General features: G+C 41.8%; 5 protein-coding genes across 8 annotated transcripts; 3 read left to right on the forward strand and 2 right to left on the reverse strand.

Annotated features, from left to right (window-relative positions):
• The first annotated feature begins 4633 nt into the window (after positions 1-4633).
• Positions 4634-34015, forward strand: rnf220b (ring finger protein 220b). Of its 3 annotated transcripts, none has more exons than XM_056378949.1 (16): positions 4634-4993; positions 6342-6953; positions 24749-24875; positions 25870-25912; positions 26033-26125; positions 26639-26681; positions 27023-27112; positions 29043-29086; positions 29436-29523; positions 29961-30057; positions 30374-30433; positions 30540-30622; positions 30777-30861; positions 31972-32080; positions 33166-33240; positions 33341-34015. In XM_056378949.1, the coding sequence occupies exons 2-16, from the start codon at positions 6362-6364 to the stop codon at positions 33410-33412; spliced, it is 1701 nt and encodes a 566-aa protein (XP_056234924.1). In that variant the 5' UTR covers positions 4634-4993; positions 6342-6361; the 3' UTR covers positions 33413-34015. The 3 variants fall into 3 exon arrangements, with proteins under 3 accessions (XP_056234924.1, XP_056234925.1, XP_056234926.1); XM_056378950.1 differs by having other exon boundaries at positions 30543-30622; XM_056378951.1 differs by lacking the exon at positions 27023-27112.
• A 2379-nt stretch (positions 34016-36394) lies between these two features.
• guk1b (guanylate kinase 1b) lies at positions 36395-40539 on the forward strand. The gene is made up of 7 exons (XM_056379620.1): positions 36395-36506; positions 36759-36800; positions 38441-38537; positions 39293-39431; positions 39669-39753; positions 39836-39921; positions 40088-40539. Exons 1-7 carry the CDS (start codon positions 36395-36397, stop codon positions 40118-40120), a joined length of 594 nt encoding a protein of 197 aa, XP_056235595.1. The 3' UTR covers positions 40121-40539.
• Positions 40540-40675: 136 nt separating this feature from the next.
• obscna (obscurin, cytoskeletal calmodulin and titin-interacting RhoGEF a) lies at positions 40676-79255 on the reverse strand. Its single transcript, XM_056378610.1, has 77 exons — positions 79108-79255; positions 78182-78343; positions 77844-77948; positions 77493-77759; positions 77012-77281; positions 76277-76543; positions 75871-76134; positions 75493-75759; positions 74946-75215; positions 74518-74784; positions 74073-74339; positions 73358-73630; positions 73008-73271; positions 72626-72892; positions 72071-72337; positions 71689-71958; positions 71224-71490; positions 70824-71099; positions 70065-70331; positions 68903-69169; positions 67848-68075; positions 67439-67705; positions 67010-67276; positions 66652-66918; positions 66053-66319; positions 65497-65766; positions 65037-65315; positions 64097-64363; positions 63506-63772; positions 63029-63295; positions 62550-62717; positions 62040-62306; positions 61584-61850; positions 61058-61324; positions 60554-60820; positions 60064-60330; positions 57781-59937; positions 57608-57680; positions 57418-57506; positions 57200-57312; positions 56821-57021; positions 56618-56700; positions 56161-56334; positions 55818-55992; positions 55595-55696; positions 55173-55337; positions 54922-55080; positions 54555-54732; positions 54204-54317; positions 53893-54060; positions 53151-53253; positions 52934-53063; positions 52621-52827; positions 50667-50842; positions 50346-50479; positions 50149-50261; positions 49674-49842; positions 49474-49561; positions 49183-49383; positions 49012-49072; positions 48860-48937; positions 48590-48762; positions 48382-48408; positions 48090-48242; positions 47477-47522; positions 47295-47372; positions 45419-47153; positions 45197-45325; positions 44975-45088; positions 44389-44556; positions 44081-44186; positions 43355-43594; positions 42635-42858; positions 42500-42514; positions 42152-42248; positions 41578-41727; positions 40676-41438 (listed from the first exon to the last, which is right to left on the reverse strand). Exons 1-77 carry the CDS (start codon positions 79253-79255, stop codon positions 41258-41260), a joined length of 18168 nt encoding a protein of 6055 aa, XP_056234585.1. The 3' UTR covers positions 40676-41257.
• Positions 79256-82429: 3174 nt separating this feature from the next.
• On the reverse strand, positions 82430-89455 carry zgc:153738 (uncharacterized protein LOC558115 homolog). 2 transcript variants are annotated; one of them, XM_056378186.1, is made up of 19 exons: positions 89305-89455; positions 88106-88433; positions 87873-87992; positions 87515-87697; positions 87342-87413; positions 86861-87066; positions 86637-86721; positions 86436-86546; positions 86160-86235; positions 85928-86034; positions 85643-85729; positions 85501-85562; positions 85286-85368; positions 84819-84926; positions 84534-84733; positions 84197-84283; positions 83916-84093; positions 83570-83808; positions 82430-83447 (listed from the first exon to the last, which is right to left on the reverse strand). In XM_056378186.1, the coding sequence occupies exons 1-19, from the start codon at positions 89313-89315 to the stop codon at positions 83334-83336; spliced, it is 2457 nt and encodes an 818-aa protein (XP_056234161.1). In that variant the 5' UTR covers positions 89316-89455; the 3' UTR covers positions 82430-83333. The 2 variants fall into 2 exon arrangements, with proteins under 2 accessions (XP_056234161.1, XP_056234160.1); XM_056378185.1 differs by lacking the exon at positions 89305-89455 and adding an exon at positions 89081-89195.
• Positions 89456-90129: 674 nt separating this feature from the next.
• On the forward strand, positions 90130-101963 carry alkal1 (ALK and LTK ligand 1). The gene is made up of 6 exons (XM_056378190.1): positions 90130-90812; positions 91127-91408; positions 93761-93814; positions 94501-94584; positions 99481-99554; positions 101423-101963. Exons 2-5 carry the CDS (start codon positions 91138-91140, stop codon positions 99543-99545), a joined length of 474 nt encoding a protein of 157 aa, XP_056234165.1. The 5' UTR covers positions 90130-90812; positions 91127-91137; the 3' UTR covers positions 99546-99554; positions 101423-101963.
• The last annotated feature ends 4367 nt before the right edge of the window (positions 101964-106330 follow it).

The raw sequence follows: 106330 nt of genomic DNA on the forward strand, positions 1-106330 counted from the left end.
CATTCGTCTTATAGGATAAGGCTGGCAATGAATGTCAACAAACCTCATGAAAAGACCAACAATGTATTACTACTAGTACAAGTTTTACTATTATATCATTATTTCAAGTATATGTCATGGACCTCATTGTTGTTCAAAAACACATCAGCGAGTCACAACATTGGGTGACACTGGGTGACATGTCCCTTCATTACGATGAACATGGACACTGAAGTCAATTTTGAGTCAGTCAAACATACACTGCACCGCTACTGTAAATATTCATTTTAGCACATCAGGTGTGTATTAATACGCGGCTGAAAATTGTCACCAACACCTATTTTTACACCTATTTGTGTAACTGTGAACAAATCGTGCAGCATCTCCTCCGCTAGTTCTTGCTCAGCATTGTGGGCATGTCAGTGCTCATAAGAGTAACAAACAATGTGTTTTATATTTGCACCTGTGATATTTGAAGCAAGGGTCATATAAAAGATGGATTGTAGAAACTAGACCTGCGTCGTCTGGTATCCCACAATGCCTTGTGAGGTGATTTTCATGCATCCCATAGAAAACGAAGCAGTTATTCACCATCGCCATCATCAGTGCTTTGCTGTATAAGGGAATGTCTTAACCTTTTTAAAATTTGAAACTACACATTTGTGACCCACTTGTGACCCAGATTTATGTCTTAAGGAGGAACAAATGGGTTTGGAGCTGAGTGCCACAGACAGGAGTCAGAAAGTATTGTAAAAGAGCTAATGTAATTGGACAGTATGTTCCCTGAAGTCACACACTCTGCATTGCTTATTCTCTTTCCCTATTAAATATTTTGCCTCTTGTAAAACCACTTAAATCCACAGTGTTCTCATAAAAGTACTTCTAGTACTACCAGTAACTTCAGCAGTGTAGAAACAAAGTTGAGTACATGCAAACTGTATTGGCCCGCCGACATGGGGTGTGCGGAGAATGTGCAAACATACAGGATGCTGGTGTGTGTGTGTGTGTGTGTGTGTGTGTGTGTGTGTGTGCGTGCATGTGTGCGTGTGTGTGTGGTGGGGGGCAGTCACCAGCCCTCTTGGGAGGAAGCGATCAATGATTGAGACCATAATGCACCTCTCTGTATTCCTCCTCACATTCACGCTCACTGGCTGCTTTGGGGAGCTTTCACACACACACACACACACACACACACACACACACACACACACACACACACACACACATACACACATACAAATACTTCCACCTTCACTCACACGCACACACACACACACACACACACATTGTCACATGTTCGACAGCTCATCTCTCACACGTTCCCTTCCACTCCATCTTGTAGCTGTCTGGTCGATGGCCTCTCTCTCTGTCTCACTTCCACTGCTCAGTCTTTGGCAGACTGCTCTGCTCTGGCGCTGTCTCTCCCTATGTTAATATAGTAGCTAACCTCTCTCTCCATAGCACTGCTACCAGACAGTCTCTATGTTGATATACTGAGGAGAGTGTAGCACTCCGCCTTGCAACTACTACCCAACTGACTCCAGAGAACTGAGCACTCTTTATCTTCACCACTGTTACTGCCACTGCGAGGATCCTGCTGGGCCACTCCGTCGTCCTGCACACTTGTTGTTTCAACTGCGGAATCGGACACATCTCTCTTTAGCTTTACCAGCAGGTGCAATCATTTCAAAAAACAATTTTCATTTTTGTCTGTTTTTATATTCTTTTGCTTTTGATTAGGTGATTGTCTGCATTTTGAAGGCAATCTACAGTAACTGGAGATTGTGAGTCTCACAGCAAAAGGTAATTATCGCTAATTGGTCTGTGGAAATGATTACAGCAGTAACTTAGTTTACTGCTTGCTCTCCCCAAAACAACAAGATCTGGGAATACAGGGGAAGAGAACAAAATAAAGGCAAGACTATTTACTGTTCAACACTCTAATTACACATACAGAAGGTTAAAAGACTCCACCGATGACCTCTGGCATCGTAATAAAAGAAGTGGAGAACTCTCATCATGTTGATTTAATTTGCCTCGACTCATCTCTTATTTGTCGGGAATTACACACCACGGAAACTAAGCTCTAAATTTTAAATGTTATTAAATTTGCTTGAAAATGATTCCAAACTCTATTTAATGTCAAAAAACAAACAATCTTAGAGACACCAGACATGGAGTTGTGCAGCTCGCAGAACCAACAAAGACACGAAAAGAGACCAAATCAGAGCATAAACCGAATGCATTAAGATGTTATGCTCTGTGCGTGAATGCTTGTGTGTATGACAGTCAAGAAGACAGCCAAGTGACTCACCTCCTGCCAGAAAATGAACACATACAATTAACATCACATCCCATCATCCTCAGCTGAGCGAGCAGGCCTGTAATTGGCTGGCTGACCAGCCTGCGTGGCTCCGGGTGGCAATTTATTCTAGGAGCCATGCAGTTTACCCTGGGCGGCTAACGGCCCCTGTGCCATAACCTGGCTGAGGCAGCGGGCACATCATTAACACTTCACTGGGCCTGCAGGACACACACCCATCATCCACTATACACCACCCACAGCCACTTGCACATGGGGCAAATTGGAGGAACAGGGTAGAAATAATAATCATAATGTCAATTGAGCCACTTGCAGTGAGTGTGTTCACTGATCAGCAAGCAAATTAGGATATTTTTGGCATTTCCTGCTAAAAGAATAGATTAAAAGTTTCCTAAAAGATCTGACAACCTGAAGATGACCTTTGATTATTGATGTGTAATGAAACAAACATCATCCTTCCCCTGAGCAGATTTGATTTGGGAATCTCAGTTCAGTTTTGTCTAACCCTGACCTGTGTGTGTGTTTGTGTGTGTGTGTGTGTGTGTGTGTGTGTGCGTGTATGTGTGTGTGTGTATATGTGTGTGTGTGTTTGTGTATTTGTGTGTGTGTTTTTGTATGTGTGTGTTTGTGTATGTGTGTATGTGTGTGTGTGTGTGTGTGTGTGTTTGTGTATGTGTGTATGTGTGTGTGTGTGTGTGTGTGTGTGTGTGTGTAGTGGCAATTGGTTGCCTAACCTCAAAACAATGTGTGAGGGAGAGGGTGCTCCCTAAGTGGAGTAATGACCTTGCCTTGGCACAGAGAAGACATGTGTTACATGCTTCCATATTGGTCTGAGGGCAACACTGTTAGAGAGTCAGTCTGGACTCTGGTTTATGTGTCCATTTAAAGGTCTGCATCTGCTGTCTGGCCCTCTACCTCTTCACCAACTGCTGTCTTTCAGAGTGAGAGGAAGCAGCGCACATGGGGGGGCTCCGTCTCAGGGAACACCTAAAGGATGTGAGGGACAGATGAACTGTCCAGGCTAAATCATGGCTCTCTTCAGACTTAGGTAATATAGACATGAGAGTCAATATTTATTTTTATATCCCAATTATCCAGTGTGTTTTCAGGCTCAGTTAGCACCCACTGATTTCCAGCTACGGCTCCCCGCAAGCCTCCTCTGTATGTCTTCTTCTTGGCTGTGATATTCCCCATTCACTCATTTCCTATCTCAGGACTCTCTCTCTCTCTCGCTCTCTGATTACACACACACACATTCACACACACTCACACACACACATGCACGCACACAGGCTCACAGCCAAATGGCTGTTCATTAAAGACAGGGACCTGAGGGGAAGCAATCGTCTGAGAGACGGAAATTGCGTGTCACATTAGATTAGCAGTGTAAAGCCTCTGGATTGGCTCCGGGGAATAAGGAATTATTTCAATTACATTATTTCAAAAAGTCTTTAAGCAATACCAATACCGATAAAAACAAATTAAGAGTGATTTGGGCTGATTTGTGGCGCTCTGAGCTGTGCTTTCTGACAATGTGCTGGAAATCAGATATGAATAATGTAGATATTACGCTGTGTGTAATGTGTTGAAGTTGAAAGCAGATTATCTGTGACAAATAATACCATTGGTTTGCATTGTGTCTCATCAAAAGGGAATGTTCTCAAGTGTCAGTCACACATGCTGGGAACTGTAGGCTCAGTGAGCCACGGAGGAGAGGATGACTCCATCACCTGCCATTCACAGTAACAAAGCAGTGACACCAACACACATACTCAAAAAGTGATGACTTGAGTGGCTTAACTTGTTTAACTAATGCACTGAATTCAGGCTTTAATGGTGAAAAGTCTTCATGTGGAGTATGTGTGTCCTTTCACACCTCTGACATGAGGGGGTCCTCCAAATCTGAAGGTATTTACAGGTGTGATCCTTGTTAACGTTATTATTACAAAGCAATAAGACAATGATTGTAATAGAGGATGTACAGGTTTTTTTAAAAAAAAATCAGAAATCCAGATTTTGATTCTGTATTCCCAGTTATATGATCTGGCACCTATAGGCTATATGCCACAAGCATTTCTAGACTTTTTTTTTCCTTCTGCAAAAATACTGCATTTTTCTTTTGACTCAATTTCACTCTTTACCGAGGGCAAGAAATTGAATGTGTCCATCGCAGGCAGTGCGTCTCAGGGGGCGAGAGCAGGCGGGGGGGGGGGGCAACAGAGAAAGAGGGCAGGGGAAGAAGGGGGTGGGGAGGGGAAGGGAGCGGGGAGGGGGGGGGGGGGGCTGTCACACGGAGCGCATGAAGGAGACCAACAGAGGCAGACCGACCCGCAGCTAGTCCACTCACTGATGCCCTGATCCTTCCCACAAAAACACAGCGACTACACCTCTCTCAACTACACAGACCTCAACTCCTCAACACTCGCCACATCTGGAGGAGGAGGACTGGGGGAAGCCGACGCTGCCCGCACAGCAGCTGCACGTCCTTTTCTCTCTTTCTCTCTCTCTCTCTTTTTTTTTTTCACCTTTTCTCTCTTTTCCTGCGCCACCAAGAGAAAGTGCCGCGTCCTTGAAATTATAAGTTGAAAGAGAGGGAGAGTGAGAGACAGTGTGGGAGAGAGAGAGAGAGGGAGAGAGCAAGAGAGAGTTGCTTAACGGCGAAATAAATCCCGCTCTGAGTACTTCATCACGGTAAGTGGCGGCTGATGCTGCGTGATAACACAAGTGATCACAGCTTCATTTGTTTTAATTGGTTTAATTGCTTGTGTGATTGCCATGTGCTCTGTCGGGTGTGAGGCTTTGTGGTGTTTTTTTTTTTTTCTCTGAGGTGAGGGAACTTGTTCGCCGTGGCTGGAGAGCTGCGGACGCTTTTGAGACGCGCGTGAAGACTTTTGAGAAAATGTTATTTCTTCACGAATTGAAGGGTCAAATATCGACCTCCTCTGCGCTATTAGATGTGTGTCATGGTATCTGTGTATTGTCACTGAATCGCAAAGTATAGGCTGTTTTGTTTTTAATTTGTTGAGAAAAAAAAAAACAGTCGATTGCACAACTTCTTATCTCATCCTGGTTAATTACAAGAGCAGATGTTTTGGTTCATAAACCAGAAAAAGACTGATGCAAGTTAAAAAAAAAGTGAATCAATGGACGGGAACATCACTTTCATATTCAGGCCTCTTTTTCAGGATTAATGCCAAGTGGATCTTTATTAAATTTCAGTTTAAGAAACAGTGAAATCGCAAATTAGATGAAGCCGGGGTCTTTTTTCGATTGGAATTTATCATTGTTCAACTTTTAGCTTGTCATTTAAAAAACTACCTTCGTTTAATCCTTTTAGGCTGCGTTTTTTATAGATTGTTGTTTTACATTTTAAGGGCAGAAATGTTAAGAAACTTTTATTCCCGAGACCGTTATTCTACTTAAAAAGACCCACCAATGAGTTTATTTTATTGGCCACAATCAGCACCATTTACAATTTATTGATTTACTGAGATAATTAATTCTTTACAGAGAAAAAAAACAAGACAAATCCTACTTTTTCCGAAAGTATTTAGAGGATTTTCCCAAATAATTGCTTATACCTCACTATTAAATTTATCTTGTGCAGGCTTCGCCTACATGTGTGTTTTATTGGCAATTTATTCCGTTGTAATTATTTACAGGCACAGTAGGCCTCCTCCAACCCTTTTTAAATGAAATGAAATTAGTCCAAAACTGTAATTGTAAAAATGCCTCCTGAGTTGCAACTGGGTGTGTTTCATAAAATGAAGAGATGAAGAATTTTGGCTTAGGGATCATAAAACAATTTCATTTTTGACTTTACAAAATTTAAATAATATTCGATTTCAGCCTAAATCAAACTTATTTCTTCATAAGATAGCTCAAATTAATAAGCCTGTTACAATCCAGTGAAGGTGAAAGGAAAATAGTTACTTTTTGTTTGTCACCCTTTGAAACAAGTTTTTCCCTTTCATGTCCTGATGTAGCTCAGCCTTTACGCTCCACCTCAACTCTGTCCTCTCCCTCTCCCTCTCCTCAGGACCACTAACAGGGAGGTGAATGGACCTTCACCGCCCCTTCAAGATGGACAGCCCCTCCTACCTGCCAGCTCCACTGGCCTCCCCTGCCCTGATGGTCCTCGCCACCACTGCCGAGGCCGGCCGAGACGCCTCCGTCCCCTGCCAGGCGCCCAGGCCCTTCGGTGTCCCTGCTTCTGTAGAGAAGGACCTCCACCTTCCCTTCCCCTCAGCCTCCTACACATTCACCTCCATGTATCAGCGACAGGGCCCCATGTCAGGCACCTTTCCCTCCCGAGACTTCCCAGCCTCCCTGCTCCACCTGCACCCCCAATTCACCCCACCGAACCTGGACTGCTCCACCCTTGGTATGCTCAACCACAGCGGGGTGGGCGCCTTCCGACCTTTCGCCTCCCCGCCAGAGGAGAGGGAGTCAGGGGGTTACCAGTCGGCTTTTACCCCTGCCAAGAGGCTGAAAAGCTGCTTCCCGGAGGTGGAGGGGAAGGAGTTTGACTTCGGCTCCTCGGGAGGCTCCCTCAAAACCGGGGAGGACTCAGGGAGGAAGCTGTTCTCCATGTCTGGCCTGATGTCTGACGGAGAGGCTTCATCGAGCCCGGAGGAGCGCAAAGAGCACAGTGAGTACTCGCTCGACTTACAGAAACCACACACGTGCACATGCATGTCTTGGTACCCATCCGCATCTGTGTCTAAAGCTCACACAAAGTCACTCATCTCACATCTTTAAAGTATGCTGTGAAATATGCAGCGTTTAATTGAGCACATCAAGACCCTGCTCACACTGACATGACAAGGCAGATGAGATTTACATATCCTCTACATCTGCGTCGACTAAAGGTGACAAATTGAAAGGAGCCTTTATAAGGAAAGACGTATCTGAAAATATTTTCCCTTTTGCACTCTAGTCTTTTTCGTCTAGTTGGGCAAAGTGTTTACAGCGACTGGCTGCGACTGACTTTGACACAAATAAATTGAACAGTGTCACTTATACAGCTTAGTGATCATTAGCCACATATGACCATTAGGCCTATTGGAAGTGAGACTTTTCTTGGCGGCTGAGGAACACAAATACATGGGAGCGTATGGAGGGTTGACATAGGAGGAGTTAAGAGTTGGAACGAATGACACCCTGTCAGAGATAACGAGGTGGCAGAGATAGAGGAAAGGATGGAGGAGGATAGAGAAAAAGAGAGAGGGAGAGAGAGAGAGAGACGTGGCGATGCGTCTCAGCCTGAGCTTCCCAACGACAACCCTCAGCTCAATATGGCCGCCCACACCAGCCGTCTGATTTGTTGACAAATGAGTGGGAGAGGTGTCAGTCAGCTTGCCGTGGAGGGAGAGACGCTCCTCATTACTCCCGGGGATAATTGCCCAACGACGCGGGGGCACAACACTCGCCTCAGAGGGGGAGGAGAGGGGAGGGAGAGAGGGAGCCGGAGTCAGGGAGGCAATGCTAGGCATGATGGGAAATCAAACCCCCTCAGTGGCGGCCGCCAAGGGGAGCGCCTGACAGATGAAAGGGACCAGACAAAGACAGAGAGAGAGAGAGAGAGGAGAGAGAGCACCCAACGGCTCGGCAGATCAGAGGGGGACACCATCGAAAATAATGACAATGAGAAGGGGGGGGCAGAGATGGAGAGAGGCGAAGGCAGGAGAGGGAGACGCTGATGCACGCTCTCATACATATCACCTAAAGAAAACTTTCATCCCACACATAAAGGGCGGGAGCAGGGACGAGATGTCTTAAGAAAAGTTTGGATTGTGTGCCGTGTGTGCTTCTGTGCATATGTGTGTGTCTTTGTTGAAACTTCCTGATTTTGTCGCCGGTTGGTGGCTGAGTGACAGGGCCAGGGAGGCGGAGTGGCAGGAAGGAATCTCAATACGGAATTTTAATAAGGACGGGAAAGGAAGAGATGCCAGCCAGCATGCTGGTGTGAGAGGTGTGTCTGTCTGACAATGTTTGCTCTGTGCACTCGTGCGTGCGTGCACCCCTCACCTCCTGATTTTGGGAATCTCATTTGGGGAATGTTGACAAGGACAAAAGACGAGATGGAACAGAACATGGGGAACATCTACCCCCCCCCCCCAACCACCACCACCACCACCACCCAAAAAAAATAAAAAATGGGGGGGGGGAAATGGATTCGAACACATTGGAAGCTGCTTTTCCAGCTTTATCCAATTAGATTGGAGCTCAGGCAAACTAAGAGCTTTAATGCAATTGAGCTCCCAGCACTTTTCTAAGTCTGACATACACTTGTTCCTCTTGACTGGGTAACAGACAGTCACTTCAGGACCAAAAGTCTTAAGCTTGAAATCTTCTTGGGGTGTGAGAGCGTCTACTGCTCGTCTACTGCTCGCATACTGCAGCGGCGATGGCAACACACACACTCACTCAACCACAAACTAGACCATAAAATCCTACTTTCATACTTTTTAAGTTTTCTTCATTAGTTACTGTCTGTGCGGCTTTCCGATGACGCTTGTGCCAGCTGTCCTCTGAATAAAAATAAAAAGTTTTGTAGAAAACACATTGAGACAACATTCATTTTCTTCAGTTCTGTAACTGATGACTTGTCTCGGAGATTTGCACTTCTTTCTAGTGCTGACTACAGAAGGATGTGTAGGAATGTCAGCTTGTACACAGTGGCACACACTGTTGGATCAAGAGTGTGTTAATGTGGCACAGATTGCCCAACAGGAATATATATATATTTTTTTTACCATATTCTCCAGTTCTGATCACAGACGATCAAGTGCTGTAGATCCTCTCTTAGCTTCTAAGCAGTCTACACAACGAGCGGGTAGGGGCGCCTCTTCCCATCTGCCTCGTGTGCCTTTGCCAGTGGACGTCACCTTCCGTCCATTTAGCGTCTTTCTTCTGTCGATTTTCCCTCCCAGACTTGCTTCTGTTTTATCAGGGAAGGTCTGAGACGCACGGTGTGCTCTGACAGCTGTTCAAACAGCCACGCTCGCTTTCAAAGGGCAGATGTCTTCACTGGAGCGAGTCATGCTTATTTTCCTCGGGGAGATGCTTTCCGCCGCAGGCCTGAGCTGGAACTAAAATGGCCCTTTACCAGAAACACAAGTTGGGAAACCGGAGGAGTGGAGTGGCAAAACACACCACGGCCAGACGCTGACAGAGTGGTGTGCGTGCGTGTGTGTGTGTGTGTGTGTGTGTGTTTGTATCTTACTGTGGTGAGTGAGAGCTGTGATAACTGGAGGCAGATGTTTGAGAGCCCCTGTGTTCTGATACTTGCAACTAGGACTCGAACTCCTGGATGTAGCTGTCAGAAAAATGAAAATCGTTGATCGACAAACAAAAAAACATAAAGGACAGATCAGTATATCAGATCATCATGTCACTTCTTTCTTTTTCCTTATTCAAATGACAAATCTGTCCTACAGACTTTTTGACAACAGCAATTTCAAAGCACTTCTCCCACACGGATCGCCAATGGTGGCAGCTTTTCATGATTTTGTTTTTTGGCCCCATATAAACTTACGCCTCTCGTGCCTCCCTTGTGTGCTCATGCATGGGTGGTCGCAAGAATGGCATTTGTTGTGATATGTGAAGCACATCAGAATTAACGGGAAAGGAACTTATCTCATGCATTGGATGCAAAACAAACGACACAAAACTTGTTGCAACTTTTCATTAGACTCAGTTTGGACCATTATAAACAGATTCATGTGTACAAGGCTTTTTTTTTCATACTTGTCACTCTGAGATGTTTTATTAGAATTTATTTCAAAACATTACCTTTCCAAACATCATATTGCACAATATACTTAACATGCACAATTACTGAGTATTACTTATTTGTATGAGCTTAAATACAATATCTACTCAGCAAGTATTGAATCTGACCACAGTTGTTAAACATGGACAAAACTCCTCACCAGAGCAAAGTCTGTGCATCAGGCCTTTGAATCAGACACAGAGCATCAAGGACTTCTGTTCCTGGGATGAGAAGGCACTGAGAGACTCCCCAAATCTTCACCTGAGTGAAAAGAAATCCTGCAGGAAGTTAATAGAGGGCAAACATTTAAGCGTAACACACACTTAGGGATTCTCTGCCAGATGCGCTCAGTGTGTAAGTGTCCTCCACGGTCGGTTATTCATGGGTTGTTAGCGGACTAGTGCAGCGCCCGGACAGAATCAATATTACATAGATTCATCTTAGATTTGGCACATGGATTATCTCTGCAGTGAAGTTTGATGGGTTTCTGCTTGTTCCAGACACAGCTCACATGCTCTGTGTGTGTGTGTGTGTGTGTGTGTGTGTGTGTGTGTGTGTGTGTGTGTGTGTGTGTGTGTGTGTGTGTGTGTGTTTGAAGGCGGTAGTATTCCTGTGAGTATATGTTTAGATAGATGTGACTTTGATTTTTAGTATATTACTGCTGTCAGGTGAAAACCTCATATCTCCAAACTGTCCAGTTTTGAGGAATGAACGAAAGCAGTGTTGTTTTTAGCCGGACCGCCGAAACAGTTTTGAACCTCTTCTAATTGCTTATTCATTGGGCCAAATGTTGCAGAATGACCCCACAGAGTAGCTTGTGGTCATTCAGTTATTAAATCATGAAAATCATCAAAATTATTTCCGTTACACAGCTTTCACCCAACGCCGATGCATGTTTGTGCATCTTTTACATACACTTAATCGTGCATATAAGTTTATATGGTATGTCTCTGTCACACACACACACACACACACACACACACACTAACACACATACACACACACACACACACACACACACACACACACACACAGGTCACATATTCTAGCTGTGTGTGCTGATTTGATAAGCGTCTGTGCGCTGTGTTTTCTGTGAAGCAGTTGACGGCTGCTCGTATTGAGTGGCGCTTCCTGTTGAAAGACACAGTGTTTACATCCCGCTGGCAGACCACAGGAGATCAATAGCAACCACTCGATGCTCATGCATACACATATAGTATCTGCTGCCCACTATTATTCCCAGGGTGTATACTCCTTATCACGTGGACTTGCATGTGCAGTCCGTGCATCAACAGTCACACTCACCATATTCTTATGCCTAGTTTTTTCATGCTGTTTTTCTTTGTTTTGTTTTGTTGTTGGAGACTTTAGAAAGAAATCTGAAATAAAGAGGCAATAAGAGGGCAGAAACATGAACAACACAACTGGGAAATGTTGGCAGGCAGATGTAAAGAAGGAAAAAATTACAGTTTTTAGTCATTTTAAAACAGACTGAAAAGAAAGAAAAAAAAAAGTGAAAGTCAAGATACATGAATCTGGTTCCTACAAATCATGGACTCCAGCTTGAACACACACTGCAGCCACAGTGTTGTTCAGTGTCATTTCAAAGCCGTATCGTCCCTAATAAAGTGACATCCGCAACCAGCTCTCCGAATGACCACACTGGCTGTCTTGATTTCAAACACTCAGAGAGGAAGCATTACAATATTAATGGTGGTTGTGTTTGATGTGAGAGCACGCCGCGGTTGACTGTTCCCCCTCCTGGTGTGATGGTAGTTTGTTCTCCTAATGTTCTCCCAAGTAAAAGAGGCTTTCATCCTGGCAGGAGGGAAAACTCTCCTCGGCTTTTTACCTCCTTCCCTTCATCTTATAAGGACTAGAGAGAGGGAATGTGGAAGGTTTTTCCTCATGTATTTTTGATTTATGTGTTGTCTGTGTGGTCTTATATGTGTTTATACATTTGCAAATACATGAGGAGTGCAGTGTGTGTACCTCTGTGTGTGTGTGTGTGTGTGTGTGTGTGTGTGTGTGTGTGTGTGTGTGTCACAGCTCCCATGCAGGCATCTTCAGAACTTTCAGGCTGTGTCAGGCTGTGGACCACACGGCTTGTCGGAGACAGGATTTCTATAAGTCTGGCACTAGGCTTTTACAGTAGCAGGGGGAAATCTGTGTGCGTGTATGTGTGTGTGTGTGGGGGTCTTATTGCAGTGACCATCAGCACCTGTTAGACGGTCAACAGAATGTTCTGGTGAAACATGAGTCATAACACATCTCACATCTTGTATCTGCTCCATGTCCTACTGTGATCGGCCCACACGAACAACACTGCCTCAGTGTAGAGAGAGGGAGGCTCGAGTTGACAGAAAGACACAGAGAAAGAAAGAAAGAAACACAGAGACAGAGAAAGAGAGAGAGCGAGAGAGAGAGAGAGGGGTCATAATGAGTTGCAGGGCCCAGGGGTCGTTAAAACAACAGCCTTGTTTTAACAGAGGCCATCTTTCCTTCTTCCCGGCTCTCCGTTTTTCCCTCGTTCTACTTTTCTGTCTGTGCACCTGATCGACCTGCATCTCGGCTGCCTCTGATCTCACATCAAAGACGTGGTTTGTGTGTGTATTTGTGTGTGTGTGCATGCACACGCGCACGTGTGTGTGTGTAGGAAAGGCTTCGGGTAAAGGCAGAGGGGGTTTTTCTGTAGATTGAATCGCATATGCGTAAGAAGTGGCACACACACACACACACACACACACACACACACACACACACACACACACACACACACATACACACACACACATCCTCCATCCTTTCCCCGGAGCCTAACAAATCAGTCAGGCAGATAGAGAGGGCACAAAGGCCAAATGCTGGGGTTAAACACATGCTGCTGAGGAGCTGAGGAGACAGACAGCAAGACCACACCAACCCTGCACGCCTGGATGGCAGCCTAAAACCTACACACACACATATAATGTACACACACACACACACACACACACATATATATATATAAAACATATAACATTTACAGTGTGTGTGCGTGTGTTTGTGTGTTGTATATGTGTGTTTGCCTAGTGTCACACACAGACCTCATTACGGCATGTCACTTGTGCTTGTTGCAAGTCTCCCAGCTGTGGAGAAGCTTGACAAAAGCCAATACGTCAAAGACGTACCAGGCATGATAGCTTCCACTCACAAAAACATGACGTCCCGACATCATTCAGCAGCTTTACAAGCAGGATTTTCAGCCAAAGATAATGTGCAAATTTTTTTTTTAAAAAGTTTGAATAAAAGTAAGACATCTGTAGGGAGCTGCAAAGTGTCATGGTGTTTCGTATAAGAGACACTCAAGTGTACATGCTATGGACTTTTCTTTTTTCATTTCACTGTGGGAATATTTTAGGGCCCATAAATGTCACTCTCAGAAATCAGACACTCAGGACGGTGGAGTCTAAATATAGTGCACTACAAAGCAGGCAGGGACACAGCCTTAGAGAGAAAGTTAATATTTGTTGGGTTATATAACCACGTCCATGTGACAGTTCAAACACAGATTACTTACACATGCATCCTAAAGACCCTCTGATTGATTAAGTCACACCCAGTGCTGCTTAGCTGTTCGCCAAACTCCCATCAGCGCCAGTGCACTCCTGCCTTAAAGGTCAAAGTTTGCCAGGATTGACCTCTCACCCCGCTGTGTAGGGGTGTAAACACTCCCCCAATTCTCCTCAGAGAATAGCATTGGGTCTGGGCCATAAATCACACGCCTGATAATTGGTAGGAAAACAGCAGTCCAGCAGTATATAACCTTTTACGTGTCGTCTCAACTCTTTATTATGGTGCTAATGAGTGGCCGTGGATCAGGGTTAGAGCCGCAAGCAAAGTGGGTGGAGGGGTGGGGTGGTGGTGGCTGCGGTGGTGGTGGGGGGGTTCACCTCAGTGAAATACGGGCTACTGGCTACTGACGCACTCACAGTGGTAGGCACACACACACACACACACACATAAACACAGGAAGTCAGTGTGTACCCACACACACACACACACACACACACACACACAGACACACACACACACCAGAGGGCAGGCAGACTCTCAACTACACACAGGAAGGCACTTACACTGAAGGATATGCGCGTATGCAAACATTCCCTCACACACATGCATATGCAAACACACACACACACACACACACACAAACACACACACACACACACACACACACACACACACACAAACACACACACACAGTGACTGGCACGCTCAGCAGTGTCCATTACTGACTACCATTAGTATGGAGATTGTGCTAATTGTCCCCATAGACCACACAGGCAGAGCTCGGCAGGCCTCGCTGTGAGTCTGTGAGGCTGAGTAAGAGCAGGGACTCTGCTTTACACATCCTATTGTCTCGGTCGTGACCCTATTAGTGCAATTACAAATCAATCACTGAATGATTATGGGATACATGCTGTGGATTGTTTCAATGCAAATGACACCATTATAGCACATCAAGTGGCGATGCTACTGTAGCTGAGTTTCACGTGAGAAAAGTTGTACAGTCGCTTTACCTCGTATAACACTGTAGAAAACCAACCCTCCATGATAATCCAGCACAGAGCAAGTTGAAAAATTGTCCACTGGGATCAAGTTTCAAGTACAGTTTTACCTGTGTTGAGAATATCAAGAAACGTTTGAAACAGATGTAATCACCAAGGCACATTTCTTCGGTCTTTAAAAAATGGCTTAATGTGAAAACAGCGATTCATTGTAGAAGATCAAAGTGTCACTGGGTGCAGCAGGTTCAGTTCTGTTATGGAGGACACAAGTGTTAGTGTAACATTCAAAAGCAAGGTCAGACTGATTTCTAATGCGGATTCTCATTTTTCTTACACTAATCAGAAATACACATTATTGTATACATATTCATGCATATCTGGGTTTTCATGGAAACTTTAATGAGTATAAAAATACTCTTGTCAAATACATTTCCATTCTGCCAAAAACTAACTTAACCCTTTAAAAATCTGTATCACAAACACTGACTCTGTCTCTCCCTATTCTGTAACCTTTGACTTTAAAATCTTTGAGCAGTTATGATTTTTAATTACTTTTAACCTGAATTCCATTTTGAAATAGCTGGATGTATCTGAGCTGGACTCTTGGACTCCTTTGCTCTGGGTGGGCTGGTTCCGGGTCCTGCAGACTGGAGAGGGTCCATTCTCATTAGCAGCGGCACAAAGCCCCTGATCAGTCAAGTAGAGGGGATTGAACTGTGAGCGGCTCCTGTGTGACCCTGCTGAGTGAGAACACAGGGGAGAAGATCTATACCCGCTGGCGCTGCCACAGGCCTCTTTGTTCTCCTGTGTCTCCTGTGTTTGCTGACAGGGGGGATCGGAGGGGCGTATCGATGTGGGCTCACACTGCGCTGCGCTCACCAGGGCTACACAGCAGTGTGTGTAAATGATATATACATGAGCACGCGCACACACACACACACACACACACACACACACACACACACACACACACACACACACACACAAACACGTTTACACTCTTTCTCACACACAAGCCATTACAATGTGTGCATATTCACACTCTTAATTTCACTTCCCACACAAACACACACACACACACACACACACCACCACACACTCATACACAATAAAACTAGCAGCAAAAGCAAATTTACAGTCTGTTGTAGAAGGTCAGCAGTCCACTTAGAGTGTTACATTAAAGCTCAATATGTCTTTTTCTCAACAAGGCTCCGGGTCAGGAGAGAGGAGTCTCTCTGGTGCTGGGATACCAGACACAGCACACAGGGATTTATTTTATCCTCAAAAGAAAACAACAACTATAAAAGAATGATTTACTGCTGACATTTCCTCGCAGTTTAATGCTTAAACTACAATAGAGTTCAACAGTTAGGGAACACACTCGCAAATCAGATTCGTAATGCAGAATTACAGTAAAAGAATTTCATCATGTTCAAAGTCAAATTGAATCCGGTATAACAGCAGTGCAACCAATGTTTATATTGTGCTGTTCATAATGTTTATATACTCTAATAAAATGAAAAAGTCTGCTAAATATAACAAGTAATTTTCTACGTGTTACGTGTTAAAACGTTTTCTCCACTTTTCAATAGTTTATTTACAAGGAAATAAGTAATCCTCTGAGATCCTGAGTCCTCTTTCCCTTTGTGTGTGGGTCACTGAAGATAAGCTGCTCAATCGTCTCTATCTTTCCACCATTTGAAGATAAAACCATCGTCATCTGCCGTAATTGTTTGCTCATCCAGGCAGACACAATAACATCCTTTAGGAAGTGTGACTAACCCAAACACAGGTGTATCACACAGCGCCAGGTGTTTGTGTTCCTCTCCTACCAGCAGCAGTCAGCACTGCGTTTCTGACAGTATCAGATGTTATCTGGAGTATGGGTGGGAGGGTGATGTGGCTTATCTCTAATAATGCCCGCTGATGAGGCTGAAAGGAGGGTTGCTGTGGCGTGGTGTCCGAAAATTTCAACAAGTTCTGACTGGTGGTCTGCTCACACCGTGATCAAGGCCCAGTGTGGGGCTTTGTTTTTTCTTTTTTTTTTTTTGGTCACAAATGTGGCATAAATCCTGGGAGAACCCAACAATTTAGATTTTGTTTGAAGTGTACTACCAGCTCTCTCTCCCTGTTGACTGCTGCTCCCTAATGGCTAAGGTTTCCGCCGCTCACCTGCGCCGCACAAAGTGTATGTGGGACAGGTGTGTGAGGGGAAAGCAGGTGGGTGTGTTTTCCTTGGAAGAACAGGACAGTGTGTGTGTTTGAGTGTGTGTTATGTCAGCTGCCTGAAATTACCACCTGAAAGGGAAAATCTACTTTAAAACATGTTAACTACTCAAAAACAGCAACTGATAGAACGTGCCTTTTCTGGTATTTTCGGTGTGGTGGTGTGTTTTTCTGGCAAACACATTTTATCATATTGTCTCTGTCTGTCAGAATCAAAACGGCAAGAGCTTCTTTCTTAATTCATTTTGCTGGTATAGAATATGTTGCTTGGTTGACGTGAACTGTGTTGCTCCCTCAGGTAGATTTTCAGATATTTTTATGTCATAATCTATAACTTTTGTGTACAGGACAGCGTCATGTCAGTATTTTCTGACTTTGTTGCAGACAGATGTGAGGAAATTTGCATTACATTTATGAACCCTCCTCCTCCTCCTGCTGCTGCACTGGATACCTGAAAAACTCTCCTTTCTTTATAAGCTCTTCTTCTGGATGTTTCTCGTCTCTGCTCTTGTGTCTTTCCTTCATATTCTCTCACAGGGCCTTTTCATGTTTGGTATGATTGCTTTGTACCATGCCTGAGTACGATTGCCCCCACCCCCCCACCCAGAACATAGTGAACCCATAGTGAAGTGTGTACAGGCTGAAAAACAAACAAAAAAATCAAAAGAAGTGTGTCTTTTCCAACACACAAGAAAAGAACATTCTTCATTCCTCTCTTTGTCCTATTTTTTTTTTAAGTCTTTCCTTCTCTCTGCTGCTCAGTTTAGCGGAGTACCTTTTTTGCTACATACTACAACTATGCCAATAACTATACCTTAAAACTCTCACCACCATCTGGGAACCTCATCTAGATCTTGAGAACGTCCCTCATGCACCTGATAGCAGCAGTAAGAACATAGTAAATCCACAGTTTCTCCTTGCTGAAAAATCATTGTCTGCTGGTGGATGTGTCCACTTTATTCGCTCTGACTGAGTCTAGCTTTTTTTAAATTGCCAAAAATTGTGCCGTGATGTGTTAAGGAGCCTCAGCCGGAGCTATGGTGCGTGTATCTATAACGCTGAATGTGTCAGAGTTGGCACTACAGTCACCTGCTGGATGCTATAAGTACAGACGTGTTTTCTGGTGGTTATTATTTCAAAAGTATTTTGGGAAATATATTTTTTTTCAGTATTCAAGCGAGTTTTTCTTTGTGGAAGCTTATGTCTGCCAAATGATCAAGTATGTGGGAAGAACTTGCTTTTATAGGCTCAATAGTTGTTGTTGAGTCCTGGCGTAATTAAACTCTTGAGTGAGTTCCACACACAGTGACACAGTGTTTGTCCAAGACTATTAAGAAAAGTTGATGCAAGCAACAGAGCGATCCTCTCATTTTCTCCTTGTTAACCACTAATTGAGAGAAGGGGTGGGGGGGTGGGGGGTGGGGTGTGTGTGATGAGGAGACAATGGAATAATAAGAGAGAGAGAGAGAGAGAGAGAGAGACAGACAGAGAAAGTATTAATGTGTATTAATCAGTGGTCCAGGTAATAGTGATCTGTATTTTTAGAGCCAATCTAATTACACTATAATGAGGGATTGTGATCTGTCTATTAGTTTCTTTATGTCTCTCTCACTCTCTCTCTCTCTTTCACACACACACACACACACACACACACACACACACACACACACACGCACACACAGACACACACACACACAGACACAGATACAGCAGCTGAGATGATCATGACAGGAATGATATATAGATTTGAATTAATGGGATAATACATGTTTGCTTCAAAACACACACATACACAGTAAAAAGAGAATAAAATATATTGCAGCAATCACACCAGGACATAAAATACAAATACCTCACAGCGTGTTTACACATTTTCCTGAGTTACTCACTAACTTGAGGTTTTTTGTGCCAATTTGTTTCATTGCTGCTAAAAATGCCAACAAGCACGGTGTTGCTGCTGTCTGCAAAATGTCGACCTTTTGCAGAAAAAAAAGTCAGCAACAGAAGCACCCTTCAGCTTGGACAATATTTTTTAGTTCAAGGGTGTTTTATAAGTCCACGTGTGGTAGATTGAAGCCACACCGTTACATCCCTAAAATTGAATGAAGAAAAAACCATCACAGTGTTCTCATATTCTTCCTCTCCCTCTTGGTGAAAATTTACTTTAGTCGAACTTAAAGTGAATATGGGAATTGCTGTCCTGACGTTTGCTGAGACAGGTTGAAGTTGTGACAGAGCGATATACTGTGACAGAGTTGGATCTCCGTATATTTCATCCGTCTGGCTTGTGAGTGCGGAATGAGTGACAGGCCACCGGTGAACAGCTCTATATCGGTGTCCGCTGTCAGCGGCTTCTTGATCCAATGCGACTGCTCTGACTTTGACAGACAGCAGTCGGCAAACGGGTGTCAGAGGCTGGAATTGGCATTTTGCTGCTCCAAGTATGAGCTCGATGACGTCTCAAGTCTTGGATTGAGGATCATAAATGTTGAGTTTCATTGATGCCTTTCCTGATTTTGTTTTACTTTTGTGGGGCAGTTTCATGCTTTTATTAGAGACCACATGACAAGAAATGAGGGGAGGGAGAAGGGGAAAGAGATGCAACAAAAGTCCCCGCTAAGACTCAAACCAAGGACATTGCAGTTAATAGCTGGCTTCTTAACCCCTAAGCCACTTTTCCTCAAATTCTTTATCAGTTTTTCAAGAATAAGGTAGATTCTGTCAAGTGGGCACAATGGGCCTGAAAACAAACCTGTGGAAAATTTACCCAAAACCAATTAAAAGAGACTCACTCCTAAAGAAACTGATGGGAAACAGCTTAGTCCTCATTCACAACGCCTGAGGAAGAGCCAAACAGAGAGAAAATCACATCCGTTTTGTCATCTTTGTCAACTATTTGCATAAAAGAGGTGCGGTTTTACCTCTTTGTACTTCATGTTCTCCTTACCTTTCTTTTCCTCTTCCTCATGTTGGGAAAGATCATTTTCCATTTTTCCAAAGTTAGGCGAGATAAGAGCTGATAGCGAGTTTATTTGGATCCGCTCGGGAAGTACACATATTGAAACACAGACAAGAAACTTGCAGAAAAAGAACAGGACAATTATAAAAGATGTTTTCCCATGGCGTGGCTTGTAAGTAGCCTCATATAGGCGCAAATACCCAAGGACAGTCCTAACTTTCCCCCTGACTTCCATTCCCTCTCTGTAATCTGTAAGTCACTATCAAAGATCATTGAGCCATGCATCTCAATGAGGATCAGATTGATTGGTAGAAGCGGAGCGGAGGCAGGGTTCGATCTTTGCCCTCAGGTCCTGAGAAGGAAAATACGGTCACAGGGACACCGTTGCACAGCTAGCCAGTCCACTCTCCATCAACGAGATGATTGGACACATACATGCCGAGCCACGCCCGCACCTGATGGAACAATTGTAGTGACTAATGGAGAAGATGAGAGAGAGAAAGAGCGAGTGGGAGAGGAATTGGGGGTTTGTGCACTGATTGACTTGTGGTCAGAGAGGTTATGTCCATTGATCTGTAGGGCAGAAGAAAAGGGCTTTGGCCTGAGGTGCTTCAGAATGAGTCTATTTGGAGTTTAGGATTCCTGTCCATTCCCACCAGGAGCTTTTTCATCATCTGACTCCCCAGGACTCGCAGCTGCCGTCTCCTGTTGTCCATGTAATACACAGAGCACTGCAGAGGCCAAAGGCCAATCAATGTTCTACAAGAGGTTGATACAGATCTTATTAGTCAATGAATGATCATTAGCGGTCTAACGAGGCATTGATTTGTGCACGGGCCAAAGGTTGTGGTGGTTGTGGTGAGTGTCTTTAATACATTAAACACAATTGATTGCAGAGTAGGGATGGATATTTTTGAAGGATGCTGGAATTAGATTGGACAGTGAGAGATTTGAGGTCAGGCTAGGAGAGGAAGTGTACCTTCATCGGCCGTTGAATGTGGTTAGGATTGAACATGCAGCCTAGCAGCACATTTGTCTTTTATATATTACCGGTGTAGCAATTCTGCAATTAATAAAAAGCAGATATTTAGAAGTACTAAGTCAAAGGCAACTGGACTTGCTGTTTCAAAGGCTGGAGCAGCAGCCTTTGAAAGCTGAGGAAATGACTCTGCTCATAGCAGATGTGTTACTACAGGGCCTATTATGTTGCTCATTAAATACCCAACCTCTCAATAGGCCATTATTTCCCCAATAAAAAACAAACGGCGGCCTGCATACTTTCCCCTCTCCCCCCTCTGCTTCAGAGGTTAGCTCTACCTCACAGACGGCGAAAAACCCTGACTAATATCCTGCATGTGATGCTTTTAAATAGGAAGCAGGCCGCGGGATAGGGTGGGGTACAGGTGTGGCAGGAGCCAATGGCTTTTATAGCCCTCCATCTCCTCTGAAAGTGTGCCAAGGACCTGCCTACACAACCCACCACTGCAGTGTTAGCCGCCAAGCGTTAACTTTACTCCCCCCGCCAATCTCTACATGCCTACTGGTTATATAGAGTCTGTGCTTGTTATGGCTTTATAGAGGGATTTCTGATGTGCTTAGAGAATTGTTTGATGATTGGGATAATGATGCCAGTTGGAGTGAGTTGTCTCAGCACTTTATCGCCAACGAACACAGAAAAAAACAGACCAGGCCGATGCAAACCGAGCTCCACATCCTCCACTGGATGCTTGCTTGTACGTCCGCTGCCATTCAAAGCCGTCCAATCCTCCTCACGTCAATCAGAATTATACCACGTCCACAGGTCTGTCACCGGGGGGACGTTCGTCACCATGTCTCCCCTGCAGAACAGCCTTTTCATGCCCCAGCATAATGTCAGCGGGTGACATCCAGGCCTGATGTGATGTGGCATTCACTAAAGGTCACGTTAGGCATCTCCGCTCCGTCTGCATCAGCAGAACTGGCAGCCGTCATATGGGCGCTGGCATCGGCCATTACCCAGGCCCTCAGGGGGACTCGATGCTTTGAGGATTTGTCAGCAGGATTCAGATCTCTCTGTTTCTTTGGCGAGTACTGAACCCGCGACAGTCACAGTCCGCGTCTTGATGCAGAACAACAGTAACTGGATTTGACCATCAATCACACAAGAGGAGAATCATCATGGCAATATATTTCTTTTTGTTTCAAAAGATGAACTTTACAATGTCATGATGCTCTTGATAGTGGGGATGGTGCAGACACATATCTCAGTGTCTTGATGGGTTACTCGCTCCAGGGGTGTGTTCTCTTCAAATCTATGGGGAGATAAGATAGTGATTACATTCAGGCATGTTTGTGTATGCTTATCGGTCCAATTCTTTCCTGACAACAGCTGTATAAAAATGGATTTATTGTCCATGCCAGACCAAATGTAAAGGTTTTCCAGTTGTATATAAGGATCATGGAAAAATAGTTGTCAAAATAGTCCATAGTCAATTTTGAAGTCAACACAAAATAGAGGTAAAAATCAAACTGTGCCATTCTGATCCACGCATTTTGTTTCATAGGAACAAGAGTTAAATATAGCCGTCGTATATAAACATCCTCCCAAGTGGGAAGAGCGCAAAAGGCAGCTGGCTAAAAGGCTAGACAGTCAGGAAAGGAGGTCCTGAACTGGCGAGACACAAAGAGAGAAAAAGGAAACAATCGGAGACAGAGACACAGTGAATCCATTAGGAGATGGGCCAGTCAAACTCAGCACAGCCCGGTGAGAGAGGGCCAATCCATCCGAGCCAGTTGCCGTAGTGAGTGAACAGTTAACAAGCCCCACAGGCAGGTTTTACAGCCCCCTGTTGTGTGTCTGAGACCCCCCAGGGTGAAAAGGGGCTGAGGCTGACTGATACTGACAGGGTTTATGTGGGCGGGGGCGGAGGGCAGCAGGGGGATGGAGACGTGTAAAAAGGTGGTCATGAACCAACAACTGTCACTTACGAGATCGCAGCACTAGCTCTGAGACATGCCGCGGCAAAAGCATGTACCCACACACACACACACACACACACTCACACACACACACACTCACACTCACACTCACACTAACACACACACACACACACACACACACACACACACACACACACACACACACACAAACACTCACATTCACACACACACACACACACACTCACACACACATAACACACACATAACACACACATACACTCACACACACCTAACACAACACACTCATCCATACATCCAAACATGCACGCAACCACATCCATTAAATCTGATGTTTGTGTGGAGCAGAGGTGAATGGTGGGGATGAGGCTGTAGAGCAAGGGGGGCTTATCCAAAAAGTGGACCAATAAAACACCTGAAAATCAAATCCCATCGCTCTTATCGCGGCGCCATTCAGAGACGCTATCTGTGCAGGTAATGTAGTTATAAATTCAATTTCAGCCCAGAGATTTCATTGTTTACTGATGCCTGCATGTTCCGGGTGGCAGAGCGCAGAAAGCTCAGGAACGCTCGATGCGTGTCGAGAAAAGTCATTTAGGCTTCCGCGAGGGGATGCAAAAAAGGCGAGAGACAGGAGGGTGGTGGGGGTGGGGGGGTGAAACCAGTAGAGCTGTCACTCTCCCAAGGACACCTGACTCCGCTTTCTATTTTCCACCCCATGTTTTATTTAGAGGCCATTTTGTCATATTTGGTTTCTCATTATGGGGCTCATAGCTCAACTGATGTCAGGGGACGGCACTTACCTACAGACAAGCTTGTCATGTCGCTGGTCATTTGGAGTGGAGCTGGGCAAAGTGTTAGTCCAGTGTTTGGATAATAGGGTGCTCAAGGAAGTTCAGTCCGCTATGCTCCACAGTGAGCCGTCAGAAACTGTCAAAAATACTAACCTGTTTGTAATGCTCTATATTAAAAAGTGTTAAATTGTGATTGCCAGCCCTGTCATCTGTTTTTCCTTGACTGTGTGGTGATGGGAAATTAGGTGCATCTTGCCCACTAGCTCTCTCCATGTGATTGATGGCTTTCAGGAGTAAATCACCTCATCTACTAGGTAAAATCTTGATATAGTAGAGCTCCTCAGGCTCCCAGCTGGCTGCTTATGGCAGTAATCCATCAGTGGGGCCCAATGGGCCGAGTGGCCCTCCTGGGTAATGTTCCTATTGACAGCCTATGATGTCAACACACTGACAGCAGGGGGCCATAGCAGTGTGTCTGTGTGTTTGTGTGTGTGTAACCTTATTTTACTCTCACTCCCACTGTCTGTCAATAGTACAGATAGGTCTACTGAACACACACACACACACACACACACACACACACACACACCTGTACACAACTGCAGGGCATCTACAGTATGTTAACAAATTGCAGTGGTGGAAAGTAATTTCACTCAAGTCTTCACAGGTGTTTCTACTTTACTTGAGTATTTCCATTTAATGCTAGTTTAAACTTCCAATACACTTCAGAGGCAAATATAATACATCTGACAGCTGTACTGTTCTTACTTGTTACTTTATTGATTAATATTCCACATGCAAAATGTTGAGTGGGATATTAGCATGTGCTGGATTGTTAAATATTAACCCACCCAGCAGTAAGATAATGTATATGACGTTGTTCAAAACAGCTCCATTCAACCACAGTGAAATGCAGCTTACACATCAATGCATCAGTAAAAAATACTTCAGAAATGACCCAAAATGAAGGCAATATACAAAAAGAAAGTTAAAAAAAAGGGAAAAACTACACCTGCAAGTTTTTGTCCATTCCCACATTGAGCACTATCTCTCATCGTGTTTTCTGTGGCACAGCTTTCTTTACTACATAGCCTGCCTTTACTACAAAGACGCTCCCATAGCCTGACAGACCAAGACGGTATGAAAATCATGACACAGGTCCTCTGACACTTCCTTTAACCTTCTCATTCCTCCTCTATCCAGTTAAAGTGAAGTGTCTCTACGACACTCAGGCGCCGATGTGTCCAGTCTGCCAGGCCATTCTGCGACCGGGAGAGCTGCAAGAACACATGGAGCAGGAGTTAACCAAACTCGCCCAGCTGCAAATCAGGTATCACACTCACTCAGATTTCACTACGATCACTCTAAAATCTTATTTTCAGTCCGTTCACTTTATTTTCCTTTACTTTATTAAGGTTTTTATACACAAATGTCTTTTTTCCTCCAACTTTTCACTTCTCCCATTTATCCCTCTGTCATTTTCCTCTGGTTTTGCATCCCAGACTTTCTGTTCTCTTCAGCTTTCAGAGGATAATTAATGTTGACAGTCTTCTCTGTCACCTGTGTGCAGTGTTTACAAGCTGCCTCATTGTTCCCTACATATTTCATATTACAGCCTCCGGCCTCAAGGCAACATCTCATTCAGCGGGGGATAATGTCCCACTAATGGCTGCTTTGAGGCCTACACACACACACACACACACACACACACACACACACACACAACACACACACACACACACACACACACACACACACACACACGCACAGTCTGAAACATACACAGAAAGACCAGAGGTGCACACACACACACACACACACACACACACACACACACACACACACACAAACTCACACACACACACACTCACACACATTACCTGCTGCTTAGACCAGAAGAATGATTCCTCCAATAAAGACATTACACTCCAAATCTGCTTAACGACCGCTCCGTGGACAGTAATGGTTTCAAATTGAACTTGGCCCACGGGGACACTGTGTGTGTGTGTGTGTGTGTTTGTGTCTGTGTGTGTGTGTGTGTGTGTGTATGTGTGTGTGTGTGTGTGAAAGAGAGTGTGTGTAACTGTTACAGTAACATAAAGTGAGAAAGGGTGAAATGAGGTTATACACAGTCTCAGATACAAATTCAGACAAGATAAAAGCAGAGGTTATTTACAAGATGACATTTAAAAGATAATATTATGTTTGTATGTTGTATAACAAGATAGTGTAGTTGATTTATGTGTGTATGTGTTGCGTGTCTGTCTATTTCCAATCTTGTTTAACATACATGCTTCTGTATTATCTGCCTCTTTTCTCTACAGTGCCACTTCGGTTCAGCACGAACACCTCTTAAGGACCCCAAAGGTAAACACAACTGTGACATCCTCATGAATTTCAGTAAAAAAAAACAAACAAAAAAAACATCCACCATCATCTTGCCTTTGACTCTTACCCTCTCTCTTCTTTCTTGTTTTTTCTGTCCAGTCTCTCTCTCTCTCTCTGCATATAAAGCGTGAAGGAGGTTCTCCCACCTCACCCCCTCGACCAGCTGAGGACGCCCACTCTGACCGATACCAGGTGAAAATCAGTGTCAGATTTATCAGGAGGAGATTTTCACATGAGTGTCCAGGTTTCAAAGGAGTGCACATGGTCATGAACGTGCATGTATTTCCACTGGAGTTTAGACTTGGATATAATAAATGAAAAATGAAAACACTTTACAGTCTGTACAACATACTACACTCTTATTTCTTGACACCCTCAATTCAGATGAGCAGAAATAAGAGAAGAGAGGGAGTGACAATATTGAGTAAATAAAGTACAAACAGAAAATGTGTGAAAAGAAGAAAAGCATACAAAGACATGTTTGGTGTCAGAATAGCCATCACTTCCTTTTTAAAGTCTTCTTCTATGGTCTATGGTGAAGGTTACTATGGTGTTAAACCTATAAATCACAAAGAATGAACACATGTAGTGACGCATTTTGAAATTCTCTTAACTTCTACCGAACTGTTGTTAATTTAACAAAGCAACGTGACAAAAAAAAAAAAAAAAAGACACATTGTGATGTTGCTCTTCTGTTTGTTGCAGACGTTTCTCCGAGTGCGGGCCAACAGACACACAAGACTAAATGGTACGTTAATGCATGCAGAGTGAACTTGTTGTGTCTCATTGCTGCTGACTCAGTTTGTCCTTAAGAGAGAGTTCAGTACAGGTCTGCAGTTTTAAATGACTTTAAATTTATACAAGTAAGGAGGCAAAGTTTAAAAAGAAAAAGAAAAAAAAAAAGAAAGAAAATTCTAGTTTCCTTTGTTCACACTGATGCGCCCAGTTGTGTGTTTCGTTCCCCCACCCTCCTCCCTCACCAGTCGTTCAGATATCACCCTTTTTCCCACACCATCTCCACTGGCCTAGCGCCCACACGAGCAGAGGAGCTATTAACCTTTCAACTTTGACCTCTTGATATGTTAACAGTCGATGACCTCTGCTGGTGCAGGTGCTACGTCAAATCTGCCCCATTACGCCCCCACAGCGCAGGAGCCCACCTAGACTGCACACAAGCTGGTAAGACACACCAAGAAGCACGTTTTTCATCCCAACACTCATTTTTTCGAGCAGTGAAGTGCTGGATTTAAACTGATGCAAGTTTGAATACTTTTACTTTCCCGAAAATACACACACTAGGCAACACTATTGTCTTGTCTAAGCTTATTAAGCAAAACTGCAAAGTGACGATGTACTAGTTTCAAAAGTGAAAGTTGATAAATAGTAATGATTTGTTCTCTAGCGTCACTCTTCCACCTTATGAGCATTTTTTTTTTTTTTTATGTTACTATGAAAGACATGAGTTTGATTATTCAGTGTGTGATTTTTATATGGGGTCACATATCATTATATATTAAAATTGAATTCATCTCTCATCTTTACAGTAATGTAAGTGTGGTCCACATCATCGAGCAGTTATAAACCATTAATAACATTTGGATTTGATACTTTCAATTTTCCAACTGAGCCCCATAAATTTTAAAAGAACATATATTTTTAATCTCTCCCATTACAGCCGGTTAGACTTGCTCATCTAACAGTTTTAAAAGTAATCTGACAGTGTCTCTGCGCTGATATAGACATATAGATCGACAGAGCAACCTTAAAAGCTGCAGCTGACACTACACACATCTTACTACTGCGATTATTGCTGCACAGATTCTCTGGCTCTTAGCTGAGTCTTGAAACTGCCAGTGCTGTCGAGGTCTGTTAGCCTTTATTGGGCCTTATAACAGGACAGCATAATGAGCTTCTAAATACACGTCAGGAAAGAAAAAGAAGAAGAGGGGAAGAGGAGGAGGAGGGGAAGGGGGGGTTGCTCCTCTGTTGATTAATCAACCTCTCTCTCTCTCCTCTCTCTGTTTGATGAGGTCTTCCTCATCTATGACCGTCTCTTTAACCCTCATTATGTTCGCTGGGATGGCAGCACTCGGGTCACGGCCACCAGCTCTCTGGGTGTCCCCCCCTCGGGGGCCACTGTCATCCAGCAGGAATTAGAGGGCCCTAAAACTTAATGTCCCCTTATGCAATCTGCAGTCAGTCAGGTCAGAGTGAGAGAAGAGGTGCAGTTGGTGTTCTGCCATGTTAACTTTTATATCAGAGAGGAAAATGGGGGGAGGGGCAGGGTGGGATGACAGGACCGGGATGGGAGGAAGGTTTTGCCTCCAGTGTTGAAAAAACCTGCAGCTGTTGTGTAAATGGAGCCCTCATTTGTGTCTCCTTGCTCTTCAGTGTAAGTGTATTTCAGGTTCTGTGTGTTACTGTGATTGTGTTACAGGTTAGTCTACACATAAGCTGAAAAGAGTTCAGACAATGTTGTACATCAGTGGTTGTCACATGACCTCAAGCTTCATCAACGCCTGCCCTGTTCCAAATGTGTTCTTTGAAAATGATTTTAAAATGACAGTCAGACTGGTTACAACTTTTATTTTCCTGCAGGATATCATGGTCCTGGCCGTGTCTGTGTTTGGCTCTTGTTAAAACCACAATACCCCTGGTTAGGGTTAATGAAATGTACAACAAGATTTTCATATTCACTAAATAGAAAATGAATTTTTAGAAAGTGGAAAAAATGTTGGTATAAAAATGTTGAAAATTAAGAAATATGTATTTTCAAAATTTAAGGCTTCCCCTGTGCAGACTTAGCAACTGTACACAAATTACGGGAGTGAACCTTATGTTTCACTTTTTAAAACAGAAGCAGAAACCACAGGATTATTAATGTTTCTTTAATGTATTCATGTTTTCTTTGAACCATCCTAATGAATATAACAGTGTTGCAGTAAATTGCTGCAGCTTGTTTAGTAGTTTACCTTAATTTAAACATGAATTAACAAAATAAAAATAAAATAAAAAACAAAAGTTCACAAGCTGATTTAAAAAAAAAAAAATGAAGTCACTGTGGCCTTTAAGTAACTGTATCACTGTCTCTTCCTCTGTTTGTTCCCAGTCAGGATTGGAAAGCTGAAGAGGAGGAAACCAGAGGAGGGACAGGTGTGTGGTTTTTTTTTTTTTCTTTGAGCAGACAGACAGATGGAAATATTTGTTTCCTTGACATTTCTTTTGGAACCAGAGATTAATACGTAAAATGTGGAGGGCAGGTTGAGAGAACGGCAGCGGTCTGAACCCTCTGACACCGTTGACTGCCTTTGTTCACGTAGCATCAGGATCACTGTCAGCTCGGTGTGTGTATCCATGTGAAAACACTGCAGGCGTTGGTTCACAGCTATGAAAACACAGAGGCAGATATGCAGCTCGAGGCTATAGGAGGCATACGGACATATTCATCCAGACAGTGAACTTGTGTTCTTTATATGTTTGTGTGTGTGTGTGTGTGTTTTAGGAGGGTTCAGCGGACTTGGTGCCATTGGAGGACGAGTGGAATGAGAGGAGAAGGATACAGATGACGTCTATAGTCGGAGGGCTTAAAGGTAAGAATAAATCTTAGTGTGTGTGTGCGGGTGTGTGTGCGTGTGCCATCGAGGTACCCATGTGTGTGATCTTGTTCAGTGGAGCGTGGATAATGTGACTGAGTGGCAGTTGAAAAACCACTGAACTTTTCAGTCCAGATTACAGCGGAGCGGGATGCCTGGAAGGTTAGCTTAAAAGTAACAGTTTCCTGTACCCGGGAAGAAGAAAGCTCTGACCTGCAAACTTGTTACACTCCGACTGACAGAAACAAGCGGAGGGGTAGAGAGTTGGGCAACAGAACACTATGCGATTCCAAAATTCATCCTTATTGTGAACTTAGAAATAAGAACAAATCCCTTCTCTGATTTGTCCTTTAACAAGCGTCTTCATATAGTCAGGTAGCTGTTTAAAAAAAAAAAAAAAAAAGAAGTGTTTCCATCTAAAATTGTCTTATCAGGTGCAATGCTGGTGAGCACAACTTCTAAGGATTGTCGAGACAGCGACGCAGACCTGGACGTGGACGGAGACGACACTCTTGAGTACGGCAGAGCACAGTATCCTTTACAGTGAACGCAGTGCAGTTTTATAATGAAGAGAGAAAAATCAAGCTACAAAGTGATTAAACTCTATTTTTCTAATCGATCATGTTGAGAGCAATATTGTCTTGAAATGTTGACTTTAAAAAGTTGATGAAGGATGATTCAAAAAAGAAGACACTTGGAGAAAGTTTGACTAACAATTTTCTTTTTTTAAACTCCTTTAGTTTTAGGTAAATAATATATCTCAGCATTTTATAGGTCAGATTTAATTGTATAGGTCTTACTTGTTGTTAGCTCCCAACATGTTGTTTTTCCTGAGTTTTATTGTCAGATACACGGACACAGATGTGATCCCCTGCTCAGGAGAAAGCTGCAAGGAGACGACAGTGAAGTATGTTTCCTTCCTGAAATAATTATATGCTATATTCTTTATAGATCTTCCTTCAATTTATCTCAGTTTTCTGGCTTTTAAATTTTAGTTTTCTTTTCTTTTTCAGCAGCAGCAGCAGCAGCAGCGGCGGCAGCAGTACATTGCCTGATTCCAGATTAAACCTAGACTTTTCCAAATGGTTAACTGATGGTGAGTTAAGCGAACTCTGAAGGAATGAAGTGATTAAATAAGGGAAAAAAAGAAGGATTGACTATTGAGAATTCATAAGAACAGGTTTTGCAAGTAGATGTTACTGAGTTTGGTCACAATTTATTCCCTTAATGTTGTTTGTTCATTCACTCAGGGAGTCCGTCTACCAGCAGTGGAGATAAAGTGGACGGCAGTTTAGCTGCTCTGCCCAAAACCTGCAAAAACACTGAGATAGAGATGTAAGTTTGTCTGATTAGTTTCACTCACATGTCTGTGTCACACGTCTCACTGCCAGAAACACCCTTACTGCTCATCATTTCAAAAGTTGTCAGTGTAAGTGATACAACATACTTCCAGTTGTGATTGACAGTTTTATTTAAAGTTACAACAGCTAAAAGAATGAAGGGATTTATTGTTTTTATCATTGAAAGAAACAGCTAAAACATTCAGTAAGTGTTTTTGTTTTTAATTGGTTGTATTAGAACAACACAAAACATTTCTTGAGCTCAGTATCGCTGGTCCTGAACTGAATAACTTCCTTTGTTTGAATAAATAGTTCTCTTTGTTAGTCAGTTGGACTTCACTACATCTGTCTGCACATACAGTTTGAGATGATGATGGTGATGAAACTTTACAAAAGGAGTTTTTATTGTTGTTACTTGTAAGCTGACGTGGTTTGGGTCACAGGGGTGAGTTGGGTGTGTTTGGTTTAGCGAATTGCGTGTGCTGGGACACGCATGAATCACATCTGAGGAAGTGTAACCATCCCTCTCTGTAGAGTGTATTTTGGCGGCCCGGCTCTCTCTCTCTCTGTGTCATATACGGTCAGACTACCTGCCCCTGCTCCCACCAGCATGATACACAATACTATATCAATGTGATGATATCATCAATCAAGGTCATAGCAGGCAACGCACACATGTACACACATTTCATCACACTTAATGCACTGTAGCCTGTCTGCCTCCATGTACAGTATGTTTGCACATAAAGTCTATCCGGTAATTGTGAGCGTGTTTGTGTGTGTGTGTCTATCTCTGTGAGGAGATAGACCCCCCCCCCCCCCCCCCCCCCCCCCCGCCCTGCCTCACCTCACCACCCCCTGCCCACACTTATGATAAATGAGACAGCGAATGCAGGCAATGTGATTGCTGCTAAATTTCATGCTCAGTGTCCATGTTGGCCAGCGAATAATTTAATCTGTCTTCGATTTATAAATGACTCTCCAGTGTCTGCCTAACTCACGCACCCTCCCCTCTCCCCTCCTGTTACCGTCCATCCATCCGTGTGTGTGTGTGTGTATGTGTCTATGTATGTATGCTTGCGTGTGTGTGTATTTGTGTGCACAGGCTCTCAGAGGACTCCACACTGACAACTCTGGATGCACTTAAAGCTCGGATACGGGATTTGGAAAAACAGTTGTCTAAAGGAGACAGATTTAAATGCCTCATCTGCATGGTGAGTATGAAGGCAAATTAAAGCGACAGAGCGGACACACAAAATGGAGATAACAGCGCAGTAGTGCAGAAACGGATGATATTCCTATAGGGACCTGTGTTTTGAGCTGGGCAATATATCAATATTGTTGGTCATGGTAATATTGAAATAATATTTAAAATCATAGGAACATTTGTCTGACATCACACTTCAATTACGGTGCAGACTCTCAGTATGATAAGTTGACATGAATGCGATGTGTCAAATCTGTATTATGTTAATATAAATTGATTCATAAATATAAAACAAATCTGGATCTTGAAACCTGGCTCTGACACTTAGTGTAAATATACTGATTAGATTTCTTTTCAAGACCGTTTTAGTCCAACGCCGTAGATTAGTCAATTAATAAAATAGTTTCTATACAGAAAATGAATGTACATCATCACTTTATCATCTAAGTAATATATTGATCAAAAATGCCACAAATGTGCTTGTTCCATATTCTCAAATGTGAGAATTAGCTGTTTTTTTCTATAATGAATTAGTATATTTACACCATCTTATCTCTGGTATTAGCCAAAAATGTAAATAGCTCTGTAACTGCAAAAAAAAAACTCCAAACATTTAAATTGCTGTTTCATATTTTTGTGAAGCCCTGTGTCCAGGTGGACCTTTGATCAGAGTCTGTACATCTGAATACACTAATGATCCATAATTTTATTTTGAAGGAGGCAAGTCAAAAAGCTTTTTAAGTGATGGGCTCACCTTGCTTATTTTGATATGAAATGATGTGGAGAAATGCCAAAGCAATGTGTATTTTATCATCTGTTAAAAGGGAAACAGCGTAATAAAGCAGTAAACACCCCAGCTGGATCTTTCCGATCATTAAAGGAGCTTCAGTAAAAGTTGATGTAAAAGGAGTGTCTCCTCCTGTAATGCTCTTACTGTAGTTTCACATGGACATCTAGGGGCAGCTTTTTGTACTACAGGAAAGAGATCTTCACCTGTATCCTCTCTCTCTCTCTCTCTCTCTCTCTCTCTCTCTCTCTCTCTCTCTCTCTCTCTCTCTCTCTCTCTCTCTCTCTCTCTCTCTCTCTCTACAGGACACATACACAACCCCGCTCACTTCCATCCAGTGCTGGCATGTTCACTGCGAGGAGTGTTGGCTTCGGACGCTGGTAAAACATGAGATTCATCTTGATTGCTATAAACATGAAAATGAAGCAAAATGCCCAGATGCATGTTTGATGCAAGTGATTTTTTAAAATTTTTTTTCAGGGAGCAAAGAAGTTGTGTCCTCAGTGCAACACCATCACTTCACCTGGAGACCTGAGGCGGGTTTACCTGTGAGAGGGGAGGGGCTTCTTCTCTTTTAGCCAATCAGGGGTGGACTTGTGGGCAGCTGGCCTGTCATAGACTCCCACCCTCCTTCTTCTCCTCCTCCTCCTACCTTCCTGGTCATTTCTTTACGTCAGTGTACTCCTAAGTTCTAAGTTGAACAACAGCAAACGTGACCTTTGACCTTCCTTTTACAGCCCTGTACAATATCCATGTTCCTGCTGCAACATCAACCAGATCTGAAGAAACATTTAAAACCGACTGAGAGCTCAGGCACTGAAAAGACACATAGAGGAAAATGCTTTGGGACAATATTTATCGATTTTATAATCCTTTTGTCTGTTTTATGAAAAAAAAAAAGTTGAATCACATTCAAAGCACATGTACATACTTTTGTGTATGTTTGGATTGGTGTGTGTATATGATGTTGACTAGCAGAACAACATGACTATTTACTGTACAGAGTCTTTGATTAGATCATCTATTATTTGTTTAGCTCCTGCAGGTTCACTAACAGTAATATCATAACATCCAGGCTCATTTTGTCTCTGTCACTGACGTGTTTCTTTGTACAGGATCATTAAATCTAATTTTATCAATGTTACTACAATAAAATGTGCGTCTTAAAACATTGTTGTTTCACAAAATCTTTGAAAAGAGAAAGCAAAAGCATCTTGTGTTGGTTATGATGACTGTATGTGGTGTATTCGCCCTTTAAGAAGTGGGTCGGTGTAGGATTAGCCAGGCAGAGCCCATCGCAGCTCATCCGGAGTGGAGGGAACACTAAACCCTGCTATTCTGAGCTTTTATTCGACCACTCGAGCACTGAGACAACCAGGGGTCAATCACACCACACACAGATGGAAAACACCACCAAATGCACAAGGGGGAAATTTTTAATGTCCGTACCATAATGATATAATTTAGGGTCGATCAGCAGTCAGTTAAAAGCAGTTTTCAACTGCATGATTTATTTATTTTTCTTTAAGTTATCAAAACATAACTCCATTAGTGTGACAAGTGAAAGCGCAGAGCAGATGCTTCCCTCATTTCCCACGTATTTGCCCTTGAGCAAAGCTTTTAACCTCAAACTACAAGGCAGCTTCCAACTATGAACCTTCCTGTGAACGAACCTGAAATCCTGGATGAATAAAGATAGATTTAAAAAATAGTAAATAAATAATAAATAAAAGGCTTCAACACCTACTTTGTGATGATTGATTTTTTTCAATTACAGGTCATTTACCTCCTTAACGTTGACCTGGCTTTTTCTTTCAAAGCCAAAAGCCAAAATTCAAAATCTGGTGCTTCAGCAACAAGTCTCTGGAGTCTCAGTGGAAACAACTTCACCAAGTGAGTTTGTACAAATCTTCAGCTGCAGTACATCGTAGTGGATTTAAACAGTGTCACTATCATTTGTTCATGAAAACCCTCTTGTCTTGTGGTCTGCACGAAGTGTGCCCTGCATGGACGGTGTGGATAAAAACAAGCCAACATGCACACATGTGATTGGTCGCTGAGCTGAAGGGAGGTGGTGGTAATTCAGACTGACAGTGAGCTGCTTCAGTGAATCAGTGTGACACACACACACATACACACACATTGTATACAGTCCATTAAGAAGCCTTGCTGAAGAATCATCTGCCTCTGCGACACAGACGATACAGACAGAGACAAGGTAAGGTGGAATTTTTACTTGTTAAAAACTGATCATGCAATGATATGCTTTTAGTCATTTACTATATTAATTTGTACGATGAAAAAACATACAATAAAGCTTTTAAACATGGTGATATAGACACTGACAGAATTACTCCTTACTTTATGCAGGTGAGGAAACTTAGTTGAAGCTGAGTTCTGGTTTACACCTCAGCTTAAACTAGAAGAAAGTTACATTAAAGTTGTTTTCTACTGTTCAGGTATTTAGAAGTTATATTGCACATTCATAATATAGAAGTTCTAGCCAAAATAAACAAGTCATTTGACACATTTCCATGATTGCTACGAGGAAATATGTCCTTCATAAGCACGTTCAGCAAAATGCACTTAAAACATCAAAAATAAAATGATTAAACAGCATTTTAACACTGTGTAGTTGGTTGAGGGGTAGCTCTTTTTTTTTTTTTATAGCTGTAAGCTGTATAGTGTAAATACTGAAGTACCACTAAAAATTGTACTTAAGTACAATACTTGAGTAAATGTACTGTTACATTCAATTTATGTGCTATTTTTTAAACTGGTACAGATCCTGTGTTATTAAGTAATTGTGTTAATGGGGATTCTAAATCAATTGATTCAACAACATCCCTGAAACATCATCCTCTCCTAGCACAGCAGGTAACTGGGCCACCTGTCCAGGACTCTTTGTGCTGCCTGGCCCAGATCCAATTAATCCTGCTGACTGACCTGCCATGACTTCATTAAGAGGCGTTCTTAACATTAACCCCAGGGCCTCTGGCTGTCTAACAAGTCAGCAATTAGGACATGGATGTGCTTTAATATTTTAATTAAAGAAAAAGGACATAGGAAATTTCTAAGTGTTAATTTATTATGAGTGGAGATTAAAGCCACAATAATATGGGAGCAAAGGTCTGCTTTTAACCCTGTACAGTTCGGGCCTGTTGGGATGTTTCCTCATGTGTAGTCAGTCAGTGTAGTGGATAAGAGAAGCTTGGATCAAAGGATTAGTCTAACTGCACCTTAGATCAGGGGAGCTTTACCAGCACTGCAGTAGTAATGTATAGGATGAGAGTTTAGCAATGTAAAATACTTCATAGGAACAATAGTTCACCACTCAGGGGTGATGGTAATGAATACTACGATACGCTGTGTCTTATTCTAAAAATGGCTGCCATACCTTTAATGCTGGATTTAGTCTGGCATGAAAGATCTGCTTTTAATCCGCTTCTGGCACAAACCTGAGCTCACTCTGTCCCTGTCTGTGTCTGTCTGTCTGTCTGTCTGTCTGTCTGTCTGTCTGTCTGTCTCAGAATAATGTCAGGACTGAGGCCCGTGGTGCTGAGCGGCCCCTCCGGAGCAGGGAAGAGCACTCTAATGAAGAGGCTGATGAAGGAGCATGAAGACGTCTTTGGATTCAGCGTGTCACGTACGTTTGTGTGCCAACTGGTGATTGGCTTCCTCCATAACATTCTGTCTGGAGGAAGTTGGGCAGGAGGCAAGGCGTCTAATGCTGCATTGGCCTGTAGATTTGTGCGACATCAGTAAAACTTGTAATGTGGGGACTGAGATTTTTACAGCAGCTCAGCATTCCACTTAGATATCCATCAAAAGCAAAATTACTCATGATTTATTGCTTTATTTCTGGATGGATTTTAATGCTGAAATCCTCTCCTCACAGACACAACAAGAAACCCTCGACCAGGAGAGGAAGATGGCAAAGGTACAGTTCTGGCTCGAAACAGAGCGCTGGTTGACATTTTCAGCACCTTCATGCTGCAGTAGGACCACCACGCTCTGAGATTCACCAAGCAGCAACCCTAGGCTTGGATTTGAATCTGTAGTGCTGTTATAAAAGTATATTTTCTGAACTAGGGTATTTGACAATACACCTCTTTCCTTTTGTGTCTATACCACCGGCCTCCCCGACCTGCATGGTCCACAACAACGCCCACAATACTTCTTACTCCCAAGTGAACTGCACAAATGGTTTTGTCCCTGCTGTATAGCTCCCTTGATATAAAGGGATAAACCTCTTTCTGTGCCTTTTTTGCTTTCTCCATAGGGCTGAACAAACTCCCCATGCTTCTGGGGGCTACTTTACTGCCTGTGGCAGACGTCTTTTCCTCTGAAGACTTAGAAATGTCAACTTCATTTTCGTGTCCAAATGAATCAGAAACCACAGATGAAGGTGACCTCAGTGTGATTCCTGATCACTGGTTTTTTTTTACGGCAAGAGGGAAGGGGGTTACTTTCATCATCCTGGCACGCTCTAATTGGATTCATAGGAACAAGTCATGTGACAAACAAAAAAATCGAAACAAAAAAAAGAAAAAAGAAAATGATATGATATGATCTCAGGAATCAGGATCAGACAGTCTACACTTTGGAGTAAAAAGCTTTTGAAAATAGCCCCCTGTGATGCCTCAGTAGTGAGCCCCATCTCCAGTCCAGTGACGTTTAACTGTCCCATTTCCCACTGTGGCCGAGAGAGCACTGATGATTTGCAACCATTAGTGTCACAGGATTCAGCAAGTGCATTTTTATATATATTATGTGTATTTATATATACATATACACATATATCTACAGGGTTCATCTGACCTTTCTAAAACGTTACATCCGTTTAATGTGTTGAAACTTCATGAAAACACTCAGGCAGACGACGGTATGCTATTCATGTTTCTTCTTTTTTCATACACTGACAATAAGACACTGAATATAGTTTTATTAATCCAAAATATGAGTAACACAGCAGTGGATTGCTTGGACCAAAGTGAACTTTTGATCTTGATCATGTACTGCAGTGCCATTTAAAATTCATTGTCTTGCTTTCAAGCGACGGCACAGTCACTTCCTGTTCTATCCAGCATTTCCCTTCAGATTGTTACTTCAGAGTCGTTATGCTAATGATTGCGTGCTATCACAGTGGCTGCTCGTGGTAGTAGTAGTAACGTGTTTGTTTCTAAAACTCTGTTGTTTTAGATCTCCAGAGGTTTTGATGTTGTGAAGATGGATCGGGTATGGACAATAAAATGTGTGTGACTGCTTACACTAATGGCATCTTAAGAAAATATTTGGCTAAAAACATATTTCTCACCTTAGCACGTTTTATGTTTAGAGAATGTCTGTTTTTTTGCAACTGCATAACAGTTTGAAATTTAGCTCAGAGGAGAACATCATGCACATAAACAATCTAAAATATTGGTTCATAGGATTCCCTTTAATTTTGCCTGTGATCACTGTGACGTTCACTATTTATTGTGATAAAACCGGGGTCATCTTTCACTAAACTACAATTCCTTTCCATTGTGCAAGGTTTAATGTCAGATCTAGATTTATTATTAATGTTGCATCTTACAGACTACCACTTCACAACAAGAGAGGCCATGGAGGAGGGCATCAGCAAGGGCGAATTCATTGAGAATGCAGAGTTTTCCGGCAACATGTATGGAACAAGGTAAATAGCCTATTTGCATCTCAGCATAAATGTCACTATATGTAATCAATGGCATCCGGATTTCAAAAAAAAAAAAAAAAAAAAGTATATTCCTTTTATATCTCTGTGCACATTTTTCTATTCATTCATTTGCAAAATGTATTTTTTCTTAAATATTATTCATTTTTAAAAGTATCCCAGTTCATAAGAATTTGACTTTTAACTGCCAAATTAACTTCATCTGTATGATTCAATTTTTTAAAATTGATTTAAATACGGTTTCAGAAGCTTTTCCATCCTGCCTATGAGAATGAAAGTAATACAGAGTTAATGAGTGAAAACCCAATAAGATAATGGTATACCAGTGTCAAAATTGATAAAAAAAAAATGAAGTCTGCCGCCTTGTATAAGAGGAGACTCTCAGATTGGGCCACAGGGATCAAAAGGCTATATAATAGCCTTGTGACAGATGGAGCTTTAACACCCTTTAGGTCAAAAAGAGCAGCGCCGCAGCTCAGCATCTTGTGTGTCACGTTTAATCTCTTGCTCTTATTCTGAAGATAACACACTCACTGCGGTCTGAGCAGCACGGATCAATGCAGCGATCCTCTTACCTTAGTCACTACATGTGAGGAGCAACAAAATGACATGGCTACACATTCAGTACATGTTTGGAGATTATCAAACCCACCTCTGTTCATTTCTGTGGTCCTGGTTATCTAAATGGGTTTGTGTTTGGTGTAATTTCATACTGTAACACTGCACTGTTTCTGCAGTAAAGCTGCCGTAGAAGACGTGCTGGCCAAGAACCTAATCTGCATCCTCGATGTGGACATCCAGGGTGTGAAAAGGATTAAAGAGACTGACCTGAACCCCATCTACATCTCCATCCAGCCTCCTTCCATGGAGATCCTGGTAAATGTCCAACTTTGTATATTGCATTAATCTAATACTGTATGTTACAATATTTCCATTTCTGCACTTAAGCTCATTCCATGCTTGTACGGATTAGAAAGTTGTTTGTTTTATACTTTCGATTGTCATGTTAAACAGCAGCAACCATGATGTTATCATATAACGGCTGTTTTGTTGTTTCATGTCTTGTCTTCATCTCTTGCTTAAGATAATGACAAGTTGTAATGTTTTTCTCAGGAAAAACGTCTGAGGGACAGGCAGACAGAAACAGAGGAGAGTTTACAGAAACGTCTGGAGGCAGCACGCATTGACATGGAGCTCAGTAAGTTTCTCGGCAGTTCTGCTCACACACGATGCTGAAATAAAGACAATCGTTTCAGCTGATTCATGTCTTTTTTTTCTAGGTAAGGAGCCGGGCGTGTTTGATATTGTTATCATTAATGATGACTTAGAGAGGGCCTATGAGGAGCTGAAAGATATCCTCAATGAGGTGAGTAAAAGAATAAAATGAACCGGCTGTTTTATTTAAACATACACTTTGCTACTATTGTCTGCCAGCTGTAGAATACAGATACTTTTATATTCACAAATCTCTAGACAAGACCATCAGTTTATCAGCAAAAATACTAAAGTAGTCCTCATCTCTCTTTCTACAGGAAATCCAAAAAGTTCAGGAGGCCAAATCATAAAAAGGAAACAGTAAACTCACCTGAAATTGAGCATCTCTGAGGATATTACATAGAGGGTAAAGAAAAACAAACTTTTCTTCAGATGGGAGTTAGATGGAAAGGAGGGATTCTGAGTTGAATGGTAGAATGTGTTAGATTTGGAGCAATTAATGGTCATTATCTATGTAAGAAAATCCTAACCCATCCTAACCCAAGTTACACATCAAAGAAAAACAATAGAAACAACTGCCAAAACCAGTGAAGTGTGGAGTACACACCTGCACCACCAGACAGTACCTGCTGCACGCACCACCACCAAGTTAGAAATTGTTTGGAAATTCATAACACTTTGATTTTTTTTCTGTTGAATTCTAATATAGTTTAAATAAACCGACTCATAATTAAATGTAAAATTTAAAAATGTACTGACATGCTGAATATTACTCAAAGATTACATGAAGTCACTGCGTATATTTGTGTATATACTGTATGTGGGGCATGATGAGCACATTCAAAACATGTGCATGTATGTTTGTGTATGTGAGACTGAATAAAGAATTTGAGGACAATCACTGACCACTTTTGTGCCATTTAATTAATCTTTCATTCACTAACTCATTCAGGTGGGTTTTTGACCCAATATATTATTAATATTAAACTTAGAAGCGTCCAGTAAAACCTATAAATCTAATCAATTTCCCATTTATACATTGCAATCTTAAGGTAGAACATGTCAAGATTTAAATAAAATGCTGTAAAGAACTCAGAAATGTATCTGCCTTCTGTTTGGAGCAGAATGGCACAGAAAATATTTTATACTGTCAGACCAAACATTTGCAGCTGTCTGATGCTGAGGAGAAAAACATGTCACAGAGCAAACAGTGTGCGCTCGTGCATAGACTTAACTTATCCCTGATCTGTTTCCATGGAAACCAAAGCAAACAAAATGCACGGCACTCTCATGTACAAACTAATAGACAAGAACAATTTGGAAACTCATTAAGACGCATCACATTCTCATAATCAGAGGATAGCAAAATGATTTAAAAACTGACCACACAGCTGAAATGAAATGTATCGGTTATAAGGCTGCATATTTTTTTTTAGGAAAACCTGCTGGTGAAAGAAAATCCTACTTTTTTTTTTGGCATCATTGCGTTACTGGAAGAAGGGACCCTGCAGCTTGGTGTGGACCAGGTCTCGTTTCTCTTCCTTCTGATTGAGGTAAGCTTTAAGCTTGTCTGTGGAGAAACACACCTTGGATTGTCGGGCTTTGTGTGGCGCACGAGGAGCACGCAGCCATGGGTTCTGGAGACACTCGGCTGCAGTGGGTCTCCCCCTGCAAAATTAAATTTCACAATTTTATCGAATATACACATTTATGTTCCTCATCCACTAATGCAACTTTTTACACTAATAATCTTTGGTTTGGTTTGCATCAGAAGAATGACTTACTACATTTTAACAGATACACTTACCAGGATTTGTTATTCAGGCTGGTCTTCATGAAGTTTAAGGCTCCCTCTGACAGACCAGGGTAACAGCGTCCAAACTGGATCTTCCCCTTCTTGATGTTTCTGTCTTGCTCCCAGCTGAGCTCTGCATGAAACGGGCTGTCGGCGCTCAACCTAGCAAAGAAAGCAATTATACAAAAACATAATACATGCTAACTTCTAATTACTAAGTAAGTTAATCATTTTGCCTCAGTGAAGTACAGAAGAGTTTGTCTGCAGCACTGTTAACATTCATATTTGCTCAGAACTTCAGTGAATAAACCTACAGCCTACCTAAATAACAAGAAATTATTATGTACAGAGAGAACATTCAGACATTTTAATCTGTAAAATTGAAATTTTGTCAACTACCATCGCAAAGAATTTGTTATGCTGTTGTTGATTGTTGCTATTTTACAAAAATGGCAGCCACCTTTATCAAATCATCAGTATCTTATCTTATTATCATTATTATTTTTTTAACCCAGTAAACATGACCACATATTTTCTAAAAGTATATATGTATATGCAGCTGTTCCACCTGTATGTTTGGACTTACATGATGAACGACAGAACTCCAATAGCCCAAACATCAGTTTCAGGCCCGACACCCTGACCCTCCAGGATCTCCGGAGCTTTAGGAAGGACAATATAAACTGGCAAAATAGACAGACACAGGACATTGTTCATAGAGAGTTGTGCTTTTACTGGCTATGCCACATTCACTCACATTTTTAATTTTCTATTTTAAGAAAATGACTAAAATCAGAAAGAATTGGATAAAAAAAAAATATATTAAAATGGACTTGGGCTTGTTAGGTTATGGTAGCTAGGATCAGCTGAGGTGGATGAAGTTAGGCTGAGTTATTTCCATCCATCAATCCGTCCTCCCTTAAAGAATATGTACCTTTGCTGCGGCAGTCTGTTGAAGGCCATGACAGTCAAAGGTTTAGTACATTAGAAGAATCAACAACAATGCGAGCTTTAATATCTCACACAATTTAATTTCCCTTTTGAAATTAAACAAGGAATGCAACAGTACCTTTGCTCTCCGACAGGCCCTGGATGTGCTCGATGTTGAGGGGCTGTCCGGGTGTGTAGGACTGAGCTGAGCCAAAGTCCACAATCTTCAAGTGGTTACCATCATCCACCAGCATGTTGTCAGACTTCAGGTCCAGGTGGATGACTCGACGGCTGTGAAGGTAATCGACTGCACTCAGAATCTGAACCAGCAGCTCAGCGACATGAGTCTCTGCATACAGATCTCTGAAAGGTAAGGGACACAGACAGGCAAGTTTGTACAGCTTAGTTACAGTATGTGATGGGTTGCTACAAATGGCTACAGGTTGCATAAACATAAGACATTTTAGACACAGGTCTGAAAAAGCCCTAATATGATCAGCATTGCTCATGAAAACTGTCTCAGTGAGGTCTCCTATTTTGGAATCATGTTGTAATCAGTCTTGCATGGAGTATTCCTCCAACAGGCTCCTCAGGACAAGACAAGGAGGAGGATTTTTTCACTGTAATGGACTGAATGAACTTCCTTGATGAAATAGTGGAATTGTGATCAGATGTATCCACTAGACCAGAGGGCTGGGGCTCATTACAGTCGTTAAGAAACAATGCTCACAAAACCATGAATAACTGCCTTTCTTGGCAATATGGCATGCTCTGGAATAAAGTGTGAGACAGACAAACCCACCAAGTAGTAAAGAGTCAAAGCAAGGACGGAGTTTTCTGTTTTTGAGCCCTCTTTTACCTCGCAGCCAGACTGTAGAGCAGCTCCTTGCCGGGACAAAGCTCCTCCACTAACACCAGGTAGTAGGAGGTGAGGTAGGCAGTGTGCAGCTGCACCAGGTGTGGGTGATGAAGCCTCTTCAGCAGCTGGTACTCCCTCAGCACCAGCTGTCTCTGCTCTGCCTGGTAAGGGGTGATCTTGGCTGCAAACACTTTGCTCGTTTCAACATCTCTACACAGGGTTATTACACTGAAACGACCCCTGATAGAGAAGAGAGCAAAAGATGGAGACGAACAGAGAAAGGCTGTGTGGCAAACTGGTGAGATAAAAGACAAGAATGCTCTGAACCTAATGCATGGTGGAACTGGTCCCAGTCCCTTGTGACCCTAAATAAGCAGTATCATTTTGAGTCCCGTTGGTACATACAGCTGAAGTGATTTTTATGCCATACCAAGAATTAAAGTCTGTTCGAAAACACAGATACTTCAATTTTGTCATAAAAGTAGAGACAAATAAAGATACTGAATATCAGCATTAAAAAAAAAAAAATCAGGTTTAAATCAGAAATATCAGTTTGTTTCAGACTTGAGAAACTGGAAAAGTTACACCTAAATTAAAAAATATCATCATGTGCCATCAAACGGAAATAAACACTACAGTAAAAATAAAGTATTTACACTACATTTAGGTCATTATGTAGAAAAGGGACGTTAAAGCTCCTCCCTTGGATTTAATTAAAAATCCCACCTGTTAATCTCAGAGAGGAAGCTGTAGTTCCTTTGTGTTGTTTGTTGTTCTGATCCAGTGACCTTTGACCCCAGGGTCTCAGTCAGGGTTAGCGAAATGTGAGTCTCTATACAACAAAGTAAATAGAGGTGAAAATGTTAAAGCCTTCCATGTAAGTGGCTGATGAACATATAAACTTCTCATTGCTGTAAATACTCTGTGAAGCAAAGTCCTAATGATCACAAATACTAAATACGGAAAAATGAATGAATGATTGAAATCACACAACAGCGAACATACAACATCGTGTCTGACAGTATTTTTCTCACCTTCGGGATGAGTAGCCATAACAACAGGTGCTGAAGCATCACTGAAAGGTCCTGCTCCTGTCTTGGTGATGCAGCCCACCCTGAACACATAAGACGCTCCTCTCGCTAAGTCCTTCACCACATAGCAGCTGTCTGTCACATTGTCTGACAGGACTGTCCACGCCCCACCTGCAGGAACACACGATACATGAGATTTACTGCACTGATACTAGTGATTTTGTACCATAGGAAATATAATTTTTAACTTAATGGAACTTTAAGATTAACATGAAGACAAGTACTCAAAGTCAAAACAGTCACAGTGTGGACTTTAACTGGTTGTCAGCTACATGAAATTGAAATAATCTAAAGATGATGGTGACTGAAAAATATCTAATAGTCATTCCAAACACCATGTTCTGCACATGCCTGATGAAATGCTCGTTTAAATGCATGGATTTTCATTATGAAACATTTTGACCATATATACAAATAGATTACATTTTATATTTTATTAACTGGAACTATCTGTCAAACACAAACAACTATTTGGTTTCCTTTTAACACAAACTATCAATGTGCTGCTGTACAGTCTCTGTAAACTCACCATCTGAACAGAACTGCACACAGTAGGTGAGAGGGTCACTAGACTGGATCGGTTTCCAAACCAGCAGGACTCTGCCTCCATCTAACTGCAGAACTTCAGGCTTGTTGGGACGGACTGGCAGATATGGAAATAATGGACAAGCAGGCTTATAGCAAAAATGATGACAGCATAGCTATTTCAGACAGGAAATATTTGATCCACAGAATGTAGCTTGTTCACTACCTTTTGTCTTTTTGAATGCAGGTATTTTGAAAGAAGGAAGGATTTTGGAGGTCCTCTTTTTTGGACTCTCAAGACCAGCACTACGCTCCCTTTTAGGTGGGATGGGAGCTGATCCTTTTACTATTGGCCCTGTTATAATGGACAAATAAAAAAATAAAAAAATCAGGTTGGATAAAATGTACAGTATGATGTTAATGTACAATATAGAGTGCAATAACTCACCTCCCTTACTCACATCCTCCTTAGATCTGGAAAACAGCTTGGTCAGGCTAGAAGCAGAAGCTCTCATTTTCTTCCTCAAAGACATGGTGGGTGTATCGGGCGTCATGATCTCTCCTAATGTGGGTCCTAACTCTGTGTCCTCCAGCTGAGAGTACGAATGGCCAGTCCAGGACTGCCTGCGGAAGATCTTGAGCAGTCCCAGCTTGGGTGACTTTCCTGTGGGTGGTCGGGCTTCCAGGGCTGGAGCAGATGCATGTCTCTGCAGGCCGTAGCCTTCCTTCTTGTCCCTGGCCCTGGGAGGCCTCTCTGGAGCCTGGAGAGAAGAGAGGCTCGGACTGGGGCTCGGCATCAGCCGGGGCCCTGGCTGACCTCTGCTGTTTGCAGATAAGTTGGGGTTGGAGCGGGTGCGGTTTCGCGGTGGGGCCTGAGGAAACGAGCCTCTGGGTTTGACTTCTTGGAATGAGCAGGGAGATGATGAAATCAGAGGCTCCCCCTGATCATCGTACCCTTCACTCTCTCCTGATCTGTATCTTCCTCTGAGATGACCATGACTCAGCTCCTCGCAGGAGCCGAGTCTGCTTGAAGACTCTGAGCCACCGTGCTCCAAAATAGATGACTCAGCCAGGGACCCCTGGGAGCCAGCAAAAGTATCTCTCTCTGTCTGGTCCTGAACCAACCTGGTGCCCGTTCTGTCTCCAGCAAGGAAGTCTGTGGGAACAGTTGTTCCACCCAGTGTGCGAGTCGCATGTACAGGAGCGATGGAGCCACGTCTTCTTGCAGGTCGCCGTGGGCCCGGGATGGCCAACAAGTTTCTCCCAGCCACTTCATCATCTGTGAAATCTTCCTTCAGACTTTGAGAGCCTTCTTCACCTGGCATTGTGCGCTTGGGTGAGCTGGGAGACCGGCGCGAATACTCATCAAGAGACCTGCTCCTCCTGTGAGGGGGTACGTTGCCGTGGATGAGGCCAACTCCACTGTCAAAGGAGCAGGATTTCTGCATCGTGGGCTGAATAGATCCCCGTCTTTGGCCTCGATTAGTTTCTGTCTCATCCTCCACATATTCAATAAGAGGTTCATTGAGGCGTCCTGAAAAGCTCCTCCTCAGTGGTTTGCGACCTCTCTCCTGTTTTTTGGCCTGGAATTTGTCCCGTAATGACATGTGTCTGGCAGACATGGGTGAAAGCTGATGAGAGGTGCTATAGAAAGTGCTTCGGATGACACTGCCCCGAGGGATACGACCTCCGTCACTTCCTGAACCCTCATCCCAGTCAGAGAGGTAGAGAGATTGACTGCTGTCTTTGCTCAACCTACGCTCCCTCTGAGGTGTCTGCTGGCACGACACGTCTGATGACGCAACTGACTGCCTGCTCATACTCCGCTCTAATACACTCGTCCTTCCTACCATCTCCCCATCCTCTTCCTCCCCTAATGTCACTTCCTCCTCTTCCTCTCCATCTAGGGGGAGTTTGGCAAAAGGCTCGGGGATCTGTGCTCTCTCCATTAAAGGATCATAATCCTCCTCTGTTTCCTCCTCCTCCTCAGTCGGACTGTAGTGCCGGAAAAAGTCCAAAGCGTCAGCTTCATCATACTCAGATGATGAGCCACTGCTCAGAGAGGTGCTGCTGTGTTCCTGGAGCTCGCGAGGCACCGTCACAGCAGTCTCTCTGAGAGGAGCGTCCAGCAGCTCAGGGACAGGCCTCAACGTGAGAACTGACCCAATGCAAGTCAAGGAACGCTGAGAAGATACAACAATAATGATAATGGTAATACTTAAGACATAATCTTAGGTAAACTATATAATCTGATGTAATCATATTAAACTTCAAGATTATCAACATTACAAGAAACGATAAATGATACAAGAGAGACAACTCACCTGCCATTTCATTTTTGAGATAAAGACCTTCAAACTTCTCATGTTGATTTCATCAGTATCTTCTCTTGTATGTTTGTCCTGGACACATTTACAAAGATTTGAGTGTTTAGTTGCATTTGTAGTATGTTTTTTAATACAATAAAGCTTGATTAAAAGACCTATTGTGTACTGTTTCCTCTCACCTGGAACCATTCATGGCTCAAGCATTCAAAGGCAGACGGTCGCATCCTAGGTAAAGGAAAATTGAAGTGCTCAGATGTGTGTGCTAAGTTGCACCTGAAACCACACCTAACAGTGTTGTTAGGGTCTAAGAACTAACCACTGGAGTTCAGCAAAAATATGTTTGATATCCACATTGAATCAAATGACTGTCTTTCATGTGAAATAGGTGCTAGCATAGGCACAGAGAAACATCAGCCAAGTTAATGTAGTTTTATGCAGCAGTCAGACACTTTTTAATTCATTGTTTTATTTTTTTGCCAGTTTTTTTGGTTGAGCCCTACAAGGTCTCACTTTGATCAGTGAGGGTTCAGCATAAGCTAAATGCAGCTTTAACAGGAAAACTGATTTTTTTTTAAAAATTTTGTTTTGCATTTTTGTGATATGTTTGATTTGAGGAATCAGAATTGGCATTAACATCACTGTTGCTCCTTTATGCAGATTTGTCACATGAAATGGGATTTCTTTGTCATTTGCACAAAGTTTACTAGAACATATCTTTGATTCATATTATTATTTGATTTGTGACTTGATTGATAAGTGGTGGTCTCAGCAATAATGAAACAGGTCTCCTACTCTGGATCTGGCTGAAGGACCAGGTGGAGAAAGCTCTGTGCCTCAGGACTCCTGTATGTGACATCGGGGGCGTCCCAGTTCAGGGTCCCCTCCCCCACTCTCAGCAGTGTTGCCCGGTCCGTCTCGCCCACAAAAGGACATCGACACACCAGACTGTCAAGATAAAGTTAAAACCTGATGTCAACAGCTAACAGAAACTCGTGGGTCATCTGCCCAGCTTATTGATATATTGTGTATTTAAGAATTTGAAATGTTTTGAATTTTGAATTATCAAAAATGCAGTGATACGTACCATAGATAGGCTATAACACCCACAGCCCTGACAGAGAGAATGAGAGATACTATTGTAATATTGTCTAATTTTGCTCTCTAATTTACAACGGTGCAAATCATTTTTAGCTTTTATTTAAATCTGCTAGTTATACCAGAGTGGCAGCTCTACAGCAACATCAGATAACACATAATAAAAACACACACTCTCAATTGACCAGGTGACTCACCAAATATCAGTGGCAACAGTGACTGGTTCTTGGTGAACAATCTCGGGTGCAACAAACTCTGGTGTACCAAACATGCTGTACTGGTGTCTGGATGCGTCTATTTCTTGGCAAAAGCCGAAGTCACAGATCTTTATCTCATCTCTGGGTGGATACACCATTAGGATATTATCCGGCTGAAGGAAGTGTAAATAAAAATGGAGAATTAAGAACCGCATCAAAAATAAGGCCACAGTCAATAATGCAGTGTTGACTGGGGACTGGGAATCTCACTTTAATGTCCAGATGCAAGATGTTCATGCTGTGAATGTGACCAACACCTTCAAGGATTTGCTGGATGTATGACTGAACCTGAAATAAAATGTAGAATATTAGTCAAGAGCCATACATAATATTTGCAAGAAAAAGATATCTCAAGCTTGTACCTCTCTCTCCGAGACGGATCCTCTGAGTAATAAATGATCCAGAAGTCCATGAGAGCAGCAGCTAGAAATGGTGTTAAAGAATTCTTAAAACTAAATACAAATCAAACTTAAGCTAAACACACTGCAAGGAAAGAGGAGTGATCACATTGTAATATTTAACAGGGAGGATACATTTCTGTGATCAGCACCAGAGTGCGTCTGGTGCAAAAGAAGTCCAGCAGACAGGCCACTCTGGGATGAGCCAGACGGGAGAGTAAGTCTCTCTCCTGGAAGGCCCTCGTCCGAGTGCTGCTCCGCAGAGGAAGGAACTTGGCAGAAAAGACTTCACCTGTCCTTCTGTGGACGACACGCTTCACTACCCCAAACGTTCCCCTAAAACAAGAAAAGACGACGGCACGCATGTCAAACCTTAGCAGAGATCTTGAACAGCTTGGACTATGTCAGTATAATCCAGAGGTTCACCTTCCAATTTCCTCATGAACATCATAGACAGAGAATAACTTCCTTCTCTTCCCCAGCTCCACCTCTCTCTCCTGACACTCCAGTGGGCCTATAGAGAAACCACACAGACTAACAAAATTAAATCTAATAATAATAAAATCTAATTTATCTATGCCTAAAACAAAAACAGTCATATTTAACAGTGAATGCTGTGATCTCACCTTCCTCCACCGTGAGCTGAGCCTGGCATGAGGCATGGCCGGAGTCATTGTAGGCTAAGCAGGTGTATATGCCGCTGTCCTCACCCTCGGAGCACACTATTGTCACTGAGCAGCGGGCACCATGCTGTACTATCTCCACATTCTCATTGGCTGCAAGCTCTTCTTCATCCTCCGATCACAACACAAGAGCAAAGTTTTTTTTAATAGGGATTGTCTCTTTTATCAGTAAACTTTGGTCTAACGTTTTGCACTGTCATCTCTTAAAACAACGTGATGACCTCCTGCAAACTGTCACATTGTGAGTAGGAAGAGTGGAAATGTAACCATAAAAGATCTGCTTCCTTTCTCATGGGAGACAGAGAAGCAATAATATCTGGTATTATAGGAATATGATTTTTCCCATCCCATAAATTGCATAGTTGCAAACCCTTGCAATCAATCCCATTTGGATATCACTGATCTACACTGCCCCTACCTTGTACCACTGTATATTAGGAGTCGGTCTTCCTGTGATGATGGCTGTAAATGTAGCTGGTTGGCCGGGTTCTACACACAGGTCCTCAGTGGGTACCTGGATGGAGGGTGGAGCTGAACAGGAAATTAGATCACTTAGTGAGCATACCAAATTTGATAGCAGTCATATTCTTATGTATACTCTTATGACAAGAATACCATCTGTAATTTCCTGCATTGGTTCTGAGATGTAAATCTCCTCCTCCTCTTCCTCCAGGTAATACAGCGGCTGCTGAACCACATGATCCATGGATGTGGCAGCAGGAGCTGTCTCCTCAGTGCTACACTCTGCCCTGGACACAAAGAGAGGACAAACGGGAAAAGGTAATTATCAAATTCTATTTATCACTCATTACGATGTATGGTAACATTTCAATTATTAACAAAACCACTTCAATTTACTCCACTTACTTTTTACATCCAGTACTAATTTCAAGGCGGGAAAGTAAGGTCAATAAATATAAGTGAGACTTAACTTACTGTTCAGGGTGTCCAGGAGGGAAAAGCACCTTGGCAATACAGGTGGGGCTGAAATCAGTCTGTAACCATTTCTTCACAAAGGCAGTGGACCAGCCCTCTGAGTCTGCATCTACCAAAGCCAAACTGCCACTCAGCCGGAGTTTAAGGATCACAGACTTAATATAACAATATATTTTCTAACTATATTTAAAGGAATTATCACTTTGCCTTGAATGTAATTTATATGTACTGCAACATTGGAGAGTGAAAAGTGAAAAAAAGTACATTACCTTAAGTACCACCAGCAGTAATACTGCATTTCTTACCTCAGGACTTGAGGGTTTTACCCCACTAACCCACCACATCAACAGGACATGGGTGCATGCCCACTCCTGCATGGGCGCAAAGGGAGCACCCGCCCAGCACATAACCATCTTGTGTTCGTAGGAGTGAAGAGTTAGCTGGGCATGCGTTGGCAAGAGGAAAAAGGGGAATGTTGAGTGGTTATTTGTTATCATGACAATGATGACTTACATGGAACGGTCCATGTGAGGAACTTCCTCCTTTACTACTAGTAGAAGGAAGATGGAGAAACGTGTAGGATATGGACAATGGAAGGGAAAACACCGTGAACCAGTGTCCAAAAGCCAGAAAAAAATATGTGAGTAAGACAACTTTATAGTCAATATAAAGTATATCATATGTCAAACTTACAGCAGGTTTTTCATCCCCTCTAATAAGTCCATTGAATTTGGCTGAATTCTATAGTTTACTCCATTTTACTAGTTGTATTTCTGACCCTGTGTGATAGTAACAGTAACAGTAAATTAATAGATACTAGCACATAATATAGGACAGTAATACTATACACTATATTTAAATTACTGCTGTTAGTTATGGCACCTCGGTGGCTGTGCTGACTTTTGGATGATAACATGAGTCTAATGGGGGGAAAATGATCGAGTCTGTTTCAATCCATGCCCTGTGTGGAAAGTGGAGACATGATGAAAAACACAAAATCATTCCATACAATAAATGTATCATTGTGTTTACATGAGTGAGAGGAATGCTGGGAAATACAGTATGGTGCCTATGTTGAATGATACCCACTAGATCCCACTGGGTTATGGCAAATAAAAGCTTCTTTTGACATAGAAGTAGTTATACTTAGGAGTTTTTTTTTTTTTCAGAGGCAGAGGTTAAAGTGCCTCAGACTCAACACTAGTTAGTAGAAGAGATGGAGTCACTAGTGACACAGATTAAGGATCAAAGGGCAAAGGTTAGCATTGGCTATGTGTAGGTATTAGGTAAGAGATGGTTATGTTAAAGTATGTGTTTAGTGTAGCTAAGGTCATTGTAGTAGTGTGAGAGAGAGATAAACCACTGTCACGGCATTCAGAGAGAGAGAGAGAGAGAGAGAGAGAGAGAGAGAGAGAGAGAGAGAGAGAGAGAGAGAGAGAGAGAGAGAGAGAGAGAGACAGTGTGTCCTTTCACCTACAGCATGCATGATGCACTTAACTCAAATGGCAGCAGTAGAAATGGAGAAATGAAAAATGACAGTGTAGTTTTATCTCAGGCATACCACTGTATAATGCAGTTAATAGTTGCAAATTCAAATTTGCTGTGCCATGCAGGCAGAAACTACTTATTCTTTCCGTTTCATATTTTAGGCATTCATCTACAGGCTGCACTCCATGCCGTAACCCCAGGGGATCTAGCGACAAGTGGTATGGTAGTTTGAACTACTTATGATGTGAGTGTCTGTGAAATGGGAAAAAAGAAAATGTGAGTAAAATCTCAAAATGGTGTGAACTTGAATCAAATGGATGAATGGTAGTGGTTGAAAGTGGAAATTGATGCAGATCGTTGCAGTTTGTTGTAAAGTGAAGAGATGTCACATGATGTGATGCAGAGAGGGTGACAGGATCTGAAGTGAAACTGGACAATGGCATGTGCTTCATCCCTTCTCAAACACGGCTGAACTAGTGAACGTGTCGATCAGCCGCATGAAAACCCTGCCACTAGTTTCCATCATGTGTGGAAGATATTTACCTTCAGCAGCTTTGCCAGTCCTACCTTTAGGGGGTAAGTCCTGTGGTTGGTCATCCTCGATGTCAGTTGGTGGTATGTAAGTGGGGCATAGACCTGCCTTGCACTTGACACAGCCAAACTCATTCCAAAGCTAAGCAAATAAAAACATTTGACATACTGCATCTTACAAGATCTCTGACATTAATAATGCTAATCATCTTGATACATTGAAGGTTTTATGTATGTGGGTTTTATACCTCACACTCATACTGTCCAATATCTGCCGCTGTTGCGTAGATGACCGTCAGACACAAGATTCCACTCCGAGCATCGTTCAGGATCGAGTATTTTTGCTGGTCAGTCAACTCTCTGCCATCTTTCAACCACCTGCCAAACCCAAAGATGGATGTGTTTGACGTATTCACCTCACAACCACTGTGGTCACAGTCATCTTTGCTTTTTTTCTCGCCATACCTGATTCGTGGTAAAGGAGTACTGAGCGTGGAACAAGAGAACTGGATGTCCTCTCCTTCTATTAGACAAGCACTCTCCAGCCGACTCACAAATCTGGGTGGAGCTAGAGAGAAGAACAAATACATTAAATTGTCATTAAATTATCCCTATAATTAGAAACAGGCCAATAATGGCAGTTTTAGTAGTGGGGTAATGACAATATTAAAAGGATCAACAGTCAAAGCAGCAATAGTAGTAGCAGAGGAATTAGCAATAGTAGAGGTAAATCCGCCTGCAGCAGTGAATTTATTCACAGTAATATTATTAGTAGTAAATACAGCAGTAGTCAGAAAAGTTTTAGAAACTACAGTAGCAATTATAGTAGTAATAATAACAATAGTAGTAAGTGTGACAATTGTGATTACAATAGCACCAGTAGTAGCAAGAGTTGCATAATAGCAGTTGTACAAGTAGTAGAATTATTACTAGCTGTAGTAGTTGTAGAGGTCATTGTAACTCTACTATTAATAGTAGTAATACCAGTAATAATATAGAAGTAAGAGCAGTAGTAGAAGTAGTGGCAGTATTTGTGCTTGTAGCTGTAGATATGCTAATATGATGAAAAAAATTATGAGGTCCGTCATCTTTCCTGTGTTCCTTTGTGACAGTGTATGTATTGAATGTAAGGCATTCATCTACAAACACACATATCGCTGTACGGTAACGAACTACTGAAGTGGCCCAGCTGCATCCACAGACTCACCCTGCACCACAACCTTAGCCAGAGTACCAGCAGTGCCCATGGAGCTGGTAGCGTAACATGTATACTGTCCAGAGTCCTCTGCAGTGAGACTGTCCAGGATGACACTGCATGTTCCAGAGCGGTCCGCTGTGATGATGTGACGGGAGTCATCCTCCAGAGGAAGGCCATCTGAGAAGCAGACATCAGATATTCTAACTGTGAAACCATGACTTGCTGTTTTTTTTCTACACATGCTCAGCAAAACCTACTCTGATACATTAAAAGTAAATAAAAATATTTTATTATTTATATTTTAAAAAGCATTTCCAGACCTTTGAGCCAGCTGACCACTGGTTTGGGTGATCCTGTGACCTTGCATGTCAGTTTAATTGTCTGCCCTATCTTTGTTGTGCAGTCAGACAACAGTGACTCAAACACTGGTGGGCCTGTTGACGCACACACAAATACAGAAATTACACACGAAGCATTTGGTGAAAATATTTGCCATATTATGCCACAAAAGTTTTGTGACCATCTGTGACAACGTTCAGTTAATTTCATCCTGTTGCTGCCATTGTCATTTTAAGATAAAAACATACATAAATACACAAATAAATAGGAAGATATTTGTTTATTTCTTACAATTCAATGTCAAACTTCACCTGGTGTTCACTTTTACTTACTGTTAGTGGGCAGACTGGAGCGTTGCTGGAGCTCCTTCAGGTCTTTGAGCCAGGGCAGTTTCACCAGTGTGGAGCGGCCCTGCAGTGTGTACCTCCGCATTGAGCCCCTGTGCTCATGCCACAACCCCCAAGACTTTTCATCTCCACCCATAGTCTCCTTTATTTCCACATCATTCAGCTGAGCAGATAAGTGAGAAGGATGGTGAGGTCAAAATGTGGAAAAAGAAATCAGAGTAAACTGTGCTAATAGTAGTAGTAACAGTAATCGTCATGGAGTGTGAAAAGCTATGATATTAAATAGTTTCTTTTTTGTATTGCCCCACGAACACAAGTAGATTTAGTAGGAAAACAGGAGCATAGATGCTACCTTCATTTTGTTCTTGAAGGTATAGGTGTCACTGTTCATGCCAGTGTCCCTTTTCAGTTTACACAGTACGATACATTCCTTGAAGAGAAAGACTTGTCTCTGATGCCCTCTAGAGGCCGTCTTAATTTCTGGAGATTCCTCCCACACTGTGAAGACTCCCTGGAGGGAAGAAGGCAAGTGAAGACCATGCGATGACCATATGTCAGCCTAACTCGGAATTAAATGAAAACATGGCAGTCTTCTGTAGTTACCTGTCGCACAGGCTCGCCCAGGGCAATTAGAGGAGCTGGGTAGTTCTCAATGAGGGACACTTGGTGCAGGTTGTCAGACCTCCAGGGCAGACAGGACACCGTAGAGAAGGCATCCTCTAACAGACAGCAGCTCTGACCACCTTTGGCTTTGTTCTTGATAAACTCCTGGCAAAAAAAAGTTTTTCATTTACATCTAGGCAATCAGCTGACAAATTTTCAAGAAGACACTGCAACGCGTGCAACAGCAGAACAAGCGTAGCTCGTTAAATATGTTTAGTTGAAATAAATATCCAAGATACAAATATTCCTGTTTCTCTACAATATTCCTGTTTGATTGTGAGGGGCACAATAAAGAATCAAACAAAAACATAGTTTAGTCTGTGGAATTCTACACAAATTTGTAAAAGAAACTGTATGCTGACCTTGAGTAAAGCCTGGTAAGTTTGAATCCTCTCCACTGGTCGCTGGAGGAAGGTAAGGACATCCATGACAGGTGCGTCAGGCTTACCAGATTCTCCTAACTCCTGAAGTGTAATGAGCAACATATTAAAGAAATAAAGAACATTAGATATGTGCAACAATGCTGCTACTCAGCAACTTAGTTTCCACAATATTCATGTTAAAGGTTTATGTTTAAATCCAAACAGATTTTGTCAATACTTTGAAATACTGCTGGGTAGCCTTGTCGTTGACGCAGGCTTCTGCTTGAGCTTGTCCCACCATGTAGTGAAGATACTTTTCAAAGTCCTCAGTGTGCTTGATCAGATGCATGGCCACATCATCGTCTGTGGCACAGCCTCTCAGACCAGGAAGGATGCACCTGAAGTGAGAGGCAGTGTCAGGAAAAAAAAAATCAAAATCAAGAAGTAAGGCTTGAGAAAAAATAGAATGAATTACATACAATATAGTAGAAGTGTGATACATTTCTTGTGTGTGTGTGTGTGTGTGTGTGTGTGTGTGTGGGTGTGGGTGTGTGTGTGTGTGTTACCTCTCATGCAGAAAGACAATGTCCTTGATATTCCTGAAAATGATCTCTCTCTGGTTGAGGATGTTAATGGGGACGTGGCAACTAGAGTCCAGATAATTTAGCTGGTGACAGGTGAACATCTTCATCTCCTTTACAAACTCCTCCTCTCCGTCAATCAGGCCTTGGATCAGTTGGCTAAAGAAAGAAGGACTTTCATTCAGACTGGACATGGCTCAGCAGTATTAGTTTTTTGCAGTTTTCCTCTGAAATTTGCAATTAGAACAAACTCAGTCTCCATTATCATAAAATATCCAAATGTAATTGTCCAAATACATGTAACCAATAATAATAATGCATTTCAATAAAATTTCAATAAAATTCTAAATCTAATCCTAAATCCTAATAAAAAATAAAGTGCCTGGTGACGTTCCTCCCAATATTTTTTTTTATGTCATCATATAATTGCAGAATAACAGACCTCATAGCCCTCCGATATTCTTCTCCTGTAGACCCTATTCCATCAAGATCCTCTTGAGGTGCTCTCATTTGTGGGAAGGTTTCCTGTTCGAAACAACAGTCGTGTATTTATTATCTTAAGTCTTATCTTAAGCAAACCTAAATGGTTAATGTAACATGTTTATTCAGCATTGGAGAAAAAACATCCGGATCTATACATCCTACCTTTCTCTTCTTTTCCAGGTAGGCTGGACACACCCATCCCTGTCGAGCAGGATTGGTTTTGGTGGGTTTGGTCCTCACCAGCCATCTGTCAGGATGAACAGAATCCAGGACCTCTACAAACTGGCCCTCCTTCAGAATGAAACTGTTCTTATTTCCACTGTTAGGACTGCAGTCGGCTCGAGCCACATACATTTCAAATGTCTGAGGGGGACAAAAATTACATAATTTATGGCTTAAAAAAATTAAATGTGTAATATTACTTTGTCAGATTTGGACTTTATCGAATCACATTTGTTACATTAATATTTATAGAGCAGACAGAATAAGTCCATAAACACACTATATACATCCATGATAGAGCAAAATACACAAAAAGTACCTCTCTGCTATCCTCTTCCCCTTCTGACTCTGATCCAGATACCGTACTCGCTAAGGGTGTGTGGGCACGATGGTGCTTTGGAGATGGTGTCCTCATTCTGCCTTCATGAGCTCCTACAGATTATAGAGGAAGACAGCTCTGGTATTACCTGACAGGAAAGTAGAGAACTAGTAGTGGAAAGTTGAAAAACAACAATGAACAAAATCAACATAGCTTACCTTTGACCTTTAATAGTTTCTTAGGAGGTTGTGGAGCAGCTATCTCTTCTTTATTGTCCTTCGCGGATACTTGTGGTTTTGGTACTTCCCTGTGACAATATAAAAATATATTTTGGGTATTTTCAAGAGCACAAAAGACCAATTTTGCACTCAAATTCAGATAAACAAATCTTTTCTTCTGCACTCTGACCTTGAAACAGCAGGAAGAGTTTCAACAGGTTCCATTATATCCAGAGCCGTGTCATAATCAGAGGGACTTGACACTGTTGAAAGCACAAAATCATATGCACTATACTGTAAATATATGACCAAGCAAATCCATATGTTTTGTCATCACACTCGGTATATAAGTGAGTTACTCACTGGAGCTGGCAGCAATGAGTGATGATCGTCTCCTCTCTTCCAGAGTCATCTGTGCAGCCAGCTCCGTCAGGTTGTAGGCCTCCCACAGAGAGACGCTCACACTTTCTACATAGTTTTCAGCATCTGTAGCTGAAGTGGGTATCTGTGCTTGAGTCTGAGGAAGACTCAGAGTCTGTGTTTTGGCCTGGACCTCAGACCTTGGTGGGGCAAGTTGCAGAGGAGTTATGGCTGCAAGGGGTGGGTGCACAGGCTTCTGGGCTGTCGGAGCAGCCTGCTGAGGCTGTACTACCGTTACGTTTCCATTGTAGGAGGTCACACCAAACTTATTCACCACCTCACAGGTATAGATTCCACCGTCACTGGTGGTAAGGTTTTTGATCACCAGTGTGCACACGCCCTTCTCTGTTGTCTCAGTACGGCAGCGCTGGTCATTAGTGATTTGTTGGCCATTTTTCAGCCAGCGCACTGTGCTGGGTTTTCCTTCTACGACACACACTAGAGTGACTGTACCATGAAGATCTGCAATCTGGTTCTTAAAAACCTCTTTAAAGACAGGTCGCATGTCTTTGCGGGTTTTGTAGCCTTTAAAGGCAGCCTGGATCTTGACTGCTGCCTCTTGCATTTGTGGTTCATCCTCAATGCTGATGTCAATCTCTAGTGGAAGACCAGAGGGTTGAGTTGACCCCTCATTACAAGAGCCAGTTGGATGGACCTTCCCTGGTATTTCCATCAAAGCCTCTGAGAAAGTTTCATCTTCAGAAATATACAGAAGGGGAACATCTTCTGTCATCTTCGTCTGTTTTTCTTCCTTCCTTCTCATTGGCTCGACTGCCAGTTTAATTTCCTGGTCAACTTCAGGTTCTTTTCTCATGGGTTTTACTGGTTGTTTGATCAGCTGTTTGGTGTTTGCATCTTTCTCTGCAGCTTTCACAGGCTGCCTTATTTTCTCAGCTATCTCACTGTCTGTTGTTACTGAATATTTCCTCTCAAGTCTGGGTTTCTCTTTATCCTCTTTTCCCACAGACCTTATTGACTGTTTTACTGGCTGATCATCCGTTGTTTTCACCACACCTCCTGTCAGCTCTTGTCCTTCTTGATCTGTCTCTGTATCCCGTGATAATTGTTTTTCCATTCTCCCCTTTGTTTTACCTTTTATCCTCACAGGTGGTTTTGGAGGGGTAAATTCTGCCTCTCTTTCTGAAGGTTTTTCTGGTTGTTCTACTGACAGCACTTGCTTTTTCCCCCTCTCTGCCTCTGTGGACACTTGTTGTCTCACATAGTCTCTCTGTTTATGGTCTTCCTCAGAGCCATTTACTGTAGTCTTTAATGCTTGGGGAATTAGCTCCTCAGGTTCTCTTAAAATATGCTTTATTGGTTGCTTCTCCTCCATTGTCTTTCCTTTAGATCTTACTGGTGGTTTTAAAGGTTCCTCTTCCATCATGTCTGCTGCATCTTCCTTTACTGTAGACTTTACATGTTCCTTTATTGTTTCTTTTCCACTTGACTTTTCTAGTGCTTCAACGGGCCATTTTTCATCCTCACTGTTCTTCCGCAGAAGCGTCCCAGGATGTTTCACCTTCTCCTGAATTTCACTTGTTTTCTCTGAGGGCTTTCCTGCTTGTTTTAATCTCTGTTGTTCAGCCACAGTGTCACCCAGAACCCTCTCCGATTGACTAACTTTAAGGTCAGCTTTAACCATTTCCTCCAAATTCCTTCCTTGTTGCTTCGCCAGGAAAACTTCATTTTCTGTTTCCATAGACCTCCCTGGCTCTTCGACCTTCCTGTCAATCCTGTCATCCTGCTCTAGTAATCTCACTGAGTTATCGGCTTTCTTGTAGCCCTCACTCTCCAGTTGTGTTATGTTCTGTACAACATCAAAGTCTTTCTCCACAGGCTTTACAGGCTGGGTTCCTTTTTGGTCTTTATTATTCTCTTTCATCATAGACTGCTTTAGGTGCAATACTGGCTCCTCATCTTTTTCTGAATTTGTAATAGATGCTTTCCTATGAGATCTCTTTTTGGGCTCTGGAGGAACAGGTTTGGCCTCTGGGAGGCCAGGCTTCTCACTCTCGGGACTAGGAGTTGTTTTAGAGACAGCACCCTTTACCCGAGGTAATATTGTGGGAGGCTCTGTGTTTGGTGGAGCAGATTGTAGTGCTAGGCAAAAGAATGAGAAAAAAAATGTTGAAAACTTATTTATGTGTGGTGGAAGTTGAAGAAAAAGAAAATGAATAAACTCATTGTGTTTCTTTAACTGTAACTCAGGAATCAAGATTCACCCACCTTTCACTGCCACCGTTGCAAAGGTCTGTGCACTTCCTACTTGACATGTGTAGCTGCCACTATCCTCAGATTTGAGCTCCTTGATGTGCAGCTGGTGGAGGCAGCCATCTTGTTTTATCTCATACTTCCTGTTTGCTCTCAGTGGAAGCTTATTCTTCTTCCATTGCACTGACACTCCAGGCTTAGACAGCTCACAGGACAGGGAGGCTGCGTCTCCCTCCTCGGCCTCCACATTTTTTAGTTCTTTCTTGAAGAATGGAATGAGCTCTAGGTAGGTGGGGCAGAACACAGCAAAAACATTATTTGAGACACTGATTTAGCTTACATACTGTATGTGCCTGATAGGTAGAGTGTGCTACAATGGAAAATACAGTGAGTTCATACAACCATACAAGTATCTGAAAAAGTATAACCTCTATCAGTGAGAATTTGAGAGTAATACAACAAAATTTCCCATGTATACACCCACAACAACCATACGCACACACACCTTTCACTGTCACAGTTGCAGTGGTCTCTGCACTTCCTGCTTGACATGTGTAGCAGCCACTGTCCTCAGGATTGAGCTCCTTAATGTGCAGCTGGAGGAGGCAGCCATCTTGTTTCATCTCATTCTTCCTGCTGGCTCTCAGTAACAGTCTGTTCTTCTTCCATTGCACTGACAGCCCAGGTTTAGACACCTCACAGCACAGGGAAGCTGATCCTCCCTCCTCAGCGTCCATACTTTGTAAGTCCTTCTTGAAGAATGGGGGGAGCTCTGTGAAACAATGTCATAAAGAAGAGGAAAATGTCTTTACCAAAAGAGAAATGGTGCCCAAGACATTAGCAGATGTGTCTACCTGCATGTCCTTTAATTGCTTTGTTACAACTTATAATAAGTCTCAGAAAGTTCAGTCAACTCAAGACAGTACTTAGCTGACAATAACATTACTTTTCTGTGGCTTGAGTGTGTGAAATAGTAAAGTTTGCTTTGCACATTGCCAAATTCACACACCTTTCACTGTCACAGATGCAGTGGTCTCTGCACTTCCTGCTTGACATGTGTAGCTCCCACTGTCCTCAGGTTTAAGCTCCCTGATGTAGAGCTGGAGGAAGCAGCCATCTTGTTTCATTTCATACTTCTTGTTGGCTCTCAGTGGCAGCTTGTTCTTCCTCCAGTGAACCGACACTCCTGGCTTAGACAGCTCACAGTGCAGGGAGGCTGCACCTCCCTCCTCAGCCTCCACATTTTGCAATTCCTTGTGGAAGAATGGAGCAAGCTCTAGGTAGGTGGTACAGAGCAGACAAAAACATTATTTAAGACGCCAGATAAATTCTCAAATAAGATCTGAAAATATATTCAGTTTTCATGCATTGATTTTGCTTGCTACTCAGGAAAATTTTTATATGTTCCAAACAGTTCAAACTATCACATTTAAGTAGTTTTAAATTTTGAAAAAGGATACCCTCCTATCATCAAGAACTTAAGAGGTGGAATACTAAAAACTTTCAGTGAACACACCACAACAGCAACAAAGCACCTTTCACTGTCAAAGTTGCAGTGGTCTCTGCACTTCCTGTTTGACAAGTGTAGCTGCCACTGTCCTCAAGTTTGAGCTCCTTAATGTGCAGCTGGAGGGAGCAGCCATCTTGCTTCATTTCGTACTTCCTGCTGGCTCTCAGTGGCAGTCTGTTCTTCTTCCACTGAACTGGCACCCCAGGTTTAGACACCTCACAGAACAGAGAGGCTGTAGCTCCCTCCTCACCCTCTATACCTTGTAATTCTTTGTTGAAGAATGGAGCAACTTCTGCGAAAACAGATATGGATTGGAAAATATTTTAAAAAAATTATACCTCCTAAGTGAAATTGGACAATAAAAAGCCTGAGATGTAATTGTTAAAGACTTTTGATCAACTTACAATGAACACTCAGTTTTGTTACGTGGTTAAAAGCATACAGAGCAAACACTACATTGTTCACTGGCAAATTCACACACCTTTCACTGTCACAGTTGCAGTGGTCTCTGCACTTGCTGCTTGACATGTGTAGCTGCCACTATCCTCAGGTTTGAGCTCCGTGATGTGCAATTGGAGGAGGCAGCCATCTTGTTTTATCTCATACTTCCTGTTTGCTCTCAGTGGAAGCTTATTCTTCTTCCATTGCACCGACACTCCAGGCTTAGACAGCTCACAGGACAGGGAGGCTGCACCTCCCTCCTCAGCCTCCACACGTCTTAATTCTTTCTTGAAGAATGGAGCGAGCTCTGGGAAAGTGGGCAAGAAAAACAACATTATGGATCTATAATGTAAAGGGAACAATGCTTGAAACCTCATCAGGACAGCATTTGTAATAACTTTTTATATATTTTTTAAGACTACCTATAGGTGGGTTAACATAATGACTACCGGGGAGATCAGAGAGAACATGGAAGGTTTGTACAATAAAGTGCATGAAGCTGTAACACTAAAATGTTCTGATACAGTCAGAATGATCCAAATTCACACACCTTTCACTGTCACAGTTGCAGTGGTCTCTGCACTTCCTGACTGACATGTGTAGCTGCCACTGTCCTCAAGTTTGAGCTCCTTGATGTGGAGCTGGAGGAAGCAGCCGTCCTGCTGCATCTCATACTTCCTGCTGGCTCTCAGTTGCAGTCTGTTCTTCTTCCATTGCACTGACAGCCCAGGTTTAGACAGCTCACAGGACACGGAGACTGAACCTCCCTCCTCAGCCTCCACATTGTGCAATTCTTGTTTGAAAAATGGCAGGAGCTCTGGGAAATGTCAAGTGTTTAGGGAGTAACTGAGTGGGATGTTTTAGCATAACAGAAATAGCATTTTAGACATTCTCAAAATCAGGCTAAATAAGGTGCTGTAAAAAAAATATTAGTGATAGACACATGATTTTTACTGTTGTTTGAAGTTTAGATTAGATTAACAATTTGCTGACATTGCAAAAATTTATCACGTTTCCAAATTCACACACCTTTCACTGTCACAGTTGCAGTGGTCTCTGCACTTCCTGCTTCACATGTGTAGCTGCCACTGTCCTCAAGTTTGAGCTCCTTGATGTGCAGCTGGAGGAGGCAGCCATCCTGCTTCATCTCATATTTCCTGCTGGGTCTTAGAGGCAGCTTATTCCTCTTCCATTGCACTGACAGCCCAGGTTTGGACACCTCACAGCACAGGGAAGCTGAGCCTCCCTCTTCTTCCTTCACATTCTGCAGTTCCTCTTTGAAAAATGGTGGGAGCTCTGGGAAAGATAAGAGGGTTGGAGTGGCCAAATAAGTAGTATACATCATGTTAATGTTTTTATAGTCTACTTATGTGAGTAGTGTTTGGTCCAAATAATATCAAATTATTCTGATCGTCAATAAGTTTAGATTATCATAAGAACCATTTCTATGATTCAGATGTTACTGACACTGTCACATTTGCCATGTAAATCTCCAAATTCACACACCTTTCACTGTCACAGTTGCAGTGGTCTCTGCACCTCCTGATTGACATGTGTAGCAGCCACTGTCCTCAGGTCTGAGCTCCTTGATGTCGAGCTGAAGGAAGCAGCCGTCCTGCTTCATCTCATACTTCCTGCTTTCTCTGAGTGGCAGTCTGTTCTTCTTCCACTGAACTGATTCTCCAGGTTTAGACAGCTCACAAGAGAGGGAGGCTGAACCTCCCTCTTCAGCCTCCATGCGTCTTAATTGTTTCTTGAAGTATGGAGGGAGCTCTGGAAAAAAAGGGTTGAGCGGGAGAAAAATTAAACATCTTTATGTTTGAGTTGACACCACAAAAAGGCAGAATGGTCATTTGTTATCTTACTATTTTAGCATAAGGGTACATGCAGTATTTGCATTTCAGGCAGGTGCAGACAATCATAGGAAAGTAACTGAAAGTTACCGTACTGACACTAGTATGTGGGCTGTGTACTGACACCAAAATGTACAGTGATAAAGTTACATTTGGGAACATCTGGGTGGGAACTGCTATGTTGGAAAATGTAAAGAGTTCAGAAAGTCCACTCCCTGCTTTGCACATATCCAACTTCACACACCTTTCACTGTCACAGTTGCAGTGGTCTCTGCACTTCCTGCTTGACATGTGTAGCTGCCACTGTCCTCAAGTTTGAGCTCCTTGATGTGCAGCTGGAGGAGGCAGCCGTCCTGCTTCATCTCATATTTCCTGCTGGCTCTTAGCGGCAGTCTGTTCTTCTTCCATTGAATTGGCACTCCAAGTTTAGACAGCTCACAGTAAAGAGAGGCCAAACCTCCCTCCTCAACTTCCGTATTCTGCAATTCTTCCTGGAAGAATGGAGGGAGCTCTAGGAATAAGAGTTGGAGACATTTGGAGATATAAGAACATTTCATAGTATAATTTGACAAATCTAATCAATGTTCAAAGAAAGCAGGTACAACAATTAGCATTCCAAGGGAAGACGGAAGGTAACAAGTTAAATTTTACAGTATCTGCATCTTGTTAATCAGAAATGAAACATCAATCACCTAAAAGCAACAATATTTGCATTTTTACCTGTTACAGTAAGTTTGGCACTGCTTTGCACATCTCCTGTATCACAGGAGTATATGCCAGTATCCAGGGGATCCACATCATGGACAAGCAGCAAGTTGACTTTTCCCTCCTTACGCAACTCATATTTATCACCATTGCAGAGGGGAATATGGTTGCGTGTCCAGGTAACCGGTGAGGTATAGTCGGAGATTGTGCAGGACAAAGTGGCCGTCTCTCCCTCCGTAAGCACAACGTCTTCAGGCTTTTCCTCAAATAAAACTGGAATTTGAAATCACATGCCAATTTATGATAAAAATAACATAAAATAAAGGAGATACACTATGTTTGTAACAAATGCAGCATCAAGATTGTACTTGATAAGTGTTGGGTTTGTCGTTCATTATGTAACAACTGACGGTAAGCTGTGGAAGCTGGTATCAATACCAAATATCTTTCTACCCTATATCTCTTATGTTTCTGCTCACCTTTGGGCTTAGGGACCACTAGCAGACATGCAGAGGTCCTCTCATCCCCAATCACAAATGCCACGGTGCCCGTCTCCTCAGGTGTTGTCATGGTGAGGACCAGTCGGTGCCGGCGACCCTGGCACGTCATTTGGTTCATCTCGTTCCTTTGCAGCGGGCTGGAACCGAGCCACCAGACACCTTCACTCACGTCCGAGTGGCTCAGCTCACACACAAACGCTGCGTCCTCTCCCGCCGTCACCGTTAAGTCTTGCAGCTCTGTAACAATCCGCACACGCTCTGTGGAGGAGGAAGGAGCTAGATACAGCTGGCTTTTTAGAGATTGAATCTGATATATGTACATGAACTTAGCTGAGAACGGCCTGTCGGTTATTTTCATGACACATTTCTTTGAAAGTAAATGAATTAGCCAAATGTATCAGTACATGATGGATGAAATTCCACTGTAGTATCCACATACCCCTCACTGTCAGCTTGGCAGTGGTCTTCTTGCCTCTGGTGCTACAGCAGTACTCGCCAGCATCCTCCAGAAGTAATTTCTTGATCTCCAGAGAGTGTGTGGGGCCTTTTTTCTTTAAAATGCACCGTCCTCCTTCTTCTACCACAATGTTGTCCTTCTTCCAAGTAACAGGGACATTAGCACTGGTAACTTCACAAGACAGCAGCACAGGTTTCCCCTCCATTACCACTTGGTTCTCCAGTTCCTTCTCAAAGAACACACCTGCTGCCGCTGATAAGAGACAGACAGGAGATAATGTGTTACAAAAAGTGGAATTTTAAGTATCATAGAAACAATGGAATCATCTGCTTATTGAAGAAACAAGATGTGATCTAATTAATCAGTGGTTATGATCAGGGTTTGGCGAATGTTGAGTAAATGCAATTAAGTCAGACAACTCATGTGGAACTGGTCTGAATACAAAGTCTATATTTAGCCTGAGGAGTCATAGAGAACCAGAACCATGGGTTAACAGTGGCTTGGTGTGAGAAACAAAAAACGCAAGCATGTCAAATACCTCTCACGTTCACTTCAGCCATTGTCCTCTGCCCTCCAAAGACACAGCTGTACTCTCCGACATCCTCTGGCTGGATGTTTTTGATGTGCATCTCTGCTACCTTCCCTCTCAGCATCATCTGATACCTCCCTCCATGATAGAGCTGGTCCTCTGACTTCCACCACTGCACAGGCACCCCAGCCCTGGATAGTTCACAGCGAAGGGTCACGATGCCTCCTTCAGGGGCCTCCTGGTTCTTCAGACCCATTTTAAAGGTGAGGGGAATAGCTGTGAGTTTGGGGTGAAAAATCAAAGTTCACGTTGTGTTTTGAGAGCAGATACAAAAGGCAATTTTTATACAGTGAAAACCGGTATAAGAGACATACATAAATCAATAATAAAAGAGAGATCAAGAGAATTCCCACTGCTTGGGTAGGGTGGTATTTTTTACTATTTTACTTTAAAGACAATATTGTCCTACTTTTACTCCTTTTTAAATTCAAATACATAATTTTAAAATCTGCATAATCACAAATCAAAATTTCTGTCAAAATTGCCAGAAATTCTAAAAAGAATGAAAAAAACACACAAACATGCTTGTATTTACAGTCTTCCCTTACATGTAATGGTGACGTTGGCTGTGGTCTTGGTATCACCATAGATACAGCTGTAGACACCACTGTCCTCCAGCTGTGCGTTTTTGACGGTCAGCTCCATGACACTGTTTCGGTTTTTAATCTGGTACTTGAAATTATTCTTCAGAAGCTCTTCTCCTTTCCTCCACTCCACAGCAAGGCCAGGCTTAGATAACTCACAGCTCAATGTCAGGCTGTTCTCCTCCTCCACCTGCAGGTTCCTTAACTTCGTCTTGAACGTGATGGGAGGAGCTGCAAGGGGATGTTTTGAGAATGCCCAGTTAATTCATAGGAGTTATTATTAATTATGAATCATGGTTTCGGTGTAAGATCACTGTCATACCCTTGACGCTGAGCTCAGCAGTTGATTGGCTGTCTTTGGTCTTGCAGGTGTATTTCCCAGCATCGCTCTCCTCCACATTGTTGATGATCAGTTTTGTGAGACGTCCCTCTTGTTTCATCTCATATTTGTATCCTGGTTTGAGGATGACCCTGCCTTTCCTCCAGTCCACTGGAGCTCCAGATTTGGAGAGCTCACAGCAGAAAACTCCACTCTCCCCTTCTTTCACCTCCAAAGTCTCAACCTCTTGTTTAAATGTTACAGGGAGCTCTGAGAAAAAAACAACAACATTAAGCAGATTTCTTAATAGATCTGCCGTGTTTACATCATATGGAATACCAAGCCTATATCACTGTGGTTAAGACAAAAAATCAGTACATCAACACTGTCATTCCGTTATTTTTCATCTGTGTCAGGTGTAGTGAAGCATACCTCTTATTTTGATGTCAGCTGAGGTCACAACAGTGCCAGCAAAACAACAGTACTCCGCAGTGTCTGTTAGAGTTAAATTTTTAATCAGCATCTCGGCAACCCTGCCCTCTTGCTTCATCTGATATTTTTCTCCCTCTATCAGAAGTTGAGCATCTCTCCTCCACTCCACTGGGACTCCTGGCTTAGAAAGCTCGCAGCGCAGCGTCACACTGCCCTCCTCCACAGCTTCCTGGTTCTTCAGCTTCTGCTTGAAGGTGACCGGGATCGCTGAGGAGTGATACATCAGACAGACATTGAAAAGTGCAGTATAAAACGTGAAAATTACCAAAGTATGTTTTGTTACATAGTGATAGCGTAGAACGCCTCTAACCAGTGATGATGATGGTGGCAGTAGTTTTTATGTCTTCACAAACACAGCTGTATGTGCCACTGTCCTCAGGCTGGCTTTTCCTGATGAGGAGCTCCAGTGTGGAGCCGTTCTGCTTCATCTGGTATTTCTCTCCGCTGGTCAACCCATTGTCTCCTTTCTTCCACTGCACGGGAGTGTCAGGTTTGGAGAGCTCACAGCAGAGAGTCACCACATTGCCCTCCTGCACCTGAATATTTTTCAGTTCTTGAAGGAATTTGATGGGCCGTTCTGGAGAGGTCCACAAGACAAGCATTTAAAATGATTTAAAACATGTCGACAAATATCTGTTTTGCCACTCTCTGTTCCTGGCGGATAAGTCAAAGTTACAGTAAATTACACGTAGTTCATGAAAGTTTTCACAATTTCCTCTTTTTCCATTGACACATTTTACATCTCACATTTTGTATGTGCAGCATCACAGCTGTTTTCTTTGGAGTTAAAGCAAAAAGAACTGTAATGTTAGCAGCAAAAAAAAAAAAGAAAAAAAAGAAAACCAGAGACAGAGAAATGCAAAAGCTATCAAGAAAGAGGTGACAACAGAAACCATACTGTAATAGGAAAGATATCACCAAAATGAAAACAACAGCCAAAGACAACTTTCAGAGAACTTTGTGTTTCATATTAGTCTTCAAAATTCTTAAATAATGAGCTGAACTGTACTTCAATTGTGCTAACACAATACCAACTTGTTATATCACCCTGCTGTACTGATATATTCCATATTTCAGAGTCAAATCCTATTCAGTGTATACTATATAGATATACAGTATATATACTGTATATATACACTGTATACTGTACTATAAATATGGACATTTATATAACAAGATGTGGCCCAGAAATTCCTTCAGTATCTCCACATTATCCATTTTGCATTCAGTTCTTGTTGTTGTTTTACTCTTTACTTTTACCATTAATTTAAAACCAGCTACATTTACATGTACCACATTTATATTTTACTTTTTTGACATACTGTCAGGTCATGACGTCCTTGAGTACTTGCAAAAGCATTAAAGCAACAAAATGCACCCTGCTGTGTTGGATGCAGTGCTCACCATTCACCATGATCCTAGCTGTTGTCCTCTCTTCTCCACATATACAGGTATAATCTCCAGTGTCATCCAGAGTGAGGTCCACAATCTTCATCTCCACCTGGAGGTCCTTCTTCCTCATCTGGTACCTGTCTCCATTCTTCAGCAGCTCACCTCCTCTCCTCCACTCCACCGATGGGGCAGGTTTGGTGAGCTCACAGCGCAGAACCACACTGTTCTCCTCCATCACTTCCTGGTTAACTAGCGGCAGCTTGAAACTTGGCGGTAAAGCTGTCAACAATTGAGAATGAGAAAAAATGTTTAAGTACTTGTACAACAAATGTGAAAACCTCCTGAAAAGCTTAAAGAAGTAAATATTACAGCTCGAATGACCACATTAGAGATTAGCCAATAAACCCCAAATGAGGGTTTTTCACATGGTACAGCTAACACAAGGATGCAATCTAGAGGGAAATGAGAATGGATGGAGAACGAGTACACAAAATGACCCCTCTATATTCCCCCTGCTTCAAAATAACTAGGGATGGTAACATGGTAACAACAGTCAACATAACAATGAACAGAATAAATACTCCACTGACATGTTGCAGCAGTGATGTAAGCAACATGGCAGGTATACTTACAAGACAAGTCATGCTCATAATCAAACTATTATATTTACATTGAACAGTGGACACTGATGACGGATTATAATACAATCCATTATAGATTATATAATAATAATGGATTAAATTATATTCAGTTATCAGTGATTAGTTAAATCAAATGTAATATTACTTACATGAAAAACACTAATGCTACATGAAATACTAATGCTACAGTTTAGTTGCGGATCAAAATTCAAACTATTGTCTAAACATCCCATACGACATGAGCCATAGTCTGGCTGTCTGAGGCTGTCAAGATGGATGACTAGATGAGCAAAAATAGACTCTCCATTAAGGTTTAGTGAGACTACAGTACAGAATGGAGGTCACACAGTGCTAGCACCCACTGGGTCTATTTTGTTTTTATTGTACTATTTTGAAGCTGACCTCTTTGACATCTGCGCTCGGGTGATTCTGTTGAATACATTAGGAAAATTTACAAAAGGAGAAAGAAAAATGTTTTACAAGATCAGGAATCAAAAGTTTGAGAGAGAATTTCTGACAAGAACCTGTCTCACCTTGTACGGTGAGTTCAGCAGTTGATTGGCTGTCTTTAGTCTTGCAGGAGTATTTCCCAGCATCGCTCTCCTCTAAGTTGTTGATGACCAGTTTAGTGAGACGTCCCTCCTGCTTCATCTCATATTTCTCTCCAGGCTTCAGGATGACTCTGCCTTTCCTCCACTCCACTGGAGCTGCAGGTTTGGAGAGCTCACAGCAGAAAACTCCACTCTCCCCTTCTATCGCCACCAGGCGTTGGATCTCTCGTTTGAATGTCACAGGAAGTGCTGTTGCAGACACAAAAGAAATTACTTTATTCACCCTGCCCTCTCTGCTTACTCCAGGAATGAAGGAATTATAACTCAAATTCTATGAGCCCAGGCAGAGCCCTCTTCAAGACTCTTTGGATTTTCCTACTGAGTCCTTGGATTTTGTTTTTGCAATATGAGGAGCAGACACTTAAATATTTATTCTGCTGTTCCTTGTGGAAATAATAAGCCGTGCATTTTGGCACCATGGATATGTGATTTTGACTTTACATTATAGTAAATTTATGCATATTTTTATTGTTATATTATCTAATGAGATTAAGAATTACTAGACATTTTGAGAACACTGTTCAAAACCAACACCTGAAAAACTGTTCTGTAACTACGCAGTTGCCTTTGGAGTGATGATAAGGGTAACATTTAAAAAATATCTATTTAAAAAATTCATATCTTTGTGGCAATCGACTAATGTGGTTGGTTCTCGTTGGTCTTTTCATGCTGCAAACTTACGTTTCACTTTGATTTCAGCTGTGGTTTTCTCATCTCCTGTGATGCAGCTGTACTTCCCTGCATCTTCTGGTTGGACACTGAGGATGGTCATCAGAGCTGTCTTTCCTTCTACTTTCATCTGATACTTTCCTTGAGATAGCTCCTCAGAGAGCTCCTGGCCCTCTCTCTGCCACTGCAATGGGACTCCCTTCTTTGACAACTCACAGCGTAACGTCACACTGTTCCCTTCTTCGGTCTCCTGGCTCTTCAGGCTCACTTTAAATGTGGCAGGAACCGCTGTTTAACCAAACACAGATGCTGTTTATACATGTAAAGCAGAATAACGGCAATACTACTGATACAAGTGAACAAGTACGCAGCAGATTGCGATCACCACACACATCACACACATTGAGCTTACCAATAACTTTAACAGTGGCCTTTGTCTTCTGCTCTCTACACACACAGGTGTATACACCACTGTCTTCAGGCACAGTATCTCTGATGGTCAGCTCCAGAGCAGAGGCCCTCTGCTTAATCTGGTACTTCTCTCCGTTCTCCAGAAGATCTCCTGAGAGCCTCCACTCCACTGGGACTCCAGGCTTAGAGATCTCACAATACAATGTGATGTTGTGTCCTTCCTCGACTTGGAGGTTCTTCAGCTTTTGCTTGAAGGTGATGGGAAGAGCTACAAGACGACATTAAAGTAATATGATGGAAAGGAATAGAATCATTTCAGCCCTTTAAATCAAGTAACTGTATGCATATAATTTTTCTTTGGAATTACAGTTCTCTTTCAATCAATCTAAGGAAAACAAACTTTAAGTAAACAGATAAAAATAATCTAAAAAACCTAAAAAAAATAATGTAAACGATTAACACCTACCATTCACAGTCAGAGTTGCAGTGGTCTCTATATTTCCACAGATGCATGTGTAGATATTGCTGTCCTCAGGTGTCACATCAAAGATCCTCAATTCAATCAGCAAGTCTCTCTGCCGAATGTGATATTTCTCTCCATTCCCGATGAGTTCATCCCCCCTCTTCCTCCACTCCACAGTATGACCAGGTTTAGACAGCTCACAGCGTAAAGTCGCTGTGTTGCCCTCCTCAATCTGCACATTCCTCAGCTTCTGCTTGAAGGTGACCGGGAGGGCTGGGGAGACATGGATGAACATACATTTAGATGAATAATTATTTAGAATTATAAACTTTATTTGTTAAAATTTAAAACTCATCAATCAGTCTATTGATAAATTACTTCCTACCAGTGATTTTGACAGTGGCAGATGTCATCTGATCAGCACACACACAGCTGTAGATCCCACTGTCCTGAGGCACAGGCTTCCATATCAGAAGCTCCAATGTGGTTTCCCATTTCCTTATCTGGTACTTGACCCCATTCTTCAGCAGCTCATCTCCTTTCCTCCATTCGACTGGTATTCCAGGTTTGGACAGCTCACAGCGCAATATGACATTGTTGCCCTCCTCTGCTTGCATGTTCTTCAGTTGTTGTATGAATGAAATAGGAATAGCTGGAAAAAACAATATCATTCCAAGTGAGTTTCACCTTATGTCAAAAATCTGCACTATCCCTTTAAACACAATGTCAATAAAGTTGTCAGTCACAAAAAATACTTAATTGACTTTCAGTGTAACAGTGTAACAGATTAAGCCCTCTGAGAAAAACGTGTTATGTAGTGCTTCACCACTGAAACCAGCCATTTAAATAATGATTTTATTAAACTGAACATGAAATTGAACCAAAAGTTTTGAGTAGGATTTGCTAAAATGTGATGACAGATGAATTAAATGGGTCTTACCATGTACTTTGATGCTTGCTGTTGTGCGGTGATCTCGGCACTGACAGGTATATTCCCCTGAGTCCTCCGGCTTCACGCCTTTGATGGTTAGAGAGTTGATTGTCTTCTTCTGTTTCATCACGTACTTGTCTCCAGGCCTGATACTCTCGAAACCTTTCCTCCAGTGGAACTGGACCCCAGGCAAAGAGTACTCACAGGTCAGGGTTACAGTCTCTCCCTCTTTGGCCTCCACAGTTTTCAGAGGCTGAGTGAACTCTGCTGGGATGGCTAAAAAAGAGAGAACACCATTACTCATATTTTTTTTCAGAAACCTTTGTCATTCAGTGCTAGTCCACAGCAATGAAAGTCCTTTAACAATAGACTTTCAGATTTCTATTCATACCTTTGACAGTTACAACAGCCCTAGTTGTAACAGATCCAGCGCTGCACTCGTACACCCCAGCATCACTGTTGCAGACCTCCCGGATCGTGAGTCGAGCCTCACAGCCGGAACGACTGGCAAAATATCTGGAGGAGCTCCACATCAGGCAGCCATCTTTGTACCAGAGGATGTGACATGGCTTGGAGGTCACACAGGACAAAACCAAACCACCTCCTTCAATAGCCTCACAGTCCTCCAGTGCTTTAATGATGGTGGGGCGCCTCTCTGGGAACAGAAAGAGATGAAACCAAATCAAGGCCAAAAGAAATGTGACATAAAAGCACAGATTACAACTCTGATCAAAGACTCACCTCTGACCAGTAATGAAGCGTACGATCTTTTGTCCCCTGCTGAAAATGAAATGGTGCCAGTGTCTTTGCGGGCAAGCTGCTTAAATGTGAGGGTGTGGTAGCCTCCGGGTACCATCTGAATCTCATTGAGCTCATTGGTGTACAGCAGAGTCTCATCCAGGTACCACCTGACCCCGATGTAGTCACTGGGACAGATTCGACATCTGAATGTGACCGTGTCACCTTCTAGACACTCAACATCCTCTAGTTCATCCAGGATCAACACCTTCTGGCCTAAATCAAACATGGAAGACATTGAAAAGTCAAAAAACCAATCCACATCACATTGAGTAGGTACTTAAAGCCTCAACCAACATCCTTAATATTTTACTGAGTATTATACTCAATAATGATAAAACCTGCATTATTTTTAGACTAGCATTTATAACCATGTTAAGGATATTGTGCTGACAATTATCAATTTGTCGTTATGTTGGCAGTTCTGTTAGTATTGTTAGTATATAACATGTATCAACTGCATCAATATTCACTTTGTAAATTAATTCATCACTCAGTTAATAATATATCCCAGAATTTCTACCACTGAGCTGACAATTGATGTAAAGATCTGTCCTGGTGTCACCCACAGCTACCACTTGGCCCCAGCTGACTTTAGATGAACACAACTAAACCACAGTGATGCAGTGCCCAGTGTTCCCTTGCCCTATGGTCTCACCCTGCACGGTCAGCTGTGCTCGGCTCTGCATGGTACCGACATCACATGTGTAAACATCCGTGTCTGACTTCTCCAGGCAGGTGATGGTCAGGGACAGCACCACACCCTTCTGCCTGATGACGTACTTCCTACCAGACCTCAGGTCCATCATTCCTTTCAGCCATTTCACACGCTTGGCTGGCCGTCTGGTCTCACACTCCAGGGTCACTTTACCCTTTTCCTCTGCTCGTGTCTCCCTCAGCTCCCTTGCAAATGTGTGCTGGAGTTCTGAGAGGTATAGTGAAGTTCAGAAAATTGAGTCAACCTTCACACTGAGTACAGCAGTTACCGACCTACATTGTAAAATGGGACATCGGAGAGCAGCACTGGTTTGCACAACAGTGCAGTAAGGAACACTACATTGCATTGTTATCGGATAACATTTATTTTGAATACTCTCACCTACCTCTGATCTCCAGCTTGGCACGAGAGGCAACACCTTCGGCCTCACAGGAGTACTCCCCAGAGTCTCTAATGGTGGTATTCTTGATCACCAGCCGCGCCAAGTTCTTCTCCACACTCATCTCATATTTAGGGCTCTGTCTGATTAGATGGCCATTTTTCAGCCAATGGATGGTGGCCTCTGGTTTGGTGATTTCACAGCTCAGCTCAGCGTCCTCGCCTGGCACTGCCTTTACGTTCAGCAGGTCCCTGAAGATGTGCACCGGTTTCTCTAAAGTAGGGGGAAAGCGTTCACTCACATTCAGGCATTTTTTGTATAAATGCATCTACAGAGTTGCTCTTTTCAAAATAAAATGCAGAGACATGTATCCTCACATATACAAACTTAACTAAAATTGCTGATAATTCTATCTGACACAGCCAGGTATTCACCTTTTACAAAAAGCATGGTCCTACAGCTGAGGTCGTTAATTGTGAAGACCACGTCTCCAGCGTCAGTAAGTAAGGCATCTTTGATGGTCATCTTATACTTGCGGCCATTGTTGATAACCTGGACACGGTTGTCAGCGGCCACCACCTGGCCATTGATCGACCAGAAAGGCTCATCATCAAGATCGTGAGAGAGGAGACACTCAAAGGTGCAGCTTTCACCCTCCAGAACTGAGGTTGTCTTTATACGTTGAAAAATTGTGATGTGTAAATCTGTAGATAAATATAACAACACAGTAGCTCTATTACAGTAAATATATCTTATCAGTGGAACTTATATTTAACTGTACCACCTGTGTACCAGATCTCGAAGCTGCAGAGAGAGAAACACTTGACACCACAGAGTCATTTAACATCTTTGTAACAAAACGGCATCCAAGTGTCATCTGAGGTTACAGCTTAACAGACATCTTTATGTATGCAGAACACTTGATTTTTCAAGGAATAAAGCTCTTCCCAAATAACCAGCAACATATTTCCTCCTCCTCACCATGAACTGTAACTTTAGCCTTGGAATGGCTGGTGCCCAGGTCACAGGTGTACTGTCCAGCGTCATCCTTGCTCAGTGAATGGACAATCAGCGCCATGGACTTCCCAAACTGGAGTATTTCATGTTTATCATCAGCTGTCAGGACCATACCATCCTTTCTCCAAACAGGGGTGACCATCTCTTTGGAAATTTCACACTGCAGGCAGACCTCCCCTTGCTCTTCGCCTACTGCATCCTCCAGAGACCTCAGGAACACTGCTGGGCGCTCTGGAGACAAAGAGCAGCATCATTTCATTAACGGTGTTCACATGTTTCTCAGAAATTAACAAAAAAAAAAGAAAAAACCTCTCATGCACTTCAGTTATTGCTATGGCTGACCTTTGACCTTTAAGGTTGTAGTCTCAGAGAGAAGGCCTGCTTTGAATGTGACCCTGCTCTCCTGTGGCCGCAGCTTCTTGATTATGAGGCTGTGCATTGTGCCCATGTGCTGGATCCTGTTGATGGCGTTGGAATAGAGGCGGACATTGTTGAGAATCCACTCCACGTTGGCGACCACATAGTTGAGCTCACATGAGAAAGTGGCGACTCCATCCTCCTCAATTTCCACCGGCTCAAGGTGTTTGACCAACTTAAGTGTTCGTACTACAAAACAAAGACACAAGTGATTATATAAAGAAATTAACTGAACTAACGTAAAGAAAGCAGTATGATAAAAATCTGAATATATTGAACAGTACCATATAGCACCTTATAACCCAGTTTTCCCAAATCATGTTTAACCTACCTTCTACCTTAACATGTGCTGTGCTCTGTGAACCTCCAGCCATGCAGCGGTACTGTCCTGAATCCATCGCTGTCAAGCCATGAATGGTCAGCCCTGCTCGTTTCCCCTCTCTTTTCATGCTGTACTTGTTCGAAGTCTTCAGAGCAGTTCGACCTTTAAACCACCGTACCACCCTGGGAGAAGGTGCAAACTGACAGCTCAGAGTCACAGAGCTGTTCTCCTTCGCCTCCACATTATCCAAGTGGTGAAGAACCTGAAGAGGTCGCTCTGCAGGGGAAAATATGTAAAGAGTGCTTAAAGAGACATTCCTAAAAATGTCCACATTCATTCACTTTACAGTACCTCTTAGCACTGATAAAACATTAAACAGGAAAGGTTCCCAGTCCCTTGTAGGGCAAAGACGCAGAGTAGGTACTTACAGTTCAATGCCTGTTTTCAGAAATGCTCTTTTGAGATGAAAATTCAGTCTGACAACAAAATTACTTCTTTTTGTATTACTATATTATTATAATTTAATTTCTTTCTCCATGTATGCTCCATCTTCCTGTGGCAGAGCTAGTAATTCCTAGCTACAGTATATGAATAAATAACAACAACTGCTGATAACTGCTAAGTCAGTGCAAAGATATGTGAAGGATGTGGTTGTGGTAGGCTAGACAAAATAATACTCTAAACACTATATGATATTTCATTTTCATTTTTTTAGATTAAGATTAAGAACATTTCGATACTCACCTTTCACAGTGAGCTGAGCGGTGGAGCGACTCTTTCCAGCTACAAAGAGCACAGGACCGGACATTGAGCTTTCAGTGGAGGTGAGACAGAGACTGTGGAGGGTGCCCTCCCTGTCGATGTTCACCGCTGCACATTGCTCCAGCACCTCACCGTTCAGGGTCCACTTCGGAGGCCTCCCTGACTTCAGGCTGGTCTCCACGTGGAACAGTGCTGGCTCTGGCTCCATCACCTCCACTGCGCTCATCCCCCGCACTATGCTGATAGCCTGCTCTGCATGTACAGCCATAATACACATTACCACCACTGACGCAACTCCTGCCTGTTAGCATTCAAATAACGTCTTCTGACTCTATAGTTTACACATGTGCATATGTGCATCAACTATTTGGTTAAGTATTGTAAAAGTGTAGCTACATGAATGCAAAGCATACGGTTGGCCATCAACTTGACATTGTGACTGCTATGAAAACAGGTATCTCACCCTCTACCAGGAGCTGACATGAGGTTTTGTCATCTCCTGCATCACAGGTGTAGGTGTCCTCATCTGAGGAGCAGACATTATCGATGGTCAGCTGCCTGTACACATCTTGGCTGATGACTTGGTACTTCGTACTAGGCAGGAGCTCCTTCCTGTTCTTGTACCACCTGACCTGTGCATTAGGCCGTGACACCTGGCACTCCAGTAGACCCCGGTGGTGATACATGGCTATCTTGACCTTCAGAGGACGCACAATTTGGACTGGGAGCTCTGAAGAGGAGAAGAAATAAGGACAGGCATCATTTCCTGCATAAATTCTTGTTATATTGTGATATGAACAGTCTGGTGGCTCACCTTGTACTGTGAGAGTTGCATAGGATGAGACACGCTCTGCAGTGAATCTGATCTCTCCAGCATGTTCTGGCCTGACTGACCTGAAGAGCAGGGTGTGAGTTTTACCTGCAATCAGATCAAAGCGAAATGTTTATTATCTTTATGTATTGTATTTACCCAGGTTTTTATTTATTTATTATATATTTACACCTAGGAACTCCCTATTACAACCACTATGCTCACTCAAACACAGCTTCTTTGCAAAGTTGAACGTAGGCCTACTATGACGCAAGCATTGGGGAGGATTTTATATCATTGGGCCGTTAGTTTCTCTAAAGACCATGTGGTTGATCACTTGCCCTGGTGTCTGATCTTGATGTTGTCCCCAGGTCGGATCCTGCAGTCATCTCTGTACCACCGACCATCCACATCCACCTGGTTGACCTCACACAGGAAGGTCACAGGTTGCCGCTCCATTGTGTCTACGTCCTCCAGCTCCTTCATTATATGGATGTCCCTAGCTGGCAGAAGATACCCAAACCATGCCCATAAACTTTTCAGCAAGTGTTTGAGTGTTGCTTGTTCATTTACTCTAATGTTGCGGTTCAAAACGACTGAAAGTGTTAACTGTTAAAACAAGTCTAGTCTACAGTGTTGGTGGATATGTGATACTGTATTTAGGTGCAGTGATGTTTTGAGCTGAATGCTTACATCATAATGCTAACATGCTCACAATGATAATCAATGTTTAGCAGCTATAATATCTACCATGTTCACCATCTTAGTTTAACATATTAGTATGCTAACATTTCTCAATTAGCACTAAGTGCAAAGTACAGCTGAGGGTGACGGGGATGTCATTAGTTATGCAGGTTCATACACTTAACTAGTGGACAGATTGAAATTCTGACCTGATGATGGTGCTAGATGACAAGTCAGGTGGATCAAAGCTATTACAATTCATTAGAATACATCGTCCGGAAACCATGAATGTCTATGCGAACTATTGAGAAATCAATCCAATAGCTGTGGATATATGTGGGTGGGTGGGTGCTCTGCCACTAGCCTTGTGACTTATTTACAGACTTATTTATTTGTTCATTTATAATTGTATACATTAATAAATCTTTTTAGAAGAAAAAAAGAATTACGTATTTTAGGTGTATTGGGCTGTATGTGGTATGATCCGACATACTTATGAGGCTGTCCCATCATTTAAATGTTTAGACCTTGGTCATGTCTTGACTTGACATTGGAAGTAGTTCATTCTATTGTGTTACCTTACCTCTAACACTGAGTCGACCTGCGGTCTGAATGCCATTAGCCTGAAAAGAGAACTGGCCAGCGTCTCCTAGAGCCACCCTGTTCAATATGAGGGAGTGTTTCTTCCCATGCATGCTGATGCGACAGTTGGGCTTAGACTTGAGTTGCATCCCATCCCTGGTCCACACACCCTCGATGTAGGCCAAGTTCAGGGTCACCTCAAAGGTGCAGCTCTCACACTCAGGCACCTCCACATCCTCCAGACCCCTCACCACCTGCAGCCGGTTCTCTGGCAAACAAACACACACACAATATCAGAGATCTGAAATCTTCTCACTCACACTGAAAGAACCACACTGAAAGGTACAGCTGTGTATTTGAGGAGCACTTACTTGCTGCCGCTATTATTCCTCCAGGTTTGTTGTCTCCCATGTCTCCTGCTCTTCTCTCAGTGTGATTTGGGAATCTTTGCTTTTTACCACAGAAATCACAGAAGGGCTAGAACTGCAATATGATTAAAAAAATACATATCAGGTAATGTCTCATAATCCATCTTACCACTATAATAAAGAATATTCTGTCCTACCATGAAGCTTTCACCAACTCATTCACAGCTCATTCACATTGACACTGACATTCAGCTTTTTTCAGGGAAACTCTGTAGATAGAGTTTAGTAAATAACCTGTTGCAATGTATACCCTGTATTTGTTATGAGTACAACTATGTTTCAAATGACAAACAAATTCTTCTCATGCTAATAATGATATAAATGATTACTTCCAAAAGGCCAATCAAAATGGATACAAATGACTACGCTCTCATATGGTTGATCCCGTGCCAGTCCTCCTCAGTAATGAAGAGCAAAGTAATCTCTGTCACCTCACTTGGCTGAGCTCAGCACCACCAATATAGACTCAGCTGTGATGCCTCCTCTATCACGCTGCATGCACTGAACTCAGAGAAAAGGGAAGTCTTAAAAAAAATAAGAGGGCAATGAGAACTGCCAATTACTAAACTGATCGATATGATTGAGATGATAAAACACTCTCTCATTATTTGCCAACTAAAATGATATTTCATAATGCATCACACAGTGACACTAAATTTGCAAAGAATTATCTAAACTACCTCTAGAGGCCTAATATGAGGTGATATCTTCTTCAAGATGCCATATAAATGATTAGATACTATGAAAATAAAAAAAAATACCTTGGTGATTGTGAAATACTGTATTTACCTATTAAGACTTTAACCTTTCATAAGACATTTCCTAATATAATTGTGCAATATAAGACTCAACTTATCAAAAACTTCCATTAACACTATGTTCAATAGTGACTTCCCTTTGGTGCTATTAAAGTATGCAAACAAGCCAAATAATAATAATAACAAATAATGAAGAGATACACTACCAAAATAAAACCAGAACATACCAGATCACTTGATGTACCCACTCTAGAAAGAAAATATCCTTGCATATTCTCTTGTTGCACCAATGCCCTTCACCTAAAAACAAGTGGATAAAACATCCACCATGGCAACCGATCTGTCCAGGTCTTGTCTTGTTTTTCACAAAGCCTTTAAGATTAACAACAATCGTTCAGCCAAAGAAGAACATGCCGAGGTCTGCAAACTGCATCCCAGTCCCCAAAGCAGACAGCCTATAGCGCTTTCTTTTTTTTTTTTGCTGTGATGGAGCGTAGTGCTGAACAGCTGACATATCTCTCCCCACATACTAACCTCCAAAATAGCCTTCTGTCAGTATGAGCGCAAAGATAGCTTTGGCTTTAATTGTGTGAGGCAACTCATGCCCACCATCAATGGAACCATCGAAAACAATCAAAATGTATACAATGGGCTTAGTGTGGTTGATGGTTACCTTGAGTGAGACACAAGTGCAAATTAGTTGAAAGCGTCTGTCAGTGAAAGTTTAAGTTACCTTCATGTGGCATGATGATGTAGGTCAGTGGTCTATATAACTTGTACCGTCTGCAGATGAAAGTGTTGTTTTACATACAATCAAACTCACTACCCTTTTTTTTTGTACCAGGTTGCTCACACTGCGATCGCTTCCAATAAAAATTGAACATTCTACTAGTATACGATTGATGCAGTTTTATCACATGCTCTTTACAATACTGACCCATATCTGTCAGTGTCCTAAACCTCAGGTCAGAGAGATCAAAGTCCATGGATCTCCACAGGGAGTTTCCACCACTGCCACAGTTGAAAAGGTCACAAAAGATTAAGCGATATTAAGCTCCTATTTCAGCAGGTCATCACTAGTGAGTCTACACATGAAAGCCCTTACATATGTACCTGTCCTTAAACATATACTGTATATATTAAATAGAAAAATTGGCATAGTGGTTGACCACTGTATAAAACCAAGCCCTGAGAGATCAAACTGAAAAGCACAAAACCCATTCAGAAAAATACAGCAGCCATGCAGTGCAAATGTCCATTCACCTACAGAACTGGTTAATGCCAATCAACCTTCCTCTAGCTCCTCCTTCTCCAAGATATGATGGACTAAGGTGTTCAGTTTGTGGGGTTCCCTCATCCAGCCATCCCGACGGAACAAAGCCAGCACTGCCCAGCGTTGTGTTCATCTCAGTTTGATAGACAGCTCCATGTGCCACTGAGCACTCCTAAGTCCAGTGAAACTCTATCAACAGGATAATCTCTATGCAGTCCTGCTAGGGCACACAAAACAACTTGTCGTCACTGCATAGGGAATGGTGGCCCACAGAAGCAAACCAGTCTCTCTTTTCAAGTCTCCAGCAGCCCATACATTACAAAGCTTTTAACAGTTTTGTCCGCCATTTGAGTATGACAGAATAAAAAGTGAGTTTAAATACACATATAGACTTTTTGGTATTTTTATGTACCCCCAGCAGAACACTTTGTATCTTACTGGGTTAAAATTCAGGGCATTCTATGGTTTTTTGATGCTGATTTCTAAACAGGATGCTATACTCTTCGAAAGATGAAGAAGGCCCCAAATCATGTCCTGCGACATTGAAGTCAGCGAGCAGATCAACATGACATCTTGAAATGTGGGCCTTCACGTGTGCAGCATCCTATTGATGGTGCACATAGGCTAAAAATAGAGTAATGTTAAAAGAACCAAGGCAATGTGAGGATGTGTTGAGTGAATTTAGAACTTGACAAAACAGCTGAACACTCCACCTAAGCCCCTGAATCCATGTATGGAAACACTCCCCCTCCTGTGTGTCACATTTCTTCTGGTCCAGAGTCTCTTCACCTGACAGCGGTCATAATGAAGGAATACAGGAATATAATAATATACACATACTGTATATTAAATCACAAACTTGCGCCTACAGTAGTCATTTAATAATGGGCCCAGACTAGGTGACCCACAAAAACACTTCACCCCGCTGTTGGGTATAAGAACATGATGGTAGTTTTATTTCTGTCAGCAACATCCCAAATGTGGTACTCACAACCAAGTGTCATAGCCAGGCAGCTATAGCCATACAGCAAAAACATTGGATGCCCTTGAATGAAGCAAATAAAACAGACAATCTTGGCATGTCTAATTACAGCGTGGCCTTGGGTCTGATAACTATAGCCATAGGAGTTTGTCCTCCAGAGCCATGCCACTTCATTTATTTTAGATCACATTCTTATAAAGTATGTAGTTTGGTTGGAGGCATATGAGCGCCTTTGGTGGGTTATGTTACTGAGGTAAATATTTCATAAGGATCAGTCAACCAGTAGATCCACTCCAAACATATATGTAATCACATGCAGGAAGTAGTTAGGACAATTTTTAAAGCATCACATAAAATATACGATAGAGATAGTACACAATGCTGACATTCAATAAGTGACAACACAAATATAATGACTATTTATGTTCTCATTAGAGGAACTCTTAATTTGATTACAAGACAGATGTTAGCACCTTCCCATATGAATGTACAAAATCCTATTCGTAGGATGTGAGCTGTGGTGTTCTGTCTCCTTAAACTAAGTTTTAGTAATAGTACAAAGAAGATTTTATCACCTTTACATCATATTATCTACCATTACAACATGAACAGGCGTTTCACTGCATCCTTAAACCCTGCTCTCATGGTGTTGGAAAACTCACTTTTTATTCAATTTTGTATTTATTTTGTAGGGAGTGGGACAGTGTTGTCTTCATCAGCTAATTCTCATTCGAGCTTCAATAAATATTTAACTACATTCAGCTGCGATTAAAAAAGGGTGACAAACTATTTTTTCCCTTTCTTCTTTGCATCTTTGCCTTTAACCGGGGCTTCTTCTTCTTCCTTTCCCGTGGCAGCCTTAATTCTCTTCTTTCCCAGGGGGGTCTTTGCATACCAGTTCTGGTGACATGCAAGGAAGAAGTATAAACAAGCATGTTTACATTAAAATAGACTGACAGATAAACAATCACAGTGATGAAAATGTAATGATGAATAAATTAAATATGAAATATCCAATTTACTTTAAGGGCTTCTTCCTCTTCCTGAAACACAGGGTCAAACTTGGCTAAAGGAGCAACAAACTCAGCAGCAGTCAGGGGTCTGTTAGCCTGCTGAAGGATGCGACGCTTCGTGACAACGCTCTGGACCACCTGGACCATGTGACCTGGAGTGTAGCCATCAGAAATCTTGGCAAGAGAGCTGAGGTCCAGGACCTTGGTTACCTCACCTCCCTTCTTTTGAATCAGTTGCTTCCACAAGACTGAAGGCAAACACAGTCAGAGGAGTCACTTTTCATAACTACTTAATAAAGACCACAAACATAAATTTCAATACTAAAATTTCTCTCCTATTGTACTCTTTTCTTACTGTATCTTGAGCCGTAGTCAGGTCTTGGGATGAGGATGATTTTGCTGTACATTTTGCACAGTGACTTAATATCAGCACTAAGAGGGTCTTTAGTTGTTCCTACTATCAGAACACGATCTTCCCCTTTGATCAACTTAAGGGACTTGGGCAAATCTTTCTTCAACCGCTTAGGATCTAACTGTTTACACACAAAAAACAGTTATAATCACCATGTGACTAAATAACTGAAAAATTAGTACAACATAATGATGCTACCCAGTGTTCATGATGCTCAGGAGTACCTCTTTTTCTTCCTTGGGAACTTTCTTATAAAACATTTTCTCTGCATCTCCAATCCATATTACTGAAGGCTGCAGCAGTCTCGCAACCTGTGTGAAGATGATTGAGGAACAGCATTATTACTTTCTGGACGAGTCAAAATATAATGATTTTATGCTAAAATCACCATATTTTAAACTTAACCAGCATTGCTGGGTATTACATGACATCATACTGCCCTGCATACCATATAGAATGGTGGGAGATCTCTAATGATGTTAACCTTTACACATATAGACTTACATTACAAACTTGCTCGATGGCAATGGCACTGGATTCTTTTGAAAATCAGTGTCTCACCTTAAAGACAATGTGAAGCATCATGGCGAGGCCACTCTTGCCTGGGTACTTTCCTGCCGTGTTCAGAGGTGACAGATCGAACAGGTTGGCACCTGTCTCGTGGCAGATTGCATGGACCAACATCTTCTTACCTACACCTCCCGGTCCTGTCAGCAGGATGGCCTTTATCAGAGGAGCATTCTCGTGTACCACCTGAGAGCCTGCAAATAACACACATCTTATATCCAAACTGCAAACCATTTTTAGCTATATTTATTCTAAATATAAAGTGAATAACTTTAATACCTAATGGTAAGATTGCATATAGAGTTAAGACTTGTCGCACATCTGACAGTGAAGGCATGGGCTCAATGTCATTTTGCCTCAGTGTTGTCCCAAGGTAGCTATAGTCGCCTAGGAACAGGAGGGAACAACTATTACACCAGTAGTTATTCATCTGCACAGTTAATCACTGCAAAAACTCCAAGAAAGAACTTCAAAATCTGCATTCTGACCACAAAGATTACTGTGCTCATTTGGAATTGTTCATTGTGATCATAGTGCTTTGGCAGTCACCAACCAGAAGAGGGCAGCATGCCACTACATAATTTACCTGGACTATACAAAGTAAGAGTTCTGTATTGTGTCATTGCATCGATTGTAGTCACATTAAAATCTCACATACAATTATGATCATAAGAGACAAAAGACAGGACAAAAAAACCTCTGAAAGATGACACACCAGTCTACACAAATAATATACAAAGTCTTACCCAAGTAATCCTGCAGGCCAACATTATTTGCCTTTTTCAACAAGCCCTGTTCCACCAGCTCCTGACAGAGAGACTCAAGAGTCCTAGTAGATGTGAATGAAGGATGTAATCATTTTCTCGTATTTACTAATTTATCCAATTTATCCAATTCAATTCTGTACAGAAAACCATATACTTCATTAAGTTCATCAGGTATAGGCTCTGTGAGACCTCACCTATCAGCTGTCAGATCTTTCTCCTTTTTCTTCTTCTTTCCACTCTTAGATCCTTTCTTTTTCTGTGGAGTAAAAGAACATTATCAGGAAACAGCTCAAGGAAATCAATGTAAACTGTGACCATTGTCTTTCACTTTAGTACCTTTGCATTTCCTTTGGTTTTACCACCCTTGTCTTTATCCACAGCTAGCTTCCAGTCAGCCAGCTCTTGTCTCATCTGCTCATCTACCTGATATAAGAAGAACAGACCACTGAGTGCAACTACAAGTGGTGCTGTTATCACTTTTAAACACCAGTGTCTGGGACACTGAATTGGCCAAACACAAAACAGTGTAACCCCAACTTGCAAGCACCACCCTGCAGTTTTATCAGCCTGTAAAAATGACAGTACTGGCTTTTTGCTTTAGTATTCTGTGGTCAGCATCACCTGCAATCGAATCTCTGTCTCAATGACTTTCCTCTTTTCTTCTTTGATCAGTTCCACCTCGTGCCTCTGGCTGAAATTTTTAGATTCATTGCGGGTTTTCCAAACATCTGAGGATGACAAACATTCACTTCAGGCCTTATCAGGAATGATTAATGGCCACCTACTTAAACAACATACCCTCAAAGTGGTATTAACCACAGGATATCTTCACCTGTTTTTGATTTAAACATACCTGTATAGGTTTTGTTTCCCACTTCCAAGTCTGACAGAAAAGCTGAAGGAAGCATCTTCAACCCTGCCTCCTCTTCCTGTGGTTCCAAATTCAAGTTCAAAAGTTATTTTGGTTCACTGAATGTGCAATGCAAAGGAGTGAAACAGCCAGCAAGAGTTGGGTTGAAATCCCTCTTGTTAAATACTTTTATCCATCTAAAAAAGGCTGATAACACCAGAAGTTACTCAATGTTCTATCAAATAAATAAAAATGTATTTAATAACATTGAGGCCTTACTTCTTCTTCATCTTTCCCCTTGTCTTTTTTCCCCTTTTCCTTCTTTTCCTCCTTCCCTTTTGGTTTGTTGCTCGAATCCACCTCTTCCTTTTCAGCAATTTCTTCCATTAACTGAAAAAAAAAAAATGTATACCCAACAGCATTCTCCTTCTGCAAACTACTGAAAAAATATGCAACCATACTTTTGACTGAGGGCTTTACCTGCTGAGGGGTCTTTTCTGCAAAAATTATAGCTGAGCCACCATCTTCTTCATCAGGGTAGTCTGGAAATGTTCCGGTAGCATCACTGTTTAAGAAAAAAAAAAAAAAACACATACCCACACACAGGAAAAAGGAGAGAACTAATTACATAATTAATGTCACTAAATGTGTAAATATTATACTATTATAGCAAAAATCATACCACCCCCTCTGTGCCACCTTACCGGCATTCAATGAACCACTGCCGAATTTGGTCTTTCATTGTCTTGCTCATGTCATGACCCTCCACATCTCGTAATTGTTTTGTGACAGCTTCTATTGACTTTTGGTAGTCTTCCTCATGCTCTTCCTGTTTAATGTGCGTGTAAGCTTGATTGGCCTGGGCAGTGATTTCCGCAGGGTATGGCACTCGGTATTTTGGATCCATGACCTTAAATGGGAGTGACCAAAACATAATGAATATGTTAAAAATCTTTGATTGTCTCAGAAAGAAAATAAAAGACAGGAATGTCAATAGTATTGATTCACTCTGAAATTAAACAAGGAAATGTGGCAATACAGCTTCAAGTTTTTAAAAATACTAGTCTGTCTTAACTTAAGCTCAAGCAAAACAAAGAATGATAGAATACAGATACATATATACATATATATGTATATATAGAGTGTGTAGTTTTTCAGACCATAAGCAAAATTGATGAAACTCACCATTCCTAGAAAAATCATTTCTTCATCTCGAGCAATCTTTGCCCTCTTCCGCTGTATGTAGCCCCTCCACACCTACAAATCATATTTAACCAAATCTTTCAGCATGAAACTGACACATGGCAAAGACAGAGGCAGAGAAAAGTGCATATATTACTATGGTAATAGCAGACAACCTTCTGAATGCAGACTGCAGCCGACTCAATGCTAACTGTTCCAGAGTCCTTGGTCCTGTACATCTTGTTCATATTTCTGCTCTCTTCATTCAACTTTGCCCTCAAACGTCCTTGGCGGGTCCTCTCCACCACTTGAATAATCTTAATGGCCTCCTCTTGACTCATGTCTTTGACCATTAGAGGCTATAGGTACAATAAAAATAAGTATATAAAATGACATTTGAAAACATTTACTTGTCATTGTTGAATGAAGTATAACAAATAATGAATGATAACTATTATTTTGGTTTTCCTGATGCAATACAAAATATGTAACACATACAGGCTTTAACTAAAACGTAGCTCTTTTTCAACTCACTTCTGGGCTTTCAGTAACCTCCGCCATTTTAAGGATATCTGTGAGCATAGTCTTTCGTTCTTGCAGTTCTTTGTTGCGTTCAGTGATGAAGTAGAGAGGGATAGGGATCTCAAGGTCTGCCTAAAGTGACAACAATGAAAATAACTGTTGATTTATGAAGAGACATTACTGAAAACTTTATTCAGATCTCAGAATTTCAATTCAGTTTAATAACTATGAAAAATGAAACTCACAGGTCTGAGCTTTAAGTCGTGAAGGACGTCATCCATGTAGTGGTACTCTGAAAACTCTTTTTCCACCATTTCATTCTTCAGCTCTATCACCCTGCCTATGACACCATCAAGCATCGCCCGAATTACTTGTCTCTTCTGAGGGTGGACCACCTGGTCATAGACCTTCTCCAGCTGTCTGAAGATTTGGATGTAGCGCACATAAAGCATGGCCAGACGCTGGAAGAACACTACCCTGTCCTTTTCTGGATGAGGTGGCTCAGCAGGCAGCTCCTCAGTTAGCAGACGGCTCAACTCTAACTGGGCCTCTGCCCACAGCTCGTTGTATGCCCTGCAAATGTAATAACAATCTTGTTGTGCTTTTTGTGCTCAGTCTTTGTACACAATTTTTCCAAGACTGTCCTGAAACAATAGTCATGTGCCCATATTAACACTGAAAGACGTATTGCTTGTTGTAATTATTCCTCCTGCTCATAGTGGTCATTATGAGATCCCTAAGTGATGGGGGACAAAATCCACAGTCATTCTACTTCAAAAATTCAAAATGAGGCTTCAGTACTTAGTCAAATAAAATGGATATCTTCCAAAGTTACAATCTTTCTAGGGTAATTTCCACAGGGTAGATTCCACACTGTTTCCTTGCTAATCTGCAATGAAGAGGTAGCATCAAAAAGAGGGAAGTTAGTACTTTAAAGACAACTGTAACTTTGTAAGCTATCCACTTGATTTGTCTACCTCAAACTCCTAAAGCCTCATATAAACTTCAGATAAACGTTGCAATACATTTTTGCAAGAATTGCATTTTTACAAGTAGAGCTGTAGTTTTTGCCCCCATTCACTTATATTGACCACACATAAGGGAAAAACCGATTCAGTAACAGTATCACGCGTCAGTCTTGTTGCTATAGTTAGTCACTTCTGCCACCCTGCTGCCATAAATGAGGTATGAAAAAATAGACTTTCAAACACTTTATTTACCTGTATTGCTTTGCTCGTTTGTGTGCCATTACAGAAATGCTTTCAAATGTTAGTATTATTTTATTCGCCTATATTTTCATGTTTTACGCACAGTTTGAAAGTACAACTTTGCTTAAACGTTGCCGGGGCTGTTTGCATGAAACCAGCTAACTAGCTAAATTTACGTAAACTACGGTAGCCGGTGACCGTACAACATTAGCGGCAGTGCCTGCTTGAAAGTTTACCTTTGCGACATGTCTCTGCCTCTGGAAAAAGGAAAATGCTTCCAATGTCTCTTATCAAATAACCAAACAAGTTGCAGACAGTTGAATTTAACTAAAGTAAGCCACAGTGTGTCGAACAGGAGGTCAGCTTTCCTAAGTTGAAACAATACTCGGCCCGTCTCCATAGCAACAGTGATTCCGGAAGTTACTCACCTGTTTTTAATTTACATTTTTTGTGGAAATCACTCACAATGTGACTATGTAACAGTTTTTACCCTTATACTTTAATGAAATATTACCTCCTCCTCCTACTACTACTACTACTAATAATAATAATAATAATAATAATAATAACGTTAACAATAGCCTACGCCTATTGGGTTTACCCCCACTTTCTTTTTTAATAGAAATTGCACGATAAAATGTGCACTTTTATTTAATAAAAGGCCCACAACGTCTCTGACGGCCCAAGTCTGACCCACATCACCGCACAACAAGTGAGACACCACCAGGTGACGCCCTTCATGTTAGCAAAGATGCGGCTCTCGTCTAATATACAACATAACGTAGTGGGATGCATGCAAAGTGCAAATGCAATGTATTGCTGCAAAACCTCCTCCACATCTCGGCAGATATAAAGTGAGCTGTAGCAGAACATATTCCCCACTGCAAATTACAGTTGAAAATACGAACCAATCTGCAGACTGCATTAATTAATTACACTAATTTACATTACGCTGGTTTGTCTTTAAAGGGGTGACTTATCATTCAGACAGCTGAGCCAACTATTCAGTAACTTTTTGGACTCTCTTTGAGATGCATCTTGAAATGTAGGCTACCCTAAAGTGTCATATTTCTTAAAAGCTCTATCACAATTATAGGCTTCTGTTCAAGGGTGGAAAACAGCCGAATGGCTGCTTCTGGAGGCGCATTCTCTGCTGCGCTTATGCGGTCACAAGACTTGGACATCGGTGAACAAAAATATCGACACGCTGACAGGTCAGCTAGAAGCTTACAGGCCCACAGTTTCTTCTCTTCTCTGCGTTCAACATCCAACAAGTTGCTCTATTTGGGAAACTACTTTCTTGCGCGCTGCCGCGCCACGGTCTTTGTCGTTTATTTTTTCAATGGAGATTTCAGTTGGGCTCCCTCTTAAATGTTAAACCATTACTCTGTTTGGAAAAGGGTCGTTTATATCTGAAGTTTAATAGTCAATTAAAAACTACAACCAGTGATGATTGTGTGCGTAAAGGAGGGGCGCATGCCAAAGTGAACGAATGCCACTGGAAGAAATTGCACCAAAGATGTCAACATTGCTTTACCACCCACTCGAAATCGATTGTATTACCTTCAAGAAGGTGGCTCCTCGTATAAATAGGGACGCATTATTTCAAGAAAGAAGGTGGTGAGCAGAATCTACTGGCTGTTCTCCCTCTCTCCGATCGGAACTACAGACAACGCCTGGAAGAATTTGCTCAAGACAACTGTGTCCACTCTCCGGGACATAAGCATCTTTAACGCCCAAACTAGTAAGTCTAAAGTTAGATTAACTGCATTGGTTTTACCCATGTATTAAACTAGAAGAAATGCGACTATTTTGTGGTGATTAAGTCCACTTTTAGAAGCTCTGTATGTTACCTCTGTCATTGATTTTTCTTTTTAGCAATTTTGGGAAAGTGAAGGATCTTAAATGGTAATGCTGATACATCTGTTGAGGTTAAGCATGATCAAAGTGTACAGTTATATTTTTGGTCGTTAGAATTAAACAAATATGATGATTTTTTTGACTTTACAGAAATCATGTAACTCCTGAGTAACAAAACTTATTTGCATATGTTTTCAGACAGTGAAGTCATGCAGGTGGAGAGGAAATGGCATATACTGTTGACAATCTTCTTTCTGCTCATCACCTCGGGCCAATGTATGGACAGCAAGGAGGTCAAGCAGAAAGAGAGAAGGACCCTTTTGGATCTAATCTTACAGGTTATCAGAGACAGCCAGCAACGGGACAAACCCGTCCCCAGGCGCTGTAGCAGTGGACTCTTCACTTCTGCCCAAGACATGAAGTTCTCCTCCCGTGAAAAGCCTTTCTATGTTCCAAGGCTGGATAACAGTAGACTCATAGGTAAGCTGATAAGATTTATTTTTAGGTCCTGATGATGAAAGCATAATCCCCATTTCACTGTGGGAGACAGCTGTCAATGGTCTGGCCTGTGCTGTACATCTTATTTAGAAGCCTTATTTAGTTTGGCTGAATGGAACTTCAGTTTATCCATGTTAATTAAAGAAATATGGAAAATGAAATAAGGTTTGCCTGTTCATATATGGTATTTGGCAAGAGTATATTTAAAAGACAGGGTAGAGTATCAAGATATTATTGTCCTCAAATGTCCAACTCAATTTTTTATAAGATGTAATGCAGGTATGCTTAATCTGTGGAGGACAAAGAGGTTATGCCACATTTATCATCGTTGGTGTTCCTATTTCTAATAGATATCTTTTCACCACGTGTTTTGAACACATCACTCCCTCACTCAAACTGATTGACTGATGAAGGGAGACGTGGATAGGTGCTTTGAATTCATGTAGGAGGAGCACCGTCACACCAAACTTGTGAATGATTCATTCAGTATGATTCATTGTGGAATCTTCAAGATGAATGATGCCGCCCCCCTCCCCCTTCCACACACACACATACACACACACACACACACACAGACACATACACACATGCATACAACACAGTATGGCATCCTAGAAACCCAGAAATCATCGCCAATCATGAGTATCTCTGCAAGATGGAGCAAGGCTGTGCCATGTCACATCCATGTAACTTACAGCGGTGTATCACAGTCACTGTTACTCAAACACTGCTTTTGACTGTAATCATTCTCACGAAAATTAATTTTCAATTAATCATTCCCTGAAATGGTACTGAGGTTGAGGATGTGCTCGGCGTAGCTCTGCCCTTATTGGCTTAAATAAAACATTATGTCCAGATTTAAGCCATTTAAATAAATCTTTGATACATATCTCTTCAATTATCTGAGATCCAAGACAGAAGGTTGGCCCAAGTCAAACTGTATTAAAGAAAAGGTATCCAGAAAACCCTTTTATGTATAGTAGCTGTTTTGATTGCAGCAACAGATAAAGTTACCTCAGAGTGCAGTCCAGGATAGGTATGTGCAATAGGATTTTATTAAGTGCCGAGTGACGATAATGTGTTGGGTACTGCAATTTCAGATTCTCTCAACCATCACTATCAATTAGATCTTGTTTTAGAGTTGTTGAACAGGCATCGTGCAGCTCAAAGTCTCAGCCGCAGCTTATGCAATTGGAAAAGTACCTTTCTCAGACCACTGACTGGATGGAATTTATCTTTTTGAGGATATTAAAAGCAGCATATTAGCAACTGGTGCGTGTGACACTACCAGAGATCCGTGGTCACGCAAGGATAGATGCTTTAGATGCAATGAGGAGGAAGGGGTAGAAACATCTGTGAACCCACTGATGCGTTCACCCTATAGTTGTCCCTGTGTTTTTCCTGAAAAAGCCATGGCTGTGTCATCAAAATGACAGCTATGACAAGACAACATAAAGAGGTCTGTATCTGTTACGGTTTCTCTTTTCATATGTATGCCACAAGAAATAAGCTTCAAACTGGCTGTTTTAGACTTTAACATTTTATTGTTGTGGTCATGCATTTAATAATGGCCAGGAAATACAATACACAGAGCTTATGTAGTGAAACCACATTATCTGACTTGTGTAATCCTGGCTGCCCTTGTCACTTTTCACATCTGGGTTTTGGCTTGATGGCACAGTCAACTCTTACATGTCCATAACTCTTTTTGTTATAGTAAAAATATATATATGAAAATATAGGTGTGTATATACTCTAGGGTGGTTTGTTTTGGCTTTACTGTGTGACTTTAAAAGCATTTAAAATAACTTCCTGTGATTGCTTTCGAAATTGGCAAAATTGTTTCATCTTCCTGCAGTTAAATTCATTTGCAGCATTGCATGTTCCTGGGGCTGGGGGCTAATGTAATGTTAGCTCAGTAACTAGTTGCATGGACTTATTCTGATGAGCATTAAACCCCCATACAATAATCTCTTTAGCCTGTTAGCATGGTCAGTGTGTTATCAGACAGCTGCATGTGTTGCCTGTGTGCAAGAGGAATGCAGGAGAAATGCCTCCACTGACACCAGATCTCCATAGAGAATAATGTCAAGGTGTAGGTACATCATAGAAGCACTACATATATTACACCAATTCACAATGAGTAATGTTCATTTAAAGTGCTGTATTTAGAAATTATGTTCACAAAAAATGCAGTGAGTGCAGTGAAGTACTTCTTTCTGCTCATCACCTTGGGCCAGTGTAAGAAAAGCAAAGAGGTGAAGCAGAAGTGCTAGTGCACAGCTGATGAAAATGATTGTTGATTGACAAGCTAACAGTGATCTTCTCTTCCAGAAATTGTTCCTAGAGATGTAAACATGAAAGGCAAATTCATTCAGCATTTCACAGGTAAGAAAATTGACATCAAGTATAATATCACGGTTGCAAAGTTTCAGCCTTGATTTTATTTTGCTGCTGTCCTTTCCAGACATTGCAAAACTCTTTTATCCGGCAAACATATTTTAGAGCATTTCTGGCACTTTTCCCATGTAACTTTTGGCTGGAAGTTTAATGTTTTTCCCCTTTGAGAAAATTATTTTCGTTCCTGTAAGACAGCATACAGTATGTTTAAGGCATAGAAAGCTTTGTAAATACTGGCAATGCTGTGGGTCAGAAGAGGGTTGCCTGGCTAAGCTGTGGGGCTGTAGTGCAGAGAAACAGCACATGGTCTGAGGCCGACAGAATTAAGTTGAAGGCAGTGCAAGGTTAAGCTGATTATTTGTCTCAGGACCTATGAGTAGACTTCATTATTGGTGTGAAAATCTGGAAGCTTAAATGTTGGCGCACAAACTCTAAGGTGATTATAATTGAAGACTCACTTCATCTGTTCACTAAGGATAGTTGAACCCTGACTCCCTAATCATGTCTGCCATAGAACGCTGTTCACTTTCACTTTGTGACTTGTCTTTTTTATCACTTGTTTACTCACATACTCTGTGCTTGTAGTGTGGTTATACTAGCAGATTGGATAAAGAGGAAATGATGTATCCTTTGAAATCTTTTTCATTTTGACTGATGAGACCTTTTCTATTAAGCAGGACCAGTCAAGTTCTCGTCGGAGTGCAGAACACACTTTCATAGACTTTATCACAACACAAGGGATTGCTCAAGACCAGCATGTACGTATGCCTTTTTCTCTCTTGTTGCTCTTTTTATAATGTGCTCAATGTCTGACCTGTCATCCTTTATTATCACGAATATTATGCTTTAAAGGCCCTAAAAATCAGGATTGGTGGAACCATTGGTGGGTTGTTTGCCATTGTCAATCACATGTGGTTAAACCACACCCAGTGCTTAACTTTTTAAGTGCTAAACTCTTAATAAATTATAACTAAGGATGTTTTTCCCACACTTTTATTGATGCATATTTAGTCATGAATACTTTTTAGTGGCGTTTAGCTTCCTTTCAATCAAAGAAAAGCATTTTGAATCGCAAATTGATGTTCTATAAGCAAATACATAGGATTTAATGAGTGTGGCGTATTAAGCTGATAACTTCTGATAATTGCTTCTTCTAAGTTGATAAAAAAAGAGCAGCTGTTGGCATATAACTGCTTTGGCATATCACAGTCTATTTCTGACCCTTTGGCCTTGTAGGTTGCATATTTCCGTGATTTGCAAGCAGTTAAACCAAAGAGGGATGTTCCCCTCATGGATTGTTTTAGAATCATTAAGATGTAAAACTAGCCAGTATTTCATAATAAAAAACAAATATTAGAAAAATATGTGTGAATATGAAATATGTGTATGTGTTGGGAACTGCTGATACAGAAACACCCAGGGCTGTAACCTCAGTTTGCAAACTGAAGGATCGATCCTTCCCTCTGGGATGTTTACATTTGGGAATTAAGAAAATGACATCAAGCAGACATTGGAGAGTTATTGCAGACAATGTTAATTTGTTGCAGATGGATATCTGTTTAACTAGACTTGTCTTTACTGGACAGAGTGAATCAGAGACAGAGGCCCCTCTTTTTTCTGCTGCCTTCTGTATCTCTGATGCAGTTAAGGAAGCACCACATTCACTAGGCAGTTTGGTTTAAGCCAGGAGACATGATGGACAAATACAGATGACAACTGTGTCACAGCCAGGATTCAGTCATCTGCTCTGCGATTCAGGATGACTGCAGAGAATTGTTGAACGCAACATTTATGGTTCATTTTATCATGGTAATTTAACTGTTGATGATATTAGAAAACATTATTAATTGTGTATGTCATGTGCCGTGCAGAGCACGTTATGGAACATTACCTATTTAAATGCTCAGGAATGAATACATTGCAACATCTCTGACATCAATACTGCTTCTTATGTCTTTTCCATTTTTTTCCTCTCTCACTTTGACACTGACACTGGATAAACATGGATATTGAGTACTATGTTACATTTTGTCATTTTTGGTCCTTAAAGCAGAGAATAGGTATTAGGTGGTTTTAATGAAAGGAATGGTAAGGGACAAGGGAGAAGGTAGCAGGTGAAGGCAAGAGACTGGTTGGAAGGTGAATGGCTCTATCCGACTGGAGTTTTCGCAGCAGGTATGGAATGGAACAGGGGAGAAGGAACACAGGGGAATAACTGGGAAACACAAGGGAAGCTGTGAAAGCCCACCACCCCCCAGATGCCCCAGGTTTGCCCATCCTGGATGAGAGTAGCATCCGAGGTTGAGGCCAATCTTAAAAGATCCAATGTAACAGGGAGCCAACTTATTGGACTGGAGGAGCAGGTCATGGGAACGAAGCCATACCTTCTGACTTGGCCTGGTATTCAGGTCCAGGGGTTTGGTGACAGAAGAAGGGAAGACCGAACCTCTTTTCATATATATATATCATATATATCCAGTGAGGCCATGAATGGGGATGTACCTGTTGCAGCACTGGTGAGGGAGTTGAGGGTGTACTCAACCCATGGCAGCTACATTGTTTATGAAAGTCAAAGTGCGATGAAAACCGGGGTGACTGGTGATTTTGGAGGAATGTCCCTACTGCAACACTTGACAACTGACTGAATTGGGCACAAACAGACAGTTGAGACAGGTGACACGCTACCTGGGTTTGGCTGGGAGCGCTGCACTTTCTGCAGAAGGGACTTAATTTCCCAAGTTGCAGCAGCTACCACACACGAAGGTGAGTGAATGGTTTCAGGCCCAGTGCTTGGTTTCTCAGGAATGGACTGGCAAGAGAGGGCATCTGGTTACATGAACCTGGACAATAGGTCAAAGTGAAATTAAACCTCCCCAAGAGCCAAGTCCACCAGGCGGACATAGGAGAAGATGGTAACTGGAGGAGAGACTGGTGATGGCCCCCAAAGCCCGGCAGACAGCCTTCCAGAAACCAAGAAAGCTTACTGAGGTCACGTGAAATTCACACTTTTCCACTTTGACAAAACGTTTGTTTTCCAGGAGATGACAGAGCACTAACCTGACATGTTGAACGTGTCCCTCCATGTTCCAGGAAAAGGGAGAAGATGAGGATGTTGTCCAGATACACAAAGATAAGGTGGTTTAGCAAGGAGTACATCATTGACCATGGCTTGGAACACGGCTGGGGCATTGGTGAGGCCAAAGGGCATGACCAAATATTGAAAATGGCCAAGTGGTTGTTGAAAGCCATTTTCTATTTGTGTTCTTCTCAAATGCAAATGAGGTGGTAGATGTTTGGTAGATCCAATTTTGAAAATACAGTGGCGCTATGGAGATGCTCTAAAGCAGAATCTATCAAAGGGAGAAGGCATTTGTTTTTGACTGTTTTGTTGTTTAAGCCACAGAAAATCTATACAGGGGCAGAGAGTGTGGTCTTTTTTCTCCACAAAAAAGAAACCAGTTCCCACAGGAGATCAAGATGGGTGGATTATACCAGCAGCTAGGGATTCATGAATGTATTTTTCCGTGGCTTCTTTTTCAGGCCAGGAGAAATTGTATGACTTGTGGCTAGGGGGGTGCCAGGGAGCAGATCTATGGCACAGCCACAGGGTCTATGTGGAGAGAGGCTGTATGCACTTCACTTAAGTCATGATATTCAGAGGGAACCATTGAGAGGTCTGAGGGTTCTGTTTGGGGGGGACGGCTTTGACCAGTCTATGTGGGGATTGTGGAGTTTGGGCCAAGGCATTGCTAAAACTAATGGAGCATGGAGAGAGGAGATGACAAATAACTGAATACACTCATGATGATTTCCAGACAGTATGAGATTCAGAGGGACTGTACCATGACTGATGCTTGCCAATAGCTTACCATCTTGGGCGTTAACGTCTTTAGGGACTGGAAGGGGCTCAACGAAGAATTGAGCTTGGGCCACAAAAGAGAAATCAATGACATTGTCATCTGCCCCTGAATCCGCCAGAACTTGAAGGGAAATGGAACTGTGGTGGCACAGAAGAGACCCTTTAAACTGCATGCAAAATGGAGGGGCTAAAGCTGTGGAGGTGCGGCTGATAGATCAGCTTGAAAATGGGAGGTGAAGACTTACGGGCTGTCACAGAGATGATTGTGTAACCATATGGATAGGGAAATGAGAGATTCTATCTCATCTTTACTGAGCAGACTCTGCTGCCAAAATCCTGAACTCAGTGGCATTTTCTGCAACTGATTTAGTGCCCTGGTGTAGGGCAAGTAATGTGCTAGCTGCCTCCTTTCCCCAGGATGATCAAAATTTTTTCTCATCTCAGCTAGGAATTGGGCATGAGAATTGCACAGAGTGGAATCCCTTTCCCATAATGCTGCAGCCCACTGAGAAGCCTTAAAGCCTTGCCTGAACATAGACCTAGAATAAAAGCTATGCGTGACTTAGAGGTGAAGAGTGGGTAGTCGGATGCTGCTGGAAGACCAGGGACCACTGGAGAAGAAGCTCCTGAGTAACGTTCAGGGGTTGGGAAGAAGGGTTCTCGGAGAGCAGCGCTGGAGCGGGGTGCACAGGAGATGCCACAGGAAGAGTTGAGGGGTAATCAGCGGAGTAAGCTGCTGCACCTACAGCTGGATAGGAGAAGAAGTGGGTAGTCACTTGGTCCATTTGGCCACTGAGTTGTGATGTGCTGGCAGGTAAGGCCTGCAGTGTCCACTACTTCATGGACAACTTCATCATGTTGTCCGGCTAACGCCTCCGGGGATGCCAGGGTTTGGCTAAATTAATCTCTGTCCATTGTGGCCTGATTGTTCTGTGATGGTTTGTTATTTTTTGGACCTTAAAGCAAACACAGAGTATTAGGTGGATTTAATTAAAGGAAAAATATGGGGGAAGGCAGCAGGTGAAGGCAGAAGACTGGCTGGAGGGTAAAGCAGGGAATGGTTGTGTCCGGCTGGAGGTGTGCAACTTGAGAGTGAGCAGCTGAGGTGGTGTGGGAGGTAAAGGCCGGCTGTAAGCTGGCATGGGAATCCTAAGCATAGGAAATTATTTGTTAGAATTGAGCACGAATTACATCACAACAAACACTAGAAGAAGACTCAATGGCTGAGAGTATATTACAACATAACAATCTGGCAACGAATGGAAGGAGAACCGGGGTTCTTGAACTGTGAGGTGATGAGATGATTAGCAACAGGTGTAGAGTGGAGCCAGGAGCCAGCCGGGTGAAGCCGCGCCCACAACCATGCACACACACACACACACACACACACACACACCCACACACACACACACACACACACACACACACACACACACACACACACACACACACACACACACACACACACACACACACAGAAAGACAAAAGGGAGGAGGAGACTCACGGGAAATAAAGGGAAACACACAGAGAAACACCAAGGAAGAAACTAGAATAGTGGCAGAGCTGTTACATACTATTTAGTAAATATTGTTGTATATAAGGTCCAGCATGTACATGAGTATTTTGAAAACACTGAAAACATTTAAAAACACCTGAACTGTATTACAGCTCATAGTAGAATTTAAAACTTGAAAAGTTAGTCCCAGAGAGATGTAGATTTTGGGGCTTTAATTACAAGGGTGTTATGATGTTAACATGTTAATGGCCTTTTTCCCGCTGTCTTTTTTTTTCCAGATTACAAAAGATGTGCAAGATTGCTAACACGATTAGCAATGAGTCCACTCTGCATGCAATCGTAGATATTGTATGTAAGTAAAAGTGTTTTTCTCTTTTTGGGAGGGGGTTTCAGTTTGCAGTATATACACAATTACTCTGATTCTTTGTCAACCCCATGTAATGTGTCAGTGTCAATGTGTCAATTTTGTATGTATAAATTTATTACATTTTCTGTCAGCATGATGTGGAGGAATTTCTTTGTTGCTCTTGGTCAGATTTATTCTAATTTGTGTCTGATGTGCAAGTGAAGAAAACTGATGCTTGTATAATCAGAAATGTATCTGTAGTACATCTGTATGAAATTTGTATCCTTTAAGAATATAGTATTACTTAGTGTTGGACACACGGAAACACTTAGTGCTGGTTGTCTGAAGTTACACACAAATCTGTTTCATCACATGCCGGAGACTGAGAGAGTGACAGAGAAGCGAAAGAAACTAATTTCACACATTAATTTCTCTGGACTCATGATGCCAGAAATGTACATTACAAGTGTCTTTTGCATCCTGCTGCAAGAACATCACAAGGGAAGAACTAGTGATACTACTTACTGTATTTGTCCCCCTATTGTCCCTGTATTACATGTTCAGCACAATACTGTATGCTCGGTGTGCTCAGTCACCTACTGCTGATCCCCTTTGGTCATTCATTGAAAAAAATGCACTATGAGAAATAACGTGTCTGGTGATTTGTAGATGTAACCATGGTAACTATTTAAGGCTGCAACTAACTAACTTATTTTAATTATGGGTCAGTCTGTTGATTATTTTTTACGATTAATCAGTTCCAGAAAATTAAAACATTTTGTTTCACAGATTCCCAGGGCCCATGATGAAGTCTTCAAATGTTTTGTTTAGTCTGGCCAACAGCTCAAAATGAAAAACTTCAGTTTATAATGATATAAAAAAGAGAAAGACATTGGAGAAGCTTGAACTAGAGAAAAATACTTCAGTGATCAAATGATTATTAAAATTGTTGTTGACTTTAGTTCTCTTGATTGACTAATTGATTAATCTACTATATCAGCCCTGCAGTATCTCTATCACCTGTATTATGCTAGCTTTTGGCAGAGAATCCTCACATATAGCCTTTCTAAAACAAAGCACTTCATAATAAGCAATGCACGATCTCAGAGCAAAGGAAGAAAACTTGATCAAAATGGACAGAAACAGATCATGGTGTTTTGTTTCTGTTTTTTTAATGGACCAATTGTTATTGCCAGAAACAACTTCTCTGTGCTTCTTACGCTAACCATAAAACTCAGCAAAGCTAAGTATAGCTGCTTTCAAGACAAAGGAAAAACTTGGACTATCGTCAGTGGAGTAATTTTGGACAGTCATAGTCATTCCTTTGTTAAGGTGATCTTCGATGACAGCAGCTCTGATGTGTTCACTGCCGTCTAGTCCTAAATCCAACAAGGGTAAAAGCATATGCTCTCAGTCAAAGCAATTAGGTTTAGCTGGTAAGTGATTGCTGCGAAAGAGCTCATCTACACAAGTGGCTATTTTGTGGCATAGGGTTAGAAAATTGAAGAGGCTGACACATTCTCTGGTATTCAGTTTCTCAAGTGAATCAGATAATAAGATCCTTTCCGCACTGTTCTAAGAATTCTGATGAATGCATATCACAATCGAGGGACTTTTGAAGGCATATTAAGTGATTCATTATTTAGTCATCCCGAGCATTTCTGAATGAGCTTAGACATGACATTGTGGAATGTCGGTAATGGCAGGCAAGTAATGACTGTCTTTAGAAGCTGACAACATGACTTCGTCAAAAAGGCTGAGATGTCTACATGTGACTTTGCCAATATTGGACAGAAGAATTTTTTATATTACAGAAACTGCTCTTGTTTAACTCTAATCAAGTTTTTTTTTTTTTTTTTGTAACTTCCTTTCAGGTTCCAAAATATTGAAAGAGGGATCAATGTGTTGCCAAGGAAGTGCCTTCAAATCCACAGCAGTCATATGAACATTGTTGTGTTTATAGTGTTTCTATTTTTGTTGTTCTTGTTGTCATTACTGAAAATGCTGACGGACGTTGCTTGTTGTTTTTGAATGGATTTGCTTTTTATTTTAATGTACCTGTATGTACCATATATTTGTAAGGAAACATTAATTTAATATTAAACACACCTATTTATTGAAAGGGTATGTATATAATAATTACACAATCATTAAAAATTTGATTATTTTGGTTATAAAAGTTATATTTTAAGGAGATGAAGCTTTTCTCTTTTTTCCTCCTCATATATTATTTCATCTTCGCTATTATGCTGATATTATATTCTGATGGTGGTCTGAAAGATTTTACATGCTCCATAATTGTCTTCATTACATTTTATTTGGCACTTGAGTGACTGTTGACAATGAGAACATATGGAATGACAACAGTGGTGATAATGCACTGCAGTACTGAACAATAAAGAATATTGAAGCACAGCATATTTTGCTATTATTGAAGACACGGGGAAAGAGGGAAAAATATAAAGAGGGTTCGGAGTTGGATATGGATCCCTTTAGAGGCAGGCGGTATGATGGGTGTGACTGCAAATGCACTCAGGGTAGTGGACTACTTATTGAAAAACTGCCAAGTGTGTGGTCTATTCATACTTAGCTGCCCAGTCGTCACTGCATTGGGCAAAAAATACACAAAGACTTCTGCTCAGAGTCATTTAAATTTCTAAAAAGCCCTGGAGAAAACTGTTTCATTACAACCTTACTGCAGAGGGAATACATTTTTCTTCTCTCTCTGGCTTGAACATATGTGTTTAAGTTTTCAGCACTCACTGATGTAGTCTCCTATGTCCGTGCTCCTCTGAGCAGGTGTTACCATTACAGATTTCCCTCCTCTAACGGCAGTTCATTGCAAAATTTCTGGCAGAGTTTTGTGTTTGTCTCTGGCAATCACATACTCAGTCATAGCTGTCAAATATCTTAGACTCTTGGACTTGTTAGAATGTTGAGCAATTTAAGCTCAGCAGAAGTGAATATAGGCTGCTTTGAACCTGTAAACACTTAGGGAACTCCTTAAGTAATCACATGTGCAAAGCATTTTAAATGTTTGTAGTTTTCTATGGAGATTGTCTAAATTGTATAGCAATACTTTAATATAAGTGGATAATCCTAGTTTTATTTCCCTCTTGAAAGCACCCTTTTGCCTTTGGGAAGGCTTACTAAATTGCTTTGGCAAGAGTTTCTTGAACAGCTGACAAATGTAGTTGAGGAAGCACAACGTTAAAACAAGTTTTTTCCCGATCATTAAAATCCAATGGATGAAATGTGCCTGGCATTAAAGATCTTGTGCTTCAGCCCACGTGTTACAAGTTTGAGTAAACTGGATGAAATCTGATACACAGCGAGCATTATATCCAGCTTGTCTTGTATTCGCGCCAGACAAGAAAAGTGTTTATTTTCTCTCAAAAGATCTTGCATTTCGCCTTTTAGGCTTTGTAAATGGAAAATAGCAAACACTATGTATGAGAATTTGAAGAGATCAAAGCAAGCAGAGCTGTCAATTCTTCACAGTAACTTTTCTAATGGTAGATTAGATGCATTAGAGCTGCTATTTAATGGAACTAATTGATCATTGTGTATTTCTGCAAGGGCTTTAAATTAACTACCCTTACAGTAACAGTGTTGTAAAATCCTGACAAAAATAAACAGGATACAACATTCTTCCTCTTGTCATGTTGTATCCGATTATACTGAAATATGTGCCTGGGGAATACTTACAGTGATTGTCTGCTGTTTTTATTTGGGTAGTGAAATAAATATTGAGCCATGCACGCATAGGGATGCTGATAGACGAGGTTCTGAAGAAAACATACGCTAAGCCAAAGATTACAACAGCTCAGTTCTCACGCCAGCATGTCTCTACAGACTCAGCAGGAACATTTTGTTACATTGGATCATGCATTATTCAAGAAAGTTTGGCTTGTTGTGGGATCATTAAAAAATCATCCACAGAGGCCGCCAGTTCAAAAGGTTGTGAACTGAAATTGCATTGAAAGGACATATTTTCTTGATGTACAGATCTCATCATTGTGATTGTGCTCTCGATCCATGCATTGTTCTAAATTTGATATGAGATGGTCTTGTTCTGAAGGGCCATAAAATGTGTGATTTCCTCTCTTCCACAAATCACAGCTTCTTCTGGAACACAAGAGTCCAGCTTAGAAATTTATACTCCACCAAATTCCTGAATATCGTCAAAACTGCAAAACCAAATAACGACCAAAAACTGATTGTAAGACACAGTTGAAAAGCCTCCTCTCTGGCATACTATATCATGATTACCTGACACAATTAATGGAAAAGGGTGATCAAGCTTTCTGCTCAAGCTATAAAAGGATTAGGCAGCTAAAAATACAGCTTCTACCTCATGGGGACGGACTGGGGATCCCTTTCCCTTCGGGTGGGCAGGGCAGGGACACTAGATCCTAATCTGAGGAGGATATCACTTATCTGGAGACAAACAGCACAGATTAGGAGAGGAGACAGAAGATGCACTGGGGACAGCGTGTGGGAGGGCTCTAACTCAATTACACACAGGCACCAAATCCCTCCCCCGATACCTCTGAGAAATGCTGGTGCAATAAATAGTAAATAGAGACCAAAGCCGAGCCATTTCCTTCCTGTCAGACTGCACCCTGCTGCTCTAAAGCTCAGCAGCAGAGAGAAGAAACACCTTAATGTTTTAACTACAAGCCACTGTTCTTTGAAACAGACAGAATAAGGGACAGAATTACAAATTTGCTTTATTCTGTAAGAGGAGGCTGTGATTAGGACTGACAGTAACACCAGTCTTACAGCAGACTTTAGACCTTGTAAGCAAACCCCAGTTCTGAGCTGATACCAGCTCACCAAGTCAATGGATTCTTCTGATTCTTGTCTTTAATTGGCTTTTAAATCATTCACACATTTGTAATTTGGTTAGCCTCTTGGCATTTATTAAACTATTTCATGCACCAACTATTCAGGGTAGATTATGACTAGAATATAACCTCAAACCTAAACATGGTTCCTTATGACGTATATCAAACTACCCCCATCCACAGAAGAATTTTGTGGCAAAAGTAAACACTAATCCGATTTCTGAGACCCCAAGGCCTCTTTCAAGCAAACCACCTTATTTATAGTGTTCGCAGTAGCCTTGATGGCTGTAAAATTGTTGTAGAGGGCTCATTGATTCACTCCATATCTCATGATTAATTCATGGATCTTCCAATGTCTTTTTTAGAGTGCATAAATCCCTACATGAGTCAACAATAATATACATTGAGATAATACAGCCTTCATTAGGAATTTGACAGTTGAAAGATGAATGAATTGTCATCATCACAGTGAGCTCTTCTCCAACATTTCCAGCGTGCCAAAATGAAAATCAAATAGATGTGAGTGACTTTGACAGATCTAATAAAGAAAGGAGCTTCTATTGTTTCATTGTGTGCAGTTGCCAAGATGGTTTGGATATGTGTTGACCCATACGCTGCACTTCCAAGTCATTATATAGACTCTGGTCTACGTTACGCAAGGCAGTTTGATGGGAAGTGAGTTGCTGCATCTCTGTCTGTGCGCCAGATGCAGTGTCTTTGATCCCATGTGCTGGAGGTGTTGGCACAGGTCTGCCTGCCACCCCCTCTGCATGCCCCACACTGTGTGTGCTCTGAATCCTGCCATGGCTAATAATGAAGACACTGATTAACTGCAAGGCATCTTTCAAATGAATCTGTTTTTTACCCTGACATGTCACATAGTTAAGTTAATTCACAATTAGCTTTGAATTTGAATAAATGTTCATTTATCAAATGAGGTAAAAATAAATGCCTCAAATATACATTGCAGCACAAAGAAAGTTATTTTTATGAAAGTGATTTGTTCATCTGTATCACCAGGCTGGTAATTTATATATTGTTGCATTCATCATCCTGTAACTCATGCCTAAGATTAAAATTAGCAATGTGACACCATCCCCATGCTGCAAGTAATCTATAATGCCAGTACATTATTTTCCTACAAGTTGCATTTAATAATTTAGGATTTATTTTACTTTTAGATAACTACAATTTAAGTTTGTGCAGACTACTCAATAGCCAGTTTATTTGATCAGCCCCATTTATATCAACAAGGGTAAGCTACTGTAAATAACAGAAACAACTCTTTGTATATACAGTACAACAGAACACAGACTACAGCCTCAAATGATCATGAAGGTAAAGGTAAGGTTTCAAAAAAAAAACTGAACATTATAACCTTCATGACTGTAGGATTTATTGCAGGACTGGCATATTCCTAGGTGGAATCATAGGTTCCTAATAAACTGACAACTTGGTGTGGATGACAATGGTTGCAGAAGCATACAGACTTTCAATCTTTTCCCAACAATAGTATAACTATGCTTAAGTTGCATAATAAAATGTTTGTACAGTAACTTTAATCAATCAATCAAGAATGTTTAATTATATTTTCAATACTTTTCATCATGTTCTATATTTGGCAGGCAAAAGCAGCTTCATGAAAAAAAAGGGTTTTTAAAGCCACAGGGATGCAGAGATGCAAGACAGTTACACAGAACAACCATCACTATGTTGAGACAGTTGAGGTGTTGAGTTATTTTATTATCTGTTCCAGATGAGAGGTTTGTCAAAAGTGAAAATTCATCAAGGCAATTATCAGCAATGTAGTATAATATTCAATGTCACACTCACTAACACACATATCGAGAGCCTTTACCACGTCTGTCTCTTTGACACACGCACGCACACACCACTCAGTATTTATGTAATGTCATTTTCATACAGCACATA

This window comes from Seriola aureovittata, chromosome 6, assembly GCF_021018895.1.
Source record: "Seriola aureovittata isolate HTS-2021-v1 ecotype China chromosome 6, ASM2101889v1, whole genome shotgun sequence".
Classification (NCBI taxonomy): Eukaryota; Metazoa; Chordata; class Actinopteri; order Carangiformes; family Carangidae; genus Seriola; species Seriola aureovittata.

Bases quoted from the DNA above. Each gene is read 5' to 3' on its own strand.
- rnf220b (XM_056378949.1), top strand. From the start codon at position 6,362: ATGGACCTTCACCGCCCCTTCAAGATGGACAGCCCCTCCTACCTGCCA. The intron at 24,876-25,869 runs GTATCACACTCA...TTTTCTCTACAG, and splicing joins CTCGCCCAGCTGCAAATCAG to TGCCACTTCGGTTCAGCACG. The intron at 26,682-27,022 runs GTACGTTAATGC...ATATGTTAACAG, and splicing joins CAGACACACAAGACTAAATG to TCGATGACCTCTGCTGGTGC.
- guk1b (XM_056379620.1), top strand. From the start codon at position 36,395: ATGTCAGGACTGAGGCCCGTGGTGCTGAGCGGCCCCTCCGGAGCAGGG. The intron at 38,538-39,292 runs GTAAATAGCCTA...CTGTTTCTGCAG, and splicing joins GGCAACATGTATGGAACAAG to TAAAGCTGCCGTAGAAGACG. The intron at 39,432-39,668 runs GTAAATGTCCAA...TGTTTTTCTCAG, and splicing joins CTCCTTCCATGGAGATCCTG to GAAAAACGTCTGAGGGACAG.
- obscna (XM_056378610.1), bottom strand. From the start codon at position 79,255: ATGCAACTCAAGTCTAAGCCCAACTGTCGCATCAGCATGCATGGGAAG. The intron at 59,938-60,063 runs GTGGGTGAATCT...TCTTTTGCCTAG, and splicing joins TGCAACGGTGGCAGTGAAAG to CACTACAATCTGCTCCACCA. The intron at 47,373-47,476 runs GTGAGAGGAAAC...AAATGTGTCCAG, and splicing joins TGAGCCATGAATGGTTCCAG to GACAAACATACAAGAGAAGA.
- zgc:153738 (XM_056378185.1), bottom strand. From the start codon at position 89,109: ATGGCACACAAACGAGCAAAGCAATACAG. The intron at 86,547-86,636 runs GTAAAGCCCTCA...TTTTTTTTTCAG, and splicing joins CAGAAAAGACCCCTCAGCAG to TTAATGGAAGAAATTGCTGA. The intron at 85,369-85,500 runs GTGAGGTCTCAC...CACATCTACTAG, and splicing joins AAAGATCTGACAGCTGATAG to GACTCTTGAGTCTCTCTGTC.
- alkal1 (XM_056378190.1), top strand. From the start codon at position 91,138: ATGCAGGTGGAGAGGAAATGGCATATACTGTTGACAATCTTCTTTCTG. The intron at 91,409-93,760 runs GTAAGCTGATAA...CTTCTCTTCCAG, and splicing joins GGATAACAGTAGACTCATAG to AAATTGTTCCTAGAGATGTA. The intron at 93,815-94,500 runs GTAAGAAAATTG...TTTTCTATTAAG, and splicing joins ATTCATTCAGCATTTCACAG to CAGGACCAGTCAAGTTCTCG.